This window comes from Parasteatoda tepidariorum, chromosome 6, assembly GCF_982258835.1.
Source record: "Parasteatoda tepidariorum strain Cologne lab strain chromosome 6, Ptep-v5.0, whole genome shotgun sequence".
Taxonomy (NCBI): domain Eukaryota; kingdom Metazoa; phylum Arthropoda; class Arachnida; order Araneae; family Theridiidae; genus Parasteatoda; species Parasteatoda tepidariorum.
Window position 1 is genome coordinate 42,959,990 of NC_141760.1, and position 109,275 is coordinate 43,069,264.

Below are 109,275 nucleotides of genomic sequence, written 5' to 3' on the forward strand. Positions count from 1 at the left end.
ATAAATGTAATAAATAAATATAGTAAGTAAATAAAAAAGAATAATAACAAGAAATTTCAAATGTGTCGAAAGACAACCAAAAATAACCGGTATTTATTTTGGACCTAAAATGAGACCATTCAAAGGTCTTATATTAAAAAATACATAAATAAAAATATATAAATAAATAAATGAATGTAATAAATAAATAAAGGAAATTAATAAATGTAATAAATAAATAAATGTATTAAATAAATAAATAAATGTAATAAATAAATATAGTAAGTAAATAAAGGGAGAATAATAACAAGAAATTTCAAATGTGTCCAAAGACAACAAAAAATAACCGGTATTTATTTCGGACCAAAAATGAGACCATTCAAAAGTTAATTAAAATTAAGAAATACGTAAATAAAAATATATGAATACAAATATATAATTAAATAAATAAAATAAATAAAATAATGAAGTACATGAAATAAGTAAATAAATAAAATAAATAAATAAATGAAGTAAATGAAGTAATTGAAATAAATAAATAAATAAAAAGAGAGAGAAGAGATTTAAAATATGGATAAAGAGATCTAAAAACAACCAGAAGTTTTTTGGAACAAAAATTTTGTTTTGGCGGAGAAATTAACGTTAAAAACCGGCCACAAGATCGCTAAATGTAACGAATGGCGATTAAAAAACTGTCTTCCAGTCGTTACCCGATCGCCAGTAATATAAGGCCACCTAAATATAAGGCTACGGAGTTGAACATTGATGGTCATAAATTCAAAGTAGGGTCGGCTTTTCAACGCCGGTTATAAAATAAAATACATAAAGACGTAGATTAAAACGTACGTTCGTTACGTTCGTTAAACTTATAAACGTTCGTCTCGCAGTTAGGCGACCCAGGTTCGAATCCCAACCATAGCTGATCAATAGGAATTTCGCCCCTGGCCGCATAGACCACAATAGTGATGGAAAATATCCCCAATGATAGACTGATTATAGGTTAGAATACCATTGCCATCGAGTTAACCGTGGAAGTTTTCTGTGGTTTTCTTGAAGTAATGTAAAATGGGTATGGTTAAAAATTAAAAAGAAAGGTTTTTAAGCAGGTTATAAGTTTGGGTTCCTTTATAAGAATTTGACTTTACGTTTTTAGTCGTATATATTGAACACTTAAAGCAAATTTTGTAGATACAATTTTAAAACTCATTCATCTAAAACTAATTCTACGCAAAAAAGAATAATTTTTATAATTACTTTTTATTATTTAATGTACTAATGATCGAAAAATTTTTGAATTGTCAGTTATACAGATTTTTACACTCTTTCAATCTACGTAATTTTAAAAAACGAAAACTAAAAAGTGAAGACAATCGGTTGTAGGGCTTTCTAGAAATAAAAATTTTAAATTATTATCTTTTTGAGAGGGTGAAATAATTAAAAGGCGAAATTAATAGGGTAAACTAACCAGTGAAGGAACACTTAAGCTTCGCTTGCCTTTTAAAAAATCCTATTAATTTCAAAATTCGTAATTTCAGTTAAATGACAGTGTCAACATATTTGTTACTAATTGCAAACAATGCAAAAAAATTGTAGAGAACTTACATAATATTGTTTTAAAGTTTTGGAGGTTCAAATAACAAGTAGTAAGAAGACCTAGAGAAGGAACAGCTCTTACCAGTGAAAGAACACAAAATTGCCCAGTAAAGGAACACTTAATTTTGGTTATTTTTTAATGCTCTTTATGAATTTTTCAGCCATACAAATATATAAAAACAAGACTATTTGTGAAATTATAACATACAAGTACTTGTAAAATGCTAACTTTTTTCTGTAATCATGAACTAGAAATTAAAGTAATGTTAAATACAAAATAAAATAAAAAATCATTCTTTCTTATAATTTGAACGTCAAATCTAAATCATTGTGTCATCCGATGCTATTTATTATCATTATTATTTTATCACCTTTTTGTTTACTCTTTTTCCTCTTATTTCTTGAAGCCTTTTTTTTTAAGTATTTTTTCTTTCTTTTTCTTCCCCATATTCTTTTGTTTTAACTTTTTTTTAGATCTTTCAGCCTCTTGAACTTTTTGCCATTTCTCTGAAGTTAGTACAAAAGGTAACTTATTCATTTTTCTTCTTATTTGACCTTTCTTTTTATCATCAATATTTGGCCAATGTAAATGATTCTTCCAAACTTCTTCTGATTTTTCAGCAACATTTCTAGAATGCCTTTCTCGAAAATAGACGGGGGAAAGGTGTCTTGAAGTTTGAGGCAAATCCATCTCCTGTTGACTTATATCTAGTAGAGGATCTTTAGAAATACTGATTTTACTTATAGAATCATTTCTTTTTTCAACTAAGAGAGGATCAGCATGAGGACTCATTTCAAATTCGATATCTAAGATGCATTCATTATCAATACTGGCTTCAGTTCCTAAGTTTGACTTAACCAAGTGATCTTCTTTTAATACGTACTTCCTCCATATTGAAAAAAGTACAGGTTCTTGGATATTTTCGATATTAGACTCTTCAGTCTCTTAGACTCAGTCTTCAGTCTATTAGACTCTTCTTAAAAATTTGCAACATATCTTGAAGGATTTTCCTCTGAAGCTTCTGAAGAAATTGAGTATCGTTTCTGTTTAACTCTGTTTTTTGTTGAGGAGCTTGCTTCTAAATTCTAACATTTTAAAGTAGTTTTTATAAATTATATAATCATGCTGCTATCCTATAATGATAGCTTACTAGGAGTTCTTGGTGCAAAAGCCAGCGAAAAAATGTTCGATTCAAATTTTTATGATTATATTTAATTAGTTTTCGATTTGTAAACATAGTTTATTAAGTTGCTTAACATTTGATGTAACTACACACCCCATTAATAAATATAAATTATAATTTTTTCATAAATTAAGCTATTAAATTAACATTTTGAACTGAAATTATTTCAGGAATTATTCATACAATTTTTAGCAAAATTTCGGTTGTCCTCTATTTAACAGAATTACTTATCCTAGAGTCATGTAAAATCATATTTCACACATTACTGTTCATTCACTGGAAGTATTCCCAGTGAAGGAACATGCCTGTTTCTTCACTGGTTCGAAGTTGTTTTTTGTCTTTTAAACAGAATTTTGATGTATAATATGAGTAAAAGAACAAGAAAATTAAAAAATTTCTTTTATTTTCATTAACTGGGTAAATAACCCAGTAAAGAAACACTTGTTCCTTTACTGGTTTTTCATCGTTTGGTGATCCAGTGAAGGAACATGCCTGTTCCTTCACTGGTTAGAAGTTGTTTTTTGTCTTTTGAACAGAATTTTGATGTATAATATGACTAAAAGTACAAGAAAATTAAAAAATTTCTTTTATTTTCATTAACTGGGAGAAAAACCCAGTTAAGGAACACTTGTTCCTTCACTGGTTTTTCATCGTTTGGTGATCCAGTGAATAAACACCCCCATATCTCAGTACTTGATTATGCTATGGTGCTTTAAAAAAAATAAAACGTAACTTCAATAACTATATTTTGAATTCTCTTTTGCACAGTGAGAAAAATAAAACTACTACATGCTATTAATTCCACTTGAAACATAATTACACACTCACCTTATAATTTCTTCAACGAAACAAGGTGTTGCAGAGATAATAACAGATTCAAATATTTTTTCAGAGAAGTCTATTTGACCAGGTAATCCAAAATATTGCTAGATGACTTCCTATTGTTTGGCAGTAAGCTATTGTTACCAATCAATCTAGAAAAAAACTTTCAAATTCTTATTTTTAATCAATATATATGAAATGTTCCTTTACTGGGTAGTGTTCCTTCACTGGTTGGTTTACCCTATAGCGGAATACGTAAAAAATAAAATTAACATTAAGTTTAATTTTTGGAGTGCTCTCCCGACCAAACTAGTGGGACCATATTTCCCAGATCGGAGCTACCCCCTATTTTTTGGGGGTCAGAAATCCAAATCCGTCGAAAAAAAGGTATATTTATTCAGAGAAATTACGTTTGTGCGTCTGATTTGGTAACTTAAAATATCGCCTGCCCTTATTAATTAGTATATTTAAGGTCACCTCTTCGAGCCATTAAAATTGTGTCCTAGAACGAAAAGATACGATTATTAGATCAAGAGTTATTTTTGGAGTCAAAATGGTCCGGGTTTTCTTTTTCTTTTTTTTGCGCACTGTACATGTAATGCAGAATAAAATATTTTGCGCTACAAAATTAATTTGTTCAGTTTTTAATTTATATTTCTCCGCCAAAGCTCCCTTTATCGTGACCGGCAAACCGATAGGTTGTTATCAACTACTAGTAATAATTATTTGAATCAGCTTTTAACAGGTATTGAAAGTGACTAACTAATTATAGTAAAAAATATTTTTAAGGATTGTTTTAAAAAAAGGAATAAGAAAAGTTACACATTTTTCGAATTATGTGTATTTTCATTATAAAATTTGAAAACGTAATAAATATTTTTCCCGCTCATAAAAATTATAATAAAATAATCATAGTTTAAATTTTAAGATTCATTATTAAAATTTAAATTTGTCAATGAAGGGGAAACAGGAAAAAATAAAGAGTAGTTATTCTCATTGCGGAAGCTTTGGCGCCTAATGTGTTAATTTATAATTATGACATAGTAAAATTATTTTCCTTAGAACTACTTCGGTTAATTCTCCAAAGCCAAGCAAATGCTAATTTAATATGAGTTCATTCAAAATTAATAATTAATCCAATACAATTATAATTAATTTGATTGGATTAATTTTTATTTGAAATTATAAAAATTCCACCAATACTCATTATTAAATTCCTTGTAAATTTTTAGAATGCAATCATAGACTGATAAAAAATTGGTAAATCTTATAATTTTTATGTAGAAAAAAGAAGTAATTGCTAAAACTACCTAAAATCGCTAAGTTCTATATTTGAGAAACTTGCGATAAACTAAGAAAAATTTTTAATGAAGTACTTAGAAAATATACTCTGAAATATCATGAGCATGTAATTATTAATAATAGTATTTTTTAAAAAATTACTGGTGTATACTTTTATTTCAAATAAAACGTAGAAATTTTTGTTTTTCTTAAGTACGAAATGAAAAAAAAAATTAAAAGACTTAATTTCTTCTGATGATTAAACTATTTACACAATATTCTTGATTTTAAAAATAATATAATGAATAATAAAAAAACATAAAAATAATACTCGAGAGAAAAATGAATGTGAAAAAAATGAAAAAAAAATTTCTAACCACATGACTGAAACTTTTATATTCACAAAAAACAAACATATGGGGCTGTGGTGCTGCCATCTACTGAGATATTTTAGGGCTAAGAGAACACACGCACTAATAGTTAAACATACAAATATTATAAATCCTACTACACAATGCTTTCTAAATTAAAGCACGAAAAAAAAAATCATCCGTGAAATTCAAAGCAATGTGATTAAAAAAATATTTCCTATTTAAAACTTTAGTAAAAAGGCAGAAAAACTTATTAAAGAAAGAGGAACAAAGTCTGAAAAATGACAAATTAAAATTTTTCTTGTTGCAAAATTTTAGAGGAAATGCATACATTTCAAGCTTTTCATAATTTCTTGCGATTTAGAAGTAAATTTTTAATTTTTTCATAATAAAAATAAGCACTAATTTGTTTGAAAATACTCAAAAAATAATTATTGATATTTTTAAGAACTACTTATCCAATTCAAAACGTAAGTAAAACAAGAACACGGATATTGCTAACATAAGGGAGGACAGGTTGTGAACTATTTATAATTTTTTTCAATCCAAAATTTAATTGAAACTATTTTCATATTTGTACTAATATTTGTACATATTTTCATATTTGTACTATATCATATTTGTACTTGTTAGTACTAATTTGTTTAAAATACCCATCTATGAAAGAAAAAAATAACGGATTAAAAATTTATCGGGAGAACTTGTTTAATCCAAAACATGCAAGTTCAGAGAATACTTAACTGTAACTTAACTAATTGAACTAAACTAAAGGACTTAACTAAACCAACTTAACTAAAGGAATAGCAAATTTTTAATAATTCTTTTTGTAAAAGATGAAGAGTAGTCATACCATAAAACTGTGTCATAAGAGTGAAAGAAAAGTGAAGTACAGCACGTAAAATGAAAGATTTCTGGAGGTGAAGAGAAAGTCCTAACTAGTTAACATGAATATTATTACTTTCTTCTTGATTTCAATCCTAATTAATTCGTCAACTGTAATCATGAGTAAAAATTTTTTAAAATTTGGGGGGGGGGGTCAAAAAGTGTTTGGTGGAAACGAAGATTTTCGTTGTCCTCAGGAACGGCTGGGACATTTACACTTTACCAAATTACCTGCATGACTAGAATAAAATTCAGAACTATGCTAAAAGAAACTCCAAGATTGTGAATTCAACTACCGAATTTAATAGAAACTTATTTAAGATTAATAATGATAAAATGATTAAAAAATATCTTTTTTCTTCATAAAATATATTTCAAAATAATTAGCAATCTTTTATTGGTTTATACATTCAATTGTCACTCGGAGTTCCACTGAAGATGGCCAATTATGAATTTCATATAATCCTTTGAAATGCAACATTTTTTTGAAACATGCTTCGTTAATAAAAAAAATAAATAAAGTGAAGATGATTCTACAGCTTAACAATTAAGAACCACTAAGACATGCTAAGCTCTGTGCATACCTATCGCAAACTTCGTGGTTTCTTCATATTTTTTTGTAATACGAATGTCACATGAAATTTATTTCATATTAAAAGTTGGTTTTGAATATGTTTGAAAATACCAATATGCATCAAGAAATATATAGTAAAAAATTTTAAGCAAAACTTTTTTAATATAAAACATGCTAAGCTCGGAGCATATAAAATATTAATGTAACTGAGGACAATTCGTGAATTTTATATAATCCTTTGAAATGCAAAATTTATTTGAAATATGCTTTGTTAAAAAAAATTAATGAAATAAAGTTAATATCATTTTGTTCCATATAAGTCAAAAAATCATTAAGCAAAATTTTGCGGCTGATTTTTTCAACAAATTTTTATGTGAAAATGCTTAGAAATGTCACAAAAGATATATTAAAAATATATATGATGTTACTGTACTTTCGCCCTGTATCAATCATAGCAGTTGATGAAAGTATCACTAAATAAAATTTAACATAAGGTTGTGTAAAAGTTAAATATTGCCAATTATAATATTGCAATGCAAGGATAATGCATTCCCTTAAAAAAGTGTCAATTAAAAATGGCAATTATTGAATAAACAAGAACGGAAATGTATTAATATCATTCTATTTCAGACAAATTATGATGCAACCATGTGCTCTTATGGAGGAGTAGCAGCAGCTACATCTATTACATTGAATTATATTGCCTGATTTATTATAAGGTCTGAGAGGCTCGGGTTTAGGGCCCCTGTATTTCTGAGGTGTGCCTTAAATGTTATAAATATTATTTTGTATTTGCTTTTCCTTAAAAAATGCCTACCATATTATATTTCTGAAAATTAGCCCAAACATGTATTTGCTAAATAGTAAGGTTTTTATTTAGAAATTCATCCAAAACTCATATACAAGCTGATCTAAAAAAAAATAAGGCATGCTACCCATGGAACATACTGTTGTAGTAGCAGTTTCACCGTGGGTAAAAGAAGCATACACCTTTTGTCATTGCAATTAGATCTTTTAAAAAATGTTGCATCAGTAAGAATAAGTAAAGTTCATGAAATTATCATTTAGTATATGAAGACAAAAACATCAGAAGAGAGGACGATATATTGCAACCGTCCGATGGCTGAACAAGAATTTGCTGAACTTAACAATGAATCTGACACTGATACAGAATTCATTGTATTTCAGTGTGTACTTTTTCTTTTATTTATGTACTCTTATTCACCTAAGCTCTGGAAAATTTTCTAAAAATTCCCGGCTTATATTCGAAAAAATCAGTATTAGAATAACGAAAGAAAAAAATTTAAATAAAAATAAACTGAAATTTACTAACATATGATAATTTACTTATGTCATAAATAGTTTAAATTCATTTTGTAATAAAAAATAAATAAATTTATAACAAGTGGGGTTTGAAATTCAAATTTACTTTAAATTCACAACAATTTTTCATTGAATATATTACTTCTAAAAGGAAAACATTTTAAAAAAGAATATTTTCTTCACTTGAAAAAGAAAATGAGTACAACCTGGGTATCAATATAAGTTTATTATTTTGACATGCGAAACTTATATGAACTACTACAATAATATTTTTAATTGTAATAGAAATAATACTTTTTGCATATAATTGTAGTATGTAATAGTAATGGTTTTACATTCAACAAACTAATCTGCTTTATCAATAGAAATTTCCATGAGAATTATTTCCCATTTTAAAACAGTTTAATAATGCATAAAAAATTGACAAATTGCAATAAATATCAGAAAATAAGATGTTTTTACAGTACAAGTCTTATTTTATTGTGTACAAAAATAAGTCAGTGTTTGAAATTAAAATTCATACAAATTAAAGTATGAAAACAGACTGCCAAAATTAAAATTATATTAAACAATGATATTTATTTTTAAATCTTTTTCTCTTGATAATTTTTTTTAAAATTTGTTTTAATGAATTCCACTTCATAATAAAAAATAAATAAAAACTTGAACAGTTTTCATTTCACATTAATAACAAATTTATACTTTTTCGGTCATCAGATCATTTTTTTTCTTTCAATTCTATTTTATTTAAGGTTTAAAACAGAGGTCTCCAAATTAAGACTGGCAGATAAAATCAACCCACTAACATCACTTAACTAGCCCATGATATGGCAGTAGATCCGACATACCAGGCATCGAAATCGCTAAAATTTATATGAATTATATAATAAATTTAGGGTTTAATAGATAAATCTTGCATAATATTATTATTATATTCAGAAAAAAAGCAATAAATGATATACAGTACAGAACCCGTTATCCGGAAATCAGAAAACAGGAACGAAATTCGATAAATTTTCCCGCCATTGTTTTTAAAAAAAATTTTTTTCCTCATAAGATTTCAGGATATTTTTTCTTTTTTGAAAGATGTTTACCTTACCATCATTTTGGAAATAATCATTAGTGTATTACTTCGTTTTTTCTTCTCTTTAAGATTATTTCCAAATATTTTTTTTTAAGTTGGGTTTAACAATAAAAAAAACGGCTTTTTGTAGCAATTCGGAAAACCGGAAAAATCGGTTATCCGGAATAGCGATGGTCCCGATCATTCAGGATAATCGGTTCCATAATGTACATAAAAAATTTAACATTTTGATTTTATCAAAGATAAGTAATTTACTCAAAAATTTATAAAAAGTGTTTTACCTGACCACAATAGTTATCTTAGTTACTACCTAACTAAAAATTTGTATACATTTTAAAACTACTAATTGTTGCTGTAGGATAAGCAAACTATCCTGCAATTAAGCCAAAATATTTCAATATATTGCTTGTAGGATAAGTTAACTTGTGGGAATATAAGTCATATTTTAATAAATTGATATAGAATGAGATTGCTAGAGAGCAAATAAATCAAAATATTTCAATAAATTTCTGTCGAATGAGATAGCTAATGGGAAAATAAATCAATATATTTCAATGTTTTGCTGTAGGTTGAGCTAACTGGTGAGAAAATAAATTATGCAATGACTCACAATGTGATGATCCAAATGCCTTGGAATATACAAGGTAGTCCCATAACCATGAAAAAAAGCCTTTTCTTAAATTAAAGCTAAAAAACTTTCATTGGCCATGTTTTTGGCCTTCAGTTCTCAATGGAGAAGTTAGTGTTACCCTTAGGCTAAACAATTTGGAGACCCCTGGTTCAGAAGAAAGTTTTAAAAAGGATCAGACATCTATTTTAAGCTATCACAATATTTTTCAAAGTTCTATGTCAAAGATAAGATACATACATCTACATACCACACACATTTAAAGAACTACTAAAATAAGTCGGGGGTACAAAACTTTGTAAACTACACATAAAATTTTTATACGAGATCATTCATTTTTAATGCATCATACCCTGGGGGGAAACTCTTTTACATGGGAGATTTAGCTTTAGAATGAGTACGATAATGTTTCTGAAGATGGTCCTTTCGAGCAAAGTCTTTGCTGCATATGTCACACACATGTGGCTTTTCCTTAGTGTGGATATAATAGTGTCTTTTCAAATGCCACTTATCAGCAAAACCTTTATTACACATGTCGCACATATATGGCTTTTCCTTGGTGTGGGTTATACTATGGGATACTAATTCACTCTTAGAAACGAAACCTTTGTGACAAATTTCACACATGTGAGGCTTTTCTTCAGAGTTTGTGTGATTGTTTTGAGTAGGTTGTGGCTTTTGATTGTAAGTTTTACAGCATATATCAGTCATAGACGGACTTGCAGAGGCGTGACTCATGTAGTGAATTTTCAGATTGCTTTTTTCTGAAAAACTTTTATTGCATATATTACAGGTATGAGTTTCTTCTTGATTATGTGGAATATACTGACAATGAAGGCCATTGTTACGAGCGAAACTGACATTGCAAAAGTTGGTAACAAGGGGCATTTCTTGTGAATGAGTGAGAGAATGCATTGCGCGAAAAATTTTAATGCATAGAACAAGTAATTTAGAAGTATATAAAAACGTCAACTAATCGAAATCCAGATGGTAATATTTTGCACTACATTTAACAATAACAACCTTTTAATGCTTTAAAACGACAAAGCTCACCAAATATTTATTCGATCACCAAATCGAATGCTTTTAAATAATGCATGACAGAAATCACAAGCGCTTGTTTTCTTAGATGGCTGGAAATACTTGTCGTTAAATGTTCCTTGAATGTAAAATAATTATTTTTAAAAATAAGCTTTCAATTAGCTACAACAAATTCAAAACATTTCTTTTGTAAACAAGAAATAATGCAGAGCATAACACAGGCAGACAACAGCAGCAGCGCAAACCGCGGACATCGGTTGCAGTTAAAATCACAAAAAGTAAAATTTAAATTGGAAGCATTTTTTTATTTTAAATCAATTAACTTACTTAAAATCATGTTCATAAAATGCTCGTTATCATTTAATTGTAATTTTTAACCATTTAAATTCTTTTATACATTATTAAACCAGGAAAATTCGAAACTAAAATAATGCAAAAATTTCTAACCCTCAAACTTGTTATTCTTTTTAAACTGAAAAAGTTGAAAGTGCTTCAATAAAAATTGACGATTTATATTTAAAACCTCTGTTATTTTCAGTTTTCATTCTTTTTGAAACTACTACGGGTACTGTAAATTAAAGTTTGATGTAAAATGATCAATCAATGATCAATATCATGTTATTTGGCTACTGTTTGTTATTGCAGTGCAGATTATGTCATAATTTACTCGTTTACGAGTAAATTTCTTATACTCATTATGGCTTTTTTGCAATGGAGACGATTTAATTTCTTTGAAAAAGATGTTGTTAAAGACCCTGAAACATCGCAAGTTTATGAGAAGTTGAAAGATATTAAAGTCACTTGTACTAAAAGTGGGAGGGGGCAGATTTTGCTTGGAGATTCTGAAGGCAATGTATATTTTTTAAATAGGCAATTTCAACTCCAGTCCTTTAAAGCTTATGAACAGAAAGTGACATATATCGAGCAACTTAGACTCAATCCTATTTTAGTTACTGTTGGAGATGATGAACCTGGTGACACCTCTATTATTAAAGTATGGAATACTGAAAAAGCTGATCGAATGGGTAAGCCTTTATGTATCAGGAATATCAGACCTCAAGGTATCGCTTTTCCAATTACATCTATTACTGTTCATGAAAACATGAATCTTCTCGCTTCTGGTTTTTCTGATGGTTCTGTATTGCTTGCAAGAGGAGATATAACTCGAGAAAGACAAAGTAAACAAAAAGTTTTCAAAGTTAGCAACAATCCTCTGACTGGACTTGCTTTCAGAACACATGGCAAGCAGACTTTTATGTTTGCTGCAACAAATGATGAGATTTATTCGTTTAATTTGTCTGTCAAAGATAAAGAAACAAAGACATTGCTTGACAATCACGGATGTCCCCCAAAATGTTCTGTTCTTAGTGATGCCAAGCAAGATCATCAGTTTGTGATTGGAAGACAAGATGCTGTTTACTTTTATCAACATGATGGTCGAGGACCTTGCTTAGCATTTGATGGTGAAAAAATATTATTATACTGGTTTAGAAGTTATTTAGTTGTGGTTGGTAAAGATAGTAAAGCAGTGCATTCTTCAGCCATTACCTCCTCACCTGTTCATATGAACATTGTAACAGTATATGATATACAAAATAAGTTTATTGCCTATTCTGCACCACTTCCTGCAGTTGTAGATGTCATATCTGAATGGGGATCATTGTATATTTTGTCTCAAGACGGGAAGCTTTATACATTGCAAGAAAAAGATACCCAGAGTAAACTTGATATGTTATTTAAAAAGAATCAATATGCTTTGTTAATAAGCTTAGCTAAAAGTCAGATGTATGATGAAGATGGTTTGATTGATATATTTAGGCAATATGGAGATCATCTATATAGTAAAGGAGATCATGATGGTGCTATAACTCAGTATATAAAAACCATAGGAAAATTAGAGGCATCTTATGTTATAAGAAAATTTCTTGATGCCCAACGAATCCATAATTTGACTGCCTATTTACAAGCTCTTCATAAGAAAGATTTGGCCACAGAAGACCATACAACTCTTCTACTAAACTGTTATACAAAACTGAAGGATATTTCGAAACTAGACGAATTTATTATGACAAAAGATAGAGAAATTCATTTCGATGTTGAAACAGCAATGAAGGTTTGTCGTCAAGCGGGTTATTATAAACATGCATTGTTTTTAGCAGAGCATCACGATCAGCATGATTGGTACCTTAAGATACTTCTAGAGGATCTTAAAGATTATGATAAAGCTTTGAAATACATTTCAAAGCTAGATTTTGAAGCTGCCGAAGGAAATATGAAAACTTATGGGAAAGTCTTGATGACTGAAGTACCTGAACAAACTACACAACTTTTGAAAAGACTTTGTACTGATTATAATGCTTATGCAACAACTCCAGATAGAAGTATGTCTGCTAATCCTGAAGAATTCATTCATATTTTCGTTAACAATTCAGAGCGACTTCTTGAGTTTTTAGAGCATATGATTAAGATTAGACCGACATCCTCTTCTCTTGTATATAATACTTACTTGGAATTATGTTTAAAAGCTTACAGCAAAGAAACAGATCCAGCTGCTAAAAAGAAACAGGAACTCAAAATAATGGAAATGCTGAAAAATTCTGATGCAAGTTATAGCATCAATCAAGCTCTAGTTTTGTGTCAAATGAGTGATTTTAAACCTGGAATCTTACATTTGTATGAAAAGGCAAAATTGTACCAACAAATTATCTTTTATCACATTGAAAATAGAGACTTTGAGGCTATTATGAGAACCTGTGAACTTTTTGGTAACTATGATCCGAATTTATGGGTTCAAGCCTTATGGTTTTTCTGTCAGGAAGAAAAAAGCCAAAAACCTTATGTGATGACAATATTAAGTGAAATAGAGAGGAATAACCTGTTATCACCTATTCTAGTGGTAGACATAATGGCAAAAAGCCACACTGCAACCTTAGATTTAATTAAAGATTACATTATTCGATATTTACAGAAAGAAAATGAGCAAATTTCTGAGGATGAAAGATTGATCAAACAGTATAGAGAAGAAACTGAAAAAATGAGAAACCAAATGGAAGAATTGAAAACGAATCCCAAGATTTTCCAAGTATCCAAGTGTAGTGGCTGCGCTCATCAGCTTGAATTGCCCTCTGTACATTTCCTTTGCAGTCACTCTTATCATCAACAGTGCTTTGAGAGTTACAGTGCTGAACATGATTCTGAATGTCCTCTTTGCTTGTCAGAAAACCAGAAAGTTCTTGGAATAATTAGATCACAAGAACAAAACAAAGACATACATGAACAATTCCATAACCAGTTGGAAAGAGCTGATGATGGTTTTGCTGTAGTTGCTGATTATTTCGGTAGAGGTGTGTTTAATAAAGTAACAATTGTAACAAACTCTTCACAACCCAGTGTTCGTAATACTGATATTCTTAATCCGTTCTATAGTGATATGTAATTATTTAATTTCATTGTTAAATATTGATTGATATGTTAAGCTAAATTAGCTATTTAAGATAGAAATGATAGCATTTTATGCTATTTTATTTTAAATTAATTTTTTATGAAAAAAATTTTTTTATATGTTTGAAATGTAATATTATTTTCTATTTACTGTTAAATAATTCAGTTGATGCTAAAAAAATATATGAGGTGTTAAACTAATTTCATTTCACCTTATTGTATTATAAAAAATTTGGAATAAATTTATTATATATAGTGCAATGTGTATTCTGTAATAGTTTGCTGCTCTATACTTAAATTTTTCTTGTATAATTATTAAACTACATCCATTTCAGTTAAATGATTTGAATATAACAGAATTTAAATACCTCTTTTTCTATATATGTATGAATACATTGTATTGGCATAAGTAAGTCAGTAAAAAAATATATACATATATCACAGAAAGAGACTAGACTAACTCAAAAGGTGTAACTAGTAACCAGGACAAACTTTTGCATATTTTAGTTGTTAAGTTTTGCTTTTTTTTTTCCAATTGTGAAATTATGAGAACTGATGATACTGTATTTTGGTTTCTTCACCCTAAAATATCAAACACCTCATACTTCATCCCCAAGCAGTGATAGCTTGTTGTAAACAACCTCATTATTAATGTATTATAATAAGTAAAGAATTTAAAAAAAGATGAAATGAAATCTGAATTTTTATTTTTTTTTTCATATGAATATACAATTAAATAACACTTTGTAATGTTCGCTGAGAGGGTTTTCACAGTAAGGAGCTAATTAATCATTGTTTAGTCTGAGGAATAAGAATAGGTTGGAGTTATTCTTGATAACTTAATAGACTACGTTAGTAATACAAGGATAACCCTGAAACAACCTTTGATAATTTGTTAAAATTCTGACTATCCTTTAAATAAATATAAATAAAACGTTTTATTCTTTAAGTCCTTTATTTTTTATTAAAATAATTTTTACTCTCTCACTCATTTTTTACTGTCTCGATTGTAATCATCAAAAAAAAAAAAAATTGTGGTAGAAGATAAGTTATTTGAATCATTTAATTCTGTTTCATTAGTTTTTATGCTTCTCAGAGAATTTTTTTACAGCAGGTGGTTATACTTTATCTATCATTAAAAAGTGGAAATCTATAAAGATAAAGTCAAAGTTAAATTTTCTTATTTTAGTAACCATTTTAAATTTTACAATAAGTTTATTCTATTAAATAATGATGTTTCCATGAGGACATATTTTCTGGAAATATAGCTGGGTGATTATCCGAATCTTCTAGAATCACTTAATTGCACTAACTGTAGGGAAATAGCTTTCTTACACCATGTTGCATGATATGGTAACTAACGTATGAATTAGTATTTTACATGTTTTCTATGCTTACATAATCTCTCTTGTTGCTTACATTATCTGATCTCAATATAATTCTAATTAGTTAAATGATATATCTAACGGAAATTATTGTAATTGAATAAAAGAATACAAGAATTGCTCAGAAAAATTCACATTGATTTCAGGATCAAGGGGATTATATATATTTTTTTCCATAGAACGCAATTTGTTTCACCAAATTTACTATTTTATCCTATTTGACGAGGTGCTTAGTGCGGACGCTGTATCTGCCATGAGAAAGCTATACAACATGCTATTACAGCTTTTCATCTTCTCGCTGCATATTGTGTAGTAGAGACTATCATGGATGTATTTCATCTCTGTCTAAAATTGGAAAGTTATATGATAGACATTGACAAACCCAAGAGATAAAATTCAAAATCTCCTATCAATTAGACATGTTTTTCTTCGCATTTAATTTTTTCCATGCTAACCTTTTTCTTCCAATGTTTGTGTTGTAAGAGTTACACACTTGTCAAAATATTTTGAATTCAAGAGCTAATGCTAATAAGAGCAATAAATTTGTCAGATGTTGAAAGTTTAGCAAATAATATATTGAAGCTTACATGGAAAGATAGATGAACATAGAGAGTAAGAATGTTTTTGTCAATTCAAAAGAAAGCCTATTAAGGGTAATTGCAAAAGGTTTTAGGGAAAAAAGAAAAATATAGTTTTTACCAGACTAAGTTATCAAAATAAACGATGTTAAAATATTGTAAACGTAACATATATAAGCTTCGATTTCAGTTTATATTTGTAAGTACAATCAAAAGTATAGTAGGGTTAAATATCTGACTGAGATAAAAAAAATAATGACTAAGACAGACATTGTATAAAAGAACCAAGATTTCATTATAAAAAATTAATAATTTTTTTTCAAACATTTATTTTATAATAATCTTTATTATGTCGTATTCATTAGAAAGTATAAGTTAAAATTTTTCTGCATTTTAACAATACAAATCACATAATCAAAATTAATATATGATGAAAATTAATACTTGTCATTTCTTAAATTTGAACTAAGGTTCTAAAACCACTTGAGGAAAAGATCAATTAAATATATCCGTATTAGCATTTACTTGTCCTCAATGATTACACATCTGTTGAGTATTCATTTCTCCTCCTGAATAAATAGCCAATTAAAATGGTATTAATTTAGTCGGATTTATCTAGCGACTTTGATTTCAATAATAAAAAATTTGCTTTAGTTTTCCTTTTTTAGAGATGACTTTCATAACTCTGAGGCACCTGTGATTTTTTTTTTTTTTTTAAATCAGACTTAGTAATGAGATTGCAATTTTCTTTTGAATCAGACATAGTGATGAGCTTTAGATTAACTTTTGTAACACCATTTATGTTTGGTGCCATAAGTATTGCCAATACTACCTCTTGAGCAATTAAATTCTACATCCTTTCTATTCGAACAACGAAAAAGAAAATTTCTTACAAGAGTTATATGAACCTTAGAGTTAAGGTATAATTCAAAAGTTTAGTAATCATGAATTTTACAGGTAGACGTTGTCACATATTGATAAGCAGAAATGGGTAAAAAGATGAATGGATAAAATGATGCATCGAAAATCTTTTATTGCAGAAAAGGTAGCTATCAAGTATGCTTTAAAACTAATAAAATATCACAAAGGAGCTGTTTTTCAAAAGCTCTGCTGTCGCATGAAACAATGCTTTTTAGCGAATATGCAATTTATAAAACTGATGTGATTTACAACACTTAGTCACGACTGTTAATTTTTGCCAATCTTTATCCAGCACCATTTGTGCAAAACGCTGATATGAAGAAAGGCCATAGTTTCGTGAAAAATGAAAAGTTTGTGATCCATTTTTTAATATTTAAATTATTTTCAAGCATTGGATTATTCAGGCCCATAAAAATAAACAAAATTTAAGAATTGTTTATTGAATGATAATTTTTAAATTAAAAAAACATAGCTAAATTGATTTTTAAAATCCTTTTTTAATTATTAGCTCACTCTAAAGCCGATATAATCATTTATAGCGAGATGATATAGTTGAAAATTATAGCTTTGGATCAAATGTAAGGCACTTCAATTGGCCTTTATTTTGGTTTGGCTAAAGAGCTTCGAAAAACACCGTCAAGTATGAATACCTTTATACTTTGAATTAGTACCTTCTGCCTCTATTAGCCTAAATATAGCCTGAAGATTAAAAAAAAAAAAAAAAAACTTATTTGGTATATCCATTGTACTTTGATTAGAGTGGGAAAATATCACCTAAAAGTGATTACTTTAATAATATAAGTTTTTTTTTGAGAATATTTGCAGTAAGTTTAAAGTTACTCTAACTTTTAAGGACTTTCTTAAATCAAATTATTTCCATTATATTAAATATATAATCATAATATATTACATTTTGAGAGAATTCAAAAAGGGAAGAATGCAATTATATAGCCCTAGGGATCGATAGAAAACAGATAAGTGAACAAATATGATATTGAGTACATGTCATGATGTATTAAGTGATTGACGAACGCAAGCAGTTGTTCAAGGCCCCCAAAACATCTCAGAGTTCCTTTTGTGGATGTCTACTTAAGAATAGAGCGAAGACTTAAATGCATTGTTCACAATTTTTTTTTTTTTTTTGGTATTTAAATCGGATTTTTTTTTAAAATTCAAATACATTGTAAGAACTTTAATTTATGATTAAAAAAGCTTTATAAATATTTAATCAAAATTAAATTAATATCAAAACAATATTATAGAAGCTCTAACTTACTAAAATAATTTTTCATTATAATGCATAGCAACCATTTTGAAACAAATGCATGATTGATATTTAAAGACTAGATGAAATAGAGAATTTAAAGAATATTTCAGGGGTCTGTCTACATTCTTCCGAGAGGTACTTATTTCGTGAAACTTTAGACACAATTTGTAAAAATTAAAAATCAACACAAAAATAAAATTTTAAGAAAAAGTATTTTGGGAAGGTATAGCTAAGAGTTAGTAAATTTGGCTTGGATAGACCCCTGTTCTTTAACTATTAAAACAAAATTTCAATTAGCAAACCATAATTTTAATTTAAAATTGTGATTTTTTTTCTCTCGATTTTTAATATGACAAAATAAATGTAACAGACTGTATAAATAAATGCAGTCATTCTTCAAAAAATAAATATTTAATCTATATATTTTTAAATTAAAATAGTCATTTTTAATCCTATATCAAAATAGATAGGCTAAAAAATTTTTTTTCAAAAATTCGATATAATCATTGGCATTTTTTTCCACAAAATTTCATAATGTGATAATGTCAAAGATACTGTAAACATATTATCAGAAAAAAATACCAGTTAATAACTCTAATGCTTCAAATGACTTTGAAAGGGAAGAATGACACTACTATATCAGGATAAAAATATCTGAATTCATAAGCTTTTTTTTTTTCTTTCTATTTTAGGCTTAATAGGGTAATTCCTTTTCAATATAACCTCAAGCTTTAGAAATAAACATTTTCCATCAATAAAATATAATGTAGATTTTAATTCTATGTTTTTTCATTTTTTGTTAAATTCATGTGTATTAATTACTTTCAGCTACACAAGTCTATATTAAGACAGCATTAAATGTGTACTTTAATCTGTACCTTCAATCTCAAGAATCAAAAGATTTTTAAAAATTAATTACAAATGTGTTGGAATTTAGCACACACCAAGAAAGAAATTTGGTTAACTAAAATTAATTAATACAGCAATTTATTAAAAATAAATTTTAAAACTAAGAAAATAAAATAATAAAAGTATCAATAATTTAAAACACTGTTTTTTAACTTAAGAAATCAATACATACGTAAAAAAAATCAGTTGATTTAAATCAATGATTTTTTTTAAAAAATCATTTGATTTAAATCAATAAACCCTGCTTAAATGTGCTGAATTAAGCTGACCCCTGAAATAATCAAGTCCAGATAGAGTAAACATTGTTATATCGAATTTTATTAGAGGTCTGTTCAAACTGCTATTTTAGCAATTCTCACTATTAAATAAATGTTTTATGCCAGGAAAACAAAATAAAAGGTTGCTGCAAATGCAATTCTTAAGTTTATCAATTCATATCTTCCCCTCTGCTGGTCCCATGGGTGGACTTCCCTTACATCTAAGCCCCCATCCTTTAGTGTCCACCATGTAAAAGGGAGGGGGGTGAACCACAAATTATTTGTAACTTACAAATTTTGAGGTGGCTTAAATTTCAGTGGTAAAATCAAAGTTGTGTGGTGAATCAGGTATAGCAGACTCAAATTTAATTCTGCAGTTATTTAATCGAATGTAAAATTTTTAGTTCATCTATTAAGTTCTGAAGTAGTATATAATTGACTTACATAAAAAAAAAAACTTACAATAAGTTAATTAAATTTTAGAGGAATGTATAAAAATAGTCATTTCCTATGCTTTATCGCTGGAATCAATAATGCAACTAGTACCGAATTGGTGGTTGTATAGAAATTCCAATTACAGTTTTCTTCAAAGTTAAGAAAACCAAAAAGATCAAGTCTGAAGAAATTTGTTTTAAAGTGAAAACCACTTGTTATATGGTGAATAGTTTGAATGTTAATTTAACATTACAATGAAAATCTTGTTATTGGGGAAAAATTCGCTGTGCAGAGATTTCATAGAAGGGCAACTATTGTATTTAATAATTTAAAATCATATGATAATAATGGAATCATTACTTCTGACTATATGCTGGGGGAAAAACTTTTATCAAAGAATTCGGATATAGCGAACTAGTTGCTGAGCCCGCAGTCAGTTCCCTACAAGGGGTCAGACTGTATTAAATCTTATTCTAAATTCCACATGCTTCATTAAGAACCTATCAATAAATGTTAACCAGACTTGATCTTTTTTTAAAAAATGAGATTTGCTTAATAGGAAAAAAAATTTAGTAATCAAATGCTAACTTTTCTCACAGCAAAAAATAAATAAATTATAATGCAATTGAGACGAATTTCATGTTTATTCAGCATTCTTTAAAAAGCTACAGACACGAGTCATTCTACATTTTACTGACAAAGAGAATGCAATCATAGCCACAAAAAGGAGAAATGTAGTGAAATGAATGAAGTCATGAAAACAAAATGAAAAATTTAAAAAATTTTCTATTCTTTCCCCACCCCCCAATACATTGTTGTACTATCAAGAGTTGATCAAATAATTAATAAAAAGTGATTTAAAATAAAGTACATTAAAAGTCTTTTAGGAATTTTTAGTCTGATAATCGGTTACAAAAACATCCACTCGAATTGTCTGTCACATTTCCTCAAAATGTTACATTATATTGGAAATATGCTTGCTAGTTGTACCATTTATCAAACTTCTAGTTTAACGCCTTTTGCGGCCTCTGCCACGACCTCGGCCGCGTCTTGTAGCCGGACTACTAGAAGTAACTTCTTCTTTGGCTTCTTCTTGTTCTTCTTCAGGTTGTTCCTCCTTAATTTCAACTTCTTTAGCTTTATTTTCATCAGGTGATTCTTCTTTGATTTCCTCCACTTCTTCTGGATCTTCCTTAATTTCTACATCCTTTGTTCCATTTTCAGTACTTGGTTCTTCAGCTTTTTCCTCTTTGTCAGATTCTCTAGGTTCATCCTCAGTTACTTCTGTCATTTCAACATCTTCATCCTCATCATTATCTTTTTTGTTAGTAGCTGCTTTCTTTGCAGCAGCTTCTTTTTTAATAGCCTCTTTTATCGATCTTTCAATGGCAGCTATTTCAGCAGCACGTTCTGCAGCATCAGCAGCTTCTTTATCCAGTTTATCTTGCTCTTCTGCAAGTTTCTGTCTTTCTTCTTCTTGCTCAATGGCTTCTTCCATAGCTTTTTTGAATGCCTCAGCATGCATTATTGAACGACAATGCTTGGATTTTGCAACTGTAACATCCTTGAAAAACTTGTGGCAAAGTTTACAATAATACCCTTGGACTGAGACAACAAAAGATTGTCCAACAGATTTTGGCTCTTTTGGTCTTTTCTTGATTTCTTTCTTTTCTTCTTTTTCTTCCTTCTTTTCAGTATCTGTTTCTTCCTTTTCATCAGACTTCTCTTCATCACCTTTTTCTTTATCCTCAGAAGAAGATTCTTCAGGCTTATCTTCTGTTTTCTCGGTATCTTCTTCCATCTTAACTTCTTCATACTCCTCTTCTTCAATTTTAACAGGCTTGATTGCTTCTTCATCATCATCAGATCCAGAGGCAAGGTTTTTCAAGTAATGAAATTCAGCAGATTTTAATTTGTGTTCCTCACTCTTATAGTGATCTCGATACTCCTCAGAGCTACTGAATCCTAGTCGACATGGGCGACATTTGGGATATTTCTTATCTCTTTTCTTCCTGTGCTCTTTTGTTCTTCTATGAGCAAGGAAATTGCCACTGAAAGCACACTCACATACTGTGCACCAGTTACCGGGTTTTCGAGAAGACTTCTTGCGGTCATCTGACTTTTCTTTCTCATCAACTGAACCATCTTTCTTCTTTTCTCGTCTGATGGTTAGCAGTTCCTCTATCTTTTCAGTATGTGGTTTGCTATTGTTATGTTTGTCAAGAACTTCTTTGGAAGAGCATTTCACTTTGCAAACATAACACAAAAACTTTCTATTAGCACTCTTTTCTTTGTCTTTATCAGCCTCCTCAGAAGCATCATTTGTTTCTGCTTCCCCATTTTGTTTATTTTCTTCCATTTCATCTTCATCAGAGGCTTTCCAACATTCAAATGACTCACACTCAGCATCAGAGAGATCTTCAGTTGGTTCTTCTGGATTGTATGTATCATCATCTTCATCACTTCGGTCACGACGCCCTTTTGATCCACCCCTAGAATCTCTATGTCGCCTGGATTTCACAGAACGCCTATCACTTTCAATGTTTGGTCGTTTAGAGCGAGGACCACTTGCTGGACTCCTTTGAGGCAATCTCTTGCGAGGCAGTTGGCCACGGGGCAGAGATCTACTGCTCATCCTTTCATTCATATGATAGCGGGATGGCCCACCATAACCCATATTTCTCATGCTGCCGCCCATGCCACTTCCACCATACATGCCACCCCCATAGCCACCTTGATTACGGCTATATCCAGAATTCATCATTTGATGAGAAACTCCATATTGGTCGTTATATCCACCATATCCTGAACTGTATCCTCCAACTCCAAAAGGAGGACCTCCTTGCTGCCAAGGGCTTCCACTGTATTGATTTCTATAAGACATGCTTAGTGAAATCCTGTAAAACAAATAATTTTTTTAAAAAGTATTAAAACACAAATTGCCACACATGCACCCAAAATTTTAACAATTGACAATACAAAAAGATTGATCATAGCACAAACCAATAATGAAGTGTATACTATATTGAAATTTATTTCAACTCAATTCTGCTATTGAAAAAAATTAAAAAAAAACTGTTACAGCAAAAACTGATGCAACAAAGCTCTAAATAAATTACAAAGATTAATTTAATACTGGTTCAAACCAAGATGAGCACCAAATGGAAAGGTTGTGTGGTGATTGCTCATGAAAAAGAATATTCCACTGTACTGTAAGGAGCGACACAGAGCTGCTGCTTGTCCACCTACCAAGAGTAGAATGCCAGATGGACACAGTCACATTTACAATAAAGTGGGAATATATTGCTTTCATAGAGCTTGTCACACAATCATCTAGATAAACAGGTATTGAACACTGTTATTTTGAATCAAAACTATATAACAAAAAGAATAATCTATGAAATAACAGCAGAATTAGGAATTAAAACATTATCTAATCCATGACCATGAAATTCAACTATGATTGATGACCTGAGATTTTAAAATTTTATAAAATAGGAAAATTATCAATTCATCATTTCTCTAAGTGAAGAAACTGGGAATAATATTCTTACACTGTTTGTGAAAAATTTATAAGCAATCTAAAGTTTTGTGAAAAAGAATTCTATTTAATATGTACACTGCCATGCAATTGAAAAAACAATGCAAGTGCTCGACGGTTGAATCCAAGAAAAGTGGATAGACTATTTTTTTCTTACTGCTAATGCTATGAACGCTAAAATAGAATTTCAAACAACTAATAAAAGTAAATTTATTTTTGCAATATGTAGATCACTAAACAAAAATTGAAAATACATAAAAATCTCAATTCTGAGCTTTCTATCATTTACGTTGTCTTTTCAATTGTATGGCTATAAAGGGGTTTCTAAAATTTGACGGACAACCAAAGGCATTTCAAACTAAGAGAAAACATAGGATCCCAGCAGCAGTTTCAGCAACAAGACTATCTAGCGCTAATAATATCTATCTGTAATATACATGTTACTAATTAAAAGTAAACGAAGCGCCAACATACAAAAAAAAAAACTGCTTAGTTAAAATATTTTTTTTATTTGAATAGGTAATATTTTTTTTTATTTTAATATTACGAGCAATATTCTTACATTTTGTGGGGGGGGCACTAATTATTCATTTTCTCCCTAAATGTATATAATCATCACATTAACCTCTTCCTTCTCGCTCCAGTGAAAATGACAGGGCGATTTTTTGCTCACTATTTCTTGCTCCCGTGATATTGATCGGCTGGAGTGTTCAGTAGTAATGTGCCAATAAGAATAAAACTAATTCATTTCTTTTGCCAGGAAAACATTTTATTTCTCATTTTATACACCTGATGGCAGTACCAGAATATTTTTAAGGTAATTGTCGATAGTTTATTTTAAACTAGTTGCAGCACTAATCAAATGCATAGTACAAATACAAAAGCCAAAAAAATAGACACTTTTATGACCATTTTCTTGAAAATTAACCGATCATTAAGGGGTTTAAAAAACGAAAACCTTGAAAGCCGTAGCAGTAACTACCAAAAAGCGATTGACAGCGAAATCATGCGAATCAGACTATTCGAAAATGGGCTTACTAAACTTGAGTTTTTGAGATTTAGTTCTTGTAATAAATAATATCGTATCAGAAATATAGAATTTTAACAAATATGTATAAATTAATTAAAAGTAATAACTGCAACAAAAAAGTAAATAAAAAAAACGAAAAATTCTGTAGAAGAGAAAACCAAATGCTTTACTTCATTATTCTAATATAAGAATAGAAAAAGCAATTTTATTTTTTCTCCACTCAGATAAGCAAGAAAGGCATCCTTTGATTATAGTTTTAAAGATAAGATCTTTCGAAAATTTCTGCAAAAATGGAAACCAAAATTTTTTACTCCCCAAAAGAAAAACTTAAGAACTTGACATCGTTCTGCGACAATATCGCCAGAATTCTGCCAAGGGGCATAGAACTGTAAAACCTACGAATGTCTTTGCACAATTTATCTACAACATAGTTTAAAGCCAAGCTGTATAAGTTAGCAAGTATGTCCTGCATATATACGAGTACCTTATTTCTTTTAACATAAGTTAAGATTACATCATATTATCAAACAATTTTTATCGGTGATCTCACAGGTTTTATGATACTATCCAAAAGTCAGATAATTTGGCCTTTCAATCTTTGGTTCCCGATGAAACACTTGAGAAGCAACAAAGAAGAAACCATCTGATTACAAGACCTTCATTGAAATTGTATACAAATTTTACTTTTATTATTTCAAATAAGATTAATGAAGTAGCTCATTTAACACTTCAATTTAACTACATTTTATTATTTAAATCTGGTAATATTTATGCATAGCTGCCAACATGGATAGGAAAAAATCCAGTAGATTTTACAAAATAATATAAATTTCATGATAATTGTTGCATCATGTACTAAATATTTTACGCATAGAGAATTTTAGGGACTTTGATAGTCATCGAAATAGAAAAACTGTAATATTTTCCAGTTAATGATAGACATTAAACATACTTAAAATTTTATGTATTATGTTTACTCATAATTTTGAATATTAATAGGCATTTAATTCATCAAACATAGTTAAAAGAATTTTTTAATTAATTTAAAAAGAGAGCTCTGAATAAAAATAAACGGAACATTTTAGAAAAAAAAAAAGGTTTGAATTGATTTCTATAAATGAGGTTCACACTTCATTATGTATTAGTTACATTTATTTAATAATTCAAGCAAGCAAAGCAATAGTCGGTACAAAAATTCTATTTCAAGAATTCTATTTTAAGAAATTCTATTCTATTTTAAGAAACTTACTCAATTTTAGGGAATTTTCTAAAATGTACAAAAACCAGGAGAATTTTAAATAAACCAGTAGATCAGGAGAAACTATCAAAATCCAGTAGTCTACTGGAAAAACCAGTAGAGTTGGCAGCTATGTTTATGCAATACAAAAAACTTCTTACCTAATTAAAGCGATGAAAAATTTCTAGAGCTTCAACCTAAAAAATATTATACACCATTAAAAAATATTCACTTAAAAAAATAAAAATATAGTAAAGTGAGCTATAAACAAAAATTTGAATGCAGTGTTATTTTATATAAGCTGATCGTACACTACAGGAAAGAGATTAAAGTTTTGTTAAAAAAATAAATAGTCTGAGAAGATTTTCGTATTGACGAGTGGGCCAAAAGTCATGTTTTATTGAACAGGAAGCATAAGTTCATTCAATATTACAGACAGCTCTAAGAGACTTCATGTTTCACTTTCCATTCTATCAGCTAGTTTTAATTTTTAAACATTGATATAATTTTTTTTACATAGAATTTAAACTTTACTTCATTTTTTAGTTCACAAGTAGTGGCTGATTTTTTTTTTTAATATATAAAAAAGCTGGAAATAATTAAAGCAATGCAAAACAAAGCTAAAAATTGAAAACATTTATTGTTTTTATTGTTACATAAAATTTTTCTAAATTCAAATTCATACATTTACATTTTTGATAACAAAATTTCTTAATGTAACAGTTTGTCTTAAATTAACTTTCCCTTCTTTTTTTACCCCATGGATGTTGCAGACAGGTTTCAAAGCACGAAAATGCACTGATAATGTCCAAGTTTACATATTCTAATGCTTTGCACTTGTGAACAACTACCATTTACCACTATTCTATTATATTTTTTGATGGGAACACTATCAGATCAAAGTATTCATAGTTAATCTAAAATTATAAAAAAACTATAATGACAATCACTAAATTTTTAAATTCAGATATTTTAGAAGCACACTTTTCAGTGATACTTGGTTTTTAGTGAAGCTTTGTTTCATATGAATGATCTAATTAGCATTATTGTTATACATTTGGAAGAGATTGTTTCTTATTATAGGAAAACACCCGATTTAGAGCTTTTAAAGACAGCGGATATGAAAAGTTTAGTTTTCAGTAAGTTGAAGTTTTTTTTGTCATTGGCATATTACAGATACTTATTTCATTTACAGAACATTATTTGTACTAGACTAATCCAAGTACAGTCATGTATATCACTTTAATACATTAGGCAATATATATATATATATCCCTTATTTTAATCGGGTGCTTGTTGAAAATTTTGAGAAAATTATGTGTCTCATTTTATCAATCAAGATTCTGGAAAGGTTAAGAAACACTGATGATTAAGTAACAGATTAGATATGTTGATGTTCTGAACAGAGCATCAACAAGAGTACAAGTATAAATCATAAGTTTCTTCAACATCCCAAGATAAATTTAAATTTTTGACAAAAAAATATTTATTCATATTTATGTTACATAGCTCACTATTACTATTTAGAAAGACACCTGAAAAAAAATTACATTTAATTTTATGAAAACTATTCTGAAGACAACAAAAATGCTCAGAAATGAATAAACATTTTTAAAAGAATTGGGGAGGGAAGTAAAACTCAGGCTGTAAAATCATAATCACCAGTATGCTTATTATCGGTAGAATAAAAAAATTAATTCGGAATTGATTCACTTCTTTTCAATGAGTTATAGCACATTACTTGACGAAAATCACACTTAATGGTTTATTCATACATGATGAGTACAACATTTATACAACATGTTTTAGATCAAAAAGCTAAAACATGAGTACAATAAATAAACAAAAGAAAAAAATCTTGGCAAATTAGCAAAATGCTAAGAGTTATTACAAAGTATACAATGCTATGCTACGAAACAAAAAGTCACAATTAATAATATCAAATCCCAGAAGCCAGAGGCAGGCAATATCGTGACACTATGCTGCAAATAAACGGCATCTTTACACTTTGCAGAATCACATAAATAATTCTTGGGCTATAAAACCCAAGCCATGATGACGATACAAGATTCAGAGACCAGATTCAACTGATCTCAAATAAAACACCTGCATGGCAAAACTTGATGTTAAGTCAAAACAAGCTCCTGATGTGAGGATCCTTTTGTATCATTTTGCAAAAGCACTGGGCTGATAGTTTCTTGACATAAGCCAAACTGGGCACAAGTTGCACAAGTGTTCAAGCTAAAAAGTTAAAAAAAAAGAATATGACTTTAATGTTGAACACATTAACTTATACCAACACCAAGAAAAATGTATTATACTTGCTAACATATAATGTAGTTTAATAAGATAGCAATACTACACAAGCATAAAAGTTTATAAAAGCATTGTTCTAAATACTTTAATTCCTTTACTCTTTTCAATAAAAAATCAATTTTGTTTAAAAGAAAAATTTCACAATAAGTTATAGAACAAAAAATACCTAAAAACTATTCTCAAAAACTCCCCATTTGATGCACCAAGAAAAAACTACCGTTAAAAGGATGTTATCTTTTGTTTGGAAGTTTATATTCAAGCTTATAAATGCTGTGATCAATTTTTTAAAAGCTTAATGTGTATCAACCAACATCACGCAGTGATTTACTTTAAAAATATATAAATAGAACATATCCTTTACAAATGATAATGAAAATTTTTAAATATTAAATTAATAATTAAGAATTACAATATAGATTAAAGAATTAAGTAAATTATCAAGAAAAATAATATATATATTTTTGCAACATAAAATCATATTTTAAAAAAAATTTCTTTATTAACTGCAGACCCTTTTTTTACCAGATTGATTGCAATACACATTTAGTAGACAAGGATAAGGATGCAAGCAAAAAAAATTTTTTAAAGGAGAAAAAGGATAAATGAATGGCTTTTAGAAAACACTTTGGTTCTTCTAATTTTCAAACTTCTAGACTTGACTTTTAGAACCTGAGGCACATGAAACTTATATGAAGCATTGCAAAATTATCAAAACCAATTAAAAAAAACTCGTTGAAATATTGATTTGCAATGTTAAACGTGCTAACTTTTACATAGTTAAAAAAAAAAAAATAGAATCTTATGTTTCTAGATTACAAAGAAAGCAAAACATCTTTACCTTGGAGAGAAAACTTATAACTTTTATGCTTGTTTCACTGGTATACTTATTAATTATTGTTAAGAAACTAGTTTTAACAAAACATATCAGCAAGCACACAAAGTAAATAATAACAGATAATAAAAATTTTGTCGACATAATGACGCTTTTGTTAAAGTATATATCCTAACTTCGTAATTTTAATTAGACCATACAGCATACATTAAGATATTACACTTAAAATTTAAATGAAGATTATGTCGTGAATTATATAGTGAAATTAAGTAATAAATTAATTTAAACTAACTTTACACAATTAAATAAGAAAATATAATACAAAATTAAAAAACATAGAGACAAAAGCTGTTTGAAGACTATATTCTTTAACCATGTGTTCATAAAAATTGTGTTTATGAATGTATTTGGAAGATGTAATTAAAAAATATGTAAGCATGGAAAATATATTTAATAGAAAGGAGGGGAGTTAATTAAAGCAAAAATTTAACTTGAGGTTTATGGGTTGTATATGACATTTTTATTTCAATAAAAATTTGTTTATAACTCTTGAAAACATCAAAATCATGCAAGCAAAATTTCATAACAATTTAATACACTAAAAATAAGAAAAGTTTAAGGTCAAATAGAACTTACCTCCTGGCTTTAAACTGTCCAAAGTCCTCTTGTCGTATCTGCCAAATGCTCCAACGACAGCATACGCCGACAGAGCAGCTTTGGACATGCTTTATCTAATTTGTATACACCATAAAATATAACTTAACTCATTCTGAAATGCAATGTGTTTTAATACAAAAATAAACCAAAAACATAAATAAAATATAATCCTTCAAATAAATTATAATGCAGCTATCTCTTGAAAAGAGAATTTTATTTTTTTTATTTAACAATAAAAAAATAGCTAATACTTGAATTAATTATGTGTAAAAAGCTATATTGCAGGTGAATTTTTGCCGCATTACATAATAACAGCACTAGTGAGCAATGTAGTTGTAGCACTATGTGCAATTAAAATTACCAAGAAATACTATACAACACTTCAATTAGTAAAGTCTAATAAATAAATATTTATTTTCAGAATAGATTATGGTTAAAGAAAAACAATCTTTTTCATATCTAAATGATTATTTTTCCTAATATCTCACTAATATTTGATGATAATTTAATGCTAAAATAGATGAGTTTTCAACTATTTTCTGAAGAAAGCAATTTGTTTAATAAAATTATTAAAGTTTGTACAAAAGGTATATAAAACACATTTAAGTAAAATCTCATTTAATACATACCTTAATTATTGAAGTGAAAGGAATAAAATCAAAGCACTTAATATTGTATAAAATCAACTATAAAGGTTAAATTCAAATAACAAATACTCAAATATAGTTGACTATTAAATATAGTTAAAATTTTATGAAAATTATTTTTTAAGTACTTATTAGAAATGGGTGATCAATCTATGTATGCAAGAAAGGAGGGAGGATAGTTTTAACAGAGTCAAGAGATGACTTGTTAAAAATTTAAAAATAAGGTCTTTAAGAAGGCAGTCAATACACAGGGGTCCGTTTAGAAGACATTTGGGTCCGTTAACGGACCCTTCACAAAATATCTTTTCATAAAAATGGACCCTTCACAAAATATTTTAACTTAAAAACGGACCCTTCACAAAATGATTTTTCTTTTAATCGGACCCTTCACAAATCTGTTTATCTTCATTATTGTTTTGTTAATCGAATAAACCCTTTCCAGGGCAGAAAACAAGAAAGATAGATGTAAACGAATTAAGTTATGTCTTCGGCAGACGATTCTTCCATTATTCGTCCGAAATTAATATTCTGCGTTCAGCAGTATAGGCTAAATACCAAATATTTGTATGTTGCATCTCTAATTTAGAACGAGCAATTGTTGTTTATTTTTTAAAATTTAATTTTTTTAATTACAATTTTACAGTGTTGAGCATAATCTTGTATGTCTATACAAATGGGTTTAAGCTGAGTCTAAAAATTCATTAGCAAAAAAGCTAAAATCTGAAAAAAAGTTTTAGCAAAATGCTAAAATGCCATTAGGCTTATAAAATTATGTTATATCAAACAAGTACTGTAAGTTATCTGACAAAGAATAGCTTAATGTACAAGAATTTAGCTTTTTACTCCTTCTTGTTTGATCAAGTTTTTTTCATGGATGTTAGCGTCATGGTTTTTCGCGGAAGCTTTTTTTTAAATGGAATTTAGTAAAATCCTTTAGCAAAAATGCGAAAATGCTTTGTTGAATTTTAGCATTTTTGAGGGGTCTTTTCGCATTTTGCGAAAAAAGCTACCGTAGCGGAAACCCTGCTATACAATTTAAAAACTCCTTGAAAAAATTTTTTTTTGCAATAACGGACCCTATTTGCACAAATTCATAAAATCGGACCCTGGTTGAATGAATGTGAGTAATTTTTTCACAATTTCACGAAAAACGGACCTTTCACAAAATGTCTGGACAGACCCCTGATACATGTAAAAATTGTCTGCTATTGGCCAATAGGCCAAAAAGCAATCATGCCTGCACACGTACGTGATTAAATAATTTATTATGAATATAATAGAAAGTCAAAATATATATTTACCTAAAACAAATAATTTTGTTCCATTTTCAAAATCTAATCCTTACATAACTTGAAAGTAGATAATTTCAAAAGCCAAATAAATTTAAGTACTTACTATTCAGTACATTATTTTCCATTTAATACATAACTAAAGTTACAAAAGTTTATCAACAATAAAATAGTTTGTCCTTGTTTTGTTAAATCTCTAATACTTTTACTTTTATGGGAGGAAATGAGCTAATCAACATAACAGGTATAAAAATTTCATGAATGACATCTTTTGAAATTTGTAAGCTTAATAATCCTTCTTCCCAAGAAGGTGGTCAATACTGTCTTAGATTGAAAAAAAAAAGTCATTCAACTTCTTTGACTATGCAAGACCTATATATTCATATTTTTACTTTCACATAATTTAAATATTATGACAAGATGCAAGAAAGAAACCTGATCGTAATGGATGTTTATATTGAAATGATAAGTAAATGTGCCAAATTAACAACAAAAAATAGCTAATACACAAGCAATTAAAAAAAACTATAAAAAGCTGATTTAAAAATAGTGTATGATTATATATAGTGGAAACAAGGAAACCTATTAACACTGACAACTTGATGCTCAAGTAAAGGAAAGAACAGGGCTTGAAATTAATGGTAGCAAAATGTCACTAAGATTCGAAATAGACCAGCAAAAAATAAATTATCAGTGATCTTTCGGACAAGCAATCAACACAAAATAGCATATAATTCATCATGTGATATGGCTAAGGGACCAGTGAAAATTTGTATGACTAGTAATACCTTTTAGTTACTGGTTCCTAGGAAAACTAAAACGTTAAGAAAAAATGCAAAATCTAAATTAAATTTCCTACCCCTGAAATAACTTATTCTTCAGGGTGCGTAGTCAAATTATTCAACAAAAAATAAGCACCTTTTAAGCACTCAAAAAATATTTTTAAGCACTTTAAAAAAATATCATAATTAGGCAGGGTTGGAAAGTTCTTGACAATTTACAGTTTTATCTTGTTTTAAAGCAGTCGTGTCACAAAAAAAACTTAAGCATTATTTTTGACAATTATCAAAAATCAATGGCGTTTTCATACGCTATGGACTGACAATACGCCGGAATAGATTGGGGTTGAATTAATCGTGAAAACGTTGAAAAATAACAATGTGAAGTGTGTCTTTTTGCATAATTCAAAACGAAAATAAACACAGTAAATGAAAAATCTCATTTCGAAAAAGGGAAAATTAGGCACTTTTCAAAAACACCCAATAAAAAAAGCACCTTTAAGGGCTTTTCAAAAACGCTATGCACCCTGTTCTTAAACAGAATAAGTAAAGTTCAGATTTTACTGAGTAAAAGTATTCACAAGACTGAAAATTCAATAAAATTATTAAGATATGCAAAATAAGGTACATAAAATATTGATAACATTTCTATATAAAACAGATCATTAATCACAGGAAATAAAATGAGTTGTATGAAGTAAATAAATACAATTACTGTTAAACTCATGTTTTTAAATAGCATAATATACATAAAATTAAGTTAAATAAATAAACGTGAAAATGTAGAACGTGATGGAATTTCCTTGAACATCTAAAAAAATTGAAAAAATCGAAACCAAGTAATAGGTAGTATTAAAAAAAAAACATGAAACATTAAGAAAAAAACATTCACTTCAAGAGGAGTGAATATATTTTATTATTTCGGTAGACACAAACTATACATTAACTATTATAATCTTGATATAATTACTACAATGAGAAATTTTTTCAAAATTTCATGAGTGTTCAAAAAAAGTTATAAAAAAAAGTTAAGGAATTTCAGTTAAAAACACAAGGTAAAGAGAAACTGGCAAAATCTGGTAAAATTTACAGCAACATTATTATGAAGATAGAACAAACAAAATTTGATATGAAAGACAGCCTGTTTATCAAGGGGAGAAAAAAGTTAAACTTTCTAGTTAATACATTGTACCTCTAAAAAATGACGATGAAAACCTAGAATCAAGTTAATTAATCTATGATATAGAAATTAAACGAGATTACTAATTTAGTCACAAGAAACCAACAAAAGCTTAAAAAATTGAAAGAACAAGCAGGCACACACGTAACACTACCTTATGTCTCAGGGACTTATGGTGGAAATGCTTTTAAATAAAAACCGAAAAATCTATACAAATATATATCAGGGTGAAGTATATGTTAGTATTCTCAATAATTCAGAAAATTGGGAAAATTAAGGATTGTTTAAATTGCTTTAGTTTGGAAAATTCTAAAATCAGTTAAAATTACGAAAAGATTTTATTCTGAAAGTTAATAAATTATTATAAAATTAAGTGCATTCAATGCATGTCAAATAAAACTTTGAATAAAATTGTAACAAATTATTGACAATTGAAGAACAAATTCAACTCCCGCTTATATATATTAAGCTAGAAAATAAAACTTGCCAATAAGCTTTCAATTTCTTAAACTCCAGTTTGTTTTTCTAACAAAATATAAAAGCTGATCATTAGAAAATCATCTAAAATTTAAAATAAAAGGGACATTTTAAAAGCATTTATTACTTACCAAATAATTAACAGTGATTGCAGAAGACAACTACCTACAATAAAAGATCATACAGTCTATTAATGAAACTAAAAGATTTAATAAACATTAAAAAATGTGCTTTCAGCATATTATATTTCTTAAAAATAAAGATCCGAGTGCAATAATATGGAAAACTATAAATCTTCATTTATCATTTACATATGTTTCAACACTTTATTAAATATTTTGAGAATATTGCTTGCTGTTCAGGGATACCGATAAATATTGGTACTTTTTATCCCCAGGACAAAAGTAAGAAATTGAAAATTTTTTCTTTTTGAGATCAATGTAATCACCAAGCCTTATTTCGAGGAAATAAATGAAAAAAATATTAGAAGAGGAAAACCAACTCGAAAAGGTTCTACTCATAGCAAATCATCTACATGCTTTTTTTTAAATTCATAAGGAGTCCTGCGATTGTAGTTGACATAGCAGCAAACTACATTAGATTTTAGATACAAAGAATTTTAAGGAATTTTATTGTCATTAAAATACAAAAACTTAAGGCAAAATGCTTAAAATTAATTGACAAATTCAAAATTAAATGCTAGTAAAAAATATACTTAATTATTAATATTATGCCCAAATCTCAACAAAACAATCATTTTATAATTTTTTTAAAAGTAATTAGAATGTTAAAAAAATTTTACCATTTATCAATAATTTAATCATAGCATTTCTATCTACTATCTTCCATTCTTTTAAATTCAATTCTTTTATCCTTCCTTTTTTATAAAAAAAAAATTTATACTTTACAATGATTTTTACAGGGTATCTGCTACATTTTAGATTTTCAAATTCATGACTTTCCATGACTAATTCCAAGAATTTTTCATGACTTAACAAAGTTACTATTTTCACCGACAAAAACACAACAATTTAAAAAAGCATTATAACAACATTCACTTAAATGATAGGAATAACCTAAACTGTTATACTCTGCATCTTCATATTTATAGATTTTAAATTTAAAAAACAAAGTAAATTTTTTTTTTTTCTGCAGAATTACATTCTAAAGATACTTTTCTTGTTCATCAGAAAGGAAAGAAACACTCCTGATTTTTCTGTTCTCATTTTGGAAAGAAAAATTTTTTATAATTACTAGCTTGTTTCACTCTTCACCTTAAGTTTTAAATTGCTAAAAAAAATAATAAAAATTCTGAAATCACAGTTGTTTAGAACATAATTCGCTCTAGAAATTATGTTTTTTCTTTCATTTTTTTAAAGAACACCATAATTTTTAAAGAACGCAATAAAAACATTTTATATTTTAATCAAATATGACTGTGAGTGGCGATTTTGTTACAAATTCAGATATTCTAAACACCATGAAATTGGGAGAAGGGGTGAATTCCATTTCAAAAACTATTTTTCGGAAACCTAAATCCATGACTTTTCATGATTACGGAAATTCATGACTTTCCAGGTGCGCAGATACTCTGTTTTTATTCAAACTAAATAACATACATATTTTATTACTTGAATAAAGCCATATAAATTTACAATAGGAACATTGTAAATGCGATTTAAATTTTTTTTAAATATGTGTGCATTTAGAATTCAAAGGAATTACTTTTTCTCAAGCAGACATTTCTAAAATTCTACAAGTATACATTGAGTTTTCGGTTTTCAATATTCAGTCAGATACTCGTACACTGGTGTAAAGATCTTTGAATCATGTTAATCATAGGCTGATTTGGAAACCTGCCTCCGCAAAGTAAATGCTATCGCCATACGAAATGTTTTTTACTTATTGTTCTGGAGAAAGAGTACACCACACTTAGTAGCATATTCTGCTATGAGACTAGAAGCTCAAGAATTACATCACAGAAGACCAACTCATTTTCCCAGCCTTAATTAGTACACATTGTCAACTAAATTATTAGGAGGGGCAAAACAACTTTGCTCTTTACTGATGATAGTTTTACAGAAATATATTTTCAGATAGTACAGAAATATTCTTAAGATGATTAAAAATCTGCTTTGATTATATTTAATGTTCACATTAAAAGAGTTTGCATATTTCACCTTATACAGGTCATTAGCTCCTCTGAATACAATAAGAAATCCATAAAATCCTTCCTAACTTAAAATGATCTTCACTTAATCCAAATAATATGCAAGATTTATTTTAGGTGTTTAACACAGGTGATACATTTATATTTCAATTGTATTATAAAGCTACGGAATGTATAGGTAAGAGTAGAAAAAGAACAGTTTCCTACACATATTTAATATATATCCTAAAAACCAGGATATATGTTTTCCATGCCTTTGAAATACTGCAATGCACAAATAGATGATTTAAGAAATACATTAAATATATTTATAAAGCGGTTAATTAGATACTTATAAGAAATTAATTTACAGTAAAAAGTAGGCTTAACAATGCCGGTATAACAAATACAATTTATAATGTTTACAATATTTTCAAAACATCACCAAAAATGCTTCCTTCATGAAAATACGGAGAAATAAAATACTTGAATAATCATATACAATGTTACACACAAATATATTAGCAAAGAGTAATATTTAACAATTTCACATACATGAGTAAGACATTGATTAACGCTGGAGGCATAAACATATTACAAAATAGAAAATAAAAGATATATAAGTTAACAAAATTACTTACTGATATATATGATTAGTATTTTTGAAGGATTAATGCTGAATTAATACGTGAATTTGTCTCTTTCCCAAGTATATTTAGAAACAACAAGAAAATGGCTCTATCACCCACAAAAGGGAACTCTTGGAAATTGCGCTTCGATTTCATTGCCAATTTATAGAAACAAAGTTATTGAAATCTAACTGGCAAGGGTGGCCGAGAGGCTTGGGTGTCAGCCACACTATAAAATGGGGTCAGCCTAGTTGTTTGTTTGTGTACAAGAGTTTATTCGAGTATTTTTCTGTGTTAACAAGTCCACAATAGACTGATCGACACAGCTCTCAATAGCTCACCGAAGTCAAGTATCACTGACTGCTGCAAGTAAAGGAGTGGATGACCTCCTTTATCAGCCTGCAAAGGAGCTAAGGGTGCGCGATATCGGTTTTCCCGTGAACTCTGCAACTGTAAAGTGCTCGACTTCGCAGGCAAGTCGTCTGGCTACCAAACTGGGGAACCACCCTTTTTGCAGTCGAATTTGTGATGGGAAATTAACGAATTTGTGTCTTCGGATTATCCTCAGAAATGTTTCTCATGCCGTCACCAATAGCTCAATTATGCAAGTCTACAACTCTTGATTAGTGCAACGTAGAAAGTACTACTACTGCGCGTACAAGGCTGGAAATTTATGCACTCTGTATATAAAGAGCTAGAAAGCTTTGTCACTTATCCCTATATGAAACACTTTTTTTTTTTTTTCAAATCTTAATTCGCGATCGCGACGTTTGTGTGCGCCCTCTAGTGGAGCCAGAAAATATCAAGCATTTATTTATTAAGTTTTCATTTAGTTCTATCATAATTATTGGCAGAATCGGACGCCATTTTCTTAGTAGTAAATAAGAAGCAAAATTTCCCTAAGGAAAATGCAGAAGAACTTGAAAAAACTGACCAGAACAATGATAAATCTTTTTGAAATAGAACACGCCAAACATTTGAAGATCAATTTCTCAATAATTTTTACCTTTCTATTATTAACAAGCTTGCAACCGATAACTTCCGATTTCATGATCGCATACTGTTACAAATGTGCGTATTACGGTAAAAGACATTTTTTTTTCCTCAATTCATTACAAATTAAAGTGAAGTCAACATTGCTTACTTCATTCGAATGAATAAATGTAATTTCAGAACATGCAGAACTGTAATAGTTATAGAATAGTATATATTTCTGAATCTATCCCAGATAGCAATATAAGGTTTTTTTCCCCCAACAAAAACCTTTTCATGTAAACCTAAAAAGGGTTTTTCACACGGTTTACGTGTAAACCTTCTAACCTTAAAACGAGGTCTGCGACAATCTGCTCTATTCTACGCACATTACCCTAATCCAAATCCTTGGAAAACAACCTTCTGCCTAACAACCTTAAAACGAGGTTGTTTTAGGGTTTTCAAGTGAAAAAAAAACCTTGAATAACGCTAGTTCTAAGATGAAAATCATCCTAAATCAACATAATTATAAGGTTTCCGTTTGCAGCGTTTCGTATGGTCATCTAAAATCTACCTTGTCATGAGATTTTCATTGACAATGCAATTTAATACTATAGCTAGTGTATGTCAGCTAAAACGTCATTCTGAACGTGATGTCATCTCTTCCACGATTGTGTGACGGCGCGTTTCATTATTCGTTTTATATTTTACTTCTTATAGCTTCTCAATCCGAGAAAAATTCTCCTTTCCATCTATTTTGCTTGATTATTTTGGGGAAAACAGTCATTTTTTATCAGCCTGACTTACTTTGCTTTTAGAACTTAGAGATTTACAAGTTAAAATATCGTTTAATATGAAATTTTTTTTATTTGACGATTTGATTAATGAAAACATAAAATAAATAGAACATATGTAATACTTAAAGAGAGTCTGCATATTTTCGTCTTTCTTATTCGGAAATTTATGCGGTGTGAGAAGTTTTGATGAGTGCAAAAATGTTCAGTTTTTTGTATATCAAAGAAAAACATGAAATATCTTCTTCTGTCAAAATAAATAAAATGCAACTGATTATTTATCTCTTACTTAATATGTATGATATGATAAATGTAGGAAACGTAATGATAACAAAATATTTTTTTAAAAGGAATCGTTTAATGAATGTAGAAGCTCCAAACATATTTTTTTAACACAAAACAGCAAATAAATATTATGATTATCATAACAATTAGTATATGACAAGTGTATTAGTACAAATCAGATATGTCATAATTATATTAGGTATTTTGTTATATAAAAATATTATTTGTATATTAACCATTAGTGAATAATACAAAACTGATACACCATAATCAACTATTTCGTCAATACATAAACAAATGTTATTATAGGTATAATAACCACCAGTGAATATACAACATATTTAACATGAAGGAATTAGCGAAACTATCCTCACTAAAATAAATTACTTCCTCGTCAGATATTCTCCTTTCTCTGAAAAATAAGAGGAAATTTTTGTGAGCGTACTTGCGTATATTGAATGAAATTTTATGCATATACACATGAATTGTATGTACGTACATGGACACAAACGTATATTGTACCTACAGGAACGCATGCATACATTATATGTATACAGGTGCATATACACGTATAAATAAAAATGCATGCATACACACGTATAAGTAAAAATACATGCATACACACGCAGTATATAATTATATTTATGTGGTCACTTTAAATATCGTTGTATGAATAACATTGTTATTAAATAGTACATGCATATAGTACATGCACACGTGAGTACATTGTATGTCATATGAACGTAGAATGAATAAATTATTTGTTGAAAACAAAAAGCAGACCACTCTGAAAATGTTTTGATCTAATGATCGGTTGTTTTTGTTGGTCTATGTCGTACTAACGATGAACAATGGGCTATTGGTGTAGAGTTGGGGAACATTCCTGAGGATGATATGAAGACATGTCAACACAATTTTGATCCTCTGCAGAGGGGATGGATCTCCTGCTTGACGACCTGCGAGTGAAATCGAGATCTTAATGGTTGAAAAGTTTAATTAGGATAGATACCGCACACCTTTGGATCCTTTGTAGGTTGATCAAAGTGATCACCCATCCACACACTGACCGTGATCCTTGACTTCGGTGTTCTACTGGGAACAGTGTCTTAAAGTTCACTCTACTGCGAGATGATCGGATATTTACGTTCTTAAACTCAATCTTAAGGGTTCAAAGGATCTCAAATATGTTAATTAATTAATGCAAACCATATTTTAAGTTATTAAATTAGACAAAAATAAAACGTACTTTCTCTGAAAAACATACCTTTTCTCGACGGATGCACATTTCTGACCCACAAAATATAGGGCGTAGCCGCACTCTGGGAAATATGGTCCTAATAATAGGTTGGTCAAACGAGCCGTCCAACGGGTATTCGCAAAACGAAATAAATCGTCCCAATAGTGAGGTCTGAGTCCAAAGCTTAGACTCCTTAATGTTAATTTGACTTTTTGAGTATTTCACCATGTCTTGAGAACTTTTAAAACGAATTAAAATAATTTTGCATACAAACATAAATTTCGTTTATCCAAAGATAATTCTTTGCAAAATATAACTTTTCGTAAATATTTACTTTTTTAAAATTTTATTTTATAATAGCCAAAAAATTTTTGATTATTACAGTACACAATTTTTTATGACATTTTAAAAAAGGAAATTTTAAATGGCGAAATACAACATTTGAGTAGAATGGATCGAATAGTTCCTGAAAATTGAATTTTGAAAAAGTCACATTATTAAGAGCTATTCGATTGATTTCGTTCAAATTTTGCGCTTTGCCATTTAAAATTGTTTGACTTAAATTCAAAATTTTTTAGACTATCATTGAATAAAATAATTAAAAACAATTATTTTGACTAAAATTTATATTTTGCATGGAATTAGCTTTGGACAAACGAATTTTTTAATCGAGTGCAAAAAAATTTTCAATTAATTTAAGATGCTCTCAAGATGTGGTCTCATACGTAAAAAATATTAACATTAAGGGGTACAAACCTTGAACCGCTCTTCTGACTATAACTATTGGGACTATTTTTTTCCAGATTACGGCCACCCCTATAATTTGAGAGTCAAAAACCCAAGAAACACCATAAAAAAGGTATGTTTGTTCAGAGAAAGTATGTTTTTGTGTCAGATTTCGTAACTTTAAATATCGTGGGCACTAAGTAATTAGCATATATGTCATCCTCTCGAACCTTTAAGATTGAGTCCTTGAATGTGAAGATACGATCATTAGATGAAAACTTATTTAGAATGGTCCATTTATTTTTTGCGTATTGTACATACGTATATATACTTTAAGTAGTATATATAAGTATGCATAATCTTATGTACGTTAATTCACATATATGCAGATACACGCATACTTTATATGAATATATAATGTATATGTCACGGGCAATGTAAATAATTGGGCATTGTTTATAATGCCCGGGCAATTTAAAAAGTGCCCAAAAGGATATGACAAAATGATAAATTATGTTGCAATTATTACATTGCCCGGTTATTATGTATAATGCTAAAAGTCAAGTGGGCAATTTGTGTCACACACAGCCACAGGGTGTCTTGGGATATTCATCCACTTTTAGATGCACCTGCATAATTTTTTTTAAAAAATTTCCCGCACATGCGCTGTATAAAGCAACTACTTCAATTACTCTTATCTGGCGCAGTTTTTATTTTTTTTTTAATTTTAAAGCAATAATTTCGGTATCAGTTCAAAATTGATTCAAACGCTTTGTTTAATTTTTTTAAACATTTAAGTTATAGCAAAAGTGGCACTAGATCTAGTATATATTTCGGACATTTACCAAAGGTCTAGTCACACTAGGTCTGGTTAAGTGCCATTGCCCGGTATATCCTACACTGATGTTTTTTTAAGGTCAAGTGCCACTGCCCGGTATACATTTGCCCGGTATACCCTACACTGATGTTTTTTTAAGGTTCAGTGCCACTGCCCGGTATACATTTGCCCGGTATACCCTACACTGATGTTTTTTTAAGGTCAAGTGCCACTGCCCGGTATACCCTACACTGATGTTTTTTAAGGTCAAGTGCCACTGCCCGGTATACCCTACACTGATGTTTTTTTAAGGTTCAGTGCCACTGCCCGGTATACATTTGCCCGGTATACCCTACACTGATGTTTTTTTAAGATCAAGTGCCACTGCCCGGTATACCCTACACTGATGTTTTTTTAAGGTCAAGTGCCACTGCCCGGTATACCCTACACGGATATTTTTTTAAAGTCAAGTGCCATTGCCCGGTATATATTTGCCCGATACTCCAAACACTGATGTTTGTTCTAATCTATCGTCAGTAAGTATTAAAATATCGAATAAATGTAATTATATCCACGAATAAATTAGTATCAAATTGGATGTAATAAATATTTTGGACATTCACCAAAGCGACTAATTTGATTGTCAACATTCACCGGTGAACATTGGCCAGCCAGAATCACACCACACGCACGTGGTTGTCCCATTGCTGTCAATTAATCAAAGTGCCCAAAGAAATAATAGCGGTATTTATAATGACCGGGCAATGTGAGAAATTATCGTAAAGTAATTCAAATTTATCAAATTGCCCAATTTTAATGGTCATTATTCATAATAACTAAGCATTATGAATACTGACGTAAATAATTACATTGCCCGTAACATATATATGTATCTATGTAAATGTGGGTATATTTGTACGCCCGTACGTTTGTACGTATATACACAATTTATATATGTTCAATATATGTACGCATATATGCGCTATGTAATAACGATGTGATAACACTTATGTATAAACAGGGCGCAAAAAAGGGAAAACCCTGAAAATATTTTATCTATTGATCGGATTTTAATGTACATAATACTAATCGATCTTATTTGTTTGAATGTCTAACTTTATGAGGGATTCAGTTCCTAGACCCTTAAAACAGGAGAAGCACCTGCATCTGCAAAATATGGTATCAACAGTTTATGAAGGAGAGCGGTTGAAAGTTTGAATCACTTAATGTTAAAATTCCTTTTTGCAAATTTCGTATTGTATAACTTTTAAAGCAAATCAAAAATTTAAAATTTGAATGAAATCAATCGAAGTGTTCTTCAGAAATCGAATTTTCTATAAATAGCTTTTTTTTAGAATTTGACTACCTAGAAACTATTAGTCCGATTTCATTCAAATTTCTCATTTTGCCTTTAAAATTACTTTCTTAAAAATTATGGAAAAAAATTTCTATATTTTGCAATGCAAAGTGTTTTCGACAATTAGTAAATAAAAAAAAATAATATTTATTTAAAGTTATTTTTTGCATAGAATTATCTTTGGATAAACGAATCTTATAATAGTGTGCAAAAACTTCATGATTCGCTTAAAAAAGCTCTTCAAATACAGCGAAATACTCAAAAAGCTTTGTTAACATTAAGAGATCCAAACATTCAATCGCTCTCCTGCCTAAACAACTTTGGCAATATTTTCAGGCTGGAAAACTTTTAAAATATTGACTACCTTCCATATTTTTAGGATCAAAAATTCAAATCCATTGGAGAAAAAAAATCGTTTTTTTCTTCTTCTTGTTTTGTAACTTAAAATATCGTTTGTATAAATTAATTAGCATGTACAAGATTAGGTCCTTGAACAAAAAAAAAAAATTGAGACTCAAGACGTAAACCATTTACGTATTAGATTGAAAGTTATTTAAGACGAGTAATTTTGTTTCACACTATATACAAATATGAAGTCGAATCAATAGATAAACTACATTCAAGTTCCGAAAATTTTGTGGTAGAAGCAATCCATCAATTAGCACAATCGATCACGTTATCTTCCATGTTGAACCCGAACTATCGCCTAATACAAACTGAACCAGGGTGTCCTAGTACCGGTCACAAAAATTTTAATGGCTATCATTCGAAACTTGACAGTATTCGAAGATTTTTGATCAATTATAGAAATCAAATTTCTGAAATGAATTCCAATTTCAAAATGAATCACAATTATTCCTATAAGCCAAGGGTGGCGAACCTTTATACACCAACGTGCCATTTTTTCAAAAAAAATTGTTTAATGAAGTCACAGACGTGCCGTCAATTAATTTTGACTTGATAATTATTGGGAAAATAATAATATTAAATGCTATCAACTCGAAACTCTTTATTTACATTGAAAAAAAAATACATTTCGCAATGTCTCAATTATACGCGTAATTCAACTTAAAGCAACATCAGCGGGACTTCTGTTGTTGCAGATTAGATGACCAATAATTTATATTAGGTTGTAAGATATTAGTTTAAGCAGGACTGTTTTTTTTTTTTTTTTTTTATGCTAGTTATTTATTGTTAGCTTGTTTTTTATGGTTATTAATTGTTTTTTAGCATTAATTGTTAATTTTTTTTATTAATAATTGCTTATTATTTTGCTTGGTTTTTGTGAATTTTAATTTAATTGTTACATATGCTTCATAGTGTAACAACATTAGTGTAATAACAATTCATAGTACAATAACAATTGTGATCGGTGGCGTGCCCAAAATATTGTGTCGCGTACCATAAATGGCACGCGTGCCATTGGTTCGCCATCCTTGCTATAAGCAATCAATTCTACTTATGGTGATTAGAAAGCGAATAAAACATGTATTACCCTGTCTTGAAATTAAAAGTGCTTAAGCTAATCGGAAAGTTACCGAAATTACAAATACAATCTTCTAGCCATAGATACACTCGAAAGTGGGTTAAGAAAATATTATAAATGCTACGTTTGGAGAAAATCAGATTCAAATTATAGTGATACACAGTTTCTATTTTAAAATCCTGATAAATAGTCTGGAACCTCATAAAACTTTTTAATGTGGATAAATCTTCAATTTCTGAAATATTATTTTTATTTGCTGGCCTATATTTTGGTATTACTGTAAATCTAACTAACGTTAGTGCTAATTTCCATTTTTTATAATAACTATAAATGTATTGTAAATGCTATTTACTTAAATCTATCGGCAACTCATAAATAAAATAAAAAATTAAGGTAAAATAGTAATAACAGTAATAAATGAAAGTATTGATAATTAAATTTAAATTATAGTTTCAGTGTTTACTTGAAACTTACTGAAATTAAGAAGGGAGCATAATAACCATTTAATATCCTTTGGGTAAGGCCGTTCCAAGCATAAATTTAAGTTTTAAATTCTTAAGTTAATATTAATTATTGATAATCTTAAAAAAACAAATAACAATGTGTAAATTAAATACTTAATAAGGCAAATGAAATGCAATTAAACAGTGTACCTACTTTTTATATCAACTAAAGGGAAACATCTTAAACTTGGAAGAATAAAACAGAATATCATTACGAAACTTCAATTTTAAACTTAAATCAAGCAAGTAAACTCCAAGATTGTAAATGATCAGTAGCCGTAATATTAGTACAAATTTGCGCATGACGTAAGCAGCAGTTTTTAAGACAGCATTTTGAGAGTGAGAAGAATCAGGGGTTTGCAATAATTTTCAAGAGTTAAATTTAGTGAGATTATTTTTTTTTCATTTTCTTTTATTTTCTTTTATTTCATATTCTTTTATTTACTATTTTTAATTGAATAAGGATATTGAAGTTTGAACATTAAGCATTGCCTCAAAGTTTCGGTACAATAAGGCTAATGGAAGTTTTTCTAGTTTTTAAAAGAGCTTCGCTTAAAATTTTATTTATTGCTTTTCCATTTTAATTTTATGTATTTTAGACGTATATTTGTTTGATAATTCAAATAAGACGTTAAAAGAAAGAGAATAGATTTAAAATAATATCTTCCGATTTTTTGAACGACTTAATTAAATTTTAATTAAACAGACTTTTAGCCCCCCCCTTTAGAAAGACTTTTTTTTCTTTATATTAGTCCCTTTTACATTCTTTTTTTATTTTAAATTTTTATTTTCAACAGTGTTTTGCCGATAATGTATAGAAAAAATTCTTGACACGAAAAAACTGCTGCAAAATTTCAGGAATGGTTGAATATTTACATACCTGCTTACTTATAAACTTTTTCGAGAAAATCTTTTACAGCAGTGTCAAAATTTAAGTTAAGAGGTATAAAATTTTTACATCCTTTTAAAATATGTAATTTCACCTGACACAATGCAAAATTTGAGCATAATCGGTTGAATAGTTTCTGAGAAATCGAATTTTAAATATATACAGGAACAATTCGATAGATTTAGCTCGATTTTGTATTTTGCCATGTAAAATTACATACATAAAAATTGTATAAAAAGTTGTATGCCTTATAATTCAAAAATTTCCAGCATTTATTTAATAACGTAATAAAAAGTAGTAAATATCTACCGAAGTTTATTTTCTGCATGCAATTATTTTTGGATAAACGAATTTTAAAATTATGTTCAAAATTTTTTTAACTCGCTTAAAAAGGTCTCTATATATGGCGAAATATGCAAAATATAAAATTAAGATAGAGGCATCAAAACTTTGGATCACCCTCATGATCAAACTATAGGGACAATATTCCCCAGATTGTGTCTACCCCCTATATTTTGGGGGTTCAAAATCTGAATCCGTCGGAAAAAAGGTATGTTTCAGGTATGAAAGGTATTCAGGGAAAACACATTTTTGTGTTTAATTTCGTAACTTAAATAATCGCCTGCACTAATTAATGAGATTACCCCTTCGAAAAATTAAGATTGAGTTATAAAACGTGAAAATTCAATCATTAGATCAAAATCTATTCAGTGTGGTCTGTCTTTTATTTTGCACACTATACATCGAGTTCTGTGAACAAAATGTTCTTAAATTCACTCCAAAGATATGATGAAAAAAACTGTGGGTTTAGGTTTTGAATCCACCCAGTTTTAGAGCGGGTACCAGCTTGTCAGGGAAATAAAGGCGGTAGGTGCACAATGCTGATTTTATTTTCACCATCACTCCTCGTTAGTCATAAATCGTAGAGTCTTAATATCGATGACCTTCTAGCTCACAATAGACAGTTGGGCGAATTTTTTCTGTATATAAATATTTTAAATAAAATTTCTCTTCTCAGATATTTTATTGCTATACCATAACTAGGTTTGCAATGGGGTAAAATGAACGAGAGAAGGCCAGACATTTTAAAGGAACCGTAAAGCATGGGACCCCTAAAGCCAAATTCGAGAAAAAAGTAAAATTTGTAAAAAAATATTGAAGAGTCAATTTTAAACTCCAGATTAATTTTTTTTTAAAATTTTATTTATTTTTTAATGAGATTGTTTGAATGAAAAGTTTCTAAAAAAGAACTATTACTTATACTTGTGTCGAGAAACCTTTCGTATGTAAGAAAGAAATTTTTCGTATTGTACTTTCGCAGACCATAAAAAACAATCCAAAAACATGGTCTTATGCTCGGTTATTTGATTTCTCTTAAATGAGGTCCTTTGCAAAATATTTTCTAATTATTTATTAATATTTTCGCTGAAAAGGTTAATATTTGCTTTATTTCGTTTCCTTTGAAAAAGGTTTTCGCTTAATATTTCTGCTAATCTAATCATGACAGCAAGCAAAAATGCAAAAAATAGGGTTTACAATTTGCTTGTTTTTTAACCCAAATAAGAATATTTTTTAAAAAAGATTTAAAAATCATTTACTTTTCCTTTAAGGAGGAAAGGTAGGAAATTGCAATATTTTTACGTCATTGAAAAAAGGCTTTTACTGCAAACCTTTTCGTGACAATGAAAATAAAGTTAAAACACAAGGTTGTCGTAAGGTTACGTGCTTTCTGGGATATAATTCGAAAAACAACAATAAAGAATCATCCGAATTACTTGAAATAATATCATTTATGTTGATTATTAATAAATTTTTTATCGTTTTCTCGGTAAGTATTTTTTAATTTTGAATGATAAATTTCAACTAGAATTGGGTATAATATGAAAAAAACACAACTACTTCGATTTAGTAGGAACAACATATGACGCAATGCTAAACGAATGGAATTTAGTTGTTGTTTATTTAGTTATTGTTATTAGTAGTTGTTGTTATCTGTTTTAGTTGTTGTTGTTTATTTAGTTGTATTTAGTTTCAATAACTTTTCTTTATAATGCAATAAAATCTGGCGAGCAGCTATTTAAACGATCGAACACTTCGTTTGTTTATTTGTGGCTTGAAGTTAGGCTCGCAGAAAATGCCGTTCATGTGTTAAATTTAGTAGGAACAACACAACCTGTGACGTAGGCTATATTATACCCAATTCAGCTATTATGTTTTTAAGTTACATATTGATATTAATATCGAGATCTTGCAATTGTAAAATTTGATTCGCGATCGCAACGAACTATAGGGGGCGTTGTTGTATGAGACGCTTACCTGCGATTTCCATATGAATCGTCATTCAGTTACTCTGGAGACGTCGTTAATGTAGCGTGTAGCATTGCAACGTTCCTTCTTTAATGTGGCTTATTAAATTTAAAAAAGAAAAATGCTTGATCTTCTTTCTTGTACAACCGAAAACAAAATGGTATCTCTTTTTATTAGAGAAGGAATATCCAAAACATATCGGAAAAATATTTGTACATTAACAGAAAAAAATATGTATATTCTTATAAGAGTTAAAACCTAATGCCCGAGAAATAGTATTACTAAATTTAATGATATAACATGAAAGGCCCATTTAAACTTTACATTCTATAATTTTAAAAATCATATTACTTCAAAAATTAAAATGAACAAAAAGTATACATAAGCCTCATAATTTTATGAAATTTAATTTTTTAAACAAAGTTTTTTGACAACAATTTTTATCAAAAAATTTCAAGTTTCAATAAAATCATTATTTAGAAACTAAGAAACGTAAAATAAAGAATGCTGACGAAATAAAAACAAAATAACAATTCTTTTTTGTCGCCATTTTTAGTGCTACGAAAATTCGTCTTTGGGATTTGCCAAAAACAAAACAAGATGCAATTTTATTTTTTCAGGAGGGAAATATTTTACCGAAAAAACGAAAATGTACCAATTCCCACAACATAAAACTTTATCTTGGTAAACGTACGTTTTGGAAGTGTTATTTCATTTGGAATCTTATTCATCAGAGTTCATATGGCGATATGATTGTTTTGAATCTATGCTAAACTCTATATCGGCTCATTTTCCACCGAAATCCAATTAACTATTTTGATTTTAAATAAAGTGTTTTATTTTATGAACTGTCGCAAAAATTTTAAGTGTAGATTGGCGGCACTTAAAAACCGCCAAATCTGTAGCGGCGGTGGCGTTAATACGTCGTAAGTACCGAATTTTTATTCCATACTTTTCTGAATCATATTATTTCAAACATTGGAATATACAAGAAGTATACATAAACACATAATGTTATACCATTTAATTTTTCAAAAGTATTTTGAGAACAATTTTTATCAAAAAATTATAAACTAAAAAACGGAAAATAAAGAATTCTTAGGATAAAAAAAACGATTTTAAGAATTATTAACATTGAAATAAAAACTTTCATATTGTTTCTTTTTTTTATTATTCTTATAGTTCTTAATCAGACGTAAAAAACCATTCTGTAGAGAACCATCATCAAATGAAAAAAAAAATATTTACAAGCAAATTTTTTATTGTAAAAATCATTGCACTTACCTGATTTATGATTCCCGGAGAATTCCAAAATGATAAGTTCCTTGTTTGAAAACTTTATTCTCAAATAATAGATACATAGTTTATACCTTCATTACTTTTAGATAACATACTACACAGCAAAATTTTATAATTGATATGAATTTGAATATGTAGCTAAAAACAGAATAGCTGAATTCTAGTTGAACTTATTCTTTCAAAATTAAAAAAAACTTACCAAGAAAACGATTTAAATTAATTAAGAATCAGCGCAAATGGCACTATTTCAAGTAACTTGGATAATTTTTTATTGTTGTTTTCCGAATTATATGGATACAGAAATATATACTATTCTATAACGAAGAAGAATATGCTATAACTATTACAATTCTGTATGTTCTGAATTCATATTTATTCACTGGAATGACGAAAGCAATGTTGACTTCACTTTAATTCGTAATGAATTGAAGACAGAAGAAATGCATTTTACCTTAATACACACATCTGTAACAGTATCCGAAATCGGAAGTCATCAGTTGCAAGTTTGTTGATAATAGAAATTAAAAATTATTGAGGAATTTTTCTTCAAATGTTTGGCGTGTTCTGTTCCTGAAAGATTTACTAATATTCTGGAGATTTTTTTCAAGTTCTTCGGCCTTTTCCTTAGGGAAATTTTGTTTCTTATTTGCTGCTAAAAAATGGCGTCTGATTCAGTCAATGACTTTGATGGAACTAAATGAAAACGTGATAAATTAATGTTCGATATTTACAGGCTCCCGCTAGACGGCGTACTCGAGCCTCGAGCGTTGCGATCGCGAATTGTATGGTATGTCATCTTAATGTAATGAAGGGATAATCTATGTATATATTATCTGAGAATAAAGTTTTCAAATGATAAACATATCATTTTGAAATTCTCAGGATTTATAAATCAGGTAAGTGTTATTATTTTTATAATAAAAAATTTACTTGTGAGTAATTTTTATTTTCTAATTTGATAATAGTTCTCTATAGTATGGATTTCTACATCCGATTAAGAATTTAAAAAAACATGAAAGTATTTTTATTTGAGGAAATTTCTTTTGTAAGCATTCTTTACTTTTTCAGTTTATTGAAACTTCCAAAATTACTTGCAAAATTAAATAATATAAAATTATGGGCGTATGTATACTTTTTGCATATTTGATTGTTTGAAGTAACATGATTCATAAGACTATGGAATGTTATGCTTAAATTGGTCTTTCATGTTATATCATTAAATTTAATAAAACAATTTCGCAGGCATTAGGTTTTAACTCTAATAAGAAGATTCAAATTTTTTTTCTGTTTATTTGCACATATTTTTCCGACGTGTTTTGGATGTTCCTTCTTTAAAAAATGAGACACAATTTTGTTTTCGCTTGCACAGGAAAGAATCAAAGCTTAACCACGTCCCGGCCCCGTCGAGGGGCATCCGGGGAATACTGTAGACTCAAAGTGCGCGCACGTGACTTCTCAGCAAGAAAAAAAGAGGATTCCCCTTTGTGATTCACAATGAATCACAAAGATAGGCTTGGTGACGATCCATGACAACACGTCGGAATGGATGGTGTTTTCTACACTAGGGAAAGCTGCAAACTCGGGACTGCCTGAATTTCCGGGTTACTGTTTCAGTTGTATTTTAAAGCCATTTGGCATCATTGTGTTTTGGGATTCTTGCAAACAATGTATTTGATTACTTATTACTTATGTTTACAATGCTAACAATACTTGTGTTTACAATACTAAAAGTGTTAACACTAACGTAAGATGGTGCACAGCTTGCAACACGAACAAACAGTAATAAACAAATGGAAAGAGGCCAAATCAAGACTACCAAAAAAGCGAGTTATTCAAAATCTAGCAACCATGTCACCTTTTTTAATAATAAATAACAAAATAACTAAAACACATTTTCACTCCGAACTCCCCAGAATTACATAATAACATTAATATCTTATGAAAGACGGCAGATTTGAGCTCAGAAATTATCTAATTTATTTCTTTTATTGAAAACAAAATTATCCGTTTGAAAACATCGCCTATCAGAATAACATGTAGTAAGCAGCTGCAAACTTTTTAACCGGAACTAGAGTAGGTCCTGAGCTCGAGATTGTTATTGTTTACCATCCATAATGAGCAAGAGAGGTAAAAGCAACTCCTGGGAAACCCCGGGGTGATGCACAAGAAAGAATATCAAACATTTTTCTTTTTTAAATTTAATAAGTCACAATAACGAAGGAACGTTACAATGATACACGCTACATTAAAGACGTCTCCAGAGCAACTGAATGCAGGGTTACCACACTGTGAAATTAAAAAATACTACAGTAGTAACCCTTTATGACGCCCGGTGGCTGAGCGGTAGCGCTGTCGTGCCACAGGTCCCTGGTTCGATCCTCGGGCCGGGCAAGGCTGACTCTGCCTTTCACCCCTTCAGTGGGTCGATAAATGAGTACCAAGCATGCTTGGGAACTAAACACTGGGGGGTTCCGAGTTCGGCTGACCACCTGACAGGAACATCTGCTCCTGCACCCCAGAGCCCAAGGTCAAGAAAACTGAGATGGGCACAGTAGGCCCTGGCTCTTAAGGGCTGTCGCGCCGCTGAGTGAGTAGCCCTTTATAGTAGTTATTTGGAATCTACCACTAAAGGTAGGTACTTTATTTAAGTCGCACTTATAATAGCCCATTGTGCACTAGCACTGCACAATGGGCTATTGGCGACTGTCTGGAAAACCACCCTGGGGATGATCCGAAGACATACAATATACAATCGCAATTTTGATTCTCGGCAGAGGGTATGGCTCCCTTGCTTTTGTAGCTCGGCAACCTGAGAGTGAAGTCGAGCACTTTACGGTAGAACTGTTTAACGAGGACCAATACCACGCACCCTCGGTCCCTACGCAGGCAGATCAAAGCGGCCCTCCACCCGCTTACTGACCGCAGCCAGTGATCTTTGATTTCGGTGTTCTACTAGGAACCGTGTCTGTGCGATCAGTCCACTACGGGACACTATACTATTAAAATAATAAAATAAAAAGATATATTACTAAGAATAAAATTATATTAAAATAGAAAAACAATTATCTTTTCCCTTTTGTGCACTAATACTTCTGGTAAACACGTAGTAACAAAGATTTAAATCTGCGTTGCGTTAAAAGAATAGCGTATATCATAAATGATTCATAACAAATTTGTAAAGAATTGAACTTAAATGAAAAAGAAGTCGCATATTTTATTTCATATCCTACGTAGAAAGAAAGCGTAAAATTTATTTTAACAATGTGTTAGTTTCAAAAAAGCAAGTTTTATTATATCATGGTACATTTCACTGCGACCGCTATTAAAACGACGTCAAGAATAACTAGCTAAGCTAGAATAATATGCATTTAGTCCGTGGTTTCCAGATCTGGTAGTTTATCACGGTCTCCGTGGAAATCAAGATGCATCCGGTTGGCTTAGTTCAAAAATTGAAAAACTAGAGGGGCACTTCTTCCTTTTGATTTAAAAATTGAAAAAGAAAGAAAAAAATATATAAACATACCACTTTTTAAAAAAATACTGCGGAAAATATCACATCCCTATTTTTTGGTGAAAAAATACTACTGTAGTATTGAAAATACGACGTATGGCAACCCTGACTGAATCACTGTTTATATAGAAATTGTAGCTATTAGTAATCGTAGCTAATACAACAACGCCCCCTATAGTTCATTGCGATGTCCTGTTTGTTTCTGCAAAATAAATCCCAGCAGTGTTAAGATGCCCCGTTGTTGGGGTTGTTTCTAATCTCATTTGCCAATATCAGCAAACCTGCTTGGTGAAACCAATCGAATTTAAATCAGAGGGTGCGTTTCTTCTTTCTCAGTGGAGCCATCTACGGCCAAGAATACGACTTCAGCCACTCACACGTCACAGCCCGTTTATAGGGCAGACTCATTCATACATTCATCTACAGATCGCATTTTTGATCTGATCCAGAGAACGATCAATCTCCGATTCAGTACCCCAGAGGTATTGATTTGTTATGGCGACATGGAGGTCTTTGTGTCCCGACAGATTTAACGTGCACCAGTCACCATTTACTACTACACTGGGAGTCTTCTGCCGGCGGTGATTGAACTCATGACCTCTTGGGCATGGGCCCAATGCCCTAACAACCAGGTTATCTCGGCCTTAAGAAGCCTTCTTTACCAGCCAGAATTCAACTGTCAAAGAGGAGAAGACTGGGAGAGAAAATTCTAAATATTCTTTTAATCACCTTTATTGAATTTTCAAAAATAAGCTGATTATGGATATTTACTCGATGTGACGGTACGAAACACGTACTGTCACAGTACTACACTTGTAAAATACAGAGCCGTTACCCAATCACAATTTCAGATGTAAAGCATGCGATATTTTAGACTCTTTATTAATTTTTTCTAACAAAATTATTCCAATACAATTCTGAAAACAACAGTTTTTAACAGGTAGTTAAATAGTATACAATTGCCTGTTTTTAGATCTTTCATAAGTATCTTTGTTTTTATGAAATTAACGTTAAAAGAATTTTGTTTTATCATCCAAATCAATTTTCATCAGTTTAAACTGTAATAAAATTAGATTTTAAAAAATATAAAAATTGAAAAGCGCTTAGTTTTAAATGACTTACTCTAAACCAAGTATTTCACTATTTTTTTGCTTCAAAGATTATAACCGTCGTTGAACAGCCGACCAAATTTTATGGGTTTAAGACTACTAACGTTCAACTCCGTAGCCTTGTAATTTTGTACCTAGTCCAGAAGACAAGGGAACTCCTGGATCGAGTATTGAGAGAAATTTGCCTTCGAGGAGGACTTTTTAATGAAATTAACCCGCATTTGCGTTACATGGAGAGGAAGACCACGAGAACCTCCCACGGTTAGCCTGACAGCAAGGGGACTTTAATCCAATATCCGTCTACCACTGAGGATATTTTAAGTCAGTATTGTGGTCGGCGCAGCCGGATGCAGAATTCGTATCGACTGGGATTCGAACCCGATTCGCCGCATTGGAACGCGAACGCTCTATCCCCAGAGCCATCACGACTCTGCTTTAAAGAGCGCGAGAAAGAGCTATTTTCCTAATCTAATAAGATAAAACCTTCATTTTCTACTTCTTGTATTGTCTATTTCGTATTGTATTTTGATACTGTGCTGTCTAGTAATGCTATATCATCAAAAATTTGTTAAGTACAGAAAATATCAGGAAAACAGAAATTAAAAATTTAACCTAAAATCCAAGATGGCCTCCTAATAAATTTGTGCCTTACCTTTCGCTTTTTTTAAAAAAGGGAACCATTGTTTTAAAGTGGTGCTTGACTCAAATGGTTGATGCTAATAAAATAGGAAAATTAGAGTTGATCTTAATATGCATTTAAAATATCGAAAGAAAATATTAAAGTTAAAAAAAAAATACACTTTGATTTCGGGAAATTTTGCATACTCTCAGCCTTTCTTCCGAGAGAAAGAAGTCCCCTGTAGAAGTGTTTTTCCCTAGTATGCCGTGTGTAAAAGGAGAAGATGACGTTCTTGCTGTAGTATTTCCGCGTGTTCATCGAATTCAAATATTTCGCCAGCAACATGGCTGTTTTTGTTGATCGAACATACACACTGTCGTCGTTTATAAAAATCCCTCCCCAACATTTCAAAGTTCTTTCCTACTCTTAATACTTTTTATGCTCTTTTAAAAAAATTTGATTGAGGAATCTGCCTTAAAGTGATGCTTTAGTTTTAATGTAAATATTTCCATAATTTCTTTCAGTAATTATCCTGTAATTCCATTTCCTATAATTGAAGTGCTTAGGCTTAAAAGATCTAAGTAATACTTAAAGGAATTTGGAGGAAGTAGCCTTAAAGTTTGTACGTGAACGAAAGGAAATCCAGATTGAACATTGTCTTGTTCGCAAACTTTTAATTGCCCATGTCTTTAAGTAAGATGTCTTAAGTTCCTGCTACTTATATAAACTTATGGCTTCTGTCATTGCATTAACAAACTTGGCTTTTTGATTTGTTACCAAAAGATAAGTTTTCTAAGGTTACTCGGCAACTTTTCGCTGCTGACTTTCCTAAGAACTTTCTGCCACTCCAAAAATAATGCCAGGCACTTGAAACTTTTATCCCTTGAGATCTAAGAAACTTAATTACTTTATAAAATAAATCAATGATGTAGAGCAGCAGTTCCCAAAAGTTGTTGAGTGGAACTCTAGGATTCCTTGGAAGTATAGCAGGGGTTCCGAGAGTTAGGGAATTTAAATCAGTAACAATGATATTTACAACCGTTTAATAATTCATATTTTATTTATATTTCGTTTGCTTATATAAAGTTATTTATGTTAAATATGAAGGAAAAATAAAGCAAAATTTTAAAAAATGTATATTTTTTAGAAGCAATAAGTTGAATAAATTATGCAAAGAACATACATTCATAAAAATTTTATAAGTATTTCTCATCGCGTTTTCAATATAAAATAAAATAACTATATCGCAATTCAAAATAAAATGACTATATCCCAGAATAAAAAATTGCCCTTTTTGGGTAACTATTCTCATTTTTAATAATATTTTAAAAAAAAGCCTAATTCAGCTTATTATACTTGTTTTCAGCACATACACCAACAAAAAATTCATAATTATAATTATTTCATTCAACACATTCAGTAGTTTCAAAATTATTACTAGTCTTTTTTTTCTTCGGTTAGTATATTTACAGAATCTAGTGAACTTCTTTTAAAATACCAGGGGCCCGCCAAAAGAAGGTTAATCATTTAGTGTACTATAGCCTAAAAAATGAAATGGAGAACCGCTATTATAAAGTACAATAATTCTAAAATAAGATCTTTCTACAAAATATTTGACTTCTTTTAAAAATGGTACTCAGAATCTTTTCCCACTATTTTCTTCAGTTCTAAATGCAGCTGAATATTTCATATTTCCATACAATAAAACAGAAATGAAACCAATGCATAACGTGTTTATTCAGCATTAATTCTAAAACTTATTCGTGTTTCTTAATAATTTAGAACTTTATAATATAATGGTTAAGTTCTTTAGAGTCATTTTCTTGAAGGATGGAGTTAGTGGCAAAAATTCTTCATTGGAGTTACCATCATTTGGTTATTATGCATTTGCTTTTAATTTTCCTAAGTCAATTGAACGTCAGCTGGGCGTGTAAAAGAAGAGCTACACTTTCTGGTCGAAGTGACGGTGAGATTGGAGGAATGACGACAGCGGCCAGACCTGTTAGTGGTAGTGGAAGATCAGCACAACTGTGAAGGCTAACATCATCGATAACTACCATTTCATTCTTAGCCAAAGCACCCCATTCTTGACTGCACACTCCGCCAAATGTATACACGCAGCTCTCTGTAATAATAATAAATATTACTTCCTGAATGTATGTTATTGGAAAGAAACTAAAAGCGAACAAAAAAAGTTGTGTTTTATCATTAGAATTCCAAGTCAATGTTTTTCTTCGAAATAATTTCGTAGTAAAAAACAAACGGTTGACTTAGTAAATTAAAACTGCACTCAACATAATTTCAAATATCAATTAAAGAGAAACAACTTAGTAAATTTTTAAAAAAAATTTAGAAAATATTTTTGGCTTTTTTTAGATAGTTTATCCTTTTAAGATTATCGTAACAATATTTTGAATTGATTTTCGTAAACATTTTATAGTTACAACATAATAGATCAAGCGCGGCGTGCAAATGCAGGACTCGCTGTCACATAGATGAATAAGTTGATTAATGCATTTGCTCACTACTATCAAAACATTTTAGTAAAAAACTACCATTTTATCTATTTTGTTCAAATTATTCATCTAAATTATGAAGAAAAAAAAGAATTAATGTTAATTTCAATGTAAATAGTTAAACTTTTCAGTGTTTCGTATTATCCCATCAAAAACACTTAGACCAAAGTTATGACTTTTGCCTGGGTAAAAACGTATTACTAATCAGAACTGCCTCTAATTCTAATTACGCCGAAAATTGCAAAATCTCGAAATAAAACTTTTTTTGGTTTTTCATTTTATCTCATAAAAAACACCTGGTTCGAATTTGAGACTCATGTCTTGATAAAAGAATGTTATTAAGCATTACTTTCAAGTAGACTAATTACCTCTAATTACACCAATTATTAAAAAAATATCCTAATTCTTAAAAAAATATCGAAACGAAACTTTTTGTTTCAGTTTTTTTACTTATTTCATAAAGAACGCGTGATCAAAACTTAAGACATCAATCTTGGTTAAAACTTGTTTTTCAGCATAAAAAATATTAGCAAAAGAATTCAGGATGAGTAAATACCTTTTTTGTATACAGATATGGATGAATACGTCATGCTCGAAAGCCATTGTTGTTTTAATTTAATTTGAATGAGGTACAATAGCTTGAAAATCAATTGAAAAGCTGATATTCAAAAAACAGCTATCAATCAATCTCTTTGGAATCGATAATTTTATCTTAAATCAATTAAATAAGTACTTTTCTTTAGGGTTTTGATGTTGGAAATTGAATTTTTGATATTTTAAAAATTGCTATCTATATTTTTTTCTAAATGACATCGATTTTTTTGTCATTGCTAACCTTAATGACATGCATGAGTAAAACAATATAAATTTAAAAATTTCTAATCATATCAGATATGTTGCAAAGAATTTATTTTTAAAATTTTTCCAGTCTCTTAAATTTTTTATTTTTTTATTTTAAATTCAAGTTAATTAAAGAACATTATTTGGAATTTGTGAAAATTCGTCACTTTTCCTATGCTTTATTTACAGATTGGCCAACAAAATTTTTAAAGATCTGAAATTAATAGTAATTGAGTAAATTCAGAAGTAAAAAATGATTTTTTTTGTTTCTGCTTTCAGTAATTTTTTAGTCTTATTTTTCAATCTGAGATGCACTATTATCTTCATGCACTATTATATATTTATTAAGAATATTAGATGAAAAATATTCTGCAAATGCTCTGATAGTCTGCAATGCATGCTACCGGGAACTGGAGCTTCAAGGCTGCTACTAAACATAATACCAGACAAAATTTTTCATTGAAATTGGATCGATTGGAAATAAAAATTTTCAAATTTCAATGTCTTTGTTTTGAACAGAATTTTATTATTTATAAAACATATTTAATTCATAATTCCTTTTTTTTTTAAATCTTTGTACTTACTCGGCAATATTTTAAATTTTAATTCGTCAGTTAACAAACTGATTAAAAAGGAAATGTCCAGAGATACATAAAAAGAAATACTTTATACCAACTGCAACAACCGCAGCCCCGTGCCTCGGAGTATTTAAAAGAGTTCTTCTCATCCACTGAGCTTCATTTGCATAGTACTTATCAACTGATGCCATGCTAATTAAACACCGACTTTCAGGATGTTTTGATGCACCACCAAATAACCACATGGAGTCATGTACCACAACACATGATGCGAAAGTCCTGGGACATCGTAATGGGGGACGCGTAAGCCACCTGAAATCAGGACTGAATTTAAAATTGGTATTATCTATAAATTAGTCTAAGCCCGATAGCAAATCATATAAATATAAGTACTTGAGAGTGAAAAGTGATTACCCATTTTTATAATTATTTTATTTATTTATTTATTTAATATTATTATTATTTTGTAGTTAGCAGATTTTCTTGTTACAGATGAGTAATTCTCAGAAAATATGATACTCTTGAAGAAAAAAAAATTTATTAAAATTTTTAAAATAATTTTTTTAAAGTATTTTAGTAACCTTAACCTATTTTAAGCCGAGAATGGAATTTTTATAAAATGTAGATTTAGTTTCATTGAAATATGCTTAAACTAAATTCATTAAGACACAAAAAAGGTTCGATCCATGCATGAAAAATAATACTTTATTCAAAAAAAAAAAAAAAAAAAAAAAAAAAGGGTGCGTATATGCACCATGTGAAAAATCAATGGCAAATCATTTAGTTGAACACTAGTTTTATGTGACATTTTTTTTTTTTTTTTTTATTTTACTTACGGAACCTTAATCCATCCTAAAAACATATGATTAATAGAATTATTGTACACTTTCACAAAGTTAAATTTGTCAATAGCCGTAAAAAAAATAAATTAAAAAAATAGTCAGGTTTAAAAAATTTTCAACCAAAAGTTTTTACTACAATTGAATAAATAATATTTTATAGATGTCTTCAGAACCCTTGACAATAGCAGAAATAAAAGAATATTTATTGAAGCGGTGCGTTTACGCATCTTTGTCCGGAAATGGGTTAAAAAACCAGTTTAGTCAATGGAACAGTGTAGTTTACAAACAATATGGAGTTTACAATTATTTCCTGGCATTCAAGTGTCAGGAAAATACAACCAGGATAATGACATTTTATAATTTTATAGCATTTTACTTCCATTTTCTTCTACACTTTTAGGCCTGACACTTTTACCATCAGCAAGGCTTTTTTTTTAAAAAAGAGCTCAAACGCAATAATATATTTTATATTATTAATGACTTAAAAAAGACAGGAAAATGATATCTTTTTAAATTGATTTCTCCGAAACCGTCTTTTCTTTTTTTACAGGAAAACTTATTTTAACACGTCCTTTATATTATAAAGAAACGAAAATATGTTAAAGAGAAATTATGTTACAGAGAAAAGAAAATAAGTGGCCAGGAAAACGACATACTCATTATTGACTGAAAAACTTTTATTTACAAAATAGTTTGGAAATTATTCCTTTGCAAATACTCCAAAAATGTCTTTAATAGTTTAGGAGTAAAAACTTAGATAGAGAAAAATATACAAGCAGTTTTAAAGCCAGTAACTATTTGAAAATATCGCTAATGGCTGGTCAGGCAAATGACGCTTTGAAAACCAGCTATATATATATTTTGAAACCAGTGTAAAATCATTTTAATAAGCTAACAATAATAGTAATAATCAGGATAATGATTTAAAAAAAAACATTTTATTCTATGATATTAAGTTTCTGTTATGGTCAACAAATTGTCGTGTTTTGTTAGAATCACCCAGATGATATTGCAAAGAAGTTGGCTTCTTACGAAGGAGACTGAGGCTCATATCACTTGAGCACAACGAAAGCTCCTCTGAATATAATTATTTGCAGTAGGGAAGTCATAGTTTAATTTTCATTTTGGTACCGCCATTTAACAGCCGACTTAAGTTTGAGTTTACGACTATCGATGTTCAACTCCACATCTTGTAATTTCGAACCCAATCCAGAATAAAAGCGAATTCCTGGATCAAACATCGGGACAAGCTAGCCTTGGAGGAAGACTTTTAATGAAACTAACCCATATTTGAGTTACAGAGTGAGGAAAACCTCTCTCATTTAGTCCGTTGGCGAGGCTATTCTAATCCATGATATGTCAGCCACTGAGGATATTTTATGTCAGCACTGTGGTCGGTGCGAGCTGGGTTAACTCGTGTCTCGTAATCGGAAAATTAAAAATAACGTGTCTTAAATATAAAAATATGAAATTAATTAGTTTTTAGGAATTTCTTTTAATTAATAAAAATATAATTTTGTAATGACGCTTAAAAAAATAATAAATAACCTCGTCATTGCCTGGGAAGAAAATTGAAGGAACAAACACACGCAGAAAAATATTAAATTGAATTTTAAACACGGTTCTGAAGAAAAAAATATTAACTTGAAAAGATATTATCAAAAAACAACAATGTATGAAAGATTAAACGATTCTAAAAATTAAAAGAAAAAATATGTATATTGTTTTCAAATGGTATTAATTTTTTATTTTAAGGTTCCTCTCACCAATCTCCATCACATTCATGTTTTTGTTTTCCTGTCAAAAATCAGTATTTTCAAATAAATGAAAGGATCACTTTGCTTATAAAATATCTAAGTATTGTAATAAAATGTAGGTAATTGTAACAAAATGAACATTTATTTGGATTTGATTACTTATGATGGTAGTTGGTAGCGCAAAAGATACTTAGACTTTTTCCTCATACATATATCTAAAGAAGAGAACAACTCACGCATCTTTCAATATGTCGTATGAGATAACGCTAGCAAGTACAGGAAAACTCATGGTGTCTGTTTCTGCGGAGACTCCTGTTCCGCCAAGACACCAGATATGATGTTCATACACAGCACAAGCCATTCCCATTCGTGGATAGGACATTGGATGTTTGAGCTTCCACTCGTCTCTTTCAATGTCGTATACCTCAATTGATGCAACTAACCTTCAAAACATTAACAGTCATTACGTATTTTATAATGCTTTTGAATTTTGATTAATATGCCGAAGTTTATCACTTTTACAATAAATCTTCCACAAGAAGGGCATTAAACAACATTAAAACGTAGAATTACCCGCTACAAGAACTTTTTAAGTTTAAAATCTATCGCATTTACTACAAAATGTGGCATGGTGCTAAGTTGAGGCACATTTTTGTTTATCATAAACCTGATTACACAATTTACAAGAACGAAAGTAGGGTTTATTTTAGTCCTTATTAAGATTGCAGTACAGAACCCCATACAAAACTTATGGAACTTAATTCTCTGTCAAATTTGCCGGAAATTTAATATACAGTACCGGTCAAAAGTTTAGACTCACTTGTATTTTTTTCAAAACTTTTAAAAATAATTATATATTTCTAGCTTAAACAGGGGATTTATCAATCATGAACGTCAACAAACTTCACAAAATGCTATTTCAATTTAAAACTATGTAGAAGCTATATTGCATCAAAAGAAAAGAAAAAAGTACTGAAATACATGGATTGGTCCACTTAATCTTCCAATATTAATCCTATTGAGCTATTGTGGGATGAACTAATTAGAATTGTTAGAAAAATGCGATGCACCAATCAAAACCTCTTGGGAATCTTCACTTAGTTGCTGGAACCAGATCTCAATTTGAAAATTGCAAAAACTAATAGAAAGAATGTCAAAAATATGCACTGCTGTGGTTAAAGCCAAAGGAGTATGTTTCGAAGAATCCAAGATTGGACGGAAATCATAAGTTATACATAAAATTATAGCATACCACACAAGTTATAGCATACCTTACCGCATAAGTGTACCTATATTTGTCAAAATAAAGTTGACTTGTTGTGATTTTCAGTTTAAAAACGTTTTTATTTGCTCATTTTTGAAAATTCAAGAGTGACTCTAAACTTTTGAGCGGTACTGCATAGTAGTTCAAAATGCTCTGATCAAAAGTTCTCATTGACACAGCGTCAAAAAATTGATAGTTTACAAAATACGGAGCCACAAATAATTAACGTTTTCTATTTTCTAATACAGTCACGATATTAGAATTCACCAATGTGCACCACATCGAAGTTGTTGGATCGGATTTTACACATGCTAAAACCATTATAAGGGCTGATTGCTTTAAAAGATACGTGGATAATACACTCACACTGAGCTCGCAAATATCCAATGCTGCATGCAAGCGTACTTCAAGCATCTTTCACCACTGCGACCGTTGCATATATCTCTTATATTTGAGGCTCCCTATGTCGGAAACTATTCCTTTCTGGGCTTTGAGTGAATGAGAATATTTGATCAGAACGTTTTGAAGAACTACTACACTACACATCGATGACCCGATATTATGGTTCAACATTGGATCAATTTTTCTAAAAGCTTAATTGAGAGAGCACCGATAACATCACAAAGGTTGTTATAATTAGAAGTTCTCGGTTTAATATAAAGCACAGTTTGATTTAACTACTGTTTAGTTATGCAGACTGTAAAATTAGTAAAAGTAAAATTGACTTAGAAGTTATTTTTACAAGATAAAATTAATTCTGACTCCTTTACTCATATTTCAATGATTTATCCGCAAATAATTTCATTATCTTCCTTCCCCAAACAATTTCCTTACATCATAATTTTGTACTAAATAAAATCTTAAATTGATAAAGAAAAGAATACCAATTGTAAAAATACAAGGGTCGTTTAATAAAGCGTTTAGAAAAAGGTTAAAAAATAAAATCTGTTTTTATATTTTTCTTGTGTGGCACCATAAACTACTCTAATATTTCTCTATCTATTGGCAACAATACAGCTATTATTCATTTTGTTGGATTGTTTGAAATAATAATTTAATTAGTGTTAAGAAATTAGCTATTAAGTATTTATTTGAACTAATTTTGTATTTTTAAAGAAATAAAAGATTGGTAACGAAAAATTATTTTGATCTATTTTTCATCCTTTCTAAACTGGCTGTAAAAAGTTTAAACATAAACGGTGTAATGGTGCCGCATACTATTATACCAATTATTGGTGACGGAGCTTGCCTTTTTCGAGCAATAGCAGACGATATCATATTTTGTCTATGTAATATTCTGTTCCACAGTATTTTGTCCGGGAGAACTTCTGAAGCACAATAATTTGATCGGATAGTGCTGATTTTTTTCTTTCTTCAACTCCTATTATTTTTTAACCAACAATAACTTTTTTTACATAGATAAATTATTATTGAAACTCCAATTATAAGTGAGGAAGAGGTGTTTTAACTTTATGAAACGTACACAAGAGAGAGTTTACGGAATATCCACAGCTGTCATGCCACTCAATTCCGCAGATAATTGGAAGTTAAAGATACGTAAAAATATTTGTTGATAATTTGAAGGAAATAGTATTTTCTGCTGCATGTCTATTTTAAACTTTTTCAACCTATTAATTTTAACGAATATTCATCACTCGTTGTAAGCCAAACTTTTCAGTTTTGGCCAATAATTTTGCGTTGCAAATTTGCAAATTCAAAAATTTAGTTCTTTATACGTCACATTCCCAACCACAGTCAGTAATGAAACACCGCCATTTAGCTACAATGGGGGGGGGGACAATCTTTAAAGGGAAGGGCAACTTCTCAAAATTCGTTTAGTGAAATGATTTGTCAAGCTTCACTTGATAATCTAGCTGATATTTTTCAATGCTAAGCTTCTAAGCACTTTTCCTCCATCCAAAATGAAACAGAAAGAGACCAAATATTGTTAATTCGCATCATTTATCGCTAATTTCTACTGAAATAAAAACTAAGCTTTTCGGTTTTGAAAGTATTCCTTATTTTATCACGCCACAGTTTACGTATTACCATATATGGCAGCGTCACTTTTAAAAAGTAACGAGTAAAAGTACAAGTATTTTTAAAAAAAGTAACGAGTAAAAAGTAAAAAGTTCTTATTTTAAAAAGTAACGAGTAAAAAGTACAAGTAAAAGTACAAGTACTAAATAAAAAAAAGTAACGATTTAAAAGTACATTTCTAGGAAATCGAAAATTCAAAGTAACCTAAAATTTTATTGAATAATATTCTTATGTTCTTTAATGTTTTTGCAAAATTGTTGTTATTTCTTTAATTATTTTAAATTTGGAAATTTCCGAGCATTAATTTATTTTTACATTCGGAAGAATATTATAATATAATTTTATAATATAATCGTATAATACAATTTTAAAATCAAATACAATTTTAATATCTAACTTTTTATGGATTTGCACGAAAAAGAAAATTTATCTATTGATTTTAAATTTTAGTTTAATATTTTTATTTATTTAAATTACCATTCATTTAAAATTGTTTTGCTCTATAGAAACGCGTTTTAAAAGCACAAACATAAACAAAGCAAACACGCTGTTTCAGATAGCATTGTGATCTTTGAGCTAGTAAAAAATAATTGAATGTGCAGTATAAGTTGAAACAGAATAGTCTACAGTTTTCTTTGTAACAATGGCTAATGCTGAAGTCATGCGGGAAAATCATTTTCCGAACATTTCTGCTTAACGAAATAATTAAAATTTGTAAACGAATTTTAGTATTAGCGGCTAAATTAATACCTTCGAGTTTTCAAGAGTTAAAATAGTAATTATAATAGTTTTCAATAGCACAAATAGTTCTGAAAATGTTAGAGATTTGACTGGGCATTGTTTGACAAGGTCGGGCATAAACATAATTTTAGTAAAAAATGTACTAGGTAAAAATGTATTTAGCAAAAAATGTATTAAGACAAAAATGTATTATTAGTGAGTTCAAAAAGAAAATTGAAAAACGTAATAACAAAATTCAACATTTTTTATTTAAAATATATTAAATAAATGCATAAAACTCGAAAATGAATGAAAATAACTTGCTAATTAATATTTTTGTTCATTTTGCAAAATAATTGCATTTCGAAAGTGATGTCACTGAGTCTGCTGCGGGAATTTCTCAGAACGTGCTTAGGCACGCTGAATAAGCGCTCCACGGGAGGTCAAGGTTTTTAAACACGAAGTTAGCTGTGAATGCATATATATTGCACATTAATTTTATAAATTACAAAAAACATAAGCATTTTTTTTAATTTAATTGTTTTTTTTTTTTAGAAAGCTTACCGAGTTTTAGAAAAAAGTAACGATTTCAGTCGACATTTCCGTTACAAATACTTGTACTTTTTCCCTAAAAGAGTAACGAAAGTACAAGTAAAAGTACTAAATTTAAAAAGTAACGAAGTACAAGTAAAAGTACGTACTTTTTACTTGTACCGGCGGTACAAGTAACGAGAGTAAAAGTACTGCCATATATGCGTATTACTGAACTACGGCTCAGTAATATTCCCCAGAGTTACGACATTGGGCACAACAAAATAATTACCTTCCATTATTATCCCTGCCTCCTATAGCAAATATTTTATCTTGATAGGCAACGAGTGAATGATGAGATCTTGTGCAAAGCATGTCAGATTTCTGGACCCACTCACTTGAATGTATGTTTAAACAGAAGACAGTTTTAGTAGATACCATTTCTCCACAGTTTCGCTTGTCTGGATCACAACCACCTTTAATTACGATTAAAAGCGTCTATTAGTATCACGTTAGCTCACATTGCACAAATAATCTTCCGTGTTTAAATAATTTGTAACGTTTGCTGCGTAGAGAAACGTCTCTACATGGTTCAGAAACGTTTTTATTTACTTTCTGAAATATAGGAATGCTCCTTTCTTAGAACAACAATTAAAACCTTCAATTTACATTTTTGAAAAGTTTCATAATCATTGCTAATATTTTTTTATAACCATAAGTAGTAGAGATTGTAATGTTAAACACTATTAGAAATTTTGAAAGGTATTGGAATATGATGTGGTTCAATTTGAATGAAAATATGGTTAAATTTCAGCGCAATAAATACAGTTTGCACTGTATTATGATTCGAGGTACGGATTTTATTGTTTAAAATTAAGCTCATTTTTCTGAGAAAGTACATTTATCAGACGGAAAGCTTTTAAACTTAGGATCAAAGATTTATAAAAGACTAAAAAAAATGAATAGCAATTTGTTACAGAATTTTTTTGCATCCAATACTTTTTGTGACATTTTCCTTTACTGAGATTTTAGTTCTGAGTTTTTAGTTTGAGATATCGCAGTAACATTATAAGGGCTGTTTGTATCCCGGAAAAGAGAAAAAACAATAGTAAAAACATTTCATTTTTAGTTTGTTTACCAAAACTCATGAGCATTGTTTTTCACTTCAGATTTTTTAAAACTTTTAATAAATCTTCATAGCCTAGGCTCTTTATCTCTGCCGAAAACAAGCTTAATATAAAATGGTTTTACTACCAGCCTTTCTTCTTTTCCGCCGCCTTGCATAATAGTCGTCTTCTAGCTACTAGTCAGTCTGGTAACAGTAATAACAGTAAAACAGTAACATTAATAACAAAAAGTTTCTAAAATGAGTACTTTTGAGTCAACTATTGACAAGTCTAAAAAATTTAAAAATAAAATTTAAATGTTTCAAAATAAAGCAACTAAAATGTCCTTTATATGTCTTCTGGTATCAAAATGTTACATTTTGAAACCCCATACAAAAAATTTATGGAGTTTATAAAACTATCCTACGTTTTAAGGAGATAGGTAATGTTTTTGAGGAATAAGGAGGACATTTTATGCTATATGGTAATATATTGACAAATTTATGAAAGTAAACTGTCCTTATTTTATGAAATGACAAGGTGTACTAAATGAAAAAACAACCATCAAGTAACGTTTTAACGGCCGTGGTATACATGCATTTAAGTTACGTATGAAATAGATATTCTATTAAATGCTTAGATCTTCGTTGGATCGTTACGTTTATGGTCATAAGTTTTATATACTGATTATTTGCTCTATACATCACAGATCATTTTTGTGTGCTTCACCTGTGACATATATAAATTCTCGATGATAAACAGCAGCATGATAATTTCTTGGTTCAGGTAGAACCCCAAAATACTCCCATCTATTCTTCAATGGATGATACAGCAATATCAATTTACCTGCAAAACAAATCCTTTTATCAATACATTTCATTAAAGCATTTGATTGCAGGATACGAAATATAGGCTGGAAAAAATTCCATGCCTCTTACTTTAAAGGAAAGTTGGTGGAAGAATATACTAATTGAAGCTTAGAAAACACTCAGATTTCTTTGATTAAAAATATGGATATACGAAAACTATATGTATAAAGATAAGGCACTCATTTTTTTTTCATAGATTCTTCTTTTTGACACTTTAATGTGTTCTTCGAAGACTCGATAGTCATATTGAGTAAAACTTTTTGTGCATAACGTAATATTTTCTTAATTATGAGTTCGTAACAGTTATTTATGATTGTTAGATGAATCTTAAATTATTTCTTGAATCCGCAATGGTGGATATGAACATGGCACAAGATGTCATAAAAGAAAAGCCACAGATTTTTAAAAAAGAAAAGTGTTCATTATGTAATTTTTCAATATTTATGACCCTAATTATTTTCATTTAGATGAAAAAAATTGTTCAAGTCCACAATGGTGGATGTGAACATGGCGCAAGATGTCATAAAAGAAAAGCCACAGTTTTTTAAAAAAGAAAAGTGCTCATTATGTAATTTTTCAATATTTATGACCCTAATTATTTTCATTTAGATGAAAAAAATTTCGTCCAATTAACGAAATTTAAAAAAATGTAATAGTATCTTAAATATTTAAAATATTTGTAAAATATTGAGTCCATTCAGTTACTTCCAAATTAAGTTCTTTGAAAACTAAAAGTTTTGCTTCTGGCTTAAGGTACCTAAACTGTGTTTTTTTTTCTTGACAAAACAGCGTGAGAAACCTTTTTCTGTTTTTATTTTAAGTTAACTTGCTTCCTCGTGCACTAATATAGTTAACTTTGGTATCTGAGTATGCTACTGCGTGTTACAAATACATATAAACTGTTAAATGTTTTTTTTTAATCAATAGTATTTTGTCTTACCATAAATCATATTAACAGGCTCCCTCGGTTGCAAACCTCCCATTACAAGAACGACAGGGAAAGAATCATCTTGAAGTGTCGTTACGGTTCTCATGTCTCTTGCAAATGGAGGTATGTGATCCACTCTTCTTAAACCTAAAATCTTTCTACAGAAATAACAAATGAGAAAGGAAAAACTTTGAATAAGCTACAGAAAAGAAAATTCTAACCAATGAGAAAACACGATAAATATGAAATGAAAGTGCATAAATATTAGATCACAAATGAAATTCAATTCCTTTTAATTTATTTAATATTAATAACTTAATATAACTTATCTAACTTAAAATAACTTATTTTTCGAACACTTATGAAGCAAAGGGTGCATTTTAAAGCCACAATGACCTGAACCATTCTTCGGTTTATGATGTCTATCAAAACCGAGTTATCAGTGTGTTTTTCTTACAATTATTAGTAACAGTATAAAAAAGTAGATTATTAATTAAATAAAACTGTATGAACAGTATATAACTCTTGAAAATAATTTATTCATTTATGATTGCTTATGGAGTACAAAGCAATACAGTACTACATATTCCAATTTATTTTTTTTATCCTTGCTGAAAATTTTCCGCTGAATTAGCACTTAGTAAACTACTTCAATTTTTTTTCTTAGTAGCTGCCTTTTTTATTGCATTTATATTATTATTATTTTTTAAAAACATGGTTTTAGATGGATAAACTATTCATCGATTTTCATAGACTCTAGTTTAGAGAACCACAAAATGGCGATTCCGCGAACGATTTCTGCCTTTTTAATTTGCACTGAAAATACTAGTGCTATGGGGGGGGCAGTGCTGCCGACGAAATTAAAGTTCAACGTGGAATAATGGAGTGAGTTTGTGCACTTGGATAATGAGGAATCGCATAACAGTAAGTTCATGTAGGTGAACTACTCTCTATCCAACGAAAGAACTCTTTCCTCCACGGAGTCTGAAACTTCCTGCTGCTACGGAAGCAAGAAAAAAGTAAACTTCAAAGAAGAGAACCACCGATACTTTTCTCGTTGACCCCAATAAAAGATAATCTTAAATGTATACCCAGACCCAATTTACAATAGTTTAACCTCGTGACCATAATTACCGACATGGCTCTAGACAATTGGTGAGAGAAGCTTTTTTGGTTAGACGGTAAAGATTCCTTTTTTTTCAATTTCCAAAATATAAAATATAGTGAGCATTCGAAGTTTCATTTCCAAAAAAGACAAGAAACAAACGTAAAATAAAGTGACTTTCAGAATATTATAAAATACTCATAATTTCCACTAAAAAATAATGGTAAATTGCGCATGGGGTGCACTTTCGAAGAAAAAAAAATGGTGATCGGGTGGTGACTGTCAGTAACATTTTTAATTGCCATTTGTTATTTTTAGTCATCCTGTGACCGGTGATGACTTTTCATTTTGTCCTACATATGAAGCTTATGATGACCGGCCATCATATCACTACTGCTAATGTAATGAAATAGCTTGATATAATAAAGTACGATGTTACTATGTCCCTTTGTGCGGCTATTTATGATATTATAAATGATGATAAATAATGACATACTAAAAAAATTGACTCCGGACGCTGTTTTGAACCATTATATTGTTTAACTTTGCTGTAATCTTAATATGTAACTAAGTTGAACTCATTCTTTTCAACATTCTTTTTAAGCCTGATATCTCAATATTGTAGTTTAGCTGTAGTTTAGCTCAATATTTAATTTGCAGCAAATCTGCACCATATTATGGTTCAAAGTACCAATATTATGGTTCAACGTGAAACCCTAAAAGTTTAAGGTCCCTTAGCCAAAAAGCATCCACAAAAAATAATTTTGAAATTTAAAACGTTGAAACTGCTTATTGCAGTGAACAGACTATAACAGTTAAGAAGAGTAGAAAATAGTGAAGCCAATATATAATCTTTTATAATCATCACCATTAATTTCGATATTAAATGAATAAATACGAACACATAAAATACTTCTTACTTTGTTTTCTTAAAAATGTTACCAATATGCCCACATATTCCTAAATTAGGATCCACTTCTTCTGGTAAGGTAAGATATCGTTTGACTTTAGTTCTACTGGTCCCTTTTGCCGGGGATACTGTATATCCTTTTGGAAGAGTTCCCAAACGAATATTTAACTCAGAAGAGAAAGTTTTTGGATCTGGCAAAGGTGGCCAATCCTAAAAGAAACAGATCATTTCATTAAACGTACGTTTAAACTAATGATTTATTTTTAAACTCTTTTCTAATCGATCGATCTTTTCTCTTCGTGGATCAGAATTTCAAAATCTCTTTGTTAAGTTTAAGGACTATATTTCAGATAAAAGTGTCTATGATTATATTTTCCCCCACAATGCTAAAAATACTGAAATATTCTGAACAATAATAGTGTGTAAATTTTCTACAACCTTTTTTAGGTGCCACCTAGAATCACATTACTGTAGTACAGGTTAAAGATTATCACACGATACTATGATTCAACTTGAAACCCTACTAACATACTATCACAGGGTACTGGTTATTTTTCATACAGTGCTAAAAATATTGAAGTATTTTGAACTATAATATCACGAGAACGTTCTACAACCTTATTTAAATACCACCTAGAATCACATTACTGTAGTACAGGTTACAGATTAAAAAATTATCACATGATACCATGGTTCAACTTGATACTATCACGGGGTACTGGTTTTTTTTCGTACAGTGCTTAAAATATTGAATCACTTTGAACTATAGAATGGTCTGCAACCTTAAGGCGCCACCTTGAATAGATGATACTATGGTTCTACTTGTAAAAAACGTGGCCATTTATTTTATCAGAAAACATGACTTAGCAGCAGTAAACTATTTTTACGTTTTTAAGAGAATTAATTATGATTCATTTTATGTTATGAGGTTTAACTACGAACCAAATATTTCTGAGAATACTGTAGGCATTCTGCACATCAGCCCAATCTGATTTTTTTTTAAACAAACTAACTTTCCTTCGTTTCATGTCCACCTTTTTTAGAACTATAGAAATATTTGTTAACATCGAATAGTAATCTCATGTTATCTACAACATTTTATCTTATGTTATCATGATTTTTAGTAATCTCATGTTATTTACAACAATAACGACATAAACTGAAGAAGTTGTGCACATTTACAGTGTTCTCTTAAGAAATGGTCTACTTAGATCAGATTAATACAATGTAGGTAAATCCTTACCTTTAATCACACAATACAATGATTGAATTTAACATCTTATAAAGGTTATTAATATTTGCGAGATATTTAATATAGTTCTGAGTATTGGTTTTATGGTTCAACATTGAATGAGAAATTTTTCTAAGTGCGAAAAAATTACTCTAAATATATTTTCTGTAAAAAAAATTTCTTGTGAAATTATGCTGCATTTTCAAAGGCTTTTTCTAAAGGCGAAGACATTGTGATTGATTAGTGTATAAAAAATGCATTATTTTGAGAGTACTAGAAAACTGTAATTCCTTTTGAATTTAAAAAAAAATTCCAAATAAATAAACTAGAGCTGCACGTTTGTTTAGGAGTTAAACGTTTGTCCATAGTGACATATTTATTATACCCTTATTTTCTAAAAGTAATCTAAACCGCAATATTAAGTATAATTAATTAATTCAATAACATTTCGTGTTCGTGTAATTAAAATCCTTTTTTAATACATTTTTGGCATTAAAGTCATAGATATATCCAAAAATAAACTTTTCGCAAGCATTCAAGTTATTTGGTTCTAAATGAGCTTGATTGTTATTTCTTTCCTTCCTTTAAACTTACTTACTCAGACTTTGAAAAATTTCAGGTAAAAAAATAGTTTTTATAGGAGGATAGCTATCATCTCTATATGGATACATAAAGAGCATCTTTTAAAATTACAAAGTAGCCAAATTCATCAACTGAATTTCCTATAAAATTCTAAAGTTGCTTAAATAATAAAGATTTTTGAAAATAAGATAGAATGAAAAAAGCAAAATAAGTAACCTACATCAATTTGAACTCTTTGAAATAATTTCCATTTATCACTATAAACTTCTGCTTGAGGAGCATACAGTTTTCTTCTGATATCAGATCCTTCTGTATAAAGCTAAAATATAAATATGCATGAGCAATAAATGGGGAAGAGATTTTAAAAAAAATTACGAAAATAAATTCTAAATAATTAATATAAATGCAAAAAGGAGGAAAACGAGAGAATTACTTTTTAGATCGAGAAATTGTAATGAAAAAATTGCATACTCAGTTTTTCAAATAAATATTTCTTAATTCTAAAATGTATTCCCTCTTTTGCTTTTTATAGCAAGCAAAAGGATTTAATGGAGGATTAAAAAGATGTAAAGGGAGACAACGATTTAAATTTTTAACAAGAACATGGTTTTTGGTAATACAAAAAATTGTGACCAAAGCAAGGTCCTGCATTTTTTTTTTTTATATATAAAAATTAACGAAACAAAAAACAGTTTCTCGTTTTGTGACGTCTTAAAAAGAAGTTGTGACTTGTTGAAGTTTTTTTTAAATTTATGAATCCTTTATGAAAACCTTTTAGATATAGTATAGCTTTGGAAAATAACTAATAATACTTTATGATATGATAATTTTAAGAAAAATGTGTAACATAAACTATATCTTACACGTTCTAGTTATATAAATAATGGATGATAAGATGAAGTTTTCTAAAAATTACAACTTATATATAACTTATATACTTTTATTGTACCTTAATCAAAAATTAAAATACAAAATGTATGAATAATTCAATATTAATCGACTATAAGTTATTGACTGCCTGTTAAGGTATAAGGGCAGGAAAACATCAAACTAAATTTTTATTGAATTTCTCCAAAATTTAAATGGTTCTTATAATTAAAATTTTTAAATAGCCAAATCTTAAAATTTTTTCAACAGCATCAACAAAACATACCCACTTTTCCTTTTGTAATTTTAAAAATATCAGCCCCACTACCAGGAGATAAAGTAAACTTAAGTATAGCTGTGAAAAAAATTATTAAAAATATTTAAATATTAGTGGACACTATTCCCTCCTCACTTATCTTACAAACCCCCACGATTTCTATGCAATCATTTTTATTTCAAAACAATAGAGAGATTATTAGATTAAAATAAATTATTTCAATTGAAACATTTCAAAAGATGTTTTATTTTATTAACCCAGATTTGATTTTATAAATTTAGTTTCCAAATCTATTGGGATAAAACTCAAGCCCAATCATTTTGCTCAGTTACCATTGTAACTTCATCTACAAATCTAACTTTTAAAATAATTTTATTTAATTCTTTCATTTTTACTTAATTTTTGGCAGTATAAAATCTTGTTAAATATTCAGCAAGCCCGATATTAAAAAAAAAATAATATGGAAAGTTAATTCCCCTGAATGTTTCCAAATTTTGCATCAATTATTTTAATTGCATCTTTTGAATGAACACAGTTTTACATAAAGCTTATTACAAAAGTAAATATAACTTTTTCGCTGTTTACTAATCACATAAAATGATCAATACATATATACCTATTTGAATTCGTTTATCATATAATGTGATATTCTAGGATCAATTATATGAAATAAACATGGCTTTGAGTCTTTATTTTAATTTGGAATAAAAATTAAAATGAAAAGCATAATAATAGTAGAGAATAATTCTCAGGAGGGATGATGAATAAATGTAACAGAAAAATACCGTTAAATTATTAATGCATAAAAAAATAAGTAAAAAAAAATACTTTTATAACTTTTGTTAGTTGTATGCTGATGACAAATTGATGGAACCATATACAATTTGATTCAATGGTCTATACAAATACGCCGAAACGGCTTTAAACTATTATATAATATAGTTATTTTTTTCCAAAGCACATCATTATTCTCGATATATTTCACTGTTCCTTCACTTTTTTTCTGACACTCTGTGTGAATTCTTATTTGTCAGTTGAGTTTTTCTTTCAACCTGACTGAGAAAATGACTCACTGGATATTTATTGTGTGATATCAGACTCCTGGTTCGATGTCCACGAAATACAGCTTGAATCTTAGTAGCTGCCTCATTCATGACGCTTTCATCGATATTTTCGTAATTCTGAAAGTCACAATATTAGTCATATAATTATTTTATTACATCAGTTATATAATTATATTAAATTTAAAAATAATTCCTGATAAAAAAATATTTCGAATGGATTAAACAGCTAATAATAATTGTGTAAATTAATCAGTGATAATTTAAATGTGATGTTTCTAAGTCTAAATAAATATTTTTAGAGAGTGTTCATAAAGATCACCCTTAATATATATTTATTTTTGGAATCTTTTTTAAGAATAATATAAAAAAACTACGTCTGTAAGAGATTGAGAATTAATATAAGTGAGTGAAACTTTGTCTAACCACTGTTGAAGTTAATAACAACAAAAGAAGAATTAATTAATCTGAAACCATAGCGATTTTAAAGGAAAAGCTTAAAGCCTGTTTCAGGAAGATGAACTGATTCAATTTTTTTTATAATAAGGCACTAAAATTTGAGGCCTGTACCTGAGTAATTAGTTGCAGAAATAATTATGAAAAAGCTGTTATTTGTTTTAAAAATGAGACTTAGGCCTAGTATGAATATCCCTCAAGGCTATCTGCAGTCTCATTTAAAAGCTTACTGAAGGAAAGGGAGCAAAGGAAGAAACTCACGCTTTTCTATCTAAACAAGTTACATATTGTTTTGATGTTTTATTTTATTTTTTTTTAATGTTGAATCGTATAAAACCTCACTCAAGTCGATACAATTAATAAATCAAGAGTTATAAAAGTTATTATGGATTAATGGTACAGTACATTGTTATACAAGAAAAAAAAAAACAGTTTTAGACCCTATAGATTTTTTAGAATTATCAAATGAGATAAAACCAAGTCAAATGAGAGCAAAGCCAATTTATCACTAGCAGTTTCTGAAATATTTGATCCCTTATAAACTTTTCGATGCATTATTTTAGGCTGAATCGAATTAAGATTCAGGCTATTAAGAAGTGCAGTTTAGAAGCAATTTTAATTTTATTTTAAAACAGCATAAATTTTGAATTATATCCGACAATGTAATCACTTAAAATATTGGATCCCGTGTACAGTTTTGGTTGCTAGATAGAAATGTAGTACTTAAATAGGTGTAAGTCACAAAGCGTACTTTTTATGCATTAAATAATTTTAGGTCTTAGAACTTCAAAATTATAAATTCTGTTTATTTGGTTTTTATTTTATTCGATTTAGAAGAAAATAAATGCGTATAATCAAATACATTGCTGGTTCATATAGCAATGGAAAACGTGCTAATATACATTAGTACAAGCAATACTTTTTATCTGCAAAAATTTTTAAGACTTTTAATTTATTACTAATACATAGTTTTATCCACTTGGTTGAGATTTAATTGAATTTAGTGTTAAAAAAAATCGCAATATGCCCTCATGCCCTCACCTTTGACTCAATACAACACCATTTAAATGAATGTAAGCAAAAGAAATGAAAAGGAAAGGAGATGTCATAAATCTATTTATCCCCTTTGCCTCTTCTCCCTCATTAACTTCGAGATTGGGATGTCAACTCATCTCGGGGAAGATGTTAACTTCAAATATTCATATTGGACCTAATTGCCTTTTTTTAAAACAATATCTGCGTTCTCATAACTAGTTCTGCATTCAATCACTCAGGTGCGGGTCTCAAATTTTAGAATCATATTATAAAGAATTGGAATCATTAACCCATAGGTCTGTGAATTGATTTTGTTTCTGCTTTACTAAAGGCTTCTTTTACAGTAAAATTCATATTTATCTAGTTTTGGCAAAAGGCTGCTAATAGCCTTGAAAATCGGGCAAAATATCTGTTTCTTGCTACTTAAGATGTCAATTTTAAGGTTGCACTAAACATATGTTATTTTTTAGAAACTGCTCATTAGTATGTATTTACAGAAATATATAACTTAATGGTTCACTGTTGACACTAGTAGAATTTTGGGACCTTTTCTTCGAATATTTTCGAATGACCTTTGACCTTCGATAGAAAAGTTCACTGAAAGTAAATCTTAATGGTTAATGTGAACGTAGTAGAATATAAAATAATGATGGCCAGGATATGACTTCTCTTTAAGTCAAAGAGGGTATGACGCTCTTTGTTTCCGAGATTTTGAATTCTGAAATCAGTCATTTCCTCGCTGATCTTCTTGTATATAAATCTGATTCGTCTTTATGTACTCTACATCTCTTGCAAGATAGTCGCACTGGTAGTGAACCATCCTGTATCGCTATAAACTAATTGACAAAAAGAGAAAAAAAAATTTAAAAAATGCATATCTACCCATTTAGGGTCACTCGTCGCAATATAGTCGATGGGCAGGGCTATTGCGGCAGCACCTGTGACTGGACGGGGGAGAGAAGCCCCTTCAGTGAATTTGTCAATTTCTCTGTTATAAAAGTCGTTTTCGTTTAGTACTTCCTTGGAGTTAAACACATTGCTCATTCCGCCTAATAAATATACACGTCTACCTAAAAAGAAAGTTTTATTTTATATTTTAAAGAGAGGGTAGCATGAAGGTGAATGAGACTGAACACGAAAAACTTGACCATTATACTTCAGTAAAAAAATTTAAAATAAAAATGAATTTGTAATAGTATAGTTACTGAAATTTTAGCTTAAAAGGTCCATTTCTGCTTTTTTGTGTGGACCGAAGTTATTTTTCATGTGCAGCGTGAGGAAAAAAGCTGTACTCCTAAATAACTTTTAATTTAGCGATAGGATCACTACGACTTAATCTTAATGGTTAGACGGGGTGGTCTCAGATATGCTAATTAATTAGTGAAAATAGTATTTTAAGTTACGGAATAAGACATAGAAGCGCACTTTCTATGAACAAATATAGCTTCTTCTTGGCGGATTTGGATTCTTCACATATGGGGGAGTGGGTAATATGGGTAATATGGGAAATATGGCTCCAAGAGTTTCCTCTGGGAGCGGTCGAAAGTTTAGACCCCTTAATGTTACTTTTAGTTTTTTCATATTTCGCCATATCTCGAGAAGTAAATTATTTATCGAAAATTATTTGCACAAAATTAGATATTATAAAATATTAAATTAATTTTTTCACAAATAATTTCATGCAAAAAATATTTGTTACTTCTTATTTTTTAACAATAATAAAGAAACTTAGTTTGAAAATAATTTTAGATCGTTGTAAAGAATGTAATTTTCTATGGTAAAATATGAAATTTGACCAAAATCGGTCGAATAATTCTCGAAAAAACGAAATTCAAATATACGACTTTTTTTAAAATTCAATAACTACGAAACTATTCGACCGATTGCTTTCAAATTTTGTATTTCGCCATATAAAATTACATGATTTAAAATGTTGTGAAAAATTTGTTATATTGAACTATATTATGCTCAACTTTTGAGATATTACCAATTGATGATAACAAAAATAAAACGATAGTATGTCCAAAAGAAAATCAAAGGTAGAAGGTGCTCAAAAATAGAAAAGGGTCTTAAAATCAAAACCTGAGGGTTAAAGCTGTTAAATGTACAATTGACGGTGCCATCGTTGAATGCGTCCATGCTGCTCTCAGCTCGTGGTAAAAAAAAAAAAGCAATACATATTCAAGATAAAAAGAAAGAAATGAACTAGAGTGGAACAAAAAAATCAATGTTGAACCTCAAAATTGCAGATTAGTTTTAATGAACAAGAATCGAATGCGTCTACGCTGCAAACAATTTATAGCACAAAAAAGGGGATCCAAACTACAATAATAAGCACACGCTCTAAAATATTTTCCTAAATTCAAAATGCATTCAGAGTGTTCCGTAATAACCCCTTAATTTATATTAAAAGAATCGTTGTCAAGAATAAAGTATAAAAAAAAGTATGCACATTAGAGGTTACGAAAGAAAAACAGAAACGATATCGAAGTCTGGTGAATCACTAGAGGAGAAAGCGAGCTAAAAAAACATCAAAACCACCAAGTGTATTTTATAATCACCTTTAAATGATACTCTTTTTCCTCAAGTAATCAAACAAAATTTTATGGTTTCTGTCCAAACTTTCTGAATTGTGTTGTGATTCATTAAACTTCAATAGCGTTTTTGTTTTTACTTGCTTGAATATTGTACTGTGAACCCTGACGAGTATACTGTTTTTTGCTTCAATTTTGATAAGTAATTTTTTTAAGAAGAAGATAGTAAGGGTGGTCATTACAGAACACCTTGTATCGTCAATTAGGATTACTGTGCACATCTTTCAAATACAAGTTTGGGGCGAAAATAGCAGTCTCTCAAACGGCCACTGAAGGCTCTGCAAAGAATCAGGACTCTTATTTAAGAGTATGGCAAGAGTCTCCTAATTGAAAATAGAATTCAATATTACTCTATATTTCAATATAATAATTTAAATATTTTAAGCGTTTTCAAATGAATTCTTTTTAACTTTGTTTTCACTTCGCTCAAGATGTATTACTGTACCCTACTATAATTTCTCTGTTTTATTTCTTAGAAGTGTATTTGAGGGAAGAACTTCCTCAAATCAAACAGAAAATAAAGATGTGCTCAACAAAGCAGAATTTTATTTTTTCTTTGGCATTTCCTAAAAAAATAAACAACAGAATTCGCATGACTACTGTTGTTACTACTGTAAATTTACAGAAGTATTAGGAGACAAATAATTCTCTCACGAGAAAACTGTTTCAAATAAAAAAAATAATAACAAAAAAAGAGAAAAAAATTTGGCATCGCTATTAAATTTGGTCGCTTGATTGCTCATTCGCAAATGAAAATTGTTTCTACAAATGTTTTATGATTTTTCTTTATCAATCAAGGACAATATTTTAATACCTGCTTTTCGCTCATTTACTTTCTGAATTTTTGGATTTTATTTATTATCAGTCATTATTACATTATAAAAATTAGAAAAATCACTTTAATTTTGAATTGTGCCACATATTTTGTTTTAATCATTATTTGAATAGTACTCACATTGTTTTTAGTTTATGTAAGCCCTGAAATATGTTTCTTTGTGATGTTTGATTAGTATTCACTTATTTATCTCAATCTCAAACTATTTCACATTGTTTTATACTTTTACTGTTATTGAAATTAATAATTCAACTTAACAAGTAACTTTTTGATGAAATCTTCTGAATTGCAACCCACATTGTCTTAATATATAAATACATATTTTGATATATTTGAAGTGTATATTGTTATTTAGTCTATTTTAAATATTTCTAAATATCAGATTTGATTTCTTGCCTTGTTGAAACAATTTTTTGCTTTTTTTCTACTTGTCCTAAGTTTTATTAGTTTGTTATTCTGATTTTTTGAAATTTTACGCTATTTGAAATTGTTAATTCACATTGCTTTAAATTTTCTATAATCACGAATTTAAATTTTTATTCGATATCGATCGACATTATTTATTGAATTTAATTTTACATTGTTTGAAATTCTGATTCTGGCTCATTTGATATGTCAACAAGCTTTCATAAGTTTTTATCAATAAATTGGTTGATTATTTGGTCAAAATTTCGATATTAAGGCTCAACCCTGCATACTTGAAAGCTTGAGTGAGTTTTATGCCTGTAGTAATAAAAAAAATTGGGGTACTTTTTGAAAGTTTATTAAAAATCCATTTATTAAATCCAGTGATCCATTTATTAAAAGTCATCAATTGCTTAACAATGGTAGTTCATTTCATTATTAATAGTTCTATTTATAATCATTAATAGTTCATTTTTCATTCTAAACTAAGACACAACTGCAACAACAACATGAGTTGACTGTTTTTTCCCCCTATTCATGTTTTTGTTGCCGTCTATTTACCTTTTGGCGTACAAAATAATTTCTCTAAAGAAAACGACAAATTACTTCTTACCAAATTTAGCAACTGCTGTGCCATGCTTCGCAGTTGCAAGAGATGTGTGATGCTCCCATTTTGTTATTTCAGGATTAAAAACGAACACGGTGTTGGTGCTGAGCAAATAGCCGTCTTCATTCAGCGCATCTCTGACGCCACACCATAGCCATATTTCTCGTTTTAAACTCGCTGCACTGCTAAAAGCCCGGGCCTCAGGCAGCGAAGGCTTATGGAACCAGCTGAAAATAATAAACAGCTAAATGGTGTAAATACATTAAAGTAAAAGATTGCAGAATCCTCAAAGGGCACTTTTTCCGTTAATTAATAACTATTTATCCATTGTGGAAGAAACCATTATTTCTCTCTCGAGAACTTCTTGTTATAAGCTCACACTTGACTGAAAAAATTAATAAGTAAAATAGAAGATGTAAGAGAGTGATCAGACGTTGAAAGATATAAATCTTAACACTCATATCGAAATTTACTAAGATATATGTAAAAAAAACTTCACGAGATATGAAGGTTGTTTCCAATGTGAACTGTTATATGATAAATGGTTATTGTTATATGGGTGATTCTTTTTAAACATGACAATTCGGACCAAAAAATTCCTTCAAATTTAAGGTCTTCAAAATAATCTAAAATTTTTTTGGCATACTTCTTTAGTTACACTTATTAATATCTTACAGACAGCAGTCTAGTTTATTGACATTTGCTCGAGAAAAAAAAATAAAATAGAAATTCACCAAATCTTGAATGCCAGGAAAATGACATATTACCTTAGAAGTTTAAAAAACAGTCATTTTAAGTTAAAAGTAAGTAACTCAACTTAAGTCTTTATGTTAGATGGACCATAAATTGCTTAAATTAATTCTTTTTATCCACTGTAGAAAGAATCAAATTTTTTTTTGTTGCTGATATGTGCAGAATAAAATTGTGTATAATAATCAGTCATTAAATAAATATATAACTTTGATTACATCCAAACATATTATAATCATACATAAACTTGGTATTAGGTTAATATTTGCTTTCCCTCCTTACAGTATTAGCAGTTAAAAAAAAATTCTGGTAACACTTCAATGTCCTGGTATTCATAAGCCAGGATAATGACAAATTCGCCATTTTATAGCATATAACTTTACTTTAACATTTTGGCCTACGGCGTTTATATTCTGCAGAAAACAACAGGATTTCATAAAATAACTCAGATAAATCTATGTAGTTATGTTATTAATGTTTTCAAGAAGCCAGAAAAATGACAACACAGAAACCTACTCACCCTGAAAAATTTTTTGAATTAGATTTTGAACCAGAAAATTGGTTCTTTATTTATGCAACAAGACATGTTCATATGGGAGGGTATCTAATCAATCTATTAACATAAGATATTGATTGCTGGCTCTATCTATTTTGGTTATAAACCACTAAATAAAAGTAGCCAGGAAAATGACAGATTTTCTTGGGACAAATAAATTATTGACAGAAAAAATTATTTTAAACGAGGTTTCTGTAAGTAATACCCCCTGCGTATATTTTAGAAATGCCTGCACCTGTTGAGATAAAAAAAAGTTAGATATTGAAAAATTTCTGGGAAGTTTTGAAGCTAGTTATTATTGGAAACATTGTTTGGGACATGCCAGGAAAATGACATTTTGAAATTAAGTTAAATTTTTTAACTATACAAAACAGTCAATGCTAGTGCAAAGTCATTTTAAAATGCTAACAGCAGTGCTATTTATTAATTTTTTTTTAAAAGGTTCTTTTAGTATTATAGTATTAGATCTTGGTGCAAGGGGCAGTGAATTGTCATATTTCGTGAGAATCACCCATATGTTTAACAATTAAAAATTACTTTTGATATTTTTTTTTCGTTTTGTGTTACACATTCCATATTTCTAAATTTAAGTATGTTTGTTTAAGTACTGTTGATTATTTTTTAATTCCAGGGAATAGTTCATTTCATTTCATTGCTATTAACATAGTCGCAAAATGTCCTTACATAATTATAAAGTTTATGAGCAAAGTTATCTTTTTTTCCTCCAAAGAATATTGACTTTTGAGGAGGAAAACTGTATTATGAGAAGCAACCATTGTTAAGCGAAGCCTCCTAATTTCATTTTAAACATTATATTTTTATTAAGCTTTTCAATTTATAGTAATAAGTAGTATTGAAATAATAGTTCGTAAAGCTGTTTCAGATACTTCTAGTATTAATACCTTTGTTGCTGAATGTCAAATACATAAACTCGATTAGATACAGCATATCTTGATGAATGGCCTTCGTTTACTATGCCTCCAATAACCCATACGCAGTGATCTAATACAGCGCATGCCATACCCATGATGGCTTCAGGCATGGGCTTTACTAATACCCACTGGTCTTTTTTCGTGTAATATAGTTCAACAGTAGATAATAATCTAGGAGTAAATGGGAAAAAATATAAGTTTTATAATATTCATATTCAACATAATGCATTTTATATATTGTATTTTATGATTAAGATCTAAAAAAAAAACTCAAAATCGGATTCCTTACTTGTCAATTATAAAAAACAAAAACAAAAAAAAAAGCCTGCGTTTGTTCAAATGTTTACACATCTTCTTTGAAAGCGATTTTTTCAAGTAAGGAAATGTCTCAACGTTCTGTTTAAATTTATACTTAAAACGTTCTGTTTAAATTTATACTTAAAACGTTCTGTTTAAATTTATACTTAAAACGTTCTGTTTAAATTTATACTTAAAATACCTGCTCATTGCAAGGAAGATATTTTTTTTAAATCTAAAGAATAACTGATGATTAGAAAAGTTTGTTAAAGAGAAACTAAAGAAAACAGAGATAGAAATATTTGGTTTTCTACATTCTATTTAGAAAAATTATATATATTCATTTTCATAAAATTTCAAAAATAATAACAAAGTTCCTCAGCAAATGGCACTGTTGTCTGAAAAAAGGCAATTGAATGTGGCATGTTATAGCGGAAAATGGTGTTTATTTTTGAAGCAATGTTTTATATATTTTTCTTTTAACACTATATAATTTTGAAATCTGATGAGATCAATGAGACTCGATGAGATTAATCAGATTTGATACGACTCGTTTTCTATACAGAACGCAGCAAACCGTTTAAACGTTTCCAAACCTAAACAGAACACGTCACCTTCCGTTCTTTTTAAATTGATTTTTCAAATCATCGGCTATCATGAGATACTTGCCTAACGATTTTTATAACCCTCGTTGAACAACCGACCCAATTTCTGGGGTTTATGACTACTAATGAGTATCGATAATTGCTAAGCAACCTATGAAAGGCGGATATGTCAACGTACGCCTCTAAGGGCTCTTCCTTTTCATGAACTGGTAGCTGGTTCACATTTGAACCAGTACTTTTACTTATTTAAATTATCGTAATTTTAAGTTTTCTTATAAATCTTGCCAAAAATTGCGTACAAATAGGTATAGAAATAGCTGTTTGATCGTAGTTTACTTATTTGTCAATTAAATTCTACAGTCTGCCAAGTTGGTTGCCAAATCAATAAATTGTGACATAACGATGAAATATGGAGCCCATTTGAATTCACTTTTCGAAAAGAATAATTGGAAAGCATAAAGATAGTTTAGACAAAAACAGCTGTGCTAAATAGCACTTTTTCTGTTGAGTAGGTGCTGTTTTTTAGAGAAAAAAAACGTGCATCAAATATAACCAGAACAAAAGTTGTTATGAAAAAAAAAAACAAATCAGTGCTTGACAGTATTTTGGCACAGAAATTCAATGTTGTTTGTGAGTGACTCTTCAAGTGCTAATTGCAATCTATATAAAATGTTATGTTGTTGAACCATAAAAGTAGACTCTTATAAAAGAAACTGACACTATTTCGAATTTAATAATGATCGATTTTCAAAAATGTTGGGAAAGACATATTTCTCAACATTTTTCTTTTAATTTAAAACGAAGCTTCCAAAACACATTTTACTTTGCAATAGAAATATGCAGGGTGTTAAGTAATGACCGCTTTTAATATATATTTTTAGTATCATTTCTAAAAATGGCATTGTAAAAAAGGTATGCACATTAGGGATTTCGAATAAATATTAGAGAGCCTTTGCATAGCATTTGTCTTATCATAATCGAAACGCTAACCTCATTTTCGACCCCTTAGTGGCATATTGATTTGTAAGGAAATTTTCGAACATTCGCTGTGAAACTCATATAGCGTTAACGTTACAGTTAGGGAAAACATAACGCTTTGCAAAATCTCTCTATTAATGTGAGGAGAGAAAATGAAAACTTCATCAAAATACATCGAATAGCTTCTGGGCAATGCGGGATTGAAAATATAAAAATATGTTTGATTGCCGGAGGAAAAAAAGCAGCTTTAAATAATTAAAAGCACCCCCACGTTTATAGATGATCAATCTGGTTAGAATTTTTTTTCACCCTACCGTCCTTGCTATAGTGATTAGATAGATTTATATATTTTTTTTTACTTCTTTTTTAATAATAATTAATAAAATACAGACTAGAGATTCATATTGAAGGTGCAGATTAAGGAACATCTTAAATGCAAAATTAGTTTTCTACCCTAAGAATATGATCCATCAAGAGGAAAAAATATCAGCACATAATCTAGTGCAATAAAATGCAATTACATAGTATATGCCATTACTTTCCAAAATTGTCTCTTCCTCCCATAACCATGATATTTTCATCAATGACGCAAGTTCCGTGACATGCTCGTGCCTGATGCATATCAGCTCTAATCCGCCACCTCTTAGAGCGAACTGTCAACTGGAAGAGACTTTGAGTCGACAACATTTGTCCATTACTCACTTGCAAAGGACTATAACCACCTGAGGAAAAGATTATTAATTGGGGAAATTACAGTCCTTAAAATAATTAATTTTTGATTTTTTGATGTCAAATAACACACTGAATTCCATAGAGTAACATGAAATATTTTTATAGAATTTTATAATTTTAGTGTTTTAATATTTTTTAAAAATCTAATAATTTAAATGTCAATACGCAGTTTTTCAACTTTTTTTGGTGTTTACAAAGAAATTTTGTTTGTCGGAACTTTAAGTTGAATCTCTTAACTCCAAAACCATTTGTCCTTATATAGTTCTGAAATTTCGCTGGTAGTTTTTGAATAGCAATAATAACATATAACGAACCATCAACTTTACATCTGCTTTCTTTAAACATTTTATAACACATTCTTACAACACATTCTAAGACAAACTTTATGTGAAATGCACAGTTCACCGCAAAAAAGCACATCACCCTGAATAACTTTTGATCTAATGATCGGATTTTAACTTTCTGGGACTCACTCTTAATGGCTCAAAAGGGTGATCTCAAATATGCTAATTAATAAGTGCAGACGATATTTTAATAATCGAAATCGGGTACAAAAACGTACTCTCCATGAATAAACATACCCTCTTTTCGGAGGATTTCGTTTTCTCTCCTCTAAATTATAAAAGGTAGCCGCAAGCTGGGAAGTATGGCCCCCCATAGTTCGGTCTGAGGAGAGCGATCCAAAGTTTAGACCTTCTAATGTTTATTTTATCTTTGCGTACTTCGCCATATCACGAGATCTTTATAAACGAATTAAAAAATCTTTGCACGCAATTATAAAATTCGTTCATCCAAAGATAAATAAATGCAAAATATAAATTTTAGTAACCATACATTTTTTTACATCATTTTAAAGTATCCAATTTTACATAGCAAAACATAAAATTTGAGCGAAATTGGTTGAATTATTCGAAGTTTAAAAAAGTATTTTAAAAGTATTCTCAGGAACTACTAAAACTGATTTCGTTCAAATTTTGTATTTTGCCTTGTAAAATTAGATAATTTAAAATTATGTAAACATTTATATACCTTACAATTCAAAAGTTCTACGACTGTTGTTAAATTAAATGACAAAAAATAGTAGATATTTACAAAAAATTATTTTTTGCACGGAATTATATTTAGGTTAATGAATTTTATAATTGTGCATTGAAAATGTTCAATTCGCTTAAAACATTCTCGAGATATAGCGAAATGCGCAAGAAGTAAATAGCATTAAGTGATCCAAATATATCACAATGGATCCTACCAAACTTTGGAGCGCTCTTTTGACCAAGCTATTGGGACCACATTTCCTAGATTGCGGCTACCCCCTATATTTTGGGGGTCAGAAATCCAACTCCGTCTAAAAGGTATGTTTATTCAGAAAAAGTGCATTTTTGTTTCTAATTTCGTAACATAAAGCATCTGCACTTATTAGTCAACATATACGAGGTTAAACTCTCGAGCATTAAGATAGAACGTGAAGATCCGAAACGATAGTGATAGATCCGTGAAGAACGTGAAAAATTATTCAGGATGGTCCGTTTCTTTTCAGCACTGTACATAATACCTGAGATTGTATAAACTCTATTCTTTTAAGTTACCCTAAAATTGAATGTCTGAATTGTATTCATTTATCTAAAAACTACACCATGTTTCTAATCATTTGCATTTATCTCCTTAAATGAATCCTATACTCAGAATACGATTTCAGTGAAGCAAAGTGGATAGGTTCAAATTAGTCCAGTCCCAATTTGGAATTACGTTGACTCAACATTTTAAAACTTAGTCCTTTTTTTAATGGCCTTTAAAAATTTTAAATTAATGAAATAGCATTAGCAATTCATTAACTTCATTTCATTCATTTACTAAAAACAGACATTTTTGGAGGAAAAAAAATTGAAACGACTTTCAAGAATATTTCCCATTTTTCTAACCTGATTGTTGTAAAAATTTTCTTTCATGTTAAGCACAAAATAAGAAATGAAATATCATTGTTTCTTAATCATTTTATGTACGCTTTTTCGCACAGTAGCAATTTTTTTTCACAATTATAATTTAATCAGATTGTTTGATGATGCTAACATACCTGTTATATAAATCTTTCCGTTCAAGTAAACGGCTCCATGATAATTTCGGGGTTCAAGCATTGTGCCTCCAAAATACCATTTATCTTTTTTGACATTATATACAAACATAGAACCTCCTAAATATTGAAACAAATATTTATATAAGTAATCACATGAATTGGATTAAATGTAGAAAATTAGATTAAATGCAGGTTAAATGGATTAAATGTAGGTTAGAAAATGGAATGAAGTTTTACGTACCGAGCAGATAGTCTCTCGGTTCGTAGGGGTTTAGTCCTCCAAAAATCACGACAGTGGGTGAAAATTCTGACTGAAGTTGAAAAACGCTTGAAATTTCCTCGGAAAAATTTAATCTGGATTTCAAATCTCTAATCACTCGGCTCCTAAGTAACGAAATTATTATTTATAACTTTATAAAAACACAAACTACCAATACATAAGAAGCTTTGAAAGCTTTGATTGCTTAAATAGCCTTTAAAAAAACTCAGGAATATAGTTAGTATAAATAATTCTACATTATTTCACAATTGTTGTTGTTGTTGTTAATTTACGTCGAAGTAGAGCTGCACAATGGGCTATTGGCGACGGTCTGGGAAACATCCCGGAGGATGATCCGAAGACATGCCATCACAATTTCGATCCTCTGCGGAGGGGATGGCACCCCCGCTTCGGTAGCCCGACGACCTACGCGCGAATTTCGCAATTGTAATGCAAGTAATTGTAACAGCAGTTATGAGTTGTGCGAAAAACATGTGTTCTCACTCAATATTTCAACTTATTCTGTTATGGATATTGAGTCAACCAGGTCCTCTCATTCTTTTGGAAAAAAATAATTCACCAACACGCTATTTTTTTTCATTTAATAACAATCGTTGAATAGACTACCCAATTTTGAGTTCACGACTTCCAATGTTCATCTCCATAGCCTGGTAATTTTGAACCCAATCCGGAAGACAAGGGAACTCATGGATCAAGTATCGGGAGAAATTAGCCTTCTTGGAGGACTTTTTTAATGGAACTTACCCGTATTTGCGTTACATAGGAGAAAAACCACGAAATCCTCCCACGGTTAGATGGACGGGAAGGGGACTCTAACCCATTATCTGCCAACCACTAAGGATATTTTGCGTTATTACTCTGGTCGGTGAAAGCGGGATGCGTAATCACATCATTTTGAGTCAAATGCTTTATATCCTGACACACCATGGCTCAACAACGCGCTATTGTTAAAAAATTTGTTACTAAATCAGACATATATCAAACTAAATCAGACTTGTTATAAAATCAGACACAAAACCGCAATCTGAAAAATATGGCCCCCACAGTCGATCGGGAGAGAGGTCCTAACTTTGGAACCCTTAATGCTAATTTTACTTTTTGCGTACTTCACCGTATGTCGAGAACTTTTTAAACAAATTAAAAACCTTTTACACACAAATATAAAATTCGCTTATCCAAAGATAATTGGAAAAAAATTATTTTTAATAAATATTTATTATTTTACTTAAAAATAATCGAAAGCATTTTTTTATTGAATGGTAAACAATTTCCTACATTTTAAAGTAGATAGTTTTACATGAAAAAATACAAAATTTGAGCGAAATCGGTCGAATAGTCCCTGAAAAATCGAATTTTAAATACATTACTTTTTTAAAACTCGATTTCTCCGGAACTCAAATTTCCGGAGTTCAAACTCCGGAGTTCAAATTTCGTATTTTGCCATGCGAAACTACATTTTTAGTGCACCTTACAATTCAAAATTTTTTCGACTATTATTACATTAAATAATAAAAAGATAGTCCGATTTTCTTCTTTTCACATCTTTACTTTTTACATTACTGAACACATTTATTCAAGTTAACAGTTGTATGATAAAACTCGTACACTTCGTAAAAAAGTTTGATTCAAGACGTTAATTTAAGCATTCTAATGACAAACAAATAATTCGCTATAAAAGATTATTTTTCAATAAAAAATAATTTTCAAATACTTTATAGAACTAACTAAATTTTATTTGTTTTGCTTGTCAATTTATAATTTGAAAGCTATCAAAATTAATAATACATAGATGTCCCAAAAATTACCCAGGAAAAATTTTTATAGGGAAAACGCAGATATTTAACTAAAATTTAAGGCATAACAATGAAATGAAGCCAATAATTTTCGGGACACATATGCAGCCTCATTTGTTGAAACTTTTTATGTCAGTTATGCGATTTGGGTTGACATAGTTCCAAATTTCCTTTTTCAAAGCTTGGTGAGTTTAAGAGTTTATTGACACACTCCTTATATGAAATGAAAAGAATAAAGAAAAAGGAGAGAGAAACCAAAGCAAAAGTTTGTATGATGTGAAATCGCATGATCTGGGCAGTTCGTTCCAATAAAGCGGGAGATTACTTGTCAAAGAATGATTTAACATTGCCTAACAATAAAAACGCATTGTTCTTTCGAGTAGTGGTCGATTTTTAATAATCCTGCTCCGTTTTTTTCACCATTTTATTCCACAAATGCGGTAAAATTTCAAATTTGAGTGAACTCTTTACAGTGCACAGAACGTCTAAATAAACAGTACTTAAGCAACTTGTTTTTTTTTAACTATTATTATTTGTTGCTCTTACGTTATTTGTTGAAACACGAGTGTATATTTTGCACACAAGTATGACACACGCTCATTATACACCGAAGAGCCATTACATTATGACCACTCTGCTAATAACATGTAGGACCACTTTTAACCCTCAAAACTGCTAGCACCCGCCGTGGCATTGATTCCACAAGGTGCTGAAAGGTAGTGTCTGAGGTATCTGGTACCAAGCGCTCACCAACTGGTCCTGCAATTCCCTCACATTGCGAGGGGGTAGCGTGGCAGCGCGAATTTGGTTTTCTAAGTAGGGCCACAAATGCTCTATTGGATTAAGGTCAGGTGAATTTGTGGGCCAAGACATGACTTGAAAGTCACTGGAATGTTCTTCGACGATTCGACCGTTATGAGATGGTGCATTATCCTGTTGGTAAACACCATCCCCCGCAGGAAAAACTGTTGCCATGAATGGGTGAACCTGGTCTGCAACTATGTTCAAGTAGCTTACAGACGTTAGGGATTGTTCTATGATGATTATGGGTTCTAACGTGCCCCATGAAAACATTGCTCCTGGGCGAGAAACCATGAAAACCCGAGCGAGCCCATTGTTACAGATGGAGGGTGGTCATAATGTAATGGCTCTTTGGTGTATATTGTTGTATAAAGAATTGTACAAATTGTTGAACGTAATTCTAAAAGTTAAAGCTCAATTGATCCTTTTCCGTCACTAAAAATATAGTTACACGAAACATTTCAGATTATAATAAAATTCAGAAGAATCTAAAAAATTCATTTACTTTTGTGAATGGTCAAGCGTAGGCAAAGGTGCAGTCAAACCTAAATTTGGATCAGCATTGGCAGCCAAACCAATTAAACTAGAACTACCAACGACTGAAGTTTCACTTGGTATACTAATCTCATCTGCCTTATAAGAATGAATGCTGTTTTGCAATCCTCGATGACGTTCCTGAAAATCAAAATAATTTATTCATTATTAAAATACTTTGAAATCCTGAGCAATCGGCACTCAAGTTTTCATCAACCCATTCAGCTGTCAAGTCCTATTTTATCAGTGCATGAATAAGTGTTCTGTAATCACTACCTTTAATGTATATTTTTAGAATCTTTTCCAAAAAATGCACATTAGACGACACAAACTCAAATTTAAGTGAGAAAGAATTTATCATTGTATAACATTGTATAATTACTATTGAGGAAGTTGGGATGTAAAACATCAAAACCAGTTCCATTATCAGATGAACTTGTAGGCAGTTTTAATTAACACCTTTAAACTCCTCTGGCCTTTTCTCATGTAACCAAAAAGTTGTCGATGCTTTCAATTCCTCTTTCTTCGGTGCTGATTCCTTAGATTTTGATAGCGTTTTTCCCATCTATTAAATGTTATTTTGACACTCGTATTGTGCAACTCCATTTTTGGAAAAAGATTCTAAAAGCAAATATTTAAAGCTAATTTTTATAGGGCATTGACTAATTATTATATATGCAAGATAATTACTACACTGTAATTGCATATGGTAATTACTGAATAGCCTACATAAAGTTTTAATCAATGCAACTACTATACTGCCGTGCATTCGAAAAATCAACGTAAGCGACAAAAAATTCCCGACAAATTTAACGTGCACCAGTCACCTTTTAATACACGGGAATTCTTCTGCCTGCACGATTCGAACATGATTCCAGCGTCCTACCAACCAGGCTATCCTGGCCCTCTCTGTACATTCTCTAATAATATGCTTATTCAAGCCACTCGCATAAAAATTAATCGGTATCGAAAATCGCGAAAACTTGATGCATTAATTTTTTTACTTCAATTGATGTCTTTAGTTTCACGATTCACTTAAATTCTTCTTTAGTTTTATTCCTCTAATTAGTCTACCGTAAGCTAGTCATCAACAGGGAGACACGAAACGTTGATTCCGGTTTGGAAGAACAAAAAATTCAGACAATAGCTGACGAAAACAGAAAGATCATTTAGGAGCCTCGAAGCAGTGAGTCCGCATAAATGGAATAAATAAAAGGAACTGGCGGGAATAGAACAAAAGGAGAAAAGAAAAAAAACTGCCACTGCGCCACTAGAGTGTTACCGTTGCAACCAAACCAACTAATGAAACAATAAAGTTACCTATCACAAGTACAAAATTGTAGAAAATTAAAAGTTTACATTACACTTGGTGCCATTTACTTGTGAGATTTTCCTCCCACTAAAATCTTTATTCGGGAATGCTTTTGATTTATACAAAATTGTATGGCTTCATTGGTTCTATTATCTGAATTGTAGTGAATTAGTATAATTACCGTGCACCACTTTGAAACTATTTTGGAACTCGGGGATTACTCGTAAACTTTTCAGATAGAAGAGCTCTTACGTTAAAACTGTCTAAAACATATTTTAACTATTATAAATTTGCTTCAAAGCCTTCCATGAGGTGTACATTAGTTGCATTAGTTTGAGGTGTGCATTAGTTTCAATTTAGACGAAAAATATATTTTTCCCCAATTAAAGGAATCTACTTTAAAATTACTACGGTAATGTAATTAAAGTACAAAATTGTTAATAGGAAAACAATAAAAAAATCTTTAAAAGAAATGCTTACCAGTTCCCTCCAGTAATGTTTCCTCGCCACATGTCCTTTAAATGCAGCTTGAATTTTTGTTGCTGCTAAATTTAACATTGCTTGTTCACGATTAATTTCTCTGTGAGTTGATCCTGATGCACCTTGCTGTTAATTTAAAAGTATACGTCTACATATAGTAATTAAAATAGTAAAGAAAAAGAATCTTAGCAACAATAGAAAAGAACAGTTTGCGTGCATGTGTCTGTCTGCGCGTGTCTCTTTTAACTCCAAAACCATTTGTGCTGGCTTCCTGGAATTAAGACAGCGGGGGAAAGACAAAATTTAGCCCCCGATCATATAATTTGTTTAAAAAAAAAATTTCAATTAGAGCGTTGGGGAGATTCGTTTGAAAAATGGAATTTCCTCATAGGTTTAGCTTTCCCCTATGTTAAATTAGATTGCAGACAAGTCTGTTTTTCAAATGTTAAAATGTTTTCAAATGTCATATCAGTAGTGTTTCTCAGCTTTAAGTTCTATTTAATCAAAAAAGGAGTTTTTTCCCACGTTCTTTAAAATTTATTTTTATTCGTAATGTTAGATGAGACCAATAATCGACATGAGTGGCATGTGAAGAAAAAAGGTGTCAACGAAAGGTTTTTTTTAATGTTATTTGAATCCATGTGTTCATTTGGCTTATAGTTACGCTTTTAAAACGTGTTTCCTTCCTTTCAAAGAATTTAAAATCAATAAAAAACAAAAAAAAGTTAGGCTCTATTAAGCAAAGATATTTGAGAAAAGATACTAATTTGGTTATTCGATGATTCATATGATGCGTTGGAACAAACACGGTTAAAATACTGTTTATGACGGTAATGACTAGTTGCTTCCACTTTACATAAAATGTGGTTCAAGCGTAATAAAATGTCCACAGGGGTGGACGAACCATGATCTATGGAGAACAATTTCCATTAGGCTAATCGTGGAAATTTTCCCTTTCCTTGAAACGCAAATGTGTATTAATTTTACTCAAAAACTCTTTTTAACAAAGAATTCTTTATCCAACAACTACTACAATTGAAAGCCTCCACACAGTTTCCGAAAACCACTCCACTCTGTCCATCAGACAGCACAAAAAAAGTGTACCAGTTTGGATCTTAGCCGATTTCATAGAAAAACGTAAAAAACAAGAAAAATAGAGTTTCAGCGAATATTATACAAACATAAACGATCCATCATCCATCTACTTCACTTTAGGAAGGGAAGAAAAAAATTTCTCGCGTCATTTATGCCACAAATTAATTCAAATGAGTGGTCTAAGCAGATTTTTTTTTAAAGAAACATTATCGTGCATCCAGTTATAGTTGATAGAAATAGGGTGGCCGTTCGAAATTCTTAATCTCCCTTGAGTGCCATCTACAGATTTAAGACTTAATGGAACGGACAACCAGAATCGAAAGGGTGCGAAATTGATGATTTTGATGGAAATATTTCCATTGCCGTCAAGAACAAAGATGATAAATTGTCAAATTTAGAATTCAGAAAGCCCTCTCAAACACGAATACAGTAGAGACAGTAATACACCAAAACGCTATTTGAACCAAGAAGTACTCAGCTAACTTCTCTATGTGCGAGACCCTCCCAAGGAAAAAGAGGTATCCAGCACAACAACAAAAAAAAAAGGTTTCTCCCAAATCATCGCCAACTACGAAGCAAAAGATCGATTTTCGAAATTACAGAGGAATAAAGAAGCTCTTAAAAATTTAAGACATGCAGGTACTGATAATAAAATAGCCATTGATTGAACTTCTTACTGATGATCCCCAAAGATTCTGCGGCTTGTCAGTTTAGGAAGATTTTCATTTGCACGTGCGGTGTGATGCAATTTCCCATTAAGAAATCATGAAAACAAATTAAAAGATAAGATTTCCTCAACTTATTCTAAGTCACGTATTCTATCAACTCTTCGCCCCTCCCCTTCATGCACCCTCCGAGTGGTCTTCTCATCCTACAGGCCTTTATCTTCTAACATCGATAACGGAAAAGGGGACAATCTCAACCTATTTGTACTTACAAATCGAAACTAATCACCTCCCTAATTGATACACATCACCAAATCATGTCCAAGAACCTAGCCTCATTTTTAGGGTAAATTTTGAACCTGGCCAGACAACGTGGACAGCGCCTGAGCTGACACTCCACTCTCCAAATTTCCCACACTCAACCCATATTGATGCCGAGAAAATTTCAAGCAAAAGTGACCTGTGGCCGCGTAACAAATGGAAAAGTTGCTTATGATCCTTCACACATTTGAACATGCGTCAAGTTTACTTCGATTCCATCAAGATTAGAGAAAGACAATGAATTGTTTACTTAGCGCAGCACGTATGTGCCCTAGAAATTTAGACAGAGAATATAATTGCAAATGACCCTTTCTCGATGTAGAATTGTTCAGGAGTGGTAGTTTTTTCTTTAGTAACCGAACAATATTTGGAAAGTCTGTTTATCAATGGTGATAAAAATAAAAAAAAGTTTTTTTTCTTTTTCTTGGATTAAACTTATATTTGAGCAGACAAAAGCATTTTGGTATTCCATAGCAATTCCTTTCTAATTTTCTTATTTAGCTAATACGCAAATAATTTTTGTTAAACATAATTATTTATTATATTACAGGTAGTGATTTGGGAACCAAAATGAACACATATGCTTGTTCCGATCCATCAGAATAAAAACAGAGGTTTTCTGAAAATCGACATTTTTGATTTATTGAAAGGGGAGGGACATAAACTTTTAGACTTTAAACTCGTATTAACAATTTGATACCTCTGCAAATGACGACCTCGTAGGCGTTTGTTGATTCAGAAAACCAATTAAGTTCGACACACACGCGTGACGTCACTAACAAGTATTCAATTAAATGTGATATAAATCACATGGGTTGGCATAGTCACTTCGCTTCTTCTTGAATTGCTAGTACCCAATCGGTAAAAGCTAACAACCTTGAGTTATAAAATAATTTAAACTATATCTCCATTAGTTATAAAATAGTAATATTTTCAATGAAAAAGTCACCGTATAATTAGAGATTATTCATCGAATACTATATTGATAAGGAATTTGATCCTAATCAAATACCTGTCGAAATTAAATATCTGGTAGTGACAGTGACGACTAAACTACAGCACAGTGACGAATAAACTACCAGCTAAAGTGTATTAGGCGCTCCATAACGGACACCCTTATCACATACATTAAGAATCCTTGTGAGCAAGTAAACACATTAGGGAACAGTAAAGAAAAAAAAAACAATAATGTTTTCTAACTCCGTCGAATAATCGTGATTGAATTCATTATAACAAAGGATGGTTTAAAACAACCAAAAACCAGTTTATTTGCCTAGTGAATTTCGAAAATGTTCGCTTTTCATTAAGAATAACCTTTAAGCTTTATCCTCAAATAAATTGCTTTTAGATCATTTTAATCACCCTCTTGCTCGTTTCGAACTCAATTAATCAGAGTTCGAGAACATTTTCTTTCGTAGTCCCTCAAATAATAATTTGATATCCTTAGTATGCATAATTTTTTTACTTTAAATTTCATAAAGATTCTTAGCACATAGACAAAGGGTGGACATTACGAAGGCTCTTGACCAACTAAGAGGCTTTTTATCGATTCCTTTACACATTCCCAATGAGAACGTGCAAATCGCGTTGACTGGCTAATGAGGATTTTAATGTGGGGGCCATATAAGTTGATACAATTGTTTAAATGCGGTTCTGTCATTAAATAATTCATTTATGAAATAATTTCTGTGAAGAAGAATTGACACAGTATCAAAACGAATCTGCCAAAGCAGTGCTTTCGGATCACTGCAAGAAACATGATACTAAATTCTATAAAGGATGCAAGTTGGTCAATAGTCAAAAGTTGATAGAACTTTCCAAAACAAACTACTTTCACGATAAAATATTGAGTTGAAATGCAAAAGATAAACTCTATGAGGAAGCTGTGAGGAGTGGACGAAACATCCAATATTCGAATGCTGAGAAGGGTTGATATGTACTAATGCATTCTTCTGAGCCACGGTGGCTCACGAGATATTGCACTCAACTCTCAATGAGGCGCCCTCAAACTCTCAATGAGATATTACACTAAATTCAAATTCTGCTCACAGCTCACAGCGACTACAGTGTTAACGTAAAATATCCTCAGTGATAGGCGAATAATGAGTTCAAATCCTTTAGTCGTCGGGCAAACCGGGGTAGGTTTTTCTCCTCCCTGTAACCTCCATCAAGAAGTTCTCCACGAAGGCTAGTTTACAAGACTATGGAATTGAAAATTGATACCCGTAAACCCAAAAATGCTTCGGCTGTTCAACAATGGTTATAAAATGCACTATACTGCAATCGACAATTTCGTAGAAGTGGTAAAGATTTTATGAAGAGGTATTTCCAAACAGGGTGCTACCCGATCGAAATTAGCGCCATAGCGGAAAACGTTGGAGCAATGCCATAAATCTTGCAAAATTTGAGCATTCCCTCCGTTGTGGTGTATTGTAACTGGTGGTCATTCATTTGATGTAAAGTATACAATGACAAAGATGCTTTTTCTCTATTATCCGTCTCGATTGTATTCTCTATAGTTAGCTCCTTTATATGCTAAACCTTTGTTTTGCAACTTCACATTGTATTGTGAATGTTGTTTGTTTTGGCAAGTTTAATCACCCCTTATAATTGTGACTAATAGTTTTATTATACACTATAAAGTATCAGAAGGCCACTTACATTATAAGTTCGTCCTGTACGCCACGGCTGAGCTCTTTCTGGAAAGTGATGCTTTTGTGGAGATGTCCTTGTTCTGCTGTCTCTCCCTCTAGGACTGCTTTTATCTTGATATTCGTAAGCATACGTTTCGTAGTCATTCCTTTCATCGTCTTCGCGGTGAGTTTGACCTTTCTTTGGGGTTTTTTCATTGTCTTTGTCAGCCGTACGCCGCCACCTGCTGCCAAAATCTGCTGCCAATTCATCGGAATCCTTATGTTTTTTGTCCTTCCGATACATTAGAAAGATATCCTAAGTAAGAATGCCTAAAACAATTCTTGAAAAAATCAAAAATAGAAAAATTTAGACCTTTTAGAATTGGAACGCCTGAAACAACTCTTAAAATTTGAGAATAAAAAAATTAACTTTTTATACAACAAAATGCGTTTCAGTAAAAGATTTTAAAAATTATTAAATTAAGAAAGGAAGAAACGAAAAATAGTCCCATTAAAAAAATTTTAAACTATGTGGTGAATACTTAATATATATTCATATAATCATACTTAAATATAGATTCAACACATTGCTATTTATAGTCGACGCCTTTTGAGCTTAGAATTTATTATAAAACAAAATATCGTTTTTAGGAAAATTAAATGCAAATTAAGAGCTACTAAATTTTGCTGCATTGTTACCCTGAAATCAATCCTTTGACATTAAAATAATTGTCATCTAAGTTAAATATTTATTAAATGATTATAAACATTCTTGAAAGAAACAGCAACATAAAAATTATAATTGTCATTTTCATGCCAAGAACATATTAATCTAAGCGATGTATTGTGATCATATGAAATTATATCTTAATGCAAACTCAGTCGGGTATTTAAGTCATTTAGAATTTTAATTATAAGAAATATATTCAAAAGACATAACTATTAATTAGAGATAACTCACAACTTTTATAAAATGCAAAACAACAAATGGGTAAAATGCAAAACTTACTTGAATAAACTATTTGAACTTAGTCATAGACATAGAAAAAGTATTTAATAATTCAAAAAACAAAAACATTTACTTGCGTTAATTTATTTAAATCAAACGAGATAAGAAAACAAGTCCTGCTTCTGTTAACCTTTTGCTTCTAAAAACAATTCACTCAAAGCATATCTTCCTCAGATAAACACATGATTTCAGAATCTGAGAAAAATCAGAACAGTTTGTTGCTATTTTGACAAAATTATAGCATACCATGACAGTTAAGTACCAGCAACGCTAGAAGAGGAAGATCATTGAAATCAGCCAATTCTGCATAAACAAGATGGCATTTTAACGTAACAGTTATTTGCCTTAGTGTATAATCACGCTAAGTCTTACGATGGACAGATCTTGAGGCACGGTTCTCAGTAAATTACCGAAATCAAGTATCACTGCTGTCAAGTAGACTGCGGACAGCGAGCGAGTGAGTGACCACTTTAATCAGCCTGCAAAGGAGAATCTTTGTTAAACTGTTCTACCGTAAAGTGACCAACTTCGAGAGCGGGTCGTCAGGCAACTAAAGCGAAGAAGCCATTGGATAAAAATGGCGATGGCCTGCTTCGAATCATCCTCAAGGATGTTACCCGCGCAGTCGCCAATACCCCATTTGTGTAGCTCTAGTGAGACTTTAAAAAAATACTACTATTATTTATCAGGCTAAATCACTTTTCGGATCAAATTTAATTGAGTACCTGTAAGCGAAGTCAGTTTTGACTGCTTAATCGTGGTATAAACAAATACCACTGTTGAGAATCGATTTAGTAGTTTTAATCGTAATCGTTATGTATTTGTTTTATAAAAATAATAACCTGAATCTGGGTATTATGACTGATGTAAGAAGTAATAAAGAAAGGTTGTTTTGTTTTTATTGAGAACTCAGCGTTTCTTTGCGTTGATTTAATTATTAATTTCGCCTTCATTGCTGATAATTTAGGCCTCGTTCGTGAAACGAAACATGGCGTCCGTGATTTAAAAAGAATTTCTGCGATTAAGATTGGAAATATTGCATTGTTAATATAACGATTTGTGTTAAGCCTACTCTGGAATTTAAAACTGAAAATGGCCGAAGAAAAAGAAAATGACATTGCAAGTAACGTAGAAGATTTGAAAAAATCAAGAACGCAGTTACGCCGTGCTTTTACTACTGCTTGCAATCAATTTGCTAAGTTAGAAGAATCCGAAAATATTGAAAGTAAGGAAATATTTACTATTTATAATAAGATAGTTGATAAATCGACTAGGTTGTTTGATTTGGATTCTCAAATAAGTTTGTTAAGTAATATTTCTGACGAAGAATTTGATTTAGCTGAATCTTATAGAGAGAAATTTATTGAAGTGAAAGTATTTTACGATTCTTATGTTCAGAAAAATTTTGATGCCAAGTCATGCGATGTACAGTCAATAGTTGGCGCAAATTTAAAGCTGCCAAAAATAGTTTTGAAAGAATATGAAGTTGGTCCAAAAACTTGGGTAGCATTTTGGGGACAGTTTTCTCGCATTCACAATGATAATAATTTAAAAGAAGAAGATAAATTCCAATATCTATTGGCGTCTATTAAGTCAAATACGAAAGCAAGAGATATCGTTGACAGCTATCCACCATCCAAAGAAAATTATTTGAAAGTAATAGAACACTTAAAGTCTCGTTTTGGAAGGACAGATTTATTGATAGAAGTTTACATTAGAGATCTTTTAGCTTTAGTGCTAAATCGCCAAAATGTACGGCTTGCTGAACTTTATGATAAATTAGGTTCGAATTTGAGATCGCTGGAAACATTGGGGGTGACCACAAAAAATTACGCAGCAATGTTGTACCCGGTTGTAGAATCATGTTTACCCGTTGAAGTTTTAAAGGCGTGGGATAGATACAGATTAAATGCCAAAATTGGCGAAGAAGAGATGATAAATCTAACTAAAGAAAATTTGTTGGAAGCGTTAATGTCCTTTCTCTCTCATGAAGTAGAAGGTGAAGAACATAGGGTTTTAGCGGAAAATGGTTTTGGGAGACAAAAATACAAACGAGAAGTAAATAAACCATTTCAACAGGACGATCCAACAGCCGCTGCTTTAATATCATCACTTCCTGATAAATCGTTCGGAAAAACTGATTGCATATTTTGTCATAAACCTCACAATACCAAAGATTGTCGAAAAGCTTCTGATTTGAGTTTGGAAGAAAGGAAAAAAGCAGTTAAGCAAGCAAAATGTTGCTTATTATGTTTAAAAAAGGGACATTTTTTCCGAGATTGTAGAAGTAAAGTAAGGTGTTTATTGTGCAATCAACGACATTATGTGATATTGTGCCCTAATTTTAGCAAAGGATCCATGAATTCCCCTGACAAGGAACAAAGGCATGAAGAAGAAAATGCCACAGCACTGCTTTCTTCTCAATCGTCGCCAAGAGAAATTTATCTTAAGACTGTTATGTTAAGACTTCGTAATGATGGTAAGGAGGTTTGTGTTCGATCTTTATTAGATGATGGATCACACCGTTCATACATCGAAACTAGTTTAGTTAAAGAATTACATCTTCAATCTTCAGGTACCGAAATACTTTCGCAAGGTTTGTTTGGTGGAGGAACAACACCTGCTGCTAAGCATAAAAAATATAAATTGACTATAGAAGGTTTAGACGGAAAATGTTCTATACCAGTTACATTCCTTGATCAGTCAAAAATTTGTACGGCATTACCTAGAATTCAAGATGAAAAACTTATTTCCGAATTATCTTCCCGTGGAATAATTCTATCTGATGTAGGTAGAAATGCGTTGCCTATAAGAATCCTACTTGGAGCAGATGTCCTTGGCAGTATTTTAACAGGAAGAGTAGAAGTTTTCAAAACAGGGATAACAGCCATAGAAACTACAGTTGGTTGGACCATCATGGGTCTTGGAAAGAAAAAGGAAGTTTTCAATATGGTATCGTTGGCATTGAATAACTTTGAGTTGCATAACATTTGGGATTTGGAAGTTTTAGGAATAACAGATCCAACAGAAGTGCACGAGAAAAGAATGCTAGAAGAAGACACACTGATCCATTTTCAAGAAACTCTGAAGGTTAATAATGAAAATCGTTATGAAGTTACACTTCCTTGGTTGGTAGGACATCCTCCCTTATACAACAATCGTGAAGTAGCCGTATCTAGACTCCGTTCTGTTACGAAGAATATGGTAAAAGAAAACACATTAAAATCATATAGCGAAGTTTTTTTGAATTGGAAAAAAGAAGGAGTTATTGAGGAAACTAAGTTATCGGAAGTAAAGAATTCAGTCTACTACCTACCACACAGACCAGTAATTAAGTTATCAAGCGCAACAACGAAAATACGGCCTGTCTTTGACGGTTCATGCAAAACTAAAGGTGGTGCTTCATTAAATGATTGTCTTAGTACTGGACCAAGTTTGACACAGCAAATTCCTCCCTTACTAAACAGGTTCAGATGGGGTTCAAAGGGAGTTACTGCCGATATTAAACAGGCATTTTTGCAGATAAGTGTAAATCAAGTAGACAGAGATGTATTGCGATTCTTGTGGTATAAGGATTCTGATTGTTCAACTATCGTCGAATACAGACACTGCCGTGTCGTTTTTGGAATTACTACTTCTCCTTTCCTACTGAATGCAACGATACTACATCACCTTGGTCAGGAAAAATTTAAAGGTAAAGATATGGATTTTACAAGAAGTAAATTAGAAGACGGCTTTTACGTGGATAACTTGGTTACCAGTGTGGATGAGGAAGATCAGTTTCAAATTTTAAAAACTCAAGCAATCGAGATAATGGCCGCTGGATGCTTTGATTTACGATGTTGGTTTTCTACAGGCTCTTCCGTAAATCCGATTCAGTCAGTATTAGGACTTAAGTGGAATTGTGAAACAGATGAAATATCATGTATTTTCCCTAAAACAATTGCTGACCTGAGTCCTTTACCGAGTAAAAGAATGTTACTTTCAGTAGTAAACAGCATATACGACCCAATAGGATTTTCATGTCCTGCAATGCTCGTACCGAAATTGATACTACAAGAGGCCTGGAGAATGAAATTACATTGGGACGAAGAGCTTCCCGAAGATCTTAAAGTGAGGTTTCTTAGGTGGGCAAAACATCTTGGTCTGATTGAACAATGCACTCTTCCAAGAAGAATGTTTAGAGGTAATGTCGATGATGCAACTTTACACATTTTTTCAGATGCATCAGAGAAAGCTTATGCTTGTTGTGCATTCTTGAGATGTAAAGAGCAAGGAGAAGTTTTTGTAAATTTGGTAACTGCAAAATCTAGAGTGATGCTAATGAACCGTCCAACGATTCCAAGAGCAGAATTATTGGGAGCTGTCATCGCTGCTCGGTTACATAAATCTATTACAGAATCCCTGAAGTTGCCTCTTAAGACATTTTTTTGGAGTGACTCTATGGTTGTGTTAGCGTGGATAAGGAAGCAAGAACCTTGGAATACATTTATCGGAAATAGAGTAAAAGAAATAAGAAAGCTGACGGATATCAACGCATGGAGACACATACCAGGAGAGTTAAACCCTGCCGATTTACCATCACGTTCTTGTAATTGGTATGATCTTTTCCACCAGAAATGGTGGGAGGGTCCTCCGTGGCTACGACAAGATGAAGAGTCATGGCCGGTTACAAATTTGTCTTGTCCGGAGGAAGCGCTGAAAGAATGTCGAAAGATAGTAACGAGTGCAGCAAATATTCAAAGGGAAGTGGTCAGTGACAGATTTCTATATTTTTCGAAATATTCTATGATAGTGCGGATGGTTGCATGGATGCTCCGTTTTTGTGTCAACTGTAGTAAAGTTCGAGAAAATATTAAAGGAGCGATTACCAGTGAAGAATTTCAAATTGCTGAATTGTGCCTGATAAAGATGATTCAAAACGAGTGGACGGATGTGAATAGGAAGAAGTATGAAACTTCTATGAAATTTTATGAAGAACAAGGTATATTGAGGGTCAAGACCCGTCTTATACTTGGAGAAGACGATGAGAACTTTCAATGCCCTATTGTTCTTCCTGATCATGAAATAACTCGGCGTTTGATTGAATATACACATAAGATACTAAAACATGCTGGAGTTCAGACCCTTTTAGGATATTTAAGAAGCAGGTTTTGGATCCCCAGAGGACGGAGGATTATCAGGGAAATTATTTCAAAGTGTATTCCCTGTAAAAGACATTCCTCGAAACATTCGACTACGGAGAGTGTGCCATTACCAGTCGATCGTATCCAAAGAATTGCTGCGTTTCAAGTCGTCGGGGCAGATTTAGCTGGCCCTGTCTTTCTGCGAGGACGTATTAAGGCTTGGATTATTTTATTTACTTGCGCGGTGTACCGTGCCGTGCACCTTGAGTTAGTAACATCTTTGTCAACCGATACCTTTATTCAAGCATTAAGAAGATTCATCGCTCGTAGAGGGAGATGCAGTGTAATATATACGGATCAAGGAACAAATTTTATTGGCACGGCAAGAGCGCTTCAAAACTTAGACTGGGAAGTTATTCAAGCAGATTCTACAGCATCTCAAATAAAGTGGAATTTCAATCCCCCAAGTGCTCCGTGGTACGGTGGATGGTGGGAACGTCTTATTAGAGTTCTCAAGGATCTTCTAAAGAGAAACCTTGGCAAAGCAAGTCTTAACTATGAAGAGATGCTTACTATGTTAGCTGAGTGCGAGAGTACCATCAACCAAAGACCTCTAACCTATACATCTGAGGACCCTGAAGAGCCAAAGTCTTTGACTCCTTCCCATTTCTTGCGTGAAGTTACCACACCATTACATTGTGACACAGTCGATCTAGATCTGATTGATGGCAACCATTTGCGAAAAAGGCTGCGCTACCTGCAAAAGGTACGCGATAGTTTTCGCAAGAGATTCCAAAAAGAATACTTAGCCGCTTTAGTGAAAAATCCTGAGGAAAAACAACGCTACAAACTAAAGGAGGGTGATATTGTACTAGTGGGTTCTAGTAATTCCAAAAGAATTGACTGGCCCTTAGCACGAGTTGAGGAGTTAATCTCAGGCAAAGATGGAAAACACAGAGTCGCTCGGTTAAAACTGGCTCATACTACCATTATTCGGCCAATACAACGACTTTATCCCTTGGAAATACGTTTCGAGGACTTATCAGTTCCCCCAAATAATGAAACGAAAATAAGTAATGAAGGTATCTTTGATATCTCTGAAGAGCCTCCTGAAATAAAAAATACCCGAAGTGGTCGTCAAGTAAAGATGCCCAAGAGACTAGATCTTTGACTGAAAAGAAACTTTTTCTTTTTTTTTTCTTCTTTTCTTTAGAGAGTTTATGTCATAAAGTAAATTTTAAACTAATTTATAGATTTCAGTTAAAGTACTTTACTTCAGAAACAGTTGTTTCTCTCAGTAGTTTGTTTATATTTCTCACTAACGTTTCCCCCTTTTTGGTTAACTTTATATGTTTATTAAGTTTTGTCTTGATTAAAATCAATACAAAAGGTGGGAGTGTTGAGAATCGATTTAGTAGTTTTAATCGTAATCGTTATGTATTTGTTTTATAAAAATAATAACCTGAATCTGGGTATTATGACTGATGTAAGAAGTAATAAAGAAAGGTTGTTTTGTTTTTATTGAGAACTCAGCGTTTCTTTGCGTTGATTTAATTATTAATTTCGCCTTCATTGCTGATAATTTAGGCCTCGTTCGTGAAACGAAACAACCACTGACCCACAAGGCCATGGCAACTTTCGAGAACCAGGAATGTAAAAGAACATCATAGAAACAAACTAAATTGAAGAGTATAACTCGTAGCCATCCCCAGCAAACTTCTACATAAAATGAATAATTCAAGAAACTGAAGAGTTAAGATATAACTTGATTAAAAACTTCGTTCGACCTAAGATATATATTGTGGAAGACGATCCACGCAACCCGCAACCGTTTCTAATGAACAGAGGCGTTCCACAGGGGTCAATTCTTTTCCCATTCCTCTTCACGATTTACAGGTTACACTCCATCTTGTTCTCCCTGGCAATATATTATTTTGCATCTTAGGGGATGATATCTACCTGATTGCAGTCACTGAAACCATTTACGAAGTAAAACATAAAATGCACTTTTCTCACCACCAAATTCAGAAATGGTGTAAGGATTGGAACCTCGAGACAGTCCTGGAAAAGAAAGCTGCCATTAATATCTCTAGAAGACGAGTTGCTGGCAATTTCAGGCACATTTTTAACAAACCCATCCCCTGGGTTCAAAATCTGCTGATTGTCGACCTATATTTCTCTAGCCACATGACTTTTCACTATCACTTCAGAGTGATAAAACAAAAAATCCTGAAGAAACTCTCTGTTTCATTGCATCTTTAGCACACGCTCTTGTTGCCACTCACTTCAAGTTTAACATTTCCGTCATGTTTTCTTCTAGTTAATTTTGTATTAGAGTTTGATAATCTGGCAATTATATTTTTATGTTCTTTTTACGTTTATAATATTACGTTAAAGAATTTACGATACGTTGCGTTTAAGAAAATTCGATACGATTTTCATCTTTATGATGTAAGTTTATGCATCCAACAAATACATGTAAATAATATATTGTAAATAGTCCTATTATTCTGAGTGTTGTATTGTAAAATAAAGTAATTAGAAGCAAAAGAATCTCGAGTCATAACAAAGTGGCGTCCGTGACAGGACATTGTACTCTGCATTTCGATGTGAAATAGAAGACGGCAAAATTACGAACAAGATATTACTTTGTCAAGGATTAAATAGGTACGAATAATTTTGAATTTGACTGCTTCTGTTATATCCTTTTTGCGAAGTCTTCTTTTATCAACAGTTTATACGTTTGATTTGAATTAAGTTTAAGAACGAAAAATAACTCGAGATTTAGAATAAGTAGAAGCTGAAGGCCTATTAAGTGAATTTAGTTAATAAACCGACTAAATATTATTTACATTAAGAATATGGATGCTCTTAAAGTGAAAAGAAAGTCATTAAGAACAACTTTTACGATCACGTCGAATAAGTTGGCGCAATATTTGGCGGCAGCGGAAACTGTTGCCAAGGATATTAATCAGTTGCACGCACTAAGGTCACAATTGCAAGATAAATTTTCTCGTTTGAATGAAATTCAAAATGAAATATCCTCAGTACTTTTAGAAAAACCTGAGACCGTTGCTGAATACGAAACTGATTTTGAAGCAGCGGAAAATTACAGAGATAATTATCTTGAACTAGACGCAAAAGTCGCAACTTTTTTAAATAAGGACTCCGGTTCCATCGCCAAAAGTTCTTTAGAGGATAATGCCGTGAAACTAAAACTACCGAAATTTGAATTGAAGACATTCTCTGGTGATCCTAAAGAATATCTCACATTCTGGAGTATATTTTCAAAAATTCATGAATCCGAAGATTTATCTGCGATCGACAAGTTCCAATATTTATACCAATCTATGGTACCCGAATCCAGGGCAGCAAGATTAGTTTCCAGTTTCCCAATAACAGCAGAGAATTATCCGAAAGCCATTAAACAATTGAAATTAAGGTTTGGCCGAGAAGATCTTTTAGTACAAATATACGTTCGAGATCTCCTTTCTCTTGTTATGAAAAATGCTACTGCCGGAAAGAATTCTCCTGATTTAGCTACCCTCTACGATAGGCTGGAAACAAAATTAAGAGCTTTGGAAAGTTTGGGACGTACGAAAGAGAAATTTGCTGATTTTCTGGAGCCTCTTGTAGAGTCATGCTTACCTGAAAATGTTATGCGAGCCTGGGAACGGAGTAGAATTTCTGAAAATACTGATGGCGTTACCAGTCAGAGATCCCTCGAAAAACTAATGTGTTTTTTGAGACATGAGGTCGAATCTGAAGAAATGATCAGTTTAGCTCGTGAAGGGTTTGGTAGAGATAAGGGAAGTGACGAGAAACGAAAAGATTACCACAAATCGATCCAAAGAGATGAACCTACTGCTACTACACTGATCGCAAACACCTCAGTAGAAAATAACAATTGTATTTTCTGTGACTATTCACATCCAAGTCAAGATTGTCAGAAAATAGCAGAAATGAGTTATGAGGACAGAAAATCACGAATTATACAAAAGAGGTGCTGTCTTGTTTGCCTCAAGTCTGGTCACATGGCAAAAAGATGTCACAGTAATGTAAGATGCTTAATTTGTAAACGGAGGCATTACACAATACTTTGCCCAGATCTACCTAAAGGAATTAATTCTTCATCTAAGCACAAAATAGCAGGTGACGAACAGAAATCAACAGAAATATTGTTTACGAATCTTCCTTCTGAACGTGAAATATATCTCAAAACAATTACGATCAGACTACGAAACAGAGACAAGGAAGTCTGCGCTCGAGCAATAATGGATGATGGATCACAGCGTTCCTATATTGAAAAGAGTTTGGCTGAAGAACTGAAATTATCTCCCTCTGGAAGCGAAGTGTTTTCTCAAGGACTGTTTGGCGGAGGAACTTCTCCTGCTTCAGAGCATAAGAGATATATGGTAACTGTTGAAAGTTTAAATCGCAAATATACGACTTCAATATCTCTTCTGGACCAGGCAAAGATTTGCTCAGAGCTACCAAGGATACAGGATAGAACTTTACTTGCTGATCTAGCTTCTCGAGGAATAAAATTAACAGATGTTGGAAAAGATACGCCCCCTATAAGAGTTCTTCTAGGAGCTGATGTACTTGGAAGAATTCTGACTGGAAAAATAGAAGTGTTAAGATCGGGAGTTTCAGCCATAGAAACCTTACTAGGTTGGACAATCTTAGGTCTAGGAAGAAAAAAGAAAAAGGTTAACTTAGTTGCATTAAGTTTGCAAAATATGGAGTTGCCAAAAGTATGTGATTTAGACGTTTTAGGCATTACAGATCCCGTAGTAACAAAAAATAAGATCCAACTAGAGGACGCAAGAACAATTCGATATAGACGTCGAATAGTACCGTGACACGAAAGAACTTATGAACTATTCGTAATTTTTAATTTCTTGAAACGTTACAGCATTAGGTTTTTTGTATTGCTTCAGAGCAATACAAAGGTGGGAGTATGTTGCCACTCACTTCAAGTTTAACATTTCCGTCATGTTTTCTTCTAGTTAATTTTGTATTAGAGTTTGATAATCTGGCAATTATATTTTTATGTTCTTTTTACGTTTATAATATTACGTTAAAGAATTTACGATACGTTGCGTTTAAGAAAATTCGATACGATTTTCATCTTTATGATGTAAGTTTATGCATCCAACAAATACATGTAAATAATATATTGTAAATAGTCCTATTATTCTGAGTGTTGTATTGTAAAATAAAGTAATTAGAAGCAAAAGAATCTCGAGTCATAACACTCTGGTGCTCAATCAGATCACCTGCTCCAAATTGTCAACTCTTGTATCAGGGAGTATCCTTGGCTACGGAAGCCACATTTTTACTTTCTCCAGACAATCCAGTCTGTCAAGAGAGCGGTCCAACGTTTGAACACCTTAATATTAATAATAACTTTTGCATATTTCGAAATTAGCTAAGCTAGTCAAAAAAAATTTGGTAATAAATTTCATTTATGCAAATATAATTCTAAGCGAAAAATGTTTTTTATTAAATATATATTATTATTTTTTTCATTTAATTTGTCAAAAATTGTTTTGAATTGTTAGGTATACAAATTTTTACATCATTTCAAAAAACTTAATTTTATAATACAAAATTAAGAATCGGCCAGAGTACCAGCTTGTGCGTTGATATTCTGATACCTGCGTTGTTGTTGTAGTTCATTTACGTCACACTAGAGCTGCACAATGAGCTATTGG

At 30.6% G+C, this 109,275-nt stretch overlaps 6 protein-coding genes across 11 annotated transcripts; 3 read left to right on the forward strand and 3 right to left on the reverse strand.

Annotated features, from left to right (window-relative positions):
- Positions 1–8,215: 8,215 nt before the first annotated feature.
- Positions 8,216–11,036, reverse strand: LOC107445687 (uncharacterized). Its single transcript, XM_087165749.1, has one exon. It carries the CDS (start codon positions 10,634–10,636, stop codon positions 10,091–10,093), a length of 546 nt encoding a protein of 181 aa, XP_087021875.1. The 5' UTR covers positions 10,637–11,036; the 3' UTR covers positions 8,216–10,090.
- Positions 11,037–11,241: 205 nt separating this feature from the next.
- Vps11 (vacuolar protein sorting 11) lies at positions 11,242–14,464 on the forward strand. The gene has a single exon (XM_016060121.5). It carries the CDS (start codon positions 11,460–11,462, stop codon positions 14,196–14,198), a length of 2,739 nt encoding a protein of 912 aa, XP_015915607.3. The 5' UTR covers positions 11,242–11,459; the 3' UTR covers positions 14,199–14,464.
- A 6,116-nt stretch (positions 14,465–20,580) lies between these two features.
- Positions 20,581–36,859, reverse strand: LOC107445672 (uncharacterized). Of its 5 annotated transcripts, none has more exons than XM_071178760.2 (6): positions 36,731–36,859; positions 34,072–34,105; positions 29,548–29,642; positions 27,870–28,004; positions 25,925–25,960; positions 20,581–22,852 (listed from the first exon to the last, which is right to left on the reverse strand). In XM_071178760.2, the coding sequence occupies exon 6, from the start codon at positions 22,837–22,839 to the stop codon at positions 20,965–20,967; it is 1,875 nt and encodes a 624-aa protein (XP_071034861.2). In that variant the 5' UTR covers positions 22,840–22,852; positions 25,925–25,960; positions 27,870–28,004; positions 29,548–29,642; positions 34,072–34,105; positions 36,731–36,859; the 3' UTR covers positions 20,581–20,964. The 5 variants fall into 5 exon arrangements, with proteins under 5 accessions (XP_071034861.2, XP_071034860.2, XP_042907617.2 ...); XM_071178759.2 differs by having other exon boundaries at positions 29,548–29,680; XM_043051683.3 differs by lacking the exon at positions 27,870–28,004.
- A 19,095-nt stretch (positions 36,860–55,954) lies between these two features.
- LOC107445667 (beta-scruin) lies at positions 55,955–98,889 on the reverse strand. Of its 2 annotated transcripts, XM_043051684.3 has the most exons (19): positions 98,430–98,886; positions 97,449–97,761; positions 92,707–92,832; positions 90,886–91,055; positions 87,748–87,890; positions 87,507–87,623; positions 85,242–85,425; positions 82,794–82,994; positions 80,592–80,812; positions 77,027–77,214; positions 74,666–74,773; positions 72,669–72,767; positions 70,646–70,845; positions 68,633–68,778; positions 67,553–67,669; positions 66,010–66,193; positions 61,399–61,605; positions 58,658–58,875; positions 55,957–56,754 (listed from the first exon to the last, which is right to left on the reverse strand). In XM_043051684.3, exons 2-19 carry the CDS (start codon positions 97,722–97,724, stop codon positions 56,537–56,539), a joined length of 3,123 nt encoding a protein of 1,040 aa, XP_042907618.2. In that variant the 5' UTR covers positions 97,725–97,761; positions 98,430–98,886; the 3' UTR covers positions 55,957–56,536. The 2 variants fall into 2 exon arrangements, with proteins under 2 accessions (XP_042907619.2, XP_042907618.2); XM_043051685.3 differs by lacking the exon at positions 61,399–61,605 and having other exon boundaries at positions 55,955–56,754; positions 98,430–98,889.
- Positions 98,890–99,521: 632 nt separating this feature from the next.
- On the forward strand, positions 99,522–104,726 carry LOC147807800 (uncharacterized). Its single transcript, XM_087166817.1, has one exon. It carries the CDS (start codon positions 99,522–99,524, stop codon positions 104,724–104,726), a length of 5,205 nt encoding a protein of 1,734 aa, XP_087022943.1.
- Positions 104,727–106,416: 1,690 nt separating this feature from the next.
- Positions 106,417–108,420, forward strand: LOC147807801 (uncharacterized). Its single transcript, XM_087166818.1, has one exon. The coding sequence runs from the start codon at positions 106,417–106,419 to the stop codon at positions 108,418–108,420; it is 2,004 nt and encodes a 667-aa protein (XP_087022944.1).
- The last annotated feature ends 855 nt before the right edge of the window (positions 108,421–109,275 follow it).

Bases quoted from the DNA above. Each gene is read 5' to 3' on its own strand.
- LOC107445687 (XM_087165749.1), bottom strand. From the start codon at position 10,636: ATGCATTCTCTCACTCATTCACAAGAAATGCCCCTTGTTACCAACTTT.
- Vps11 (XM_016060121.5), top strand. From the start codon at position 11,460: ATGGCTTTTTTGCAATGGAGACGATTTAATTTCTTTGAAAAAGATGTT.
- LOC107445672 (XM_016060122.5), bottom strand. From the start codon at position 22,839: ATGTCTTATAGAAATCAATACAGTGGAAGCCCTTGGCAGCAAGGAGGT.
- LOC107445667 (XM_043051684.3), bottom strand. From the start codon at position 97,724: ATGTATCGGAAGGACAAAAAACATAAGGATTCCGATGAATTGGCAGCA. The intron at 87,891-90,885 runs GTAAATGAATTT...TTCGTTACTTAG, and splicing joins ACGCTTGACCATTCACAAAA to GAGCCGAGTGATTAGAGATT. The intron at 87,624-87,747 runs GTACGTAAAACT...TTCAATATTTAG, and splicing joins ACCGAGAGACTATCTGCTCG to GAGGTTCTATGTTTGTATAT.
- LOC147807800 (XM_087166817.1), top strand. From the start codon at position 99,522: ATGGCCGAAGAAAAAGAAAATGACATTGCAAGTAACGTAGAAGATTTG.
- LOC147807801 (XM_087166818.1), top strand. From the start codon at position 106,417: ATGGATGCTCTTAAAGTGAAAAGAAAGTCATTAAGAACAACTTTTACG.